This window comes from Siphateles boraxobius, unplaced genomic scaffold, assembly GCF_051911475.1.
Source record: "Siphateles boraxobius isolate OS27281-9 unplaced genomic scaffold, OSU_SipBor_1 49, whole genome shotgun sequence".
NCBI lineage: Eukaryota > Metazoa > Chordata > Actinopteri > Cypriniformes > Leuciscidae > Siphateles > Siphateles boraxobius.
The window spans coordinates 7,693,711-7,837,889 of NW_027509130.1; the positions used below are offsets into that span (position 1 = coordinate 7,693,711).

The 144,179-nt window shown below is 39.1% G+C and overlaps 7 protein-coding genes across 8 annotated transcripts in view; all 7 read right to left on the reverse strand.

The window, feature by feature from the left end:
- Positions 1–288, reverse strand: part of LOC143710991 (NAD(P)(+)--arginine ADP-ribosyltransferase 2-like) — a 1,153-nt gene extending 865 nt beyond the window's left edge. The window contains exons 1-2 of the mRNA XM_077202284.1: positions 184–288; positions 16–103 (exon numbers count right to left, since the gene is read on the reverse strand). Coding sequence (XP_077058399.1) covers positions 16–66 — 51 coding nt within the window. The 5' untranslated portion in view covers positions 67–103; positions 184–288. The remainder of the gene's footprint in view (positions 1–15; positions 104–183) is intronic.
- Positions 289–23,300: 23,012 nt separating this feature from the next.
- Positions 23,301–60,428, reverse strand: LOC143710992 (NAD(P)(+)--arginine ADP-ribosyltransferase 2-like). The gene is made up of 3 exons (XM_077202286.1): positions 60,350–60,428; positions 24,244–24,328; positions 23,301–24,167 (listed from the first exon to the last, which is right to left on the reverse strand). The coding sequence occupies exons 2-3, from the start codon at positions 24,289–24,291 to the stop codon at positions 23,424–23,426; spliced, it is 792 nt and encodes a 263-aa protein (XP_077058401.1). The 5' UTR covers positions 24,292–24,328; positions 60,350–60,428; the 3' UTR covers positions 23,301–23,423.
- LOC143710989 (ecto-ADP-ribosyltransferase 4-like) lies at positions 46,663–57,068 on the reverse strand. 2 transcript variants are annotated; one of them, XM_077202281.1, is made up of 3 exons: positions 56,869–57,068; positions 47,905–47,992; positions 46,663–47,828 (listed from the first exon to the last, which is right to left on the reverse strand). In XM_077202281.1, exons 2-3 carry the CDS (start codon positions 47,953–47,955, stop codon positions 47,031–47,033), a joined length of 849 nt encoding a protein of 282 aa, XP_077058396.1. In that variant the 5' UTR covers positions 47,956–47,992; positions 56,869–57,068; the 3' UTR covers positions 46,663–47,030. The 2 variants fall into 2 exon arrangements, with proteins under 2 accessions (XP_077058396.1, XP_077058397.1); XM_077202282.1 differs by lacking the exon at positions 56,869–57,068 and adding an exon at positions 51,594–51,606.
- Positions 59,148–60,457, reverse strand: LOC143711037 (ecto-ADP-ribosyltransferase 4-like). The gene is made up of 3 exons (XM_077202324.1): positions 60,350–60,457; positions 60,034–60,121; positions 59,148–59,957 (listed from the first exon to the last, which is right to left on the reverse strand). Exons 2-3 carry the CDS (start codon positions 60,082–60,084, stop codon positions 59,148–59,150), a joined length of 861 nt encoding a protein of 286 aa, XP_077058439.1. The 5' UTR covers positions 60,085–60,121; positions 60,350–60,457.
- Positions 60,458–77,375: 16,918 nt separating this feature from the next.
- Positions 77,376–80,312, reverse strand: LOC143710957 (ecto-ADP-ribosyltransferase 5-like). The gene is made up of 3 exons (XM_077202223.1): positions 79,728–80,312; positions 78,849–78,980; positions 77,376–78,772 (listed from the first exon to the last, which is right to left on the reverse strand). The coding sequence occupies exons 2-3, from the start codon at positions 78,897–78,899 to the stop codon at positions 77,975–77,977; spliced, it is 849 nt and encodes a 282-aa protein (XP_077058338.1). The 5' UTR covers positions 78,900–78,980; positions 79,728–80,312; the 3' UTR covers positions 77,376–77,974.
- A 23,372-nt stretch (positions 80,313–103,684) lies between these two features.
- Positions 103,685–110,286, reverse strand: LOC143710981 (cytochrome P450 2K6-like). Its single transcript, XM_077202270.1, has 7 exons — positions 110,160–110,286; positions 108,642–108,802; positions 105,485–105,647; positions 104,707–104,856; positions 104,466–104,626; positions 104,107–104,286; positions 103,685–104,040 (listed from the first exon to the last, which is right to left on the reverse strand). Exons 1-7 carry the CDS (start codon positions 110,194–110,196, stop codon positions 103,858–103,860), a joined length of 1,035 nt encoding a protein of 344 aa, XP_077058385.1. The 5' UTR covers positions 110,197–110,286; the 3' UTR covers positions 103,685–103,857.
- Positions 110,287–129,538: 19,252 nt separating this feature from the next.
- Positions 129,539–144,179, reverse strand: part of LOC143710970 (cytochrome P450 2K1-like) — a 24,603-nt gene continuing 9,962 nt past the window's right edge. Inside the window, exons 3-9 of the mRNA XM_077202248.1 lie at positions 143,667–143,816; positions 143,362–143,522; positions 143,080–143,259; positions 142,851–142,992; positions 141,620–141,804; positions 131,137–131,278; positions 129,539–129,774 (exon numbers count right to left, since the gene is read on the reverse strand). Coding sequence (XP_077058363.1) covers positions 129,587–129,774; positions 131,137–131,278; positions 141,620–141,804; positions 142,851–142,992; positions 143,080–143,259; positions 143,362–143,522; positions 143,667–143,816 — 1,148 coding nt within the window. The 3' untranslated portion in view covers positions 129,539–129,586. The remainder of the gene's footprint in view (positions 129,775–131,136; positions 131,279–141,619; positions 141,805–142,850; positions 142,993–143,079; positions 143,260–143,361; positions 143,523–143,666; positions 143,817–144,179) is intronic.

A 144,179-nucleotide genomic window follows, 5' to 3' on the forward strand; every position in this document is an offset into this window, starting at 1 on the left:
AGAACACAAGCTTACCTGTCCTAGAGCAGCTAAAATTAGAAGAAGAGCTTCAATGATCAGCAGCATCTTGATTCAGTCAAATCCCTCAGATGATCTAGTAGATCTAGTGAAGAACAGATGCTGAAAGACAACAGCGTTTCACTAAATCCATTACTCTAATGGCAAAATGTCATCTTAAATTACCTGAGAATATTGTGGTCTATGTTTTTCTCTTTTTTTTAGGAGCTCAATGAAGAGAGGAAAATATCAGAAAAGTCAGTCGCTCACAGCCATACGACAACGACTCTTCAAACCAAGAGATGAGGTTTTATACTGCAGGAAATGTCCGTGCTTGAGTACTGGAACATGTAGCAACTATGCAACAGTTAATCTGAATAGTTTAACTCTCCATAATGCAACACCTGTGAAAGTCTGGTGTATGTGTGGTTTACAAAGCACAAACTCGTTCCTGTCATGTCAGTGCTATCAGAAAGCAGGGTTGACACCAGATTATGATCATGGAAATGTGGATCATTCAGTTCATTCATATTGTAACTTTAACACTAAATAATGTTTTTTTTTTTAAAGATACATCTACTGATGTACAAATTAAGATCTGAAGAGTAAGTACTGCTTGCAACAATTACAGAGACCAACCCATGACATGCACCCCTGTTGTAAATAATTTAGAATAATAATAGTTTTGAATGTTTATGATAGTGCTGAATAAAAACAGAAACAACAGAAATAACAGAAATAACTTGATATTATGCCCTTCAGTTTTAAAAATGCACTTCCCATAATGCTTTGGAGAGAGTAAGTATTGTGATGAACAGGGGAGAGAACTAATAATGTGATTCAATATGTGCGCTGCAGAAACAATTGAATCCCTGTTTAATACTGCTCAAAACTTTTATTTTTAACAGCAAAGAGTTTTATTTTAATTCAAGTTGTCAGTCGTCATAATTGTTTGCTAAGAAAAAAAGACACAACACCTCCAGTAGGTTTTGATAGTGTGATAACCCAACTTTTGTGGTTTTGTTTTTCTGTGGAAATGACTCAATGGGGTTTTCGTGAGAACAATGTTGAAGCTTTGTCAGAGTTAAAGTGAAAAAGGGTATGTGATTCAGTTTCAATATGCAGATATTATGTGTTTCTTAATGTGTTATCTGTATGAAATGAATAATGACTTTTTAAATTTTTTGTCTATAGTTGATGTCACTGCATTCAGCAGTGCACTTAAAGCTAAATGGCAACACATTTTATATTAAAGGGAGGTGTTCTACATAGAATTGATCAATTTAAGCATGTTTTGGAGACATTTAACGGGGTCATGAAATGATCAATTAAATTTGCCTTGATCTTTTTACCTCTAAGTTGTCAAAGACCATTAAAACAATCTGCAAGTTTTATAGCTTAAAATATCCTCCTCATTAAACATTAAAGCATTTATTTAATCAAGCTCCAAAAATGGCTCCATGTTGATATTGCAGGATCTGTGACGTCACACAGTACAATACATTTACATGTGACTGCCTCCAGAGCAAAACATCGACAAATAGTTTAAGATCATCACATAACAGGCCCCTCCCACTGGCGTTCAGATGGATAACGGCTGACATTTGCCTACACTGGATGTGAGCGTCATGTCAAAAGCAAATAAACCTGTTATAATCACTGATACTGTCTACACTGGGTACAGTATACAGATGTGTGTTCAGTTTCTGCTTCTGCAAGAACCAATGAGGTTCATTCTCGCGTTACGCAACACGTTTGAGCTTCAGCAGGAACCAATGAGGTTCATTCTCGCGTTACGCAACACGTTTGAGCTTCTGCAAGAACCAATGAGGGTTCATTCTCCCGTTACGCAACCCGTTTGAGCTTCCGCAAGGACCAATGAGGTTTATTCTTGCGTTACGCAACACGTTTGAGCTTCTGCAAGAACCAATGAGGTTCATTCTTGCGTTACACAACACGTTTGAGCTTCTGCAAGAACCAATGAGGTTCATTCTCCCGTTACGCAACACGTTTGAGCTTCCGCAAGAACCAATGAGGTTTATTCTTGTGTTACGCAGCACGTTTGAGCTTCAGCAAGAGCCAATGAGGTCCATTATTGCGTTACGCAGCACATTTGAGCTTCAGCAAGAACCAATGAGGTTCTTTCTCGCGTTACACAGCACGTTTGAGCTTCTGCAAGAACCAATGAGGTTCATTCTCGTGTGTTACGCAGCACGTTTGAGCTTCTGCCAAAACCACTGAGGTCCATTCTCATGTTACGCAACACGTTTGAGCTTCTGCAAGAACCAGTGGGGTTCATTCTCCCATTACGCAACACATATGAGCTTCCGCGAGAAACAATGAGGTTCATTCTTGTGTTACGCAGCACGTTTGAGCTTCCGCAAGAACCAATGAGGTTCATTCGTGTGTTACGCAGCACATTTGAGCTTCAGCAAGAACCAATGAGGTTTATTCTTGTGTTACGCAGCACGTTTGAACTTCAGCAAGAACCAATGAGGTTCATTCACGCGTTACACAGCACGCTTGAGCTTCAGCAAGAACCTATGAGGTTCATTCTTGTGTTACGCAGCACATTTGAGCTTCAGCAAGAACCAATGAGGTTCATTCTTGCATTACGCAACACGTTTGAGCTTTTGCAAGAACCAATGAGGTTCATCCTTGTGTTACGCAGCACGTTTGAGCTTCCGCAAGAACCAATGAGGTTCATTTGTGTGTTACGCAGCACGTTTGAGCTTCAGCAAGAACCAATGAGGTTTATTCTTGTGTTACGCAGCACATTTGAGCTTCAGCAAGAACCAATGAGGTTCATTCTCGCCTTACACAGCACGCTTGAGCTTCAGCAAGAACCAATGAGGTTCATTCTTGTGTTACGCAGCACGTTTGAGCTTCAGCAGGAACCAATGAGGTTCATTCTCGCGTTACACAGCACATTTGAGCTTCAGCAAGAACCAATGAGGTTCATTCTTGCGTTACGCAACACGTTTGAGCTTCTGCAAGAACCAATGAGATTCATTCTCGTGTTACGCAGCACATTTGAGCTTCAGCAAGAACAAATGAGGTTCATTCTTGTGTTACGCAGCACGTTTGAGCTTCAGCAAGAACCAATGAGGTTCATTCTTGTGTTAGGCAGCACATTTGAGCTTCTGCAAGAACCAATGAGGTTCATTCTCATGTGTTACGCAGCACGTTTGTGCTGAACAGGGGTTACATTATTAAACTAGATGTTTATTATACAAAGCAATCGTGTCTCTTCAGAAAAGTTGGACTAAAGCATTCAATGCATGTAGATTATGTTCACGATCTCTTTATGAACTTTTTAAAGCCTCAATGTGTCAGTTGCATACCTGTCAATGGAGGGACAGAAAGCTTTCAGGTTTCCTAGAAAAGATCTTCATTTGTGTTCTGAAGATGAATGATTGTCTTATCAGGTTTGGATCAACATGAGGGTAATTAATGACAGAATTTTCATTTTTTGGGTGAACTATCCCTTTAAGATTTATAATTCAGGTTATAAATCAGTTTTCACAGACATGGCTTAGATTAAGCCAGGATTAGGCTTTAGTTAAATTAGGATATTTAAGTAGCTTTTATAAACCTGCCTTAGAAAAAAAAAAAAAATTACTAGTGTGCATCTTGAGACAAAACAATGGCACTGACATATATGCCAGTGCAAGTTGCTTTCAGATAAAACAGCTCAAACATGCATTTTATTCTGGTACTATAGCTAACGCCTTTTCTGTGAAACCAGGGGAAAGATTATTAGGGTCCATCACAAGGGGATTTAGCAAATTCGAGGTTCATTGGGATTAATTGTTTAAAAACCTGCTCTAAGATGTTGAGCAGTGAAAAAAGACAAAAGGCATTCAAAACATCCTTATCGAAAATGAAATGTGTTACAATGGAGCAAATATTCATTATCAGATATTTAGCTGAGGAATCAATATATAACTGTAGTGTGACGTTGATGCATCCAGCTCATGTTTAGCTGCAAGAAAGTGTTCAGCTCATCTGAAAATGCAACACCTCTAAAGCCCCGGTGTGTTTGTGGTTTCACAAACACAAGCACAAATTCTCCCTGTCTATCAATACAGTCTATCAGTGAACGATGAAAGTTTGTGCAATGAGACAAGAACAAGTGTATATATATATATATATATATATATATATATATATATATATATATAAACTAGCATTTTTGTGAATTGCTAGCCTGTATTAGTGTGTTAGCATGCTAAAAACAACAACAACAAAAACACAAACAAACAGAATTTTAATGTATGCGATGAAAGTATAAACCAGCAGTCAGAAAGAATAGAGTCAGCAGTTGAATTAGGCAAGGTAAGGCAAGTTTATTTATATAGCACATTTCATACACGGTGGTAATTCAAAGTGCTTTACATAGAAGAAATTAAAATAATCAAAAGAAATCAGAGTAATTAAAACAGTTTTGAATAAAAAAAAAATAATAAACAAAATACAGTACAAACTGTCGGACGAACAGTGGCACAGTGTTCATTCAGTAAATGCACAGCTAAACAGATGTGTTTTGAGTTTGGATTCACCTTGAGAACTTCATCTTTGTTTCCGAATGCAATGACTTCAGTTTTGTCTTTGTTTAAGTGAAGAAAGTTTTGGCACATCCAACTGTTTAATTCATCAATACATTGGGTTCACAGTATACTCATTCTCTGGTTCCTTCCTGTCTTGTGTTTATGTTGTTGTTTGAATCCACGTGTGTAGTGGGCGTGAGTGTTGTGTCATTACCTGTCCTGTCCTGTGTTCCCGCTCGTCCGGTGTTCGAGTTTTCCGTGGATTATCGTTGGTGTTGGATTATCGTTTGTCTTGGTGTGGATTCCGTCATCATCATCATCATCATCTCACCTCCTCTGTTCCTGTTTCACCTTTGACCATCGAAGTCCCTGCGCCATCCTTCCACGCCCGTGTCATTGTCCTGATATCTGGTATTTCTAATAAATATTGAGTAACTCGCTCTTGCTTCCTGATCTTTGATTCACCGGCATGACAATTTGAACAGGGAGTTAATAGGGCTGTAATCGTTAGGTTATAGGGATAAGTAGAGCTGTGTGTCGTCTGCATAGCTATGGTAAGCGATTTGGTTCTTTCTCATTATTTGGCTCATTGGGAGCATGTACAGGTTGAATAGGAGTGGCGCAAGAATTGAGCCTTGAGGGACTCCGCATGTCATGGATGTCCATTCAGACTTATGGTCTCCTATACTCACATAATGACCTCTCCCTCCTAAGTATCACCTGAACCATTTTAGGACTATCCCGGAAAGCACGACCCAGTTTTCCAGCCTGTCAAGAAGTATGTTGTAATCGACAGTGTCAAATGCAGCACTGAGGTTGAGTAGTACCAGCACTGATAATTTGCTTGTATCAGTATTTAAGAGAATGTTGTTTATTATCTTTATGAGCGCTGTCTATGTGCTGTGATGCGGTCGGAAACCAGATTGAAAATTGTCAAAGTATCCATTCGAGCTTAAGAATTTGTTCAGCTGATTGAAGACAACTTTTTCAATGATCTTGCTTATGAAAGGAAGATTTGAGATCGGTCTATAGTTGTTTAGTTTGGTCTTATCCAGATTGCTCTTTTTCAGGAGGGGCTTGACAACTGCAGTTTTCAGGGTTGTTTGGAAAACTCCCAGAGAGAATTGAGGAATTTACCACTTCTAGGAGATTTGCTTCTAAACAATTAAACACCCTTTTGAAGAAAGATGTGGGAAGTGTTTCAAGAGTGCAGGTTTATGTTTTAAGGTGCTGTACAGTATCTTTCAAAATTTTGCCATCAATTTCTTCAAAATCAGACATAGTAACTACTTTCTCAGGTTTCGGTTTGATCTGTCTGACCCCAGCGCAACTCAAGGATGAGCTGATCACCTTTCTGATATTATTGATTTTCTCAGAGAAGGAGGTAAACTCACTGTACTTGCTGCCTGAGAGCATTTCACTGGGAATCTGGCTTGGGGGGTCTCTCTACAGTAGCAAAAAGAGTGCGTGTGTTGTTTAAGTTACTGTTTACAATATTTGAGAAGAAAGTCTGTCTAGCTTTGCCTAGTTCCATATTGAAAGCATGGATACTGTCTTTGTAGATGTTATAATGGACTACAAGTTTTGTTTTCCGCCACATGCGCTCTGCTTTTCTGCATTGTCTTTTCATATTTTGCACAGCTGTTGAGTTTCTCCAAGGTGCTTTTTGTCTGCCACTCTTCCTGACTTTCACAGGAGTAATATCATCAATTACACTTAACTTTTGAGTTAAAAGAATCAAGGAGAAAATCAACAGTCAGCAGATATGCTTGGTGTTAAAGATATAGCCTTCATAAATAGTGCACTAGTGTTCTCATTTAAGCATCTCTTCTTGACAGACACAGATCTAGCTTCAATGGCAGGAGAGATCAATATATCAAAGAAAATACAGAAATGATCAGACAGTGCTACATCCTTAATAACAATCAATGAAATGTTTAGACCCTTACTGATAAGTAAATCTAGAGTGTGTCCACGATTATGTGTGGGTCCATGTACATGCTGAGTCAGATCAAAAGTATTTAAAACTGTTATGATTTCTTTTGCCATATTGGTTTCTGCATTATCTATGTGAATGTTAAAATCTCCAGCAATGGCAAAACAGTCAAATTCAGAGGAAATTGTTGATAACAGTTCTGTAAAGTCCTCCGCAAAGGCCGTAGAGTATTTTGGAGGCCTGTAAATAATGATAAGTTAAATTCGTGGAGCACCTTTTAACACAATACCCAGATATTCGAAAGACGGGTAATTACCAAATGACATTTGCTTGCATTGATAGACATCTTTAAAAAGAGCAGCTAAACCCCCAACTCTTCTGACAGCTCTGCAGACACTCATAAAAGTAAAGTTAGGAGGGGATGTTTCATTGAGGACTGTTGCACTGCAGATGTCTTCTTGCCAAGTTGCATTTAGCAACATAAAATCCAGGTTGTATGTGGTTATTAAGTCATTGACTAAAAGCTATTTATTTTTAAGTGAGTGGATGTTTAAAAGTGCTAACTTAACAGTCTTACTTTTTGTCCCCACAGCAATCTTAGTTTGGTGTGTCTGCTGTACGGCTTTTGAAGGCCTTAGACTTTCTATCATGTAATCGAACAGCAATACCGAAAGATACAGGCACACTGGGTTCCCGCTTGTTCTGTAAACATTTGAGAAAGTTACTGTTATCATAGCGGGGACCCGACACATATCACTGAGAGCTGGTATCAGTTGTTTTTGGTTCACCTCGAGCCGCTGGAGGAGGGTGTGGGCCCTGGCGTTGTGGCAGAGGCCGAAGAGCTCTCACAGGGGGAGGGGGTCTGCTGGGCCCGCAGGCTTTGGTTGGTGCGGGGCCTGCCATTTTTTGATTGGTATCTGGGGGCTTGCAAAAGAGTGGGATAGTCTGGTTCCAGCATACACCAGTTGTTCCATATTCTCTGAAAAGCACAGAAGTGGAGATGCTGGAGAGGGGGATAACGTGTCTGGTGAGAGGGGCTGTTGCTCTGGTGTTATTGGAGGCTGTAATATGCTGTCCTGGTTTCCCTGGCTGTTTTCCAGAAATTCGTCCTTGGGTGCTGAATCTTGGAGCAATGCTAGTATGTCACAGTCTGTCTGTGGTGAGCTCTGTGGGCAGGGCTCAACTGAGATTGTGTCCGTGAGCAGAGGTTGTTGTGGCTGAATGGTGTTATCATTGTCCTTATTCACCGGCTCTGCTTTGCTTCTCTCGTCACGTCTAATGTCTTTTACTTTGAGAGACTCTCGCTACTCTGCTCTCCAAAACCAAGAAATTATGGATTTGATCAACTGGTCTCTCAACGCAATTGACACCATCTTCTCGACGAGAAGTTTGGGTTCGGGGGAACCTGACTGCCCTGCCGGGACGTTCGCAGATGGCTACACGATGGACGCGTGGGAGAGGTGGCGGGTCGTGTGTCTGGCAGCTCTTTCCGTGGAGGACGTTGAAGATATCTACCTATTCGGCACCATGATAACAGGTCTTCTGCTCATTGGATTAGGCATTGCCCTGGTTTATCGAGGAATTAAGCAGACGGTGACAGCTGTCCAAAGCCCTGCAAGGCTGCCCGTCATGATTGAAGCGGTGGGAGCTGTCAGCACTCAGACTGGGTCTATGAACCACAATATGGATAACATCATGGAGAACCTCACAGCTTTGCAAAGGCAAATGGATCGTTTCAGAGACCAAAATGGACCAGGAGAATAGCCTGTAAATTGCGGCTACTCTCCCGAAGACCAAACAATCCCAATCTTATCTGTTTCGGCACCCCCCTACCAGCACTGGCCTTGGCCAAGGCCGCTGTTGGAACAACAAGTCTCCTGGAAGAGCACTGCAGTGAGACGCTCTTGCGTGAGAGGCTCTCGCAGCACTGCTCTCCAAAACCAAGAAATTATGGATTTGATCAACTGGTCTCTCAACGCAATTGACACCATCTCCTCGACGAGAAGTTTCGGCACCCCCCCCCCTATGAGCACTGGCCTTGGCCAAGGCTGCTGCTGGAACAACAACTCTCCCGGAAGAGCACTGCCGTGAGCCGCTCTTGCATTCCTTCCCCGACTCCTCAGACACCTGGTGATTGTTGACTCTGCCTGGGACATGATCAAGGTTGTCTCCATGGCAGCTTGCTGTGTATCGCTATGACAATCCTGCGGACTGAAGCTCCTAGATTATGGTGCTGGCTTAGCGACTCTCTCCAGGCCTACACACACATGAACTTACACATACACAGATATGCACCTGCCCCACACCCCTTTCCACGCCTTCGCCGCTTCGTACCCCCAGTCTGACAGCCATGTCTGTGACGAGCGCCATAATGGCTGCAGGACCGGATGCTGCTTGCCTGGACTGGACTACCTCCATCCCCCACTCCCAACTGTGTTGCAATCTCATGTTTGTAGAGTGTACTGTTTATGTGCTAATGTTGCTGAGGTGTTTTTTCCTGTTCCCAGACTGTTCTCCTTAAAGGAGCATAGTCTGGGGGTTGCCTTTTTTTCTCCTCACCTCTCCTCATGTCATGCTGTATTTTTTCTCAACTTGGCGCTGATTATAGCAGCCTCGGTAACACCTTATTACCAAAGCAAATTCCTTGTATGTGCACAACACTACTTGGCAATAAAATTGATTCTGATTCTGATTCTTATGTGATTTGTCAACCGCATGTCCATTCAGGTGCTGCAGTGAAGTCCTGTGGTCATTCAAACTGTATCCAGGTGTGTGTGTGTGTGTGTGTGTGTGTGTGTGTGTGTGTGTGTGTGTGTGTGTGTGTGTGTGTGTGTGTGTGTGTGTGTGTGTGTGTGTGTGTGTGGATTGGCACACACTGCAGAAGGATGACGGAGGGAGAAGTAGATATTGTCCTTTAGCACTCTTGAACCAAGTTTGTTTGGGTGGTGGCCATCCTGTTGAAACAGTTGCTTCTGACTCCAGAAAAGATTGAAGTTGTCAATGAAGTTCACTCATTTTATATTGCAGGTTTTTTGCAGCCATGTATTAAGCCCAATCAACCATGAAAACCTGTTTGTTCCTCTTGCTGGGAGTGGTCCACTGATGAATGTTTTAACTTTCAGTCTTTTAAGCGTTTCAAAAAGTCCATTGAAATGAATTAAACAAAGTCTGTTAACTTGATTCAGTCCAATCCCTCAGATGCTCTAGATCTAGTGAAGAACAGATGCTGAAAGACATCTAGAAACACAATAGATGGAATAGAACACAAAGAGGGCCGGCATGTTGGTTCAGTGGGTAGCACTGTCGACTCACAGCAAGAAGCTCCTCGGTTTGAGCCCTGGCTGAGCCTTGGTTGGGTGCATTGAATATGACAGTGTAAATGTGTGTCAGGATGGGCATCGGATGAGAGAGAGAATGTGCATAGTGTTGCACAATAAACTTTACCTCCTAAATATATTGTCTTTTTTGTATGTAAAATTCTGTATTTTTTTTTTTATGTTTTCAGGAGATCAGGAGCAACAACGAGAAAAGAAGATCAGAATCACGTGTGTGTGTGTGTGTGTGTGTGTGTGTGTGTGTGTGTGTGTGTGTGTGTGTGTCAGATGAAGTGGATTCAGCTCTACTAAACTGTTGATCTCATCATCATGGAGAAACTTGTGAAGGTCTATGCGGTTTCTCATTGGACAAACTGAGTTCCTGGCTAAAAAGAAAAAAAGTAAAAAAAAGTAAAAAAAATTCTACATCTAAGTGTTTGACTCCATATTAGTTTTACCTTGAGCAGTTCTGACTCTATGAAAGTTGCAGATGCAATCCCAGATAAAATTATGTTCTAACAATGTTTTGCTAAATATGATGCATACACTTTGACAAGTGGTGGTGCTGTAACCAAAGGACAACTAAATTATATACAGTTGAACCTGCAGAAGGATCATGATAAATGATTTTTGCTTTTGTGACAAATAATGAATTTTGTCAATTTGAATTTGATGCTAACAAATTCAGGGTTGTAAACAGTTTTGAGGCATGAAATTGAACATGAAATTAATCAGCTCATATGATATTAAGTTTAACCCTTTGAGATTGAACATTTTCTGAAGGATCTCTCTTCTTTTTCTGTTTTAGTTTAGGTTTGTTTTGTTTGGAAACAGACACACACAAAAACAAAAAAACTGTATTAGCTTGAAGAAAGCAGGTATCAGATAACTGATCAGAATTTCATTATAGGTTTCCTGAGAACACATTACAATGTTTATATGGTACAATGACTGGTAGACCTGTGTTTTTATCAGGGCTGGGCATTGACACAAATTTCAGGGTTTGATTTTAATTTTGATTCATAAGCTTACGATTCAGTTTCATTTTAATATTCTTTTATTTCAATATATATCAATTTTATATATATTCAATTTTATAAAAAAAAAAAAAAAAAAACAATACAGGGAACCCTGTCAGCTGGTACATTATTCATGGTATGGTATAATGGTATGCATCAAGTTTGGTCCGGCTAATTGGCTCCATTTCCTCCAGAACCGGTCAACTTCTGTTTGGATGGTTCTTAATCTCTTGTAAGAGTAGCCTTCAAAGTCAAAGGTCCCTGGATCTCCTCTGGGTCCAGCTCTTCCTAGCAGAAGTGAATTTGGGCTAATGTATTCTACACAGTCCTCACGGCTCTGAGTCCTGGCATCAATAGGTCGTTCATTGGCCAGGTTGGAAGCCATATAAAGGAAAGTTTGAAACTCACCCCATGTGAAGACTCCATTACCCCCCAGATTGTGCAAAGCCTGCTTCACAATCCGGACAGCAGCCTCAGTAGCTCCGTTTCTGTGAGGTGAGTCTGCTTGATGGATCTTCCAGCTCCATTCTGTGCCATGCTTGGAGACTACATCTTCAAGCTTTGATTTCTCCAGTCGGTCCAGAAACATGTAGAGCTCTTTGAGGGCAGGTCTGGCTCCGACAAAGTTATTCCCAGGATCCGACCACAATTTCCTTGGATGTCCTCTCAGTGCCATAAATCTTTGGTAGGCTAACAGGAAGCCTTCAGCTGACTGGTCACTGACAAGATCTGTGTGCATAGCTCTGGACGCCATGCAACAGAAGACCATTCCCCACACTTTGAGTTTCACCTTCTTTCTTACCTCATCCTTCACTTCGTAAGGTCCAAATAAGTCCACTGTTGTGTACTCAAATGGATTGGCTGGTGTTATTCGCTCTGATGGAAGGTCACTCATGATCTGTTGGCATCTTCAGGCCTTAAGTCTCCTGCATGTCACACAGTTGTCAACGATCTTCTGAGCTTGTTTCCAGCCTCTTACCACCCATGCTTTCCTTCTCATCCGAAGGAGTGTGCCTGCAATTTCTTCATGATTTGCCTTGTGTGCTTCTTGAGCTAGAAGAGTGGATACCCATGATGTGCAAGGCAAGACTGGTACTGCAGTTTTTTCTTTATTAAAAATTTGGAATCTTCCTCCACAGAGCAAAAGTCCAGTGCTTTCCTCTCTGACCACAGCAAGCCTGCTGAGTGTGGTGTCTGGCAAGGTTACCTCCATTTGAGCCGCAAAGAAGAGATCCCTGAGTGCATCCTCACACTCCATGATGGTAAGTGTAGTTTATTTGACTCTGGACTTGATATCAAGAGCTGAAGGCTTCCTCTTTGGCTTGCTTGTGGTTGAAGTCTTGAGAAGCATTCCTTTCCACTTTGTGGCAGCTCTCCACACCCAGGCAATGACTCTTATCAACCTGGTTAAACTGCTGAACTTACTGATGTTAAGGATTTTCCCCACTGAAAAACCAGAAGGTGGCCTCCGGACTGGGATCTGGTGCCCTTTTTCACTAGGGCTGCTTTGCAGGTCCTTGTTTTGGTTAGAGGTTGGGGATATTGGCATTGCAATGGCAGGTGGGGAATGTTGGTTTTTTTCCATCTGTGCTCGGGTCAGTGCTGCTGTAAAACATTTCCTTTGGAGCTTGTTTATACCTTCTTTTGCATCTGCAGCGACATCTTTGGCTGACTTTGTCGGCCACTCCTCCACAGGTCTTTTCAAAAACTCTGGGCCATTTTGCCACACAGAGTTCTCCCTGAGGTTTTTTGGGGTTGCTCCTCTTGTTGTGAGGTCAGCAATGTTTTGCTCACCTGGAATCTATCTCCAGTCTTCAACTGATGTGGACTTCTGGATCTCTCCCACTCTGTTTGCAAAAAAGGTATGGTACCCATAACTGTCCCTTTGGATTGCACCCAGCACAGTTTGACTGTCCAGCAGGTGCAGCCAACGTTCAACTTGCATCCGACTGTGCTTTTCAATGTATTTTCTGAGTCTCGCAGCAAACACAGCACCGCAGACCTCAGCCTTCACTGGTTCTCCCTTTTGGTCAAGTGGTGTGAGCTTGGCTTTGGACTCAACAAGCCGGACCAGGATGCCTTGCTCGGTCTCCCATCTGAAGTATACAACAGCTCCATAGCTCTGGTCGCTACCATCTGAGAATGTTATTCCCCAGGGTTCTCCAATCCTTCTGACTGGTGTGAGGCTTCTATGGAAGGTAATTTGGTTGAGGCGTGTGTATTCCTCAAACAGGTGGATGGCTTCTTCTCTAAGTCTATCAGACAGAGGTGTGTCCCTTGTGTGTCGTGTTAGAGTTTTGCCTCCAGCTTCTTGAAATGCTTTTCTGACTAGAATGGCTCCTTTCTGTTTGGCAGGTGTTGCAAGGCCTATTGGGTCATACAAACTAGCTACTTGGCTAAGCAGTTGCCTTCTAGTCAATGGGTTTGGAGTTTTTCTTCTCACCTCTTCTTCGACGAGATTTTGGCTGATTCTCATCTTCTTTCCCTTTGAGAAGTTTATCGAAGTCATGAGGTACAGTTTGTCTGGTTCGACAAGGTAACCAACTCCAAGGGCTTTTTTGTCTCCTTCTCTCATTTGGTTGGGGATAATGAAGATTTCATCTGACGATGCTGGATGTTCTGATGTAGACGTCTGCCTCCCACTTTGGCCTGATCGGACCCACAGCTTGAGGAAGAATCCACCTGCCTTCAGAATTTCTTCTACTTTTTTGGTGGTTCCATCTAGCTTTTCCAGGTCATTATGGGATGTCAGAATGTAATCTACATAGGAATCCTCCTCAAGGACTCTCCGTTCCTCCTCCAGATGAGGGAACATGGCAGGCTTGTGCAAAATTCAGATTTTCAGAATTGGCCTCCATTCAATTCATGAATTGGAATTTGAATCGAATTGACTCCGCCCCACAGAAAGTTGAATTTGAATTTGAATGACAGGAAGTGGAATTAAATTCATGGCAATTCAAAGAAATTCCACACAGTCACACATAAGGTGACCACCATCAAACAAACCAAATGTGGGACGATGTGGGACATGTTACCAACACTAAAACATAACCTGTTATATAATGTTCATTTAACTTAATATAAACATTTGTATTCTGCATTTCAGCTAGGGCTGGACGATTTAGGCTAAAATCATAATCGCGATTAATCGAACAAGTTACCTCGATTACGATTATTGAACGATTATTCAAAAAAAATTCTTTCTCATGTGTCACTGGCAAGGCTTATACTGTAAATATGTTCACGGTTATTTTTTTTAATGAAAGAATGCATAATTCTATCTTTGTGATTCTAAAATAAGGAAACGCACAGATAGCTTTTAATGCTTACTTATTAAATATTTCAAACAATTGAATCAAACAAAGCATACAATGCCTGAAATAAAAACGTCTTATAAAAAAGTGATTAAGTTTTAATGCAAAAAGAAAGTTTCCTAAAAATGTAGAAAATAGTTCTTTTTGTAAACAAAATAAATTATTGTAAATATTGCCATCTTAAAATTAAAATATAACTTGTATAAAACTAAAAAAACTAATCCTTTTCATAATGTGTAGCATTTGTAAATTCTTGTGTTATCGAAACCTGCTTTGTGGAGTGGAGGCACGTGTTGCTGGGCGTTTGTCAGTCTCTCTCTTTTTTCGCGTGTTTCTTTGGTACAAGCTGCTCCTGTTGCTGAGTTGACTCAGTGTTTGAGTTCCCTTTCACACAGAGATTCCGGAAAATACACGGATAAAGTGGCGCAGGATTTGACCCGGGTTCGTTAGACTTTGGTTCATTCACACTGCCAGTGATTTTCCGGAATCAAGAGTGCGTTCACACAGACACACACAACCCGCAAAGACACGTGACATGTCCCAGCGGCGTCTATAGTTTGCTTATGAGCTGCGATTTCTCTCGAGAAACCACGTTTGTGCATTTTTTTTCTCTGATTCGATCATAAACTAGCGCATTACGAACCGTTTCACGCTGGCGAACGATCCCGGCTTAGTGCCATCATTACGACACGGCATTCATTACGGCTTTTGTTCACACAGCGCGCGTTCCGGGACTGAACGCAGCAATTTTACTATGTCCCCAACCTGGTATCAATCCCGGGTCGTGTTTGCGTTCACACAGAAGGTGTTTGTTCTGGCAATTTCCCGGGATCAACGCGCTGTGTGAAAGGGGCTCATGTTGCTTCAATGTCGCAGACTGGACGGGGTGGAGACAGTTACGTGACTACACACGCGGTAATATGTTTTAAGGGGAAAGTACATTAACACACAGTGGGCGGAAATATTAATAGGATTAAAAAAAACGAAATAACTGACATGGTAAAATTACGTCGGTTATAGGCTCTGAATTTCGGTTTCGATTATTTTTCGATTAATTATCCAGCCCTAGCTGATAAAAATACTTTGTTATTTAGTCCCTTTCAGACAAAACAATTACATCACAATGTAACATAACATGTCTTTATTTTACTTGCCATTTAAATTCAACATCACTGAGCAAGGCAGCAGGCATCATGCAGATCACTATTTTTGAAACGGTTCTGACTAAGTCCAACTAAAATCCAACAAAATAAATAATGAACAAATAAAATATAAAACAACATGAAATTAGTTTATTGACAGCCTTATATATTAAGAATATATTACACCAAACACTTTCATATTTTTAGAAAGGATGTGAATTAAAACAACTATAGCAGGCAATAAGTTGATAAATTCGGTTAAATTCAAATTTTAATTTACCGAATTATCCATTTGTTTTCTGACAGGGATCACATGAACGAATCACCGCTCAACATTTTGATTGACAACCCACTAGTGACCGTGTTTACTCCTTTCTTTTCAACCATTGGATATGATTTTAAAAACTCCTGTTGTATTTGTACTTCTGACGAAGCACTGTTAAATATAGGTGAAAAACTACGGCGCAAAAAGAATAAATAAAATGCTTTCTTAAAAAGGCAAAAGAACACATGCACATTTTCTTAATATGATCATCAAAAACAAACAGACTGATAAAAATGCGGGGCATTTTCTCATTATGCGACGTGGGGGACAAGGGGTGAAAATGCTGTGCGGTACAACACAAAGCGTGACGGGTGGTCACCCTACACACACAACAGAAAGAATATGTTGAATCTCACATACATTCAGCATTAGGAAGGTTACTTTGGAAATGAAATTGCTTACTGTTATAAGTTACCCATTATAAATGTGGTTTGTATTATTTTATTTGGATTTCTTTATCAATGTAAATCAATTTCCTTTTAATTTGATTAGTAACTAATTCAATTACACATTTTACCTCAGTAATAGGCTACATCTAAATACAATTACATTTATTTTGTATTTCAATAACATAATTTCATTACAACTCACTCCTCAACCCTGCATACATTTTGTTCATATATATATATATATATATATATATATATATATATATATATATATAGCGCCTAACCCTATATAACAAATGTCCACCTAAAATTGTTTTTTATTTCTTCAAAAGATTTACTAAAGTAATTCTGGGAGTCATGTTCTATCATGTTCTGAGTCATGTTCTATCATGTTCCACAAAATTACAATTACAATAAATCAAACTTAATTATTTGTTCTGTGACTAGAGCTTTTAACATTCATTGCTGGGGGAAAATATTTCCTGTTAATGTAATCTGTACAAGTAGTTCAAACTTATATAATTTATAAAATATGTAATGCAATCATATCTGACATATACTGTAAAGCTTCATTGTTAAACACTTCACTTAAAATATCTGAATTTCTTAGAATTTGTTTTGAATTGCAATTCTGCTTCCTTTAATTCAAATTCGAATTGTAATTCTAGATCCTGTTTTTGACATCAATTCAAATTCAATTCAAATTCAATAATTGAATTGGAATTTAGGAGTCATTGTCAATTCAATTCTGAATTTCGCACAAGCCTGAAACATGGGCAGTTTTGCTGTCTCTCTCATGGCCAGTTGTACGATGCACCCTGCTGGTCGATCGCCAATGTTGACCCTGGTGATGGCATATTCCTCAATTTCTTCATCTTCACTATTTCTCCAGAGAAATCTATGGAGGTCGATCTCCAGGTCTTCAAGCCACACAGAATTGTACATCTTGATGTCGCCGAGGGCAGCATGGACTCCTCTTCTGAACCTTAGTAGCACTGCTAGGATGGGATTAAGTACATCAGGCCCTTTCAGGAGAAGGTCATTCATGCTGATTCCTCTAAACGTCTGGCTGCTGTTCAATACCAGTCGGACAGGTGTTGTTACAGAGTGTGGGTTTGGCGCCACCAAGTGACTGATGTTCCATACTGGTCCTTTCCAGTCAGCAATGGTCTCTCTAGTGAGTTTCTTTGCTGCTCTCCTTTCCAACATCTCATGGACTTGAGTTGTGTATGCCGTACGCCACTCTGGTTCTCTTTTGAGTTTTTTCTCCGTCCTTAGAAACGTGGCTTCCACTGTGCTTCTGTTGTTGGGCAGAGAACTCGGATCTTCAATCAAGGGTTATTTTGTGTCCCAGTGAGGCTCCTGACTATGCACATCTGACTTCACATAGCTGAGGCATTTCCTGATCATCTCAAGCTCTCTTTCTTCACTCAGAGTGATGTCTTTGCCTCCTGGCTGACAGTTACCACACCGGCATCCTCCACACATGGGTTCGCAGGCAACACCAATGCTGTCCCACTTCCACCAGTCCAAGAACTCCCTGCCAATAACAAGGGTTTTGGTTTCAGCTCTAGATTCTTGCATCTCAGCAATTTCTTGATACTTAACTGCTGTGATTCTCATTGATCGTGCAAAGTGATTCTCAGAATTGTGCAGGGCCATACCCACTACTTCACAGAGGTCTGGATGTGCTCCGTCCACTGTCCTTCCTAAAGGGCTTTCCCACAAGACAAGATCTCCTACTACTTTTGCTCTCTGTGGAGAAAGTCTTCCTTCACGGTGGCTTATGAGAAGCTAAACATGTTCTGGTCTGTGAAGATCTTCCAGGTTGGTGTCGGGGAAGAACATCTTGAGTTTCTGTGCTTTGATTACTCGGTGAACTCTTGCAATTTCATCCAACCCATAACAGATCAACTCATGAGCTCTCTCTGTGCCTCTAGGTGTCTTGACTCTTACCTTGAGTAAGTATCTTTTGGTCTTTACCTTCATGGCCATGCCTCCAACTCCATGGACAACAAGCGTGATCTTTTCACTTTGAAGCTTCAGTCTCCTGGCAGCTGTATGAGTGATGTAGTTGGTATCTGATGCTAAGTCAATGAGAGTTCCAATTTTCTGTCCTGCGTTGGTGGTTACTTTGAGAAGCATAAGAATAACTGGTAACTCACGTGTGTTTGAGTACATCACTCCACGAAGGTTTCTTCCAGTGCAGTTTGATTTTGCAGCCATGTTGGTGAAGGCTCTCCTGAATTTTCCTGCCATGTCCGGGGTAAGCTCAGATATCAATTTCTCTTGCTCCTCTGTGAATTTTGCCTCCTGGTGCTGGGTTTTCCCACTTTCACAGATTCTTTACCCTTGAATCCTTCTTTCAGGCAGAGAAAGAAATGGTGATCTGAAGAGCTTCCTCTTCTGCAGTCTCTGTTCCTGCACAGGTAAGTGTCTGTACATTCATCACCCTCTGCATGACATCTGAGGCATCTTCTACATGCTCCCAGCCTTTCGATAGCATTCAGCTTCTCACCAGGTTTTAGTTCTTTAAACTGCTTACAAAAGAAGATCTTCTCACGATGCTTCTCATCTCCACAGACAACACATCCTCCTTTCCTTGTGGACCTTGTGGAAGCATACCTCTTTCCCAGGTATGTAGCTTTCTTTTCAGGTTTTTCACCTACACCCAATTGGTCTAGTGTCTCTAAAATGTCCTCTTGTGTCTTTAGGAATGTTAGAAGGATGTCAAAGTGATTGTCAGGTGTGACTCCACTTCTTGGGTTTATCATGAACGCCAGCCAGTCCCTTTTTATATTACCTGGGAGCTTGCTCTCTATAGATCTGATCACAAGGGGATTCTTTATGGCTCCAATGCTTTCAAGCTCCGTGAGGTCATTCAGGACCTTTTCCACAGCCTGAATTAGGTCAATTACCTTCCTTGGCTGGTGTGACTTTAAAGGAGGGATCCTCTCTAGGTCCTCAATTATCTCCAAAGCAATCGCTGGCTTGTTCCCATACCTGTTTTGAAGTTCTCTAAATATGTCTTCAGCACTGTTGTATGTTGACAAACCCAGGTCTCTACATATTCTCTCGTCCACACTGTCAAGGAGTTGGAACTTCTTCACTTCCCCGATCCAGTCGGCTCTCCCTGCTTTTGCAGACTTTCCCAGTCTCTCCTCCATCTATGGAAGTTCCTCCTAATCCCAGTGAATTTAGGCAGACTGGTTGGCTTTACTCTCACCACTGGTTGGGGAACTGCTGTTGGTTGAGGCTGTTGGTCTTGACCTCTTCTTCCCTCTTCTGCAATTTTTTGTGCGGTGAGGAATTCTGAACTTCTGGCCTCGAGGTTGCTGCCGAATATTCTCAGGTCTTTTACTCTGCCTTTCAGGTCTGCTGTCTGATCATGTGGGATCCATTTTTCCCAGTCTTTCAGGCTTACAGTTGCATCATGGATTAGCTTCCTCGCTCTTTCCAGCTGCAGTTCATAGCCGTCTCTATTGATAGCAGTGATGGGGCTTTCTTGGGCTCTGTCACAGGCTTTTTCAGCTTCTTGGATTGCAAAGCCTACCTCCTCTTTACCACATCTTGGCCAGAGGTTGGATTGGACTGCCTCACGGATGTCCCCCAGTCTCATGTCGCACTCTTCCATTGTCCTTTCAAGCTCAGCCTGCTGGTGCTTGTCGAGCTTGACTTCTTCATCCTCCTCAGTTCCCACTTCAGCCAGTAGGCCAGCCCTGTAGTCATCATTTGCATCACTGACATACCTTGCCAGGGAACTGAGCTTGCTGAACTCCTCTTGAAGTTCATGCTTAATCATACCATCTGCAGCTTTGCTCAGGTAGTTTGCTTTCTTGGTGAAAGCAGATTTAGCTAAGGTCCGCTCTTGCTTCAGTTGCTTGACTGTTTTCCCAAGAGTTTCCTTTGCCATGGTGAAGAGTTTCCAGTCAATTCTTCCTCTGCGCCGACAGCTTGACTTCAGGCCTTTGATCCTTTTTTTCACTGCCACGCTGGTACAAACTCATACACATGCTTAGAGTGGTTATCAACTGTTAAGTTCTACGTTCACATAGTAAAGTTTTCACTATTTAATTTAAATTGCACGTTACAACCAAGCAAAAGTCATATAGAAGCCTGAACTCAACACATTCAATCTCATTCTGTCCTATCAGTTGCGTCTTTGGATGATCAGGAGCTGTGATCATAGTATCTTTTCTCAGGAACGGGTGAGAGAGTCAACTGAGCTTTCACCAAACATTTCAAGGCCATGCCTTCCTGTGGGTGTGCAGGCTAATATGGTCCCAAGAGCACACTTTCTAAAAGTTGGTTCCACCAACTTTTGTTGCATGGTTGCCCCCTGCAGTTTGGGAGTGCTCTGAATGTGCTGGGTGAATCTAGGCTGGAGTGCTCAGTACAACTTGTTACCACGAATTGACACGACATTAACATGTAATTAAAATTTTGCCTATTTGGTTATTCATTTCCCCCTTGTACAACACACAGAGTTACATGTAAAAAAGAAAAACTAGATCAAAAGACAACAAAGCAGAAGAATTCATTGTTGATTTACTTAAAACTTGTAAAGATGATTATAATTCGAAATTAATGAAGCACATTAGTCTAGATTAGTCTAGACACAATGAATGAAGATTTAAAGTTTGGCCCTGTCCTGTACCAGTTTTGTATCAGCACCACAGTTTAGGTAACTTATTTTCCCAGTGCTTTTGAACATGAACATATTGTCACACTAGGGACCTTCCTGAGCTCTTGTCTTGACATCAGTGACCATAAACTTCTCATATGGAGGAATCAGCACCTCTTTCTGATCAGGATATTTGGAGTATTTGATCACATCGGCACCATTGGCCTTTTATATAATGTGTGTGTGTGTTTTCTGAAGTATTACAGCTGAAGTTTGATCTTGATGAATTCAGCTCAACTAAACGGTTGAGCTCATCATAATGGAGAACTTGTGAAGGTCTTTGTGTGGTTTCACACTGGATAAAGGTTAAAAAAAACTTTACACGCCTAAGTTGTAATTTGAGCTGTTCTGACTCTATGAAAGTTGCAGTATAAGACATATTCTGAATTGAACAAAAGAAATATGAATGAAACTATTTCCGGTTCCATCCTCCAACTGTCAATTCCGGTCTCATCTCCAATGTCTCTATCTCATAGAGAAGGCCTTGAAAATAATATTTAAATAGTTGTATAAGATCATGAATTTCCTGCAAAGAATATGGAAACACGCTGGTTAGAGGTCTTCAGTTCTGCTCCTGGGGACCGCGTTAGCGTTTAACTCTTTCCCCGCCAGCGTTTTTGAAAAAAGAAAGAAGAAAAAAATTGTTTTAATTCAGAGTCAGAGTTAATGGCACCCCTGGTAAATATGACTGTAAAAATACATCTGCATTGTTTGGAACTGTATGGAGGAATGGTCTCTGATTTCTTGTCAGGTGTTCTGACCAAATGCTGTTTAACGTTGATGATCACGTTACTTTATGCATCTGCTTACATGCTATCACTTGTTTCTGCTTCTTCTTCACATGTCTTTTGATAAGAAGATCCTGGACTCTTTCAGAGGATGTGTCATAGCGCCATCTACAGTATAACACTGAAAACAAGAAATGCCGGAAAATTCTGACGGAAATTTTTGTCAATGGCGGGAAAATAGTTAGACATACAATCCCAAACTTCCCCAAGCACTTCCACCACCATGTTGAAGTGCATTTAACTTCGTCAACTGGATGAGGGAAGTTTATTTGAATGGACCCTCGACCCCTCAGTTTTGGATGTGAGTCTACTCAACAAGTACACTTTAAACAGAGCCATGGACCACAATGCTTAATTTACCCCCACTCCACACAACTCTAGTGTATGATATTGGAGTTGTTTTGACATTTAACCACATTTAATACTTGTAGCTACCTTAAGCTGACTATTTTTTAACACAGTTATAGTCTATGTTATCATTATTTTCGTTTATGTAGTTTTATATACTGTAATAGAAATTTTAATAGTCATTGATCCCTAACAGATATCATAGGAGAGAGAACCTATTTAATCTGTAAAAATATGTGTGTACGTGCTTGTGTGTGGCGTTTCAGGAACATATGGGACAGGACCTGTGACCTTAGGGATGGTCAGTTTTGGCCAGCTTATTTCATTACCAGTTTGTGTCTTTATTAAGAAACTGAACAGCAGTAAGGACCTTATCTGGGTGGGTGCAGGTACAGCGGGTGAGGAGGAACCTTGAAAAGAGTTTAAAGGCTGTCTCATATCTTCCTGTTGTGTGTCACTCTCTTGCACAGCGTAACTTCTGTGTACTAGACTGAACCTATTCTTGCAAGAATAAATACTTCCCTTTTTATTAATTTGACTCTTGAGTGTCTCTTACGCTGTGATGATGTTTAACAGAGTTTTTGCCACAACAATATCTAAGAAATGCCATAAAAATATTTTAATATATTCATATATAATATCATGGTAACATGCTAATTCATGCTGCATCATGTTAGCAACATGCTAATTCATGCTAACAAAATGATAATCCATGCTAGCAGCATGTTAAAACCTGCTAACAACAGGCTAATTCATGTCAGCAATGTGATAATTCATGTCAGCAACGTGTTAATTCATGTTAGCAACGTGTTGGAACATGTTAGCAACCTGTTAAAACATGCTAGTTAAACATGCTAATTCATGCCAGCAATGTGTTAAAACATTTTAATTTATGCTAACAATGTCTTTCTTTCTTTCTCTTTCCACTTCACTGATTTTGAAGCTTATAAAACTTTGTCAAGTCAACATCAAAGTTTGTCCCAATGAACTTTACTCATCTAGTTCTTACTCTAGTTATTCATTTAACAAAATTCATTTTATATATCATTTACTTTCATTTTACTTTTAAAGAAAAATATTTTAAAAATCTAATATATATATATATATATATATATATATATATATTTTTTTTTTTTATGTATCTAGCGTTAGAGATTATCAACCACAATGCATAATTTTCCTTATTTTTTCCAGTTGGAAAAGTTCCCAGTTGATCACTCTGATTTCTGTTCCCACCGTAACATGCAATCACAAAATGTTTTGTTTGTCAAAGAGAAACATGAGATAGATTATGATGCTTTGAGAGATTTATTTAGCTGACAAAAGTTGAATCTGAATCTTAAAATATAAATACTAATAATAATTCAGCACTCTAATTTTCGAATGTTTACCTTGTGAAACCATTCAAACAGACAAATGCCATGATTCTATAAAACAAGAAAATCAATGTTCAATAACAACAAGAAACATGCAGTATACAGACTAACTGGTAAGCTGGTTAACAAATTACAAAATAACATTAAATTAGTCAACTCTGAAGGAAGCAATTTGATTTCCACTGTTGGATGCTAATATAGAGTTCAGGTAACTTGTTTTTTCAGAGCCTTTTCAGATAAGTTATAGAAATATATTTAAGAATAGAGTACAGTTCAGGTCACTTCTTGTTCCAGTGCTATTCAAAGTGAACACAGTGTCACACCAGAGATCGTTCTGCTCACCTCTTGTCTTAACACCAATAACTTTAAACTTCTCATATGGAGGAATCAGCACCTCTTTCTCATAAGGAAGCCATGAGTATTTTGTCACATTAGCACCTTCACAAGTGTGGATTTCAAAACAAGATACATTTCCAAAACGTTGTGCTAATTTACGATCAAGAGAGGAGGATGTAAATGAGCCAAAACGAACCTCTTTGTTCTGATTCTTCTTATAATCAAATGTATCTTTGGTACCACGATACGTTAACATGCATCGATTTTGTGTTTTCTTTAGAATCTGTATTGCATCTGTTAACAGAAAGTGGAGTGAATACCATTTGTATGTCATGTCTGTGTAGTTGTGTTTGCCATTACGAGTGTCATTGTTGAATTTAAGATATATTTGAATAGTTGGATCAGTGTACACATAGATGGCAATTTTATGTTCTATTTTTAATTTGCTGAAAATGTTCCAAAATGAAATATTCTTTTTACCACTTTTCCAAGCATTTCTAAAATCATTTGAGTTATTAAGTTCCTCCTTCAGATATTTGGTCATCACCAAACGTTCCATTTTTCCTGTGCAGCCCTTATATTGATCATCGACAGAATTCGGTGCCATATCCAATGGATATATCTGTTCTTCAACAGCAGCGCTGTGATCCTGCAGAAACATGAATCATAATGATCACATCATCAGTATTCATGTCTGTAATATTCATACTAGAACACAAGCTTACCTGTCCTAGAGCAGCTAAAATGAGAAGAGCTTCAATGATCAGCAACATCTTGATACAGTCAAATCCCTCAGATGATCTAGTAGATCTAGTGAAGAACAGATGCTGAAAGGCAACCAGAATCACAACAACCTTTCACAAATACTGAATATATTACACAATGACCTTGTACTTTACCCCCAAACTTACCTGAAAATACTGTTGTCTGGTTTTGTCAAATTCTGAGTTTTCTTTTTGTTGTTTTTCAGGAGCTCAATGACAAGAGGAGAAGATCAGAAAAGTCAGTCACTCAAAGCCAGATGACAACGACTCTTCAAACAAACAGATGAGGTGGTTGAAGTTGCTTTTTATATTGGTTATAGTGTGTGTGTGTGTGTGTGTGTGTGTGTGTGTGTGTGTGTGTGTGTGTGTGTGTGTGTGTGTGTGTGTGTGTGTGTGTGTGTGTGTGCGTGTGCGTGTGTGTCTTTTATGAGAAATAATAGCGGAGGTGTGATCTTGATTCATATAGCTCAACTAAACTGTTGAGCTCACCATAACACAACACTTGTGAAGGTCTACGTGTGGTTTTACACTTGACAAAGGCTAAAAAAAACTATAACGCCCAAGTTGTACTTCGAGAAGTTCTGACTCTATGAAAATCAGAGTTGCTAGTACGAGGTTGGACCCCTTTCTGCCCTCAGAACTTCCTTAATTCTTTGTGCCATAGATCCTACAAGGTGCTGGAAACATTCCTCAGAGATTTTGATTCATATTGACATGATAGCATTGTGCAGTTGCTGCAGATTTATCATGTGCTCATCCATGATGCAAATCTCACATTCCAGCACATCCCAAAGCTGCTCTTTTGGATTGAGATCTGGTGACTTTGGAGGCAGTTTAAGTTTAGTAGACTCATTGTCCTGTCAAGAAACCAGTTTGAGGTGATTTGAGCTTTGTGACGTGTGTGTTATCCTGCTGGAAGTAGTCATCAGAAGATGGGCACTGTGGTCATCAAGAGATGAACATGGTCAGCAACAATACTGAGGTAGGCTGTGGTGTTTAAACAATGCTCAATTGGTACCAAGGGGCCCAAAGTGTTGCAAGAAAATAACCTCTACACCAGCGATTCTCACACTGTGGTTCCGCGGACCTCTAGTGGTCCGTGAGGGTACTGCAGGTGGTCCGTGGAAAGGCAAAATAAAATATAAAATAATATTTTTTTTTACCTTAATTTTACCAGGAAATTCCCATAAAAAAATTAAAAGTAAAAAGAAGTTGTTGGCCTATATTTATATACAATTTAAATTAAATTGTCAAGTTATTGTGTGATTACTAAAATAGGCTAGTGGCGCTCGGCCGTGACGTTCAAGTTCAGTGCCGTTAGAACCAGAACATGGATCGGTGGATAGCAACAGGTTCTCTGAAGAGAAAACATCATCCATCTCATTAGGTGAGCATTTATTTAGTTGTTTGATTTTAATATAGGCCTATAGTAGACAGACGATTAAGGAAAGATGTGGAGGGGGACAAAGGGGGATATTGCGTTCATATCGGGCTGGCAAATAGACTATAATGGCTTTTCCTTTTGACAACTATTTTTTTATTTTTAACCTGGAGTAACGTTAGGCCTACTGTCTTTTCATTAAATGTGTATAGGGCAGAGGCAAATATGTTCTCACTATCACATTACACGCATAGCCTTTATAGGCAGTTTATATGAAACGAAATGTTTATAAATGGAAAGAATAATACCTGTTATTTTAATTTCCAGTTTCTTGATCTCGCGTGTCTGAAATGTTTTGCGGATTGTGGAACTGGCTTTAGGCAATGCTTACATGCGCTTCATTAGGCACACACGCAGACTAGCATACACGCGCAAGGTCTCTCGCTCTCTCACTCTCTATCGTGCGCGCGCTGTTTGAACATACATATTCACGTAGACTTGCGAAAACCGGGAACATATTCATCGTAGCCTTTAGAAAACCGGGACATATTCACATAGCCATTTGTAAACTGGGACATTCAGTGTCCCGGGAGAGTGTATAAATTTCCCGGGACAGGTTGTTAAAAAACGGGACAATCCCAGGAAAACCGGGACGGGTGGCAACCCTACCCCAAAGTATGTACATTTTGTGATTCTGGCCGAAAACAATTATTTTCTTTAATTTGTTCATTTTAATAGAGAAGTGATACTTTGGCATAGAGTATTGTTTGTGTCTGTAAGATCGGGACTTTTATTTTGAAAGTGAACCAAAGACTTGTATAGAGGAGTGGTATTGTGTCGGTGCCCTCACAGTTGCTGGCAGTGTTGCCAACTTAGCGCCTTTGTCGCTATTTTAGCGACTTTTCAGACCCCTTTAGCGACACTTTTTTCAAAAAACCGACTAGCGACAATCCTAGCGACTTTATGGACAAACCTCATTAACCTCCAAATGTTAGCCTCAGTAACCAAACCTCAGTAACCTCCAAATGTTAATGTTAGGGACGGCATTAGCTACTTTCCTTTGAAAATAAGTGGCAACACTGGTTGCTGGCGATTATGTGCGACGATGATCGTTTGCTTCTGTCTCCTCAATTTTTCCTGTTTTCACAGGGATGACTTTTACAACTAAACAATATGCACACGAGTCATGTGATGTCTATGTGTATGTTCATGTTTCCAATATTTTGTGTATAAATGTTCTGGTTTGTGAAGATAGTGAATATGTGTAGATTGTCCGCCATGTTGTGGACGCTGTAATGTGCTCATGGAATGCATTTAATTTGATTCATACAGGATCCAGTTACCAGGTATATCGTTCATTAATTAGTTTACTTGTATTAAATTTGTGTTTGGTTTATCAGTAACTAGAATGTTAATGTATGGTTTACATATATTTCTCAGGTTTCTATGCATTACATGTTTAGTCATGTGTTGATTTTATATGCATTAAATACTCATTCTGCATAGATTTAAATAGATTTTTTAGCCTTTGTCCAGTGTGAAACCACACGTAGACCTTCACAAGTGTTGCGTTATGGTGAGCTCAACAGTTTAGTTGAGCTAAATGCATCAAGATCACACCTCCGCTATTATTTCTCATAAAAAACACACACACCCTTACGGAACAAAAATATATGGGAATATACTGCAAGATATAATGTGATATATTTATTACATAATACATTTCCATATATGGGAAACTAGTGCTTATATTATTATATATTAAAGAATATGTTAATACATATAAATAAATGTAATATTATATATTATATATTAATAAATATAAAATATTTATAAATGAAGACAGAAAATTGCAGTACATGTAAAAAAGTTTTTGTCACAGAGTCAGCCATACGTCACAGCCCCAATCATCACTCAATCACCAGGACCCGCCCACTCGTTCACAATCACCAGAGTACTGACTTGCTGGTCGCTGCACCTGCACTCCCTCATCAACACACCCTTTATATGCCCCGTTCACCTTTCACTTCTTGTTTGGTCTTGTTGCAGTACATTGCTTTATGTCAGACTCCTTACCAATCTACTCACCTGAGATTGGTGTATTCTGTAGGGATGGAGAAATGAAGCCTCATGAAGCAATGAGGCTTTCCCCTGACTGTTCGGGGAAAAGATTCAAAGCTTTGAGAGTGTCGAGAACAGCGCCATCTGGTGCTTATTTAAAATAAATCAGCCAGAAGCCTTTGTAAGAAGCTCTCAGATGAAGCAACCACAACACACTCCATAGTTTCAATGTTATGTGTACAAATAAAAGCCCAGAGGTGGGAAATCCAGGGGCCAATGAGTAGAAGTCCTGCCATATGTTTATTTCACCCATAAACTCAGTCAGCTGATTTCACTAATTAGTTCTCTCTCCTGTGTGAATTAGCAAATCCAGGTGATTGGAACAAAATACTGAGGAGGACTTTTACTTTCTGAACCTGGACTTTACACCTCTGCATAGCAATGCCAGCCAAGAGCAAAGAAATAAACCCGAACTGGACCTTATCGTAGCCAAAAAATCTGTGTATATTAAATATGGAGTAATTTCAGCCACAACCTCAGATGAAATCCAAGAGAAAAGAAGACATTAAATCTGTGAAGATCTCAGCAGAGGAGGATTAAACAACTCCACAAACTGCATTACCAGCTTCACTTATTACTAACCAGACTGACTTTATTTCTGTCAGACGTCTACAGAAGTTTTATTGAGAATTAACAGAGGTTTAACTCTAATGCGTTTCATTTGAAGTCACCATAACAGTGATTAGTGTTTCCATTAGTTGGGCTCTTAACTCTTCTTATATCTTTTGTCTTTTTTGACTGCTGTGACAGTGTGTTTGTCAAACATATTTGCAGCAGCAAAGAAAGCTAAAGTGAAATGAGATCAGGTGATCATAGTTAGCTGTTGATGGTGTTATAATCATCATGAAACAGACTTAATCACTGAGGTATATTAATCAATCAATTATGTTGTTCCACTAATATATTCACATCAAAAACCCTGTGTTACTGCAGCATGAGATCTAGCAATCGTTTTAAATCTTTTTACAAACATGAAATAAAAGGTTGGTCCATGCAGACACACACAGATATCACCAATCAGCGTATGAATCTCAACAATGGTGACAAAATATCTCAAATATTTAGATAAACAGAATAATTAAGAAAATCACTGAAAAGCTACTAATTCACAACAAAAACAACAGCAAAAAATAAAAGCAAATATTTAGAATCAAACAAAATAATAGGACAATTCAGCTTTTTTATTCATGTTGCAATGCATGCTGGGAGTTTTGTACTATGCTGGTACCCAGCATGCATTGCAGCAAAGTACTTTTGATTGTCACCATTGTTGAGATTAATACGCTGATTGTTGATGTCTGTGTGTGTCATATAAAACTAATTTTTTCACGCTCATGTTTGTTAAAGTCTTCTAACTTATTGTTATAATGTTGCTGGATCTCATGCTGCAGTAACACAGGGTTTGTAATGTGAAAAATTTGTTTATGTGACAACATAATTGTTAGATTTAAATACCTCAGTGAACCAGGTTATTTCTTGACAACTTTAAAGGCGATTTTCTGAATGTTTCGATTTTTCTGCACCCTCAGATTCCATATTTTCAAATAGTTGTATCTCGGCCAAATATTGTCCTATTCTAACAAACCATACATCAATGGAAAGCTTATTTATTCAGCTTTCATGTGGTGTATAAATCTCAATTTTTTAAAAAAATGACCCATAAGACTGGTTTTGTCATCCAGGGTCACATCTTACTTTAGCTTTCTTTGCTGCTGCAAATGTGTTTGACAAACACACTGTCACAGCAGACAAAAAAGACAAAAGATATAATAAGAGCTAAGAGCCCAACTAATGGAAATACTAATCACTGATATGGTGACTTCAAATGAAACGCATTAGAGTTAAACCTCTGTTAATTCTCAATAAAACTTCTTTAATAACAATAAAGTCAGTCTCTGGTTAGTAATAAGTGAAGCTGGTAATGCTGTTTGTGGAGTTGTTTAATCCTCCTCTGCTAAGATCTTCACAGATTTAATGTCTTCTTTTCTCTTGGATTTCATCTGAGGTTGTGGCTGAAATTACTCCATATTTAATATACACAGATTTTTTGGCTACGATAAGGTCCAGTTCGGGTTTATTTCTTTGCTCTTGGCTGACATGTGGCATTGCTATGCAGAGGTGTAAGGTCCAGGTTCAGAAAGTAAAAGTCCTCCTCAGTATTTTGTTCCAATCACCTGGATTTGCTAATTCAGACAGGAGAGAGAACTAATTAGTGAAATCAGCTGACTGAGTTTATGGGTGAAATAAACATATGGCAGGACTTCTACTCATTGGCCCCTGGATTTCCCACCTCTGATCTAATGTAGTCCTACTATCTCTCTCTCTACACACACACACACACACACATAGTGAATAAGGAAATTTTTTGATAGGATCATCTTTTATTAAATGTGCTTATGACACTAGGTAGTGATAGTGCTTATGTCACTTTAGGAATGACAGAAAGGTGATAAAGTTTTTAATTATATTTTATTAAGAAATAAAAGCTGTTTCACAGTGTTGGGGCTGAGTCTATGTCTCCTTCTAGACAGTACTTCCCCAGCCTTAGAGATCACTCTTTCACGGGGTACAAAGAAACAGTAATGCCAATGTATATAGATGGGGTAGACATGTTTCTGCATTCTCCAGTATTCAAGTGGATCTTCAGCTCTTTGTATGTTTGTCTCTGTAAGGCAGTGGTTCCCAAACCTGTCCTGGAGGACCACCAACACTACACGTTTTCTTTGTCTCCCTAATCACACAGCAAAATTCCCAGTGTTAAATGAACACTCCTGGTGTACATATAGGTCCAACTACAAGTTGTTAAAAATGAACACTGAAGCAGTGTTGAAGTTAATGAGATAATTAAGTGATTAATTAAGTGATGATTGGCTATTAGTGGTGACACCCGATGTTAATAAGCAGGAGGAATCATTGAAGGAAAGAGAAACAACAAGAATGAAAAAAAAGAGAAACACAAGAACTACTGACTTCGAGCCTTTACACATTATTGCACTTATTATTACTAGTGTGACTTTATTTCTGTCATTCATCTACAAAAGTTATTGAGATTCAACAGAAGTTTAGACGGCAACGTTTTATGGAATTTTTTATTTCAAGCCACCATTATGGTGGTCAGTGTTTGCTTTAGTTGGGCTCTGGACCCTTTTCATTCTTTATTGTTAGTTTTTCTCAGGCTGCTGCAACAGTGTGTTTATAAAGCACATTTGTTATTGCTCGAGAAAACCTTCTAACAATATGATGTGATGATGACATTATCATCACGTAGTGACCTTATTCACTGATGTCATTCGGAGTCTAAATCTTAGACGATTTGATTGATGTTGCGTTTTGGCATTGGTGATTGTAGCCCTGAGATTCTACAGTGTGAGATCCAACAGCAATATAAACATTTTTGAAAATTCTTTGTGCACTGGAGCTCTTGTGTTTAGACACACAAACATCAAGAATCAGCATATGAATCACAACAATGGTGACAATAAACAAACTAGTGACAAACAGATCAACTCTGAACATCACAAAACAAGCTATTAAAGTCATAACAAAACAATAGCAAAATAAAAACAAACAGGGAAAAAAATGAAAATTACAGGACAATTCAGCTGCATAATTTATTCATACTGCAATGCATGATGGGAGCTATGGGTGCATTTTGATTGGTGGCTCCCATCATGCACTGCAACATGAATCTTTTGTGTGATTGTCACCATTGTTGAGATTCATATGTAGATTCTTGATGTCTGTGTGGGATTTTGAAACCTTCAGATTATTAAAGCACTGCTGGAATTAGCTACTGTAGTGAATATGATTAGAACTTTTGTATAATCAGTTTATTATGCTGGTTGAGTGAATCAGGACACTATAGGATTTTAACTTCATCACTTATACATAACCAGGGCTGTGTTTCCCAAAAGCATTTTAAGCCTAACCTGATTGTAGAACAATTGCAATAAAAGGTCTGTACGATCAAATTAGGCTTACGATGCTTTCAGGAAACACAGCCCATGAAATGGTTTCTCTTGCAGTAACACATGTGCTTTATAAACACACAGTTGGAGCAGCCAGAGAAAAACTAATGTTAAAAAGCAAAGGGTCAAGAGCCCAACTAAAGCAAACACTGATCGCCATAATGGTGACATGAAACGAAACATTCCATAAAACATTACCATCTAAACTGCTGTTCAATATAAAAGTATGTGTGTAGATGTATGACAGAAATACACTGGTAATAATAAGTACAATAATGTGTAAAGGCTCGAAGTCAGTAGTTCTTGTGTTTCTCTTTTTTCTGTTCTTGTTGTTTCTCTTTCCTTCAATGATTCTGCTTATTAACATCAGGTGTCACCACTAATGGCCAATCATCACTTAATTAATCACTTAATTATCTCATTAACTTCAACACTGCTTCAGTGTTCATTTTTAACACCCTGTAGTTGGACCTATATGTACACAGAGAGTGTACATATCTACACTGGGGATTTTGCTGTGCAAACACACCTGATTCAACTCATCAGCTCATTATCACATGGGTTAATGAGCTGATGATTTGAATCAGGTGTGTTTGATTAGGGAGACATAGAAAACGTGCAGTGTTGGTGGTCCTCCAGGACAGGTTTGGGAACCACTGCTGTAAGGTATTTATCCACTTCTACGATCACATCAGAAGTGGCATTTGAGCTTTGTTTGTGCTGGACTACAGCACTGTCCAACAGAAGACAAAGGTTTCCACCTCAGAAGTGTGAGGAGAGAAAAAAAAAATATTGGTAGTGACTGTACATTCGTGTTCACTCGTCACCTGCACAGAGAACCTACTTCACTCATCACCAGCTAAGTCACCATACTGTCAGAATTTGACCTTTTTACAGCAAGGGTTAACATTGTATATAAATCACATTCAGTTTATTCATACAATTACATAAATCTTACCTGTTTCATGTATGTATGAATGAGAAATATGAATCACATTCAGTTTATTAATTTGTTTATGTTAAAACTATGTAATCCAAATGGATGGAAATTTTATATGCATGCAGTTCAAATATATAAATCTTAAGTTTAGACCTTAATGTTTTTCAGTGTGTGCTTGCTGGGTGGATTCCAGTGAAGCAGTCACATTTATTATTTTGGCCTTTTCAAAATATCAATGTGAACTGAAAGAAGTTTTTTGCTCTCTTTTGTGTTTGTGTCAAATGACATTTTTCTTAAGAACATTCTTTTTACAAACCTGCATTTTTTCCCACTTATTATTTAGACACACCTATTCAGATGAAGCGAGGTCATTAAAAGATACCGGTTTTGCACCTACTATGTTTATTTCTCATACATTTGGTATGAGGCACAAGATTCGTCTCACGATACACAACCAAATCTCCTGACCAATAACAACTCAAAGTTAACTGCTCATAGGATTTTCTGAACAACTTTTCTGACTTGTTTGGTCTAACACAGATAGACTTGATTTGGTAACATTTTTAAATACTGCTGAGTCATACATCATATATAACTACAGGAACTTAATGAGTAACACAATATGAACATTTTGGTAACTAGTATTAACTAACAAGACACTCTGATTAATGAATTAAATAGCAAAAAACTCAGTATTGTCACCATTGCTGCGTTCTGTATGCTGAATCTTGATGTCTTTGTATGTCTAAAAGACATTTTTAATGTTTTAAAGATCAAATGTCATAACATCTGATTTGAACCATTGTAAAGTTAACAGTGAAATGTAAGATTTTTTTTAATAACAGCAACCCTGCTATCAATCAGAGAAACAATTTGAGACTCACTCTGTTTAATGACCATCAACCAATAACCAACAAGGAAAAATCTATGAAAATAACAGGAAAATTCAGCTGCATAATTTATTCATGCTGCAATGCATGATGGGAGCCATGATGAGTTTTAATTGGTGGCTCCCATCATGCACTGCAACATGAAGCATTTTGTTTGATTGTCACCATTGTTGAGATTTATATGCAGATTCTATTTCTGAACAGGGGTTCAACTGGGTTTCATTTGAATTCACCATAACAGTGATTAGTGTTTCCATTAGTTGGGCTCTTAACTCTTAATAACTTTTATGGTTTCTGTGTGTTTGTCAAACATTTTTGCAGCAGCAAAGAAAGCTAAAGTGATATGAAATCAGGTGATGATGGGTAGCTGAAAGGTCTACAGAAGAGTCTGTGCAAAGCAGTGTGGTACTTTTCCTTTTATTTTTTGTTGCATAAGGCATGTGTTGCAACCTCAGGCTTTTTAGACACTGAAATCTGATGGTGACAATGTTGTGTAATATGGCACATGCAATGTCACAGGCCCTGTCAGGTGCAACCCTCAGGCTTTTCAGACACTGATATCTGATGGTATCAGTCACCATAACAGTGATTAGAGTTTCCATTAGTTGGGCTCTTAACTCTTAATAACTTTTATGGCTGCTGTGTGTTTGTCAAACATTTTTGCAGCAGCAAAGAAAGCTAAAGTGATATGAGATCAGGTGATGATGGGTACCTGAAAGGTCTACAGAAGAGTCTGCGCAAAGCAGTGTGGTACTTTTCCGTTTATTATTTGTTGCATAAGGCATGTGTTGCAACCCCAGGCGTTTTAGACACTGAAATCTGATGGTGACAATGTTGTGTAATATGGCACATGCAATGTCACAGGCCCTGTCAGGTGCAACCCTCAGGCTTTTCAGACACTGATATCTTCCCTTTAGTTGGCCAAAGTTCATTTCATAGTGTGCCCTTGTCCTGGCTAGAGCTGCATTGGAACTGGTTTGGGTCAGGAAATGGGGCCATAAAACACCTGTTTGCCATTGAGTGTATGTAATACAGGTTTAAGCTTACGGACCTGTTGCTGTTGACAAAAGTACAAAGAAACGTTTTCCAAAGTTTTCACTGACCCAACATAATTGTATTTTGTAAATATGAACAAATTTTGATTTTGATGGCTGCAACACACCCCAAAAAAGTTGGGACAGAGACATGTTTACCACTGTGTCACATCACCTTTCCTTTTAATTACACTTTTTAATCATTTGGGAGTTGAGGATACTAATTGTTGGAGTTTTGCTAGTGGAATATTTGCCCAATCTTGTCTGATACAAGACAGCCGCTCAACAGTCAGAGACATATCTGGACTGGAGTAAACAGGCAGGTACATCCCTTCTATGGTGCAGAGTCTCTAGAAACCACTCAGTTTTAGCATGTGCAGAATGAAGCTTGGCATTGTCTTGCTTCCCAGGAAAGATGTCATCTTGATAGCAGTTTATGTCTCTGTACAATCCAAATACATCCCTCCATGTCAATGGTACCTTCACAATAATGCAAGTTACCCATACCGTTTGCACTGATGCACTTCAATACCAGCACAGATGTTTGCTTTTGCACCTGTCGCTGGTGAAAGTCTGGTTGGTCCCTTTCGTCTTTGGGACTGAGAACTCGGTGTCCATTTTGTTTCCAAAAACAAGCTGAAACATGGACTCATCTGACCACAGCAGACATTCCCACTGTCTTCTAGACCGTCTGAGATGAGCTCAGGCCCAGAGAACTCACCGGCATCTCCACATAGAACTGATGTAACGCCTTGCGTAACAGAGATTCAAGTGGCATTTCTTGATGCAGCGTCAGACTGTGTTCAGTGAAAACGGTTTTCCAAATTACTCCTGAGCACATGTGTCTGTATTTAAAAGATTAGCATGATGGTATCTTGTGCAATGCCATCTGAGGGCTCAAAGGTCACGCACATTCATCAGAGGTCTACTGCCTTACCCAACACAGACTGAGATTTCTCTGGATTCCCTGAATCTTGTGACAATATGGAAGATGATGAAAGGCATAAATTCTTTGCAATCTTGCATTGAGAAATGGGATTTTTTAATTGTTTGACAATTCTCTCATGATATTTGGCACAAAGGGATGAGCCATGACCCATCTTTGCTTAAAAAGACTGAGAAGCACTTTTACACCCAAACACGATACCCTCAACTATTACCAATTCACCTGCTCATTGTGGACTTTTTTAGGGTGTGTTGCAGCCATCAAAATCAAAATGTGTGTGTGTGTGTGTGTGTGTGTGTGTGTGTGTGTGTGTGTGTGTGTGTGTGTGTGTGTGTGTGTGTGTGTGTGTGTGTGTGTGTGTGTGTGTGTGTGTGTGTGTGTGTGTGTGTGTGTGTGTGCATCATTGTTTACTTTAATTGGGCTCTTGACCCTTACATTATTAGCTTTAGATTTTGTTTTGGCTGTTGTATCCGAGTTTTAACTGCCAGATGAACAAAGAGAAAAGTGATCTGATGGTGTTGGTTATATTATGACAGTCATTATTTGAACTTTCCGATTTTGATTTATGTTGTTGGTTACAGCATAACTGAGATTCTGCATAAATATCCAGAATTTGAGATATAATATAAAGGAGTTCTTAAAAGTTGTAAAAAAAAAAAAAAAAAAAAAAACCTTTCTTTTAGGCACACACAGATATCAAGATTCAGTCAATGCATCTCAACAATGGTGACGAGCAGAATATTCAATTAGGAAAAGTAAATTACATAGACAATTCAGATCATAATTTATTCATACCGCAATGCATGATGGGAGCCATTAATGAGTTGTGATTGGTGGCAACAAGGATTATTATTGTCACCACGGTTGAGATTCACAGGCTGATTATTGATGTCTGTGTTTCTAAATAAATGCATTTGAAAGTGATTTGATCAGGACAATTATTATTAAATGTTTTGGATTATAAGAAAAATACAATTATCATATGCTGTATAACCACTAAACTGTTGCTATCAAGTTAAACTAGATCATCTGAATGAGTTTCATTTTTCAGATCACAGCATGATTACATCAAAACATAACCAACACTATCAGATCACACTTGTCTTTGTTCATTTGACTGTAATAAATCAATAACAGCCGACAAACAAATTTTAAAATTGAAGTATAAGGATCAAGAGCCCAACTAAAGCAAACACTGATCGCCATAACGGTGGCTTACAATTTTAGATTTTCTCCTTCAGTGATTCTGCTTGTTATCATCAGGTGTCTTCAATAATGCTCAATGATCACTAAATTAATCACTTAATTATCTCATTAACTTTAACACTCTTGAGTGTTAATTTAACACTCATATCTGCATCATATCGTCCATCTGAAAGCAGGTGAAGGTGATTTACTACTAATCAAGGAACCGGCTTTACTGATTAGATGCGCATAACAACATCGTGCGATTAATCGTGCAGCCCTAATTAACACTCAAGAGTGTTAAAGTTAATGATATATAACCAACACCATTAGATCACTTTATTTCTTTATTCATCTGGCAGTTATAACTCAGATACAACAGCCAAACAAAATCTAAAGTTAATAATATAAGGGTCAAGAGCCCAACTAAAGCAAACAATGATCGCCATAACGTTGGCTTACAATTTTAGATTTTCTCCTTCAGTGATTCTGCTTTAGGTGTCTTCAATAATGCTCAATCATCACTCAATTAATCACTTAATTATCTCATTAGCTTTAACACTCTGTAGAGTGGGACCATATGTGCTCTGAGCAGTGCTGATTTAATACTTTTTGCTGTGTACTCAGATTTCAGCAACACACTCACATAAAAAATACAAATTACATATTTTGTATTTTGTATTTGAAATACGTATTTAATTACTTTTGAGTATTTTGTAATTAAGGGGGCTTTCACACTGGAATGAAAAATCGCTAATGTGAACGCTGTCATGGGACCCGGGTGCGCACTGGGGTACCGAACCCGAGACTACCTGGAGGAGGTGGTCTGAGTTCGGTTGCTCCCGAACCGTGCTGCGATTCGCGTGTATGTGAAAACTACATGGACTCGGGTGCGCACTTGTTCAGGAAGTAAAGTATCCTGCGCATGCGTTTTAGTCGATTATGATGTATTTAGTTAAATAAAACACACGTAAGGGATGAAGATTTACCCTGGATACGAGCAAGAGTGAGTCTGCAGTGTATTCGCGCATAGTGCGTGCAATCAGGGCAACAAATTAATGGAAATCCACTGTCTCCTCAAAAGAGTCCATTTGCAAGCAGCGGAAAAACAGCTTATGCGAAACACACACACACAGTTAACCTGGGTTATTTACTCAGCTATGAATAATGGCACCAAATTAATAAAAAACACAATATATTGACCCGCGTCGTGTTTTCTATCATGCGCCGTGCACGTTTGCAATGACGTAAGATGCACGCAAACGCACCAGAGTTCGATAGAATCAAGTTGAGTGTGAAACCAGACCAACGCTGCGGGGGGCGCCGGGAACAAACGCGCTCGGGCTCGGACCGCAGCAAACGAGCCCAGTGGAAAAGCCCCCTAAAATACTGCCCATCTCTGATTCCACCCATGAACTCAGTCAGCTGATTTCACTAATTAGTTCTCTCTCCTGTCTGAATTAGCAAATCCAGGTGATTGGAACAAAATACTGAGGAGGACTTTGACTTTCTGAACCTGGACTTTACACCTCTGCATAGCAATGCCACATGACAGCCAAGAGCAAAGAAATAAACCCAAACTGGACCTTATCGTAGCCAAAAAATCTGTGTATATTAAATATGGAGTAATTTCAGCCACAACCTCAGATGAAATCCAAGAGAAAAGAAGACATTAAATCTGTAAAGATCTCAGCAGAGGAGGATTAAATAACTCCACAAACAACATTACCAGCTTCACTTATTACTAACCAGACTGACTTTATTTCTGTCAGACGTCTACAAAAGTTTTATTGAGAATTAACAGAGGTTTAACTCTAATGCGTTTCATTTGAAGTCACCATAACAGTGATTAGTGTTTCCATTAGTTGGGCTCTTAACTCTTATTATATCTTTTGTCTTTTTTGGCTGCTGTGACAGTATGTTTGTCAAACACATTTGCAGCAGCAAAGAAAGCTAAAGTGAAAAGAGATCAGGTGATCATGATTAGCTGTTGATGTTTTTATAATCATCATAAAACAGACTGATTCACTGAGGTGTATTAATCTAACAATTATGTTGTTCCACTAACATATTCACATCACAAACCCCGTGTTACTACAGCATGAGATCTAGCAATCGTTTTAAATCTTTTAACAAACATGAAATAAAAAGTTGGTCTATGCAGACACACACAGATATCACCAATCAGCGTATGAATCTCAACAATGGTGACAATCACAAATATTTAGATAAACAGAATATTTCAGAAAATCACTGAAAAGCTACGAATTCACAACCAAAACAACAGCAAAAAATAAAAGCAAATATTTAGAATCAAACAAAATAATAGGACAATTCAGCTTTTTTATTCATGTTGCAATGCATGCTGGGAGTTTTGTACTATGCTGGTACCCAGCATGCATTGCAGCAAAGTACTTTTGATTGTCACCATTGTTGAGATTCATACGCTGATTGTTGATGTCTGTGTGTGTCATATTAAACACATTTTTTCGTGCTCATGTTTGTTAAAGTCTTCTAACTTATTGTTATAATATTGCTGGATCTCATGCTGCAGTAACACAGGGTTTGTGTTGTGAAAAATTATTAATGTGACAGCATAATTGTTAGATTAAAATACCTCAGTGAATCAGGTTATTTCATGATGATTATAAAGCCATCAACAGGAAAGCATCATCACCTGACCTCGTTTCACTTTAGCTTCTTTTGCTGTTGCAAATGTGTTTTACAAACACAATGGCACAGCTGACAAAAAAGACAAAATATATAATAAGAGTTAAGAGCCCAACTAATGGAAATACTAATCACTGATATGGTGACTTCAAATGAAACGCATTAGAGTTAAACCTCTGTTAATTCTCAATAAAACTTCTTTAATAAAAATAAAGTCAGTCTGGTTAGTAATAAGTGAAGCTGGTAATGCTGTTTGTTGAGTTGTTTAATCCCCCTCTGCTAAGATCTTCACAGATTTAATGTCTTCTTTTCTCTTAAATTTCATCTGACGCTGTGGCTGAAATTACTCCATATTTAATATACACAGATTTTTTGGCTACGATAAGGTCCAGTTCGGGTTTATTTCTTTGCTCTTGGCTGTCATGTGGCATTGCTATGCAGAGGTGTAAAGTCCAGGTTCAGAAAGTCAAAGTCCACCTCAGTATTTTGTTCCAATCACCTGGATTTGCTAATTCAGACAGGAGAGAGAACTAATTAGTGAAATCAGCTGACTGCGTTTATGGGTGGAATAAACATATGGCAGGACTTCTACTCATTGGCCCCTGGATTTCCCACCTCTGCTAAATTCTAGTTATATTTTATAAGTCCTTGTCTATGATATTTCAACATGATAACCTTTTGTAAGTGGTAGCTTTGTCACCAAAATCAGCCTTCAATAACACTATAACCGTTCAGCCAAAGAATGAAAAAATCTTGTGCAACTTTATTTGAACAGAACATGTCATACAAAGAAAAACAAATTAGTTCTACCTTGTTCATGAACTCATTTGGTCATTGCAAACTGTTTCTGTTTATTCATCATCATCATCATATTCAATCAGTTTCATGACATCAGTATCCTCCTCCTCCCTCTGATTGCTGCAGATTTGTAGCTTGCACATTTCTGTGCACTTTATTTAATTTATTGGCAAGACAGGAACAGTGGGAAGCTTGCAGGTCCGTGAACACTTGAAGGCCATAAGCTCCAGAACAGCCATTGGTGCTGGGGGTCCCCGCATCCAGTCTAACATCAGCATACCTGTACAAATAGGACTCCACTTCACCCCTTTTGGTACAGATTAACAGAAATATTGATATCAAGAACAAGGAACATTTAAATATGTGGAGCTGAAAATAGCTTCAGGACTAGCCGTTTCCAATGATGCTATGTGCTAGTCTGTGTAACAAAGTAATCTGGTTTTGAAATCTCATGAAATTTCATCCCTCTTTACTTCCATCTCTGCATCTCCACACACTCATCAATCTTTTTTTTTAATTACTCACGAAGTTGTTATTGTATAAAACAGATATCAAATGAAAGAGTGGACCTTCTGCTTCACAGTGACGCTAGTATTCCGCTTGTAGAACAAAGATGGTCTGAGTAATCTTGATTTGAAAATGCATCAAATTAAACAAAGTTGCAATCATCTGTCATTTCTTCACTCATTTTCACACAGCTGAGTCATAGCTGAATAAATCGTGAAGTGCTTTAGCCTCCAAGGATAACACATATCAAAATAAACAGCAGGACTCACCTTTTCAGATGATGCTAGTGGCTTATCTATACATCGAAGTATGGTGGAGTAATCTGAAACTTTTGAAACTAGAACCAGTCGTTGTTGTTGCATGATATACTATTTCATATACAGTACATACATATTTTTTCAAATTGCTAGGTCATGGATTGTCCTACCATCATGGTTCTGATATCACCAGACACAGTCTTGTCTATCCATATCTGAAAATATATCCCCCTGACATCAATATCTTTTGAGATAGATTTACAAATATAACAATTTAATAGATACAAAAAATTGCTTTCTTTAAAGGGGAACTTGGGAACTATTTCAACTTAATAAAACCGTTTAGAAATGATTTGGGTGGTTAAATAACCTGTTCTAGTGAAAATGGTGACTTTCCCCACTCCCCCCAGCGTTCCCAGGCGGAAAACCAACCTTGCAACATCGGGACTAACGTTCCGGTAAGTTGGAAATAGGAAGTCTCGTGAGAAGCGAGAACGAGCGAGAAACACGACCTGCTTTACGGCAATTCGACATTAACACACACGCTGTGTATGATGTATTACCCACCCCGGTAGACATAGCTCCACATGATAAAGTTGGCCGATAATAACAAATGCACATGAGCAGTGGTTGAAAGGGGGAAGAGGGTGCCGCAAGTAGGGCTGGGTAAAAAATATAGATTTCTCGATTTTAATCGATTCTCATTTCTACGAATCGATATCGATTCTTAAATCCCAAGAATTGATTAAGCTAGTCATTCTGTTTTCAGTTGATGAATGAATAGAACATTGTAGTGCGCATCCCATCCAATAAATCACAATAATATGTGTTTTGTTACTATTGATATGACAAAGTCTCAGATTTCAAATTACGTCCATTTTCTTATGGAATTCAAAAACATAAATACTTTTTTGGCGCTGTGGCGTGAGATCGCTCTGGCGCAGCTCAAGAGAGGCAGCACCGCGGAACGCACATGATCTCCTCCGCCTTAATAATACCAGTTACACCGCGAATGGAAATTGACATTGACACTTTGACGTCAATATGACTTTCATTTGTGACCTATTTCGTGACGTCATTTTGACATAATGTTTGATGTCATATTGATGTTAAATTGACATCATATGCCCACTGGGATGTCACATCTTGTCAAGAAGGTTAAAAGAATGCCAAGATATCAGCTAAATTTACAGTGAATCATGCAGTCACTATTTATGTATACTGAAATTAAAGTCCATAGTGATTTATTTTTTAAATGGCATACAAAATAGTTTTCAACTAACTTTTTGTTAACAGAAGTGATACAGATTCAGAAGAAAACACAAAATGAATGCTGTCAACTTTTTGACATAATGTTTGATGTCATATTGATGTTAAATTGACATCATATGCCCACTGGGATCTGAAACTGTGTTAAAAAATAGAGTACAACTTATCGAAATCCATATAATGTTACATAATTGCTCAATCAGTGTTTCAACCGTGGAAAAACTTCAGTAAAACAGCTTGCAAACAATGCAACGTCACATTCACTGTGACCATATCCAGGTCACAAACATATCCAGTGACCATGAACTCGTTAGTCAGCTAGAAAAATTAACTCTAGAGAGGAGCATTTTGCTAAATATATGCACCATATAATATATTCATTATCATTTTTAATGGGGAGTACTAGGACCGCTGCTGTTCACTCTGTACATGCTACCATTAGGAGATATCATTAGGAATTAGTTTTCACTGTTATGCTGATGATACTCAGCTCTATATTTCCCCAAAACCTAACGAAACTTACCAATTCACAAAATTAACGGAATGCATAGCTGATATAAAAAAATTGGATGACTAGTAATTTCCTACTACTAAAGTCTGAAAAAACAGAGATTCTAATTATTGGACAAAAAACTTCCACACGCAATAACCTAGAATACTGTTTAACACTTGATGGCTGCTCTGTCAAGTCCTTGTCATCAGAACCTGGGTGTGCTCTTTGATACCAATCTCTCATTTGAAAGTCACGTGTCTAGTATCTGTAAAAGCACATTTTTCCATCTTAAAAATATATCTAAATTACGTCATATGCTCTCATTGACAAATGCGGAACAACTAGTTCATGCGTTCATGCCTCAAGGCTAGATTATTGTAATGCTCTACTGGGTGGTTGCACTGCACGCTTAATAAATAAACTACAGCTAGTTCAAAACGCAGCCGCTAGAGTTCTTACCAGAACCAGGAAGTATGACCATATTAGCCCGGTTCTGTCAACACTGCTTTGGCTCCCTATTAAACATTGTATACATTTTTAAATATTGCTGATTACTTACAAAGCACTAAATGGTTTAGCTCCGCAGTACTTGAGCGAGCTCTTAACCCATTATAGTCCTTCACGTCTATTGCAATCTCAAAATTCTGGCCAGTTGATAATACCTAGAATATCAAAATCAACTGCTGGTGGTAGATCCTTTTCCTACTTGGCACCAAAACTTTGGAACAATCTTCCTAACATGGTCCGGAAAGCAGACACAGTCTGTCAGTTCAAATCTAGACTAAAAACACATCTCTTTGGCTTAGCATACACATAACACATTATAGAATGCTATAATTCAATGTTAGGCTGCATAGTTTAGATCAGCCGGAACCGGGAACACTTTCCATAAATCCTGATGTACTTTGTACATCATAAGAAGGATGGCGTCTATGCTAATATTAGTCTCTCTGTTTATCCTGAGGTTTACCGCAAACCGCCGGATCCAGGCCGTATCCAGATCTGATGAAGGACCATCGCATGGACACGACGACAACACATCCCTGAAGTGCCAGCCTCATCAACACTGTGAAGGCCTCATGGACACCTCAACAAACTCATCTCCATTCCGTCGTGATGACTCCGACCCCCAATCAGATGGAACTGGATAAATATTGTGAAAGTTCTGATCCAATCTGACTTCTGACCTATTATGCCGCCTAAATCATAATCATACACTGTTCGTTTGTTGGCCAAAGGAGGACTGGCCCCCCGACTGAGCCTGGGTTCTCCCAAGGTTTTTTTTCTCCATTCTGTTACCTGATGGAGTTTTGGTTCCTTGCCACTGTCGCCTTTTTTTGCCTTTATTCGCCATTGGCTTTTGGCTTGCTTAGGTGAGGACATATGTGACCAGTCACGGAAACTAGGGACACAAGTCGGTTCTGGGGCATTTTGAGTTATTCATAGATTCTGAGAGTGTAATATCCAAGCTTTCCAACGATGTGTAACATGTGGAAATCTGATAATATTTGGAGAAGTTGTGGCCATTTTAAAGTAGGCACTTAAAAAAGCTCAAAGAGGAGAAAACGAGCTAAAGATTGTGCAGTTCTCACCTGTCTCTGCTGCTGGGGGTGACAATAGGGCTCATTTACATCTCATTTAGATAAGCCATACCCCCTGTAAAGCTCCTCCATGTGCTTTACAGCTTTTTTTACACTTCGAATGAGTGCACTTCTGCCGCACTAGGCGAAAAACAATTGTGCTGCCCCTCTATTTGCAACGTACCAGCAACAACACACAAAGACCAATAATGCCATATAGCCTGCATATAACGCGAAACCAGCAACAACACATAAAGACCAATATGCCATATACATATAACGCAAAACCAGCAACAACACACAAAGACCAATATGCCATATAGCCTGCATATAACGCAAAACCAGCAACAACACACAAAGGCCAATATGCCATATACATACAGTATAACGCAAAACCAGCAACAACACACAAAGACCAATATGCCATATACATATAACGCAAAACCAACAACAACAAACAAAGACCAATAAGCCATAGGCCTACATATAGCGCAAATAGTACGCAACGCTCGTGTGCCCAAAATGTCAACAATATTAAAGTTTATGTAGGAGGCAAATGCCTGCTGGCATTTTTCTTTAAGCAGTCATTTCTGCAATTTTCCAAATAATCACATTTCACCTCCTCAAATTACTGTTGCAAATCTCTTTACACCACTTTCTTATGTGCGTATACACACACAAATGAAATGTCCGCAAGCACATTATATCATCAGCAGGTTCAGCATCTTAAATAACGACTAAAGAGCAAATGAAGCTTAACTTACATTTCAGAAACACGCACGGCAGGCCTTCATCGCAGCAGCAAAGGTCTTAACTGCATCCTCTATTTCGATTCTCCGTCACATATGAAACAGCCAGCCACCGCTGTCAGCGAGCCGAGCCGCCGTATTGAAGCACTGAGGGCGAGCGCGCTGCGCCCATACCTCCGGTACAGTTTCCCGAGCCCACGAAGTGCGGCGAAAACATTTTCGGTGTAACTGCCAGACGGTTCATCTCGTCTGCGACAATCTTTGCGGCATCCATCTTCATTGAATTTTGATATCAGAGAGAGCTGGCCAGAGCACAGCATAATAAGTAGCCATGTGGTTGACTTGGAGGGCGGGGGCAAAAGCGCCGGGTTATTCAGTATGGAAATACACACAGACAATGACACGCCACGCCCCTACTGCATGATAGAATCTCCGAAAACAAGCCGATTTCAACCTCAAAATGTAAGCTCTGTAAAGAGCTTACAGTAAAATGTGTATCTCTGTAAAGCTGCTTTGAAACAATTTGTATTGTAAAAAGCGCTATATAAATAAAGGTGACTTGACTTGACTTGACGCATGTTTGAATAAATCTGGCAAGTTTTTCATATAATTTTATTATTATAAAAATAAATAAAAGTGAAATTAAAGTTTTTGTATACAAATTATTTTTTACCTTCAATATTAAAGTAGGCTAATGAAGCCTAGTAGGCTACAACTGACTCCCATAGTTTACAGCATTAGTTAAGAGATTTGTTTTCCTTGAGAATTTGCCATGTATTCTAGCCTACCTGATATCCAAAATAATCAATATTGAATCGAATCGAATCGGAATCGAAATCGAATTGAATTGCAAGCTTGTGAATCGAAATCGAATCAAATTGTGAAATTTGTGTCAATACCCAGCCCTAGCCGCAAGTGAGTTTTTTTACGACAGTGTTGTGAAATATACGCCCCACAGCGGGAGGGGGAGCTCGTTGGGACAATATGCGACAAAAAAAGTGAGTTGCCAAGTTCCCCTTTAATATGAAGGCTAATATAAAACGTATACAACAAATATCATGTCAAATTATGGCAGATCTGGATAGCCCCGGCTGTCCTGAAAAAAAAATAACATATTGTAAATAATGAAACATTTATAATGTAAAAAATTAAAAGCTAACAAATATTTTACATTATATATTGCTCTATATGTGTGTTTATGCTGCATGCGTATATTACACATGCAGTACCATATCTGATCACATTCATCTATATGAAGTACTGAATATAAAATTAAATACATTATGATATATTAGTAAATACATTGTCCCCTATTTTTCAATATATGAAAAGCGGCAATTAAATATATTGTAATGTATTAACACAATATATTATTCTGTATATTTTCAAATATACTGTTAAACCAATATGTTGATCATTCATATAGGGAAATAAATTTTCTTTTCATAAGGGATAACAAAACTCCCTGCTTAAATGTGCATGTTTTTTATGTAATATAATTTCCAGATGGAATGTCTGTATGTTCAGAAATTATTATTACATGATTTTTTTTTCAGCATTCATTCCTGTCTGTTTGTTTTCTGGGTTGTGTGTGTTCATCTATTTACCTGCATTGTTTTTGCTGGCTTTAAGTTTTTTTGTGAGTTTGTTTTTACTACTGATATAAATCAATGGCTTTTGACACAATATTTTAATTTGTCTTGTTTTTTATTTATTGGATTAGAAGATGTTTTAAACATTCAAACAAAATATACAATGACCATGTGTAAAATTAATATAAAAATAATTTGTTCAACCCAAAGTAGATTTACATAAATTGAGAAAAAAAAGAAAAAAAGATTTGATTAATTTAGAAAAGCTTATTTTTTTCCCATCATTACATAGTATCAAAATGTTCAGATTTAGGCATGACAAGAAATACAAAGTTCAGTAACAACGAGAAACATGTAAAATCTACAAGTTAACTCGTTAGCAGGTAAACACAAAATACAATTTGCAAAATTAGTAAAACGTTAAAGAAAGCAGCATGGTTTCCACTGTTAAACAATGCACAGTTCATGTCACTTCTTGTTCCAGTGCTGTTCAACACAAACACAGTCTCACACCAGAGATCTGGCTGATCAGTTCTTGTCTTGACACCAATAACTTTAAACTTCTCATATGGAGGAATCAGCACCTCCTTCTCATCGGGATACTTTGAATATTTTGTCAAATTAGCACCTTCACAAGTGTAGATTTCAAAACAAGATTTATTTCCAAAACCCTGTATTACTTTTCGATCAAGAGAGGAGGATGAAAATGAGCTCAAACGAACCTCTTTGCTCTGAACATCAAATTCAATATTTGTACCTCGATAAGTTACATAGCATCTTTTTTGTGTTTCCTTCAGAATCTGTATCGCTTCTGTTAACAGAAAGTAAAGTGAAAACCATTTGAATGTCTTGTCTTTATATTTTTGTTTGTCAGTACGAATAGCTTTAGTGAAATCACTAAATACTTTAGAGTCTTTGTTAGTGTACACATGAATGGCGACTGAATGAATCTGTTGCAAGTTATCCTCTGCTTTCTTGGCTTTCTCTTCACCTTCTTGCCAAACCTTATTAAATTCAGCTGAGGCAGATTTTTCCTTCTCTAGATAAGTTGTCTTCACCAGGTCTGCCATTTTCATAGTACAACCGTCATATTGATCATCAACAGAATTCGGTGCCATATCCAATGGATATATCTGTCCTTCAACAGCAGCAGCAGCGCTGTGATCCTGCAGAAACAGAAATCATAATGATCACATCATCAGTATTCATGTCTGTAATATTCATACTAGAACACAAGTTTACCTGTCCTAGAGCAGCTAAAATGAGAAGAAGAGCTTCAATGATCAGCAGCATCTTGATTCAGTCAAATCCCTCAGATGATCTAGTAGATCTAGTGAAGAACAGATGCTGAAAGACATCCAGAAACACAACAGCGTCTCACAAATACTAAATCTATCACTGCAATACAATGCACAATTAAACTGTGTCCGCCAACATAAGACAGTTTTAAATTCATGGAAGTGGCAGAACTGTTTGAAATAATTACTTAAGCCTGTGATGTTCACTGATATTTTGACATTTTACTTTATCCCAAAACTTACCTGAAAATACTGTTGTCTTTTTTTGCCAGATAAAGTTTTATTCTTTTATTTTTCAGGAGTAACGATGAGAAGTAAAGATCCGAAAAGTCATTTGCTCACAGTCAGAGAGCAACGACACAATGACACAGCACAACATGGCTTTTTATATTGCAAATAATCCCTGTCATCACATCATACATATATTTTCACTTATCTGATCTCTGATCATTCCAAGGAATCTCTTAATTTCAGAAAACCTGCCTGGCAAGTAGATAGCTATCTAGAAAGCAAACTCCTATAAAACTGTTCAGGAAAGTGATGCAAAAAGATTACATACATCAGCACCAAGTGCGGACTTCAGGACAATATAATAGTTCCAAAGAAACTTGAATTATGCAACAGAACCTAAGCCAACGTCTTTGTTCAAAACACTCATCAAATTCAAGTTTACTACCACAATAAGTTGACAGCATTCATTTTGTGTTTTCTTCTGAATCTGTATCACTTCTGTTAACAAAAAGTTAGTTGAAAACTATTTTGTATGCCATTTAAAAAATAAATCACTATGGACTTTAATTTCAGTATACATAAATAGTGACTGAATGATTCACTGTAAATTTAGCTGATAACTTGGCATTCTTTTAACCTTCTTGACAAGATGTGACATGTTGAGTGAGACCATGACCAGTATGAAGAGAGGACAAAGAACATATGGCAAAAAAGTAAGTTGCTCACAGACAGACGCGTGTGTGTGTGTGTGTGTGTGTGTGTGTGTGTTTGTTTTTGTGATTTGTGAGGACACAAATGTGTATAATGACATGGGTATTACACTGGTATTACAACTTGAACGTGATTTATGAGGACATTTCATGAGTCCTCATATTTCAAATGGCTTTAAAAACATACTAAGCAGTGTTTTATTAAAAATGTAAAAATGCAGAATGTCTCCTGTGATGGGTAGGTTTAGAGATAGGGGCAGTGTAAGGGGATAGAATATACAGTTTGTCCAGTATAAAAACCATTACGCCTATGGAATGTCCTCACAAATCACAAAAACAAAGCTGTATGTGTGTGTGTGTGTGTGTGTGTGTGTGTGTGTGTGTGTGTGTGTGTGTGTGTGTGTGTGTGTGTGTGTGTATTCCCATGTTGGTCCTTTTGACGGAAACAGCTTATAAATCATACTAAATTATATAAATATGAAGAAAATCTGTAATCGTTAAGGTTAGGGGATACAAAAATCATTTTATCTATGGAATGTTCCCATAAGATATGGAAACCCAACATATTTGTGTGCGTTTGCACCCGTGTGTGTGTTTCTGAGACATAATAGCTGAAGTATGACTACTGTAGCTCATCTGGCATCCCACGGGACAGGTTTGCAACCGTAGCAAAACTGAATTTTTAATAATTATTCAGCAAATATGGTACAAAAACACCAATGATCTGAGCCAATTTTGGTGAAGATTGCGAAATCTCCTGAACAAGTCCCTAGGGAAAATATTGGAATGAATCATGTATAGGGTAAAGTTAAATTTGAATTCCAGACAGTGACCAGTAGATGATGCTATAATCACACTGCAGAGGTTCACTCAGGGCTTCACATTTACCTGTATGAGGTCCACTTCATCATTCATTCATTGGGTCCTATCATACACACCGCGCCAGGTGCGACGCCAATTTTTTTTTTGCTATTTTCATCCCGATGCAGTTATCATTTTCACGTCCTGCGCCACGTTGTGGTGGGACGTTTGCCATTATTAAAACAATAATATCTTATTAAAATAAAGGCCTAAACACTCCTAATGAATATGAAATATTCTTGTTGCAAATTGATAAATTTCTGCTCATCTGTAATTTATTTTAGAAAACAGAAATATGAAAACTAGAGATTGTAAGCTTTCAAATGATATATAGTTTGTCAATATTACTTTAGGGTTTTAAATACCAAATGCGTTTTCGCCCATCTGTTTGCCTATGGGCTGGTTTGAAAACGAGGCGTGTTCAGGCGCATTGTTATTAATAATAATAATAATAATAATAATAATAATAATAATAATAAACTTTATTTTATATAGCGCCTTTAAAGCGCCTTTAAAACAATAAAAACACAAAGAGAAAAATAAACAATAATAATAAAAGTAAAAAATACACAGATAGAAATACAAACCAAACAAAAAAATCACTGGAAAGCAAAATAATAAAAACTATTAGGAAAAAGCTAACCTAAAAAAGTGAGTTTTTAGGTTAGATATAAAAAATGTTTCGACTTTAATAGTTCCAGAGTAGGACGAGAAAGCCCTGTCCCCTATTGCAAACATGTGTGTGAAACAACCAAAAGGCCAGCTTGAGAGGAGCGCAAATGACGTTTGGGAATAAAAGCGCAGACAGATGAGGGGCCAGACCATGTGCCTTATATGTGAGCATTCGGATTTTAAAATCAACGCGGAACCGGACCTGGAGCCAGTGCAAGGACTTTAGTATTGGAGTGATGTGTTCACTTCTTTTGACTCCAGGCCTAGCAGCAGAATTTTGCACATATTGCAATTTGTTGAGGGTGGTTTTAGGAACCCCAGCAAGAAGGGCATTGCAGTAATGCGGGACAATACAAAAGTAATGATAACCCTTTCAGTCACAGAAAAGGATAGCATAGGTCGTAGTCTAGCAATATTTTGGAGATGAAAAAAAGGAATTCTTTACAGTATATTGCACATGTGGATCAAAAGACAAACTCGAATCAAATATAACCAACTAAATATATTATTTAGTTTAGAACTCCAAACTAAATGAACTCCTTTAACACAAAAGAACTCCTTTAACACAAAAGGTTTTGGGTCATCTCATAAATACAATGTGAGAGAAAAGAAACATCCACGTTTTATAATGTACCAGTGAATATAAATCTGAGCATCATCTGCATAAAAGTGATAATTAAGCCCAAGTGATCTTAAGAGCAGTCCAAGCTGAAATATATAAATTCTAATAAGTAAGGGGCCTATAATTTAACCCTGAGGGACACTAATAACCACTCATAAAAACCACTCATAAAAACAAACTGCCTTTTATAAAACCGCATTGAAATTCTACTTACATTTGCAATAACTTGGTCCTCAGATTTTGTACTCTTCTGGTGCTTTAAGTCCTAATGTCAAAGAAGACCTTCTGAATGAACTCAAATGTATATGTATTTTAACTCCGTATTGTTCTCCAAGTTTAGTGAATACAACAAGCCAAAACGGACAGTGAATACATCTGTAAAGTCTCCCACGTTTTCCATCACAACCTCCTCTTCCAGGACAATGACAACATTGAACATACTGCAGAGCAATCTCAAGAATTCTCCTTTTCATTTTACTTGACTCTCCCATGCATCTGTAAAATAACAGTTTTAATACTGAGTCTATAATGAATAACCAAAGAATACTGAACATCCTTGCTGTCCTCACTTTATTGGAAAAAGTTTCACTTTTTAATTCTCTCTGAAAATGTGTTTTTCTCTCAGCTTTCTAGAATACAGATTGTTTCAACACAATAATTCAACAAAGTTTGTTTTGGCTGTACAGCAGATCTAGAAGAAAATAATGTCATAGTCCAGCTGTGTAAGTTCAATGATGGTTCATTTCTGTTGTAAAAAAGTTATTAATTTAGTTCATTTATATATACAGTCGCTCTGGAGAAAACAGTGATGTAATCGTCCAGGTCCGTTCAATAATATTGGTGAATGTAAAATGTCCCCAACTAAGCAAGCCTAAAGCCAAAGGCGAAAGTAGCAAGGAACCAAAACTCCATCAGTGAGTTGACAGAATGGAGTAAAAAAACATGGGAGAAACCAAGCTCAGTCGAGGGCCAGCTCTCCTCTGGCCAACGAACGAACAGTGTATGATTATGATTTTTACAGGTCAAAACCCACATAGCAACATTTTGATGTCCCAGATCCGACCCACATCTGGCACACGTGGAAAGATGATCTGGCCCACATGCAGCGTGGAATGACGGCCCTTGGGTGGCTCACTCCTGTTTGCCAGATCTGGGCCACAAGCAGGCCATACCAATGCTACATGTCAGCCAAGAGCAAAGAAATAAACCAGAACTGGACCTTCTCGGAGCCAGAAAGTCTGTGTATATTAAATATGGAGTCATCTCAGCCTTAATAAACCTGTTAACAGGCAGAATCACTGAAGGAAAGAAGAGAACAGAAAAAGAGACGAGCAGAAACACAATAACTACAACTGACTTCAGATACAGTCTAGATAAAATCAACTGAAGATAAAAGAAGACATTAAATCTGTGAAGATCTCAGCAGAGGAGGATTAAACAACTCCACAAACAGCATTACCAGCTTCACTTATTACTAACCAGACTGACTTTGTTTCTGTCAGACGTCTGCACAAGTTTTATTGAGAATTAACAGAGGTTTAACTCAGTCTAATCACCATAACAGTGATGAGTGTTTCCATTAGTTGGGCTCTTAACTCGTATTGTATCTTTTGGCTGCTGTGACAGTGTGTTTGTCAAGCACATTTGCAGCAACAAAGAAAAGTAAAGTGAAATGAGATTAGATGATGATGATTACCTGATGATGGTTTTATAATAATCATGAAATAACCTGATTCACTGATGTCTTTTGTTGTGCCATTAAAATATTCACATCACAAACTATATTCATATCACCATGATTGTTGATATCTGTGTGTTTTATCATAGATTAAATTTTTGTGCTCATGTTTGTTAAATTCTTCAAACTGATTGTTATAATACTAATCTCACACTGCATTAACACATGGTTTGTGATGTAATTATATTAATGGTACAGTACAATTAGATTCAAATGACATCAGTGACTCAAGCTAATGATGATTATAAAACCATCAACAGGTAGCCATCATCATCTGATATCATTTCACTTTAGCTTTATTTGCTGCTGCAAGTGTCCTTAACACACACACTGTCACAGCAGTCAAAAAAAGACAAAAGCTTCAATAAGAGTTTAGAGCCCAACTAATAGAAACACTAATCATAGTTATGGTGACTTCACATGAAACAGAGTTAAACCCTTGTTAATTCTCAATAACAACTTATGTAGATGTTTGACAAAAATAAAGTATTTCTGGTTAGTAATAAGTGAAGCTGGTAATGCTGTTTGTGGATTTGTTTAAAGGGTAACTAAACACTAAATCAACTTTTTTTAGTTAATGATCTGTAAGAATGGAGCTTCATAAATGCTGTTCATTGATTCCAGTAAATTTTTTGACATTTGGGTTTAAAGTGTTTTATTTCTACAATATATGGTTTAAAAACGTCTGAGTGCTGCCCTCTTCAGGTTGAACGGTGGCTACTGCAGTTGAATTTTCCTATTGGATGTTTGCGGTGGTTCGTGATGTAGCGGTTGCAGGTGACGTAGGCAGGTTCCATACAAAGAGATGCGTCTCAGGTGTACGCCCCCCTCCGCTGGGCTCTGCCCACTTTTCCAGCATTTTTCAAATATTGCCAGTGGGTGGAGTCAGGCTCTGACCAGGGGGTTAGTTACCCTTTAATCTTCCTCTGCTGAGATCTTCACAGATTTAATGTCTTCTTTCATCTTCAGTTGATTTAATCTATGATCTTCCAATGTAATATGAGTAATGCAAGCACAATTAAGATACATTTTGGGGATCCAAATCCATTGTCATTAACATTCCACCAGTTACAGCTTGAAATTGTCCTTATGTTTTTAATCCTGAATACAAAAATGATTGACTGACCATGAGTTGCTGTCGAGTTGTCGAGTTGCTGTCGAGTTGCTGACCAGCAGGTGGCAACATTGTCCGATGAGAAAGTTTCATGTAAATTCCAGTCAGACCCAATAAAAAAAAAAAAAAAAACATCAAGTGAAAACAAGAGGCAAGTTAAAGGCCAGCTAACAGATTTTTGTTATAAGAACGTTCTCAAACGTTCTTTAAACTCAATTTTGATTAACAATTCAACATTCTAAGAAAAGTTGATGTGTAATATTCCAAGAACATAAAAATACACAGTTTCCTTAATGTTACTAGAATGTTATTTAAAGTATGATGTTCCTGAAACATTATTTCAATCATTCAAACACCTGCTGTGAACAAGCACTGAAAGAAAGAGAAATAAGAACACAAACTACAACTTTCTTCAGCCACAGCCTTCGATGAAACCAACTGAAGAGAAAAGAAGACATTACATCTCTCAAGTTCTCAGCTGAGGAGGATTAAACAACACCACAAACATTACCAGCTTCACTTATTACTAACCAGATTGACTTTATTTCTGTCAGACGTCTACAGCAGTTCTTATTGAGAATTAAATGAGGTGTAGATGTTGATGTTTGGCTGAAAATTATTAATTTGTAGGTCCTCATTATGGTGATCAGCATTTGCTTTAGTTAGGCTCTTGACCCTTGTTTTTTTTTAAAGTTGCTTTTTTCAGCAATTGTGCATTTAAATGTTACTAGAATGGTACTGCTTTTTCTGTAATTGGTGACATTGAATCCATTAGCGTTGTATTCTGCAGTTGGGCTGATGGCTTGTATTTACACCACTATAAGGTGTGTTTTGCATGCTGGGACCAGCATTGCATTCTGGTGTGTAGGTGGACAAGCATAAGGTATGTTTTGCCTGCTGGGATCAGCTTGGGATGCTGGTGGACCAGCATGTGTGTCTTTTGAGCGCTGGTATGCAAGACCACAAAAAAACTTGCTTATGTGTGACATATTACGTTTCTTAGTGGGTGTTCGTAGTTAAATAAAGACAAAGACCATTTTCCACATTTATTTTAATAAATTATTTAATAATAAAAAAAACACGTTGCTGGTTACACTGCTTAGTTTTCATATATGGTCCCATCTATAGAGAGTAAAAGTAAGACAAAAGAAACATTGCCGTTAGTGAAATAAAGTAGATTCACTCTGCAAGTGATGATTGAGCAATAGACACCTGCTGTTAAAAAGCAGAATCACTGAAGATAAGAGGAACAACAAGAACAGAAAAAAAGAGAAGAGATGAGCAGAAACACAACTACAACTGACTCACAGCCAGACAGCCGATGAAATCATCTGAAAATAAAATCAATGATCTCACCAGAGGATGACTGAACAACTCCAAAAACAGCATTACCATATTCACTTATTACAAACCAGTTTGGCTTTATTTATTTCATATGTACAAAGGTTGTTGAAGCCCTTTAGTTTGACACTTGGCCACTGACTTTGGTTGAATTAATTCTCTTTCAGCAATTGTTGGAAATGCATGCTATCACTATTTTCGACAATATGTCATGCTCTAGACTGCATTGACATAACTTATATGCACTTTTTGGAATCAGTGACTCACTGCTGGATTTTGACACATGTGAGTTCCCAAATGAGTATGAAAGTCTTTAAAAACAACAACTTTCAGTTCTGAAATTTCATTATCAAATTGTTAAAAACTGTCCAATAAGAGCTCATAACATGTTATTAAACAAACTGCTTATGATTATGCTTTTATTAGGCATTTTCCTTGGTTTTCATATCTCAAATTGTTTTTGGTTTGCAATGTACACAAGCTCTTTTTAATTGTTTTTAACTGATTTGTGTGAAGATCTTTTCAAAAAGGAGATTTGATTTCTGATGCTTTGAAATGTTTTACCAGTTTCAGTGACACTGATTAATGTAATCATAACTAACACAATTGACATTTTCAGTTCTACTTTCTGAAGAGAGAGCAAAATAAATTAAGAAGTTATAATCATATAATTCAATAACCACATGTTTTAACACACTTATATTGTTTTTCCTTTACATTAATAATGTGTTAAATATAGAAATATGCAAGCAAAATCAATGCTTGCCCCCAAAACACTGCTTGCATACAGCTGGTCTACTCACTCTCAAACCAGCAAGACCATTAAGGTTTGACCTGACCCTATGGCAAGACCTGGTTTATGCTCGATTTTTCAGCAGGGAACGTTTCATATTGAGGAATCAGCACATCTTTCTCATCAGGATACTTAGAATATGTTTTCAAATTGGCACCTTCACAAGTGTAGATTTCAAAACAAGATACATTTCCAAAATTCTTTGTTACATTACGATCAAGGGAGGGAGATGCAAATTGGCCAAAACGAATCTCTGTGTTCAGAACATTCTTATCAAATGTCTTAACATTTGTACCTCAACATATTCTATCATAGCATGCTGTTTGGTTTGTCTTCATATTCTGTATTGCAGCTGTTAACAGAAAGTGAAGTGAATAGACAATCATTTGAAATTCAGAGAAATAGCACACACAGCCTTATTCATTAGTTGTCATTCTAAATTTTTAAAGGATGTTTAAAGAATGTAAGAACATTTTTCTACAAACATTATGAGGAACATTTAAAAAAACCTTCTACAAATAATGTATCAATAAATTTTTTGTGCTATCCTTTTAAGAACATTATTAAAGACCAGATAACACTGAACAAACATTCTATTAAGTTCACTGGAAGTATGTTTCTTCATAAATTTGAGAGAACCTTGCCAGAACGTTAGCCAAAGTAATGAGAATGTTCCCTGTCAACGGTGTCCCTCAAATAGAGAACAAACCATAAGCATATTATCAGTTAAAATGACTTCTATACAGCAAACTAATAGGTAGATCAGAGTAATTGGCGAGCAGCACCTAAAAACAACGAAATATATCATATACCAAGCAGGACCGACCTTCTTGAAAACGTATTCTTGCAAGTGAACGTCACAGCTGGTCATATGAGGGAGAATAATATTCACTCCATTCCATTCCAGGTCACTCCAGAGAACTCAGGGCAGAGAGTCGTGCCCGTCGTGTCAGTGCCGGCAGAAAACAAGAGAGATATTGTGTTGAGCAGATTGTGATCATGGAATAGTTAATCTTTTACTCCAGATTCCTGCAGGACACACACACACACACACACACACACACACACACACACACACACACACACACACACACACACACACACACACACACACACACACACACACACACACACACACACACATCCATCAGTTCAGTCTTATTAAGGGTGACAGTAAATGAGTCAGTAGATGGACAGAATTACTGATATTGATACTGCTCAAACATTTGGACACATCTAAACTGTAAATATATCTACAAGCAGCAGTTATGAAGCCAAAGACACCAATGATCTGAACCAATTTTGATCAAGATTGGACAAACTATAGTAAAAGTGAAAAACAGAGAAATGAATCATTACTTTTTAGGCTATGGTAATGACCAGTAGGTGGTGCTGTAACCACCGTACAAGTGCATTCAGGGCTTCGTGTTAGGTTCAACAAAGTATTGCAATGCAAACATATAATATATCTTCCTGTATGAAGTCCACACCATCATTTATTCATTGTATTACATGGGTACGATCACTGTATCACTTCTAATATCTTTTGACTGGTATTGCGTGAAGATAATCAAACCCATATTTGAGATGATCTTAGGAGAGTTCTAGAACGAGCTATTTGTTTAAAATAAAGTGGTAACTACACAATTCAATGCATGAGACACTTTTATTTTCCCATTCTGGGTACATCACATAAAACTCATCCATGGCTCCCAGAATGCACTGCAGCATAAAGCATGTCATCATTGTTGAGATTCATACACTGATTCTTGATGTTTAAGTGAGTTTAATAGAAGCATCTTTTCAAAGTGTTTAGTGTACATTGTGTTTTCAAAATACTTGATATTATCTGAATAAAACACTGCAGAACCTTATGCTGCAGAGTCACTAATCAAAATAATAATAAAAAAACAAATTATTAACACATCACCCATACGATCAAAGTTCAGACACTGGATGAGATCAGGCAGCTTACTGATTATATTTTTGCTTGGCTTTTTCAACATAATGGATGTGTCTATCAAACACAGTTACAGAAGTCAGACAAAAATTTCTGTCAAAAAGTCAAGAGTCCAACTAAAGCACACACTGATTGCCATAACGGTGACTTCAAGTCAAACATTTTATTAAAACATCAAAATCTTAACCTCTGTTACGTATGACAGAAAGTGTAGCTGGTAACGCTGTTTGTTGAGTTGTCCACGTCGAGTGGCCGCTAGGAACCTTTATAAGAATGTTAAGGGATAACGCTCTAACATGTTGAGGCAAGCAGGGCGGGGCCGAGAGCTGTGGGAACGGAGCGAGGACAGTGGTGCGAGTGTTAATGAGTGTCATTTGAGTCCCACGGAGAAGCTCCAGAACGATAAAAGGAGAAGCAATGAGAGTGAAGGATGAGAGAGGACTTGCATCTGTGTCAATAAACATCTAAACCTCTGTTAATTCTCAACAAGAACTTCTGTACATGTATGAAAGAAACTGGTTTGTAAACTGGTTTCACACTCAGTGTGAAAGGGCCCTTAAGGCTGTGGCTGGAAGTCAGTTGTAGTTCTTGTATTTCTCTTTTTTCTGTCCTTGTTTCTCTGTCCTTTAGTAATTCTGCTTGTTATCAGCAGGTGTTCATCAGTGTCTGAATTTACTCTCTTCTTTTCATTCACTCTCTCAAGAGGTCTATATTAGTGAACAAATGTAGGGAATAGGGAATGAGGGTATAGAATGTGATTTGGAACACAGCCTTTGAGTGTCGACTTTGAACACTGTTTATTCACAGTATATTCCTGTAGGTTCTCGAAAATTACAAACATTACCCAGAATGCATTTTTTAATGGTATATTGCTGTTTTAATGGAAAATAGTATGTTACTGTCAGGATTTTGACAGTTTTTTTTACAGCAAGGTTTTACAGTGCAGGCATTTTCTAACATTTCATGGAAAATATACAATGTGTTCATGAAACAAGACCAAATAATTGTAATAAAAAATATATACTTTGAACTGAAGCAACACATTGAGAAAAACAATTAATTTTAAGTTCAGGAAAAAAAATCTCCCATCACTACTAAATATTATCAAAGTGTCCCTTTTTAAGCATGACAAGCACTTCAAAAGTTCAATAACACTGAAAAACATAGGTAAACACTACGCAAAATGATAATTGCAAAATTAGTAAAACGTTAAAGAAAGCAGCATGGTTTCCACTGTTAAACAATGCACAGTTCAGGTCACTTCTTGTTCCAGTGCTGTTCAACACAAACACAGTCTCACACCAGAGATCTGGCTGATCAGTTCTGTTCATGACAGCAGTGATTTTAAACTTCTCATATGGAGGAATCAGCACCTCTTTCTCATCGGGATACTTTGAATATTTTGTCAAATTAGCACCTTCACAAGTGTAGATTTCAAAACAAGATTTATTTCCAAAACCCTGTATTACTTTTCGATCAAGAGAGGAGGATGAAAATGAGCTCAAACGAACCTCTTTGCTCTGAACATCAAATTCAATATTTGTACCTCGATAAGTTACATAGCATCTTTTTTGTGTTTCCTTCAGAATCTGTATCGCTTCTGTTAACAGAAAGTGAAGTGAATACCATTTGAATGTCTTGTCTTTATATTTTTCTTTGTCATTACGAGTGGCACTAGTGAAATCACTAAATACTTTAGAGTCTTTGTTAGTGTACACATGAATGACGACTGAATGAATCTGTTGCAAGTTATCCTCTGCTTTCTTGGCTTTCTCTTCACCTTCTTGCCAAATCTTATTAAATTCAACGGAGGTCAATTTTTCCTTCTCTAGATAAGTTGTCTTCAACAGATCTGCCATTTTCACATTACAACCATCATATTGATCATCAACTGAATTCAGTGCGAAATCCAATGGATATATCTGTCCTTCATCAGCAGCAGCAGCGCTGTGATCCTGCAGAAACAGAAATCATAATGATCACATCATCAGTATTCATGTCTGTAATATTCATACTAGAACACAAGTTTACCTGTCCTAGAGCAGCTAAAATGAGATGAAGAGCTTCAATGATCAGCAGCATCTTGATTCAGTCAAATCCCTCAGATGATCTAGTAGATCTAGTGAAGAACAGATGCTGAAAGACAACCAGAAACACAACAGCATCTCACAAATACTAAATCTATCATTGCAATACGAATATGTGCATATATTTGCACATTAAAACTATTCACCAACATAAAACAGTTAAAAAAGTAATATTTATTCAAATGGCAAAATAATTTGAATAATCAATTGAACCTGTGATTTTCACCGATGAAGTGTTATATTGACCTTTAACCACAAACTTGAGAATACTGTTGTTTCTTGTTGTCAGATTCCTCTTCGTTATTTTCAGGAGCAACGACGAGAGAAGATCAGAAAAGTCTGTCCCTCACAGCCAGATGACAACGACTCTTATAAGAGAAAAGGAATGTGGCTTTTGTATATAGCAAATCATCCATGTCCATGTCTTATGGGTGTGTGTGTGTGTGTGTGTTGTGTTTTACATTGTACGGTAAATGCATCATTTATCTCACACACACACAGACACATGTATGTTTTTCAAAAACTGTCATAAATATTTTCCTCTGTGAACCAAGTGTAAATATATTACTTTAATATTAGGCAAATATATTGGTACCATGCTATCTCGTTGCAGCATATACTGGTATACTTAGTGTAAAATTGTTTGTCCAGGTGATTCTATTTGGAAAATTGGGACAACCTTTGGACAAGTTAAGTATTTCAGTCAAGTCAACACAATGGTCTTTGTCAGCATTAATTTTGTGTTTTCTTCTGAATCTGTATCACTTCTGTTAACAAAGAAAGTGAGTTGAATTCCATATGTATGCCATTTTTTGTATGAAATCACCATTTTAATCAGTACATCAAACATCTGTCCTCACTTGCTTTACACCATCCAAAGCCAAACTGGTTTGGAGTCTACACCATCATTCATTCATTGTGTCACATGGGTTGACAATATCACAAAGATATTTTTGACTGTTTTTGTCTGAAGAACATCTCTTCCTAATTTGAGTTTATCTGTTGAAAGCTCTAGGACTAGTTTGAACAAGTATGTTCAACACAACACCATTTAAAACTGGTTAGACCGTTTATTTAAAAAAAAAAATCACGAAGTAAAATATAAACTGTTGGGCGCGCTAGAGGGTTTGAGAGACTGACACATTTGGTCAGATTATTTTTCAGAAACTGCCCTTATAACTGTGCCAAATTTCATATCATGTTATCGTAAAGTTCTGCCTGTCAGTGGCAAAGAGAGCAGAAGAATAATAAGAAAACGTACAGATACAATAGATGTCAATGCAACTTTTCCTAATGGCCTCTAATACTGTAAACCGACTGTAAAGGATAAGATATTTGTTTAAATGCAGCACTTACTCACATTATGTAAATATATATACAAGTAATACTTTACTTGCATGCTTTGTTTGTATGGAAAGGAGTCGATGAATCCTCTGCATTCAAGCGGGTTCAAAGTCTCCCGTAAGACGTTCAGCAGCTCCTGCATTTCTCTGTTGCTTTTTCTCATTTTCCATCAGCAGCAGCCATGTCTTCACCCAGGGTCCAATAACCGGACATATGTTTTAGATCTACAGGTGAAGAGAAACAACAGCTTTAAAATGCATTTGTATTTGTTTGTCTAATGTGCCTTTATCACAACAAACTAGCCATGTAGTTGTGCTTGTTTGCCTTGTTCACCATAACCCTGTGTCTTCATTTATTTACCTGCATTGTTTTTGCTGACTTTGTGCTTAATTCTGTTTTTTTTTTTTTTTTTTTACAAATCAATGGCTTTTATTGAAAAAAATATTTTAGTTTATCTTGTGTTTGTATTATATTTTTAAATAAAACAAAGTTTTAAACGGTCAAATGAACATGTTATAGCTAATTTTACAGTATCCTTCTAGGGTTGTACCAGATGTGTAAAATTCATGTAAAACAAAAAGAATAGTACTTATGCATCTACACAAATTGAGAAATTGGGGAAGAGTTATTTAATTTGAAGTACAGCTTATTTTCTCCCATCACTACTAGATCGTTTAATCATCAAAATCATCTATAATTAACAGATAACTTTTAGTCAGTGATTAGATTAGCAAATCATTCTACTTTATGAGGATGAGAACTATATCACCTGATCATCTTTGATTCTGGCTTCCTTTACAACAAATTATGTTATACAAATTATACAAACTTGACACAAAAAGCCAAGAGTCAGACTGACCAACTAATTCAAACACTGATCATCATAACAAACATTTTCAATAAAACGTCAACATCTAAACCTCTGCTAATTATCAAAAATAACTTCTGTAGAAGTATGACAGAAATAAAGTTGTGTAATCATTCTCTACTGAGATCTTGAGAGTTTTAATCTCTTATTTTATCTTCAGTTGATTTGATCTAAGGCTGCGGCTGGACGTCAATTGTAGTTCTTGTGTTTCTCTTTCCTTCAGTGATTCTGCTTGTTATCATCAGGTGTCTTCAACAATCAAACAGAGCGGTGTTAATTTAACACTGGGGGTTTTGATGTTCATTTAAATTAATTTGACTTATTTATTTTTTAGTTTAACCAAATAAATTATTTTATTTCAAATGTTTCGGTCAAGGTCAAATGTCACATTTGCTGTTTTTCTTTCTTTCAGTCATTCTCTATTAGAGTGTGTGGCCCCTTTTGTATCCCCACCCCTAAAATAATGATTGTGACAACTTCTTTCATTCCCATTTTTATTAATTTCTACATGCTATCTGAAAATGTTCAACTGTAAATCAAATTTATTCAATTCTTTTGAAATTCTACCATCTTCACCTATTACTAACCATTTTCATTTTATTTTTGTGATACGTCTACAAAAGTTATTATTGAGAGAGCATTAACAGATCTTTAGATTATGATGTTCTATTGAAAATGTTTAATTAAAAGTCACCAATATGGTGATCAGCATTTGCTTAGTTGGACTCCTGACTTTTTAACTTTAGTTTTTCTTTGGCAATGTTTGTAATTTTAACAGTAAAAAACTGTAAAAAAGCAACGGATTTTGGAAGTACACTGTAGAGTGTAGAGGAAACGAGTATGGCGTAAGTTAGCTTACGCTACGGGAAAGATTCATCTTATCGAGATATTGAAGCCCAAAAAAATTATCCTTAATTTTTGTATCCATTGTCAACGCAGTGCAGCAGCTAGCAGACCTAGAGCAGGCTGTCTAGCGTGCTCATAGGCTGCCCTGCGGGAACTGCAGCAGCCTACCACTGAGCCCGACGTGACGTCACGTCCAATGAAGGGCGCTCGTGCCTTCACAGTGTCAAAGCCCGCCAGAATGGGCGTGGTTTAGCGTATATAAGCAGGGCTCGTAGGCTGTATTCTCTGGTTTTCATCGACTGAAGCGAAAAACGCTCGTGGCGCAAGCACGGCAGGTTACGCAATACTCGTTCCCTCTTCTAGAGAGAACCGAGGTTACGTTAGGTAACCGATACGTTCTCTTACGAGAGGTTCTCTCGTATTGCGTAAGTTAGCTTACGTTACGGGAGCCCTTTGTCAACGCCGTGCGCGCCAAGCATCCACAATGAGTCCCAGGGCTTTCCCAAATAAGTGGGAAATAAGGTGGCCAGCAACGCGGGCCAGCACTTGTACATAAGCACTCATAGGGAATACAGAGCGGCGTCGCCGGTCTGTATAAGCATATAGCACATACCCAATAGTGCAGCTCAACCAGAAGAGCTAGTATACGTGAGAGTAGCCTGCGCACTAACATCTGTGGACAGAACGTACATCTCACTTAAACTGACAGAAGTTTAGCCTGCAGAGCGGGAACTTCTAGGTTATAAAACCTGACAGAGGTGGACGGGAAGCCCAGCCCGCCGCCACACATATGTCGTGAATAGAAATTCCGCTGGACTATGCCCACGAAGAGGCCATGCCTCAGATGGAATGAGCCCTGATGCCCAGGGGGCATTGCAGACCTGTCGACGCATAAGCGTCTGCTATAGCGTCCACAATCCATCTGGATAGGCTTCGTTTCGAGGCGGTGAGACCATTGGTACGCCCACCAACGAAACGAAAAGCAGCTCCGAGCGCCTGAAAGGGGCGGAGCGTGTAGTGTAAATCCTCAGTGTCCTGAATGGGCAGAGGAGATTAACGTCGCTCTCATTATCGGCCGATAGAGAAATGACCTGCGCGTGAATGCAGGAATGGAGTGCCAATCACTTTAGGAACATAACCGTGTCTAGGTTTGAGGATGACTTTTGAGTCATTTGGCCCGAACTAGAGACACGCGGCGCTGACAGACAGCGCGTGTAAGTCCCCCACACGTTTCACTGATGACAGTGCTGTCAGGAAAACGGTTTGAGTGATAGGTACTTTAACTCCACGGAGTCTAGTGGTTCAAAGGGGAAAGCTTTCAGGGCCTTGAGGACCAATGAAAGATCCCACATAGGAACCGACGGGGGGCGCGGAGGGTTCATCCTTCTGGCTCCTCTGAGGAAGCGGATGAGAAGCTCATTTTTCCCTAGCGACCGGCCGCGCGTCGACTCAGCGAACGCTGCAACGGCCGCCACATAGACTTTGAGCGTGGATGGGGACCTCCCCTTATCCAACAGCTCTTGTAGGAAACTGAGCAGCCGCGAGACCCCACACGTCCGTGGGTCCAGGTTTTTGTCAGTGCACCATTTGGAGAACACTGACCATTTAGATGGGTAAAGCTTTCTAGTAGAGGGAGCTCTAGACTGTGTGATCGTGTTCATCACTCCTTCTGGCAGGGCAACAGGTACCCGTTGATTACCCATGCGTGCAGAGACCAGCGCTCTGGATGGGGATGTCAGATCGAGCCGCGAGCTTGTGAGAGGAGATCCGTTCTCACCGGAATCGGCCAGGGGGCTGTCAGTGACAGCCGCGTCAGCTCCGGGAACCAAATCTGATTCTCCCAACGCGGGGCTATGAGGAGCACCAAGTGGCGCATTTCCCTGTTCCTCTTGATTACCTGCGGTAGCAGAGAGATCGGAGGGAAGGCATACAGGGGGCGGCTGGGCCAGACTTGGGCCAGCGTGTCCTCGTTCTTCGAAAAGAACATTGGGCAGTGAGAGTTGTCTTTTGACGCAAATAGGTCGACTTCCGCTTTGCCGAACAGGCGCCATAATTTCTGGACCGTTTGGGGGTGCAGGCACCATTCCCCTGGGGGAACATTGTCCCTGGATAGTTTGTCTGGGCCGTCATTCAGGTGGCCTGGCACATGTGCAGCTCTCAGCGAGCCCAGGTGATGCTGAGACCACGTGAGGAAGCGCTCTGTCAGATCGCAAAGGTTCCTGGATCTGACGCCGCCCTGACGGTTCACGTAGGCAACCACTGACATGTTGTCTGATCAGACTAGAACATGGTGGTCCTGTATGAGCGGGAGGAAGCACTTCAGCGCGTTCTCGACCGCTAACATTTCCAGACAGTTTATGTGAAGGAGCTTCTCCTGGTCTGACCACAGGCCAAAGACCGGTCTGCCCTCAAAGAGCGCACCCCAACCTGAGTTGGACGCATCTGTCGAGATGAGCTTTCAGTAAACAAAATAAAATAAAAATAATTGTGAGATATGAAGTCACAATTCTGAGATATAAAGTCGCAATTCTGAGAAATAAAGTCGCAATTGCGAGATTTATACTCACAATTCTGACTTTTTTCGCGCAATTGATATTAACTTTGACCTTCTCGCAAGATGGCCACGAGATGTGACAACCGCATGAGAGTCTCTTCCGTTTCATCGTCAACAACAGAGCTTTGTAGGACATTTTCCAGTGACAAGGTACGATCATATGTATTCTTTGGCATGATAATCCTTTACCATACGATTATCATGTGTTAAAATACTTTGGGCAAGTATAAAATGTCACTTTTGGTAACCTAAGGTTTTCTATTACATAGCCTAATCTTCTTGCATGTTAAGTGATGGTTTTATGTTTACAAAGAGTGATTTAATATAATATCCAGTAGGTTACTGTCATTGAACCAAAACTGTTTTGCCTCAGGACAGGGGCTTGCTTTGTTATGCACAGCACATTGACCATAAAAATACAGATATTTGGTTTTAAGGGTTACACACTTGGTCTAGACTTAATATTGGTCTACAAGCCTCAGTTTTCTCTCGTTATTAATTTCCATTAAACTATACAGGATGGATGAGTTTATCTTTTTTCTGAGGGAGAGGAACATTCCAGAAACCACTGGAACCATATATATATATATATATATATATATATATATATTTTTTTTTTTTTTTTTTAGTTTTTTAGGTTACTTAAAGAAACTTTAAGTTTTAGTTTTCTCAATAACCATGCATAAACAATATTCTCTTAAAAATACAAACATGTACATACTGTTGCGTTGCAGCAAGGATGAAGCGGAGAGTGAATCCAATCGCAAGCACTTTAATAATCCAACAAACAGAATATCCAGGGTAAACTCAGAATAAGGCACACGGAACAAGGAACAAGGAACAAGGAAACTGGAACAACACACATCAAACAACAACCGACAGCCAACAACTGAAACACAGGGGTTTAAATACACAGACAAACAAGCTAAACAAGATAAAAAGGGGGCGTGGTTAATGAGAAACACCTGGGGAGACTAATAAACATGGACGAGGAACACCTGTGGACAATGAGCAACAACAAACAAAAGACAAGACACGTGGCAGGATCACATGACAAACAAGGGATCACGTGATATACAAGAAACAACAAAAACCCACACGTAACACATACATGTTGCTCACATATTATGGTAGCCCTGTTTGTGCTAAATAGAGTGTAATTACAACTTTGCCATTAACGTGTTTATAAGCAACTGAAAATAGCACAAATGTCAGGGCATGTCAAAACATCTCAAGGACCCTAAAAACATCTTAGACCCCAGAGGGTTAACATGCAAATCAAGGAAGTGTGCTGTTAACGTCCTTTAGGGGCATCACTGCACACTTTTTACTGGGGCAAGCCCAGGTGAAATACCGCTGTGGCCCTGTAAATACCGCTGTGGTCCAGCTGTGTCCTGCAGGACCTGCACAGCAAAAACTCTCCTGGAAGTTTATATGGCTCCAGACTCAAGAGTGTTAAAGGGTTAAAATATGAGTGTTAAATTAACACTCAAGAGTGTTGAAGTTAATGAGCTAACTAAGTGATCCATTGAGTGATCCATTGAGTGATCCACTTTTATTATTTGAAAGTGATCCATTGAGTGATGATTGACCATTATTGAAGACACCTGATGTTAACAATTACTGTTACTTTAAATATTTAAGGGACAACTTTAAATATCACTCTTGAGTGTCAGTGTAACAAAATAATTTAAGACAAATGCCAAAGGAATAAGAAAAATATTATTTGAAATCTTTAACTTTATGGGCAGATGGTAGATTTAAAATTGGGATTTCCTACAAGGCAAAGACAATAATGATGAAGACTTGCTTTTAATTAGCACAGCCAGCCAGTTTGAGGCAAAAACTGTTCTTTGCCGAACTCTGCAAATGTTGTTCTTCTTACCTCAGAGTGAACTTCAAACAGATGGGCATGTGCCGCTGCGACGTTCCCTCCAGTGGTCCAAGGTTGCTGAGGTAGGAAGAGTAACTTGTTGAAAGGCTGCAATTCAACACCTACAGACACAGATGTAAATTTCAAATTGCACAAGTTAAAATATTTTGGTCATCTGAAATACTAAAACAATTGAAACAATACCTTTACAGATTTTTTTGATTTTTTATTCAATTTATCTACCACTTTTATCCAAAGCGACTAACAATTGCTATATTTCAGAGGTCACACACCTCTGGAGCAACTAGGGGTTAAGTGTCTTGCTCAGGGACACATTGGTGTCTCACAGTGGATTCGAACCCGGGTCTCTCACACCAAAGGCATGCGTCTTATCCACTGCACCATCACATATTAATTTAGTATGGTGAATCTAGTCCTAATTTCATAAACATCATCTGACATGACAAGGTTACGCTTAGTCATGAGTTCTACACACAGTTGAAAGACATCCTCAACACAAGGATAGTCTTTAAATAAACACTCCTCTTGGCAAATATTCAGTTTTGTTTGTTCAATTGGATGCAAGAAATTCTGCAGTCCATATAAGCTGGGAACAGCAAACATTATTGAAGGTCGACCACTGGGTGCACGTGGGTTGGCCGTATCCTGTGGCAATTCCAGGCACTGACCGTTTCATCAAGCTCTTCCTTCATAACAGAAAGGAAATATATATATATATATATATGTGTGTGTGTGTGTGTATGTATGTATTAAAACATTGTCTTGTCAAATGAATTAACAAAATTGCACATTACATCAATAAATAATATTAAGTTATAATCCAAATTCAATACTCTCTATAACCACTCTTATAGTGAACAAAATTTGCTACCTGTATAAAATGTTGGTAGAAAAACTGGATGAGAGATTTATCAATGAAAGTGTCAACAAAGTGTCCGTCTTCTTTTAGTTGTTCAAAATGATCCATCCAAAACTGTATGCACTGGCTTCAAAGTGGACCACCATCGTTTAATTCTCTGGCTCCCAGTGCTTGGACCAAGAGTGACACATTCAATATTTGTATTTCTGCTATATGAGTATTTTCAGTTCCATGGTCAATGTAAATTCTTTGTGGAAATCCGTTATTCTGAGCAACAGCAAGTACAAAATAACCTGCAATTACTCGTGGGCATATTCTCTCGTTCAACGTTCTCTCGAGAGTCTGGAGACTAAGCTTAATGTTGTGTGATTCCTCCAATAAAATCAAGATTTCTCTAATTGTGAAACCGAGCCTAAAATAATCCTCTATAATCTTTTCCATTCTATGCTATAGAATGCATTCCAAGTTCCAACCGTCTATTGACACGTCTTTGACACTCTGGTGATGGCAATAACAGGAAATATGAGCAAAGTTTATATCTCAGAATTGTGACTATTTCTCAGAATTCTCACTTTAGATCTCGCAATTCTGACTTTATATCTCGCAATTCTGACTTTATATCTCGCAATTCTGACTTTATATCTCACAATTCATCTCGCAATTCTGACTTTTGTGAGAAAAAAAGTCAGAATTGTGAGATAAAAAGTATGTTAACTCGCAATTATTATTATTTAGTTAGTGGCAGAAACAAGCTTCCATATTGGCCTACTGATCTCATAAAGAATCTTATTTTTTATTGCATGAGAAATTTTTAATACTAATATATTTCACATTTTTTACTATAATAGCTCTGTGATCCTACCATCTACTATCCAGCAGTGACTGACACTCTAATTTTCTCACAATAACCAAAGTGTCAAATAAACACAACTACTCAACTAAAGAAAACACTGATCACCATCATGGTAACTTCAAATGAAACAATAAATCATCAACATCTAAACCTCTATATTCTCTAAGAGAACTGTAGATGTATGACAGAAAAATAAAGTAAATCTGGCCAGAAATAGGTGAAGCTGGTAATGCTGTTTGTGGAGTTGTTTAATCCTCTGCTGAGATCTTTAGAGATTTAATGTGTTTTGTCTTCAGTTGATCTAAGGCTGTGGCTGAAGTTCTTGTGTTTTCTTGTGTTCTTGTGTTTTTAATACCTTAGTGAAATTGAATGATAATGTTTATTGTTTAATGAAATATAATGGTTGTCCCGTGAAAACTAAAAGGTTACTACTGTATTGTTTATGGTAAAGTACAGAGAACTACAGCTGATGTTTTTTTTTAACACATTTAAGTCCTGCTGATGTTTTTTTTTTTTTTTTTGCCTGGAATTGTAAGTCCAAAGAAAGGTTTCTACCATATTTTTACAGTAAAATACTGGTAACCAAGCTGACGTTTTTTTACCGTAAATTTCACAGGTTTTTACAATTTTTTTTTTTTGCCTGTAAATTTAAGTCCCGTAAAACATAAAAGGTTGCCAGAATATTTTTTATGGTAAAATACTGGCAACCACAGCTGCCGTTCTTTTACCGTATATTTCAAAGTTGTTTTTTTTACAGTGTGCTATAACTGTGTTTGTAAGACACATTTTTTATAGTAAAGAAAATCAAGCGAGTATGTGATTTTGACTACATATTGATATTGATGATGATATATCAACCATGTTATGGTTTGATTCACTGATTTTATTCAAAGTGTATATCTGTGTTTATATGGATGTGCAATTAATTTCATGTTATTTATAAACATATGAACTGTTATAATTGAACTGATTGTAATAATCAATTCAAGTGTTTTTACAGCATACAGTAGTGTTGTGTCAATCATACTAATTTTAAAAACACATTTAGCGCAAAAATATTTTTAACTACTTCATCATTCAGACATACAAAGAAATCAAGAATCAGCAATGAATCTCAGCAATGGTGACAATCAACTCTTTAAAAAACACTGTTTCAGCAGCCAGAGTAAAACTAAAGTTCAAATGTCAAGAGCCCAACTGAAGCAAACACTGATTTCCATAATGGTGGCTTCAAATTAAACATTTTCAATAAAACATCAACATCCAAACCTCCATTAATTTTCAATAAGAACTTCTGTAGACATATGACAGAAATAAAGTCAAACTGGTTTGCAATTGTGTAATTTAATTTATTAGATTTTTTGTTGTTTCTATGTCTGACATCAGATCACTTATTATTTGCAGTAAGAATTGATTAAAATGTGCATGAAAAGTTGTCTCAATCATTAGTTCACCTCAAAATGAAAATTTACTCACCCCAATGCCATCCAAGACATCTATGTCTTTCTTTCCTCAGTGGAAGAGAAATTAAGTTTTTTGAGGAAAACATTTCTGGATTTTTCTTCGAATAATGGACTTTAAATGGACTGTTTTAAAGTCCAAATCAATGCAGTTTCAAAGGTCTTTGAAGTGCTTCAACGGACTGTGTACGATCGCACCTGAGGAAGAGGTGCTTACCTAGCGAAACGAAAATTTGCGGAAGTACCACCCTACTGATTACAAAGTGCCCAATAGAGAGCCTAAGTCCCTCCCCTTCCGGTGGACCACCATGGGACCTTATTTCGGAAAAATATTGTATGGTAGTCAATGGCGAGAGACAACAAATATTTGGATCCCGTTTGAATTGTGCCCTGAATTACACATATGATGTTTGTCAATTTAAAAGATACATTTTAAAGTCAAGAAAGTCGCAGTTTGATGTAAAACTGTTGAGGTATAAGACTGTGAAAATACGTAATTACAAAGACTACAAACCCAAAAGGCGCGCCTGTGACATCTTACCTTTTCTCTGTCTATCAAAACTGAAGCTAACGTCTGACATTTTTTCTATAGTCTAACGTTATAATCGTAACGTTACACCGTCATGCCTGTGTGTTTTGTACCAGACTGCACACACACGAGTTTGGTGACGTACATAGTGCGAGACGAGAGATGTAGTTCATTGAGTGATTTTCACATAAAACTAAATGTTACTCTTCTGTTTTATGACAAACTGTGACTTTCTTGACTTTCATAATTATCTTTTAAATTTAAAAACATCATATTTGTAATTCAGGGCACAGTTCAGACGGAATAAAAAGATAAGTTGTCTCTCGCCATTGACTACCATACAATCTTTTTCCGAAATAAGGTCCCATGAGCCGGAAGCAGAGGGGAGGGACTTAGGCTCTCTATACAATTTGAACTATCCTCCATCGCACGGTCGCTTTGTAAACAGTAGGGCGGTACTTTCGAGCCTGACCTTTCAACGTGATGACGCAGTTCCCGGCGCGTTGCAGATCAGCTCAATCTGAACAATTGTAGTTAAAAAGTATATACAGTATATATATATATATATCTTTTTTTTTTTTTAAATGACCTATCGTTTCGCTAGGTAATACCCTCGTTGAAGTCCATTATTCGAAGAAAAATCCAGAAATGTTTTCCTCAAAAAACGTACTCGGTTACTAACGTAACCTCGGTTCTCCCTAGAGAGGGAACGAGTACTGGGTAATATCTTACGCTATGGGGAAAACCTCTTTTCCACGAGATATTGAAGCCAAAAATTATCCTTAATTTTGAATTAATGTAAAACGCTGTGCAGCAGCATGCAGACATAGACAAGACGGCTTGCGCGCCTATTGGCTGCCCTGCGGCAACAGCAGCAGCGTATCGAGAGAGGCTCTACGTGACACATATCCAATGGGGGCATTTCGCGCCCATTTTGTCACGTCCCACCAGAAAGGGCGTGGTCTCGCCCTATAAACATAGCTCAATTAGGCTGATACAACTGGTTTTCATCGCCGAAGCGAACCAGAGCTGTGTATGCACGGCAAGATACGCAGTACTCGTTCCCTCTCTAGAGAGAACCGAGGTTACGTTAGTAACCGAGTACGTTCTCTTACGAGAGTATCTCTCGTACTGCGTAATATCTTACACTATGGGGAACACAATGCAAAACGCCGTGCGTACTGGGATCCGACACCAAAGTCCCATGGGCAGTAGCCCGGGGCTCATATAGTGCAAAATCACCATAGACTCACAGAGAGTCGGAGAAGAGAGGCTGCAAGTATCATTCCCCATGAAATAGCATCCTACAGGAGCTAGTTATGTTAACAGTGTTTCACGCAGACAGGGTGAACGTGTTCAGCCTGAACTGGGTAATACTACGGGTTATTCAACACCCATGGAGCTGTTTTATCGCTCAGTGAGCGATGCACAAGCGAAACTCAGCATCTGGGCCGGCACAGCGGGGCAGATAGCACTGAATTCTATACCGACAGAAGCTTGGCTTGTAAGGCGGGAACCTCTAGGTTGTTAAACCTTATAAATGTAGACGGCGAGGCCCAGCCCACGGCCGTACAGATATCGGTAACCCCACTATACCACGCCCACGATGAGGCCACGCCTCTCGTGGAGTGCGCTCTGACACCCAAAGGACACTGCAGGCCCTTAGACGTGCAAGCCAGTGCAATGGCGTCGACTATCCATCTGGATAGGCTCTTTTTGGATGTGCCTTGGTTTGAGTATGAATTTTGAGCCATTAGGCCCAAACTCCATGCATGACGTGCTTACCGAAAGCGCTTGCAAGTCCCCTACGCGCTTCACTGAAGTGAGAGCCATAAGGAATACCGTTTTGATAGACAGATGTTTCATGTCTGACAAATGGATTGGCTCGAATGGGGCACCTTTCATGGCTTCCAAAACCGTAGAAAGGTCCCACACAGGGACTGAGGGGGGTCTGGGAGGATTCAGCCTCCGAGCTCCCCTGAGGAATCGCACGACCAGGTCGTTTTTCCCCAGTGACTGGCCAGACGTCGGTTTTGCAAACGCCGCTATGGCCGCCACGTATACTTTGAGCGTGGATGGGGTTCTGCCCTTATCCAGCAGCTCCTGAAGGAAGGAGAGCACTTCCGTAACCCCGCAGTCTGCGGGTGAGAAGCCCTGAGCTTGACACCAGGCAGAGAACACTGACCACTTTGAGGAATAGATCTGTCTAGTAGACGGGGCTCTAGCCTGCGTGATTGTATTTAACACTCCCTCTGGGAGGTACCCGTTGATGGCCCATACATGTAGGGACCATAATTCCGGGCGAGGATGCAAAATCGAGCCCTTTGCCTGAGAGAGGAGGTCTCTCCTCACCGGTATCGGCCACGGGGCAGTGCTGGTCTGCCGCATTAGGACTGGGAACCAATTCTGGTTTGTCCAGAGCGGAGCCACGAGTAGCACTGGGCATTCGTTTTCCCTGATTCGTTCCAGCACTTGAGGCTGGAGCGAGACGGGGGGAAAAGCAAAGAGGGGACAGCGGGGCCATACTTGGGCCAGCGCATCCCTGCTCTTGGAGAAAAAGTTCGGACAGTGAGCGCTTTCTTTGGACGCGAACAGGTCCACCTGCGCTGTCAGGTGAAACAGACCAGAGGTCCATGCCCGGGGTGGAACTCGCACTTTCAGCCATAACTGCAGTGGGCGTATGCGAAGCAGGCCCAGCTGGAGTACTGAAGATGCCGAAGCCATGAGGCCCAGCATTTTCTGAAACCTTTTAAGCGGGACTATAGAGCCACGGCGAAAGGATTTTGCGGCGCGCTGAATGTCCAGTTCTCACTCTGGCGACAGACGTGCTGTCATAGACAGCGAGTCCCGCACTGTTCCCAGAAAAGAGATTTTCTGGCTGGGAAACAGTGAACTCTTCGCCCACGCATCTGCGTGAATAGCTAGGCGTAGAATGAAAACCGGGCTCTGGCCGCAAGCATAGTGGCGGCTGCAGAGCTTCGGTGTGCTGAGACATAAACACTGTGTTTATAGAGTGCGAGGCGGGAGGTGCGCCGATCACGGTGGGCAGCCTGGTCACGCTCGAATTCTCTTTGAGAAAGATTGTGGAGAGAGAGCGAGCGGGACAAACCCCGTGGGGTTGAGCATGTCTGTGAAGGAATGTGGGCGCGGGACGGCGGGCACATTCACTGCACTGAGAACACCGTCGGCTTGTGCTGACCGAATGTGTGTCTGTTTCGTTTTTACAAAAAACGAGGGACACGCATCGTGTAGTGTTTGTGGGCACTGTGTCGTGGGCACATTTACTACATTTTTGCACAATCGACATGAGTCAATTTTGTTTGTGCTAGCCCTGAACTGTGGCGGGCTGTGTCTGTGTGTGGGAATGGGCACTGAGACGTGGGCATTCTTACAACACTCATAACACCATCGGCCGTGGCCGGAATACCAGAAAATACACTCTTTTGGGATTTATCTGGGTCGCCGTAAAAATGGCATTTGTGTGCAGGCAAGCGGGCTGTGGTGCCGGCTTGTTTACTGCGAAATACACTGGAACAGTCACATTGTTTGGAACTGAACGAGTGAGAAGTTTCGGTGGAGTCTGGCCGTGGCAAGACTTAAACACCGTGGGTCTTAGCTGACTGTATGTGTGTTGGTTTCGTTTTACAGAACACGTGGCACATGCAGTGTGTAGTGTTTGTGGGCACTGGGTTGTGGGCACATTCACTACATTTAATGCACAATGACATGAGTCGATCTCATTTGTGCGCGCCCTGCACTGTGGTGGGCTGTGTTTGTGTGTAGAAATGAACACTGGGCTGTGGGCATTTTTATTACACTCATAACACCATCGGCTGTGGCTGGAATACCAGAAAATACACTGCTTATATGATTTTTCTGGGTCGCCGTGGAAACGGCATTTTTGTGCAGGCAAGTGGGCCCTGGTACCGGCTTGTTTACTGCAAAATACACTGGAATAGTCGCATTTTCTTGAAACTGAACGAGCGAAAAGTTTCGGTGCAAGTCTGGCCGCGGCGATACTAAATTTTATCTGCTGCGAGACTTGGGATCGAACACAGGTCTCCCGTGCAAAGGCTTTGGGTTTCACCACTGAGCCACAGGGGGAAACGACAAAAGCTTAAAATAGCTCGAGCACATAAGAGAGCGTCATCACAGTTTGTGTGTGTTGGCGTTTGTTTGCAGGCGTGCGTGTTATACAACAGGCTCATTGCTGCAAAATTGACATTTTCAGCCGCTCAAACTAAAAGGAGCTGAGAAATGTTTGAGAAATGGAGATTGGTCCGGCCTCGGCGGTACCAAAACACACTCTTTCCTCATTTCGCCGGTGACGCATGTCCACGGGGGGCGGGGTAGCTTTCTTGTAACGTAAAGAAAGCTAGCCACGCAGCGGTTTTGATGCTGGCCCGTTTCCCTGACGACTCGCGGGCAGAGGGGGGGAGGTCCACAGAGCTCGCCCAGTCCTCACTGTCTGACGCCAGGATAGAGCAGCTGGCCTTCTCTACAGATGCAGCTATCTTGTCGTCATTAACGGCGGAAGCGGCGGCGGCCGTTGTCCGTCAGCGAGCGACTCGAGTGAAGCTGGTGTAGCTGGCGGGTGAACCGGCGAGCTATCACGGGCTCGAGAAGGCTCGGGGCTGTTTCGTCGACCTCAATGGCAGAAGCGGCGGCAGACGGCGGCCGCTGTCCGTCGGTGAGGGACTCGAGCGATGCTGGCGGGCGAACCGGCGAGCTTTGGCGGGCAGGAGAAGGCTCGGAGCCGCGCTGGGCACGGCGCTTTTACGGCGCGGCGCTACAGCGGGCTGAAGTGCAGGCTCTGAGAATGATGCCAGGCGAGTCCTCAGAGTCACAATCGGCAGTAGCTCACAGTGAGGGCATCCGCCGTCGACGAGAGCGAGAGCCGCATGATCCTCACCCAGGCAGGAAACGCAGATGACATGGCGATCCTCTTGACTGAGTGTGGCTCGGCACGAGCCGCAGGATCTATGCATCTTGAAAAAGACGCAGCTCTTTTAGGAGAGGGAGAGAGACAGTGAAAAAATGTGTGATGCAGCGGCAAACACACACACACACACTTGCAGAAAAGGATATAACGCCGGAAAGCGTAGCAGGTACGGCGGCTAAAGGCAGCGATGCCAGCGACTTCAGAGTCAAAGGCTCGTCCCGCTGTGTGCTTTTTCTCAGGCGGCGTGGCTTCTCACTCCGGATCCAGCGATGCGGTGATGCTTCGCTGAAGATATGAAAATCAGTTGTACCAGTCTAATCAAGCTATGTTTCTGGCGGGACGTGACGAAATGGGCACGAAATGCCCCCATTGGATATGTGTCACGCAGAGCCTCTCTCGATAGGCTGCTGCTGTTGCCGCAGGGCAGCCAATAGGCGCACAAGCCGTCTTACCTATGTCTGCATGCTGCTGCACAGCGTTTTACATTAATTCAAAATTAAGGATAATTTTTGGCTTCAATATCTCGTGGAAAAGAGGTTTTCCCCATAGCGTAAGATATTACGCAGTACGAGAGATACTCTCGTAAGAGAACTTAATTTCTCTTACACTGAGGAAAGAAAGACATGGATATTTTGGATGGCATTGGGGTGAGCAAATTATTAGGAAATTTTCATTTTGAGGTGAACTAATCCTTTAAGTTAACAAGAAAGAAATAGTGGCTAGCAAAGAAAAACAATTTAACGTTCATTTTGATCACGGCTTTACTTAAAAATGAAAACTGGTAAAAAGTGGTGGTTTGTTGTCTCATTAAAGTTGTCTTCAGGTGTGCTCCTATTGGTTTTTGATTTGATGTTTGTCGAAGAAGTCACACTGCAGGACTGTGTCTCCAAACTTTTGACACTGCCAGAATTTGGTAAAATTTGATCACAATGGTCATTAATCGGCTTTCGGCGAACATGTCAAACTAGTGATCAAAGACTTGAGATTTTTGCCTGGATAAAAAGAATAGTTTAGGATTCACGAAAGTTTTCCAAATATTGGCCAAAATCATACAGTGTGAACCAGGCTTAACTCTTTCCAACTAACTGGCCATGATGCAGACCGAGCATGATTCAGGAGACCAAGTTATAATACAAATGTGCATTATTTTTTTTTATTGAATAATCTTCATCTTCAACATCTGTTACTCAAGCAAAGCAAAAGCAATGGAAAGTACTGCTACACAATATTGTCATTCGCTTATAACTTACTTGTGAATACAATACAGCACACAACATAAGATTACAGTAATAGAAAAAAAAAAATTAAATCAATACAGATCATTAAATAATTTACGTCACAATTGCATGATCAAATTATTTTCGAATAATAAAAAAAAATGTGGGTAATTAAGTGTGGAAGTGAAGTAAACAATGTAAGGATGTAAATACAAATCACTCAGCATACATTTTGAAGTATTACTTTAGTTCTAGCGGTACAGCCAAGCTTTAGTAATGCCAAGATAATGGGATCAAATAATAGAGAATACAAAAACTGATGGCAGTGCCGTTCTGACCAATATTCTGCCTAATGTGAATTTCTCCATCAGTGGGATTGAGTCGCTCAATTGGTATCCTATCAGTTTTGTTCTGCCCTAGAAAAAGCCCTCACACTGAATGCTTGGAGACATTATAGTCATTTATATAGTACTTTTATATATTTATTTATACAATACAGATTGTAGTTTCAAAGTATCTTTACCGTGATATTCCATACATTCTGCAATAACCCTTTGATTTTGAGCATCTGCACTTAAACCCAAATGGTTTATCGAAAGCCACTGAACAATTCAGGTCACTTCTATCTCCGGAGCTTTCCAACTTGTACACAGTCTCACACCAGAGATTTTTCAGATCTTTTCTTGTCTTGACAGCAGTGACTTTAAACATCTCATTTGGAGGAATCAGCACCTCTTTCTGTTCAGGATACTTAGAATATTTGATCACATCAGCACCATAGCAAGTTTTGATTTCAAAACAAGATTTAGTTCCAAAACCCTGTGCTACTTTACGATCAAGAGAGGATGAAGCAAATGAGCCGAAACGAACCTCTGTGCCTGTGACATTCTTATAAAATTCAGCTTTTGTACCACGATATGTTGATTTGCATTTCTTTTGTTTTTTTGTTAATATCTGTATTGCATCTGTTAACAAAAATTTGAGTGAATACCATTTGAATGTCCGATTTCTGTAGTCTTGTTTACCATTATAAACAGCCATATCAAAATTGTGATATATGCTAGAATTAAGGTTAGTGTACACATACAAGGCAATAGAATGATTCTTTGTCAATTTATCTTCTGGTGCTCTGGCATTCTCTTCACCTTCTTTCCACGCCTTTTTAAATTCAGTTGAGTTATTGATTTCCTTCTTTAGATATTTATTCCTCACCAGATATGCCATTTTCTTTCCACAGGCCAAATATTGATCATCAACTGAATCCAGTGCCATATCCAATGGAAATAGCTGTCCTTCAACAGCAGCAGCGCTTTGATCCTGCAGAAACAGAAATCATAATGGTCACATCATCAGTATTCATGTCTGTAATATTCATACTAGAACACAAGCTTACCTGTCCTAGAACACCTAAAATGAGAAGAAGAGCTTCAATGATCAGCAACATCTTGATTAAGTCAAATCCCTCAGATGATCTAGTAGATCTAGTGAAGAACAGATGATGAAAGACGATGAAAACAGTTTTTCACTAAATCTCCAATCACTCCAAAAGGAATATGTACAGATTTACACACTAAAAAATGTTACACAATAAAGTTTTACCCTGGTGTACTTGGAATGTTCTGCCATTTCTGCCAAAAACTAACCATTTGAAAATAACAAATGAAGGAATTAATCAGTGAATTTATAAAACAAGAATAATACATTTAACCTCTTTAAATCTTTTTAAATACCTTCTTGCCATCCAGAGGCTTGCGTTCTGCAAGTGAACCTTGTGGTGCCATCCCAAAAAGGCACAATATCACTTAGCATGGACCTTTAACTTGACTGTTCAAAGCTGATGGAATAACCTGACTAACTCAACCCGAGCTGCTAATTTTTTTGCCATTTTCAAGAAACTGCTGAAGACGCATCTCTTTCGTCAACACTTGACACATTAACACTTACTATTCTAAATCTATTATTATAAAAAAACAAAAAAAGATTGCTACATTTACTGTATCTAAGACTGAATGTCCTATTGTTAAATTTATTGCTTCTGCTCTCCTCATTTGTAAGTCGATTTGGACATAAGTGTCTGCTAAATGATTAAATGTAAAATGTGAATTACCTTGGAATATTTTTTTGTAAGGTTCTTCACTTGCTCAGGAACAATGATGAGAGAAGATCAGAAAAGTCATCCAGTCAGTCGACAACAGCAGTATTTAAACCAAAATATAAGGAACCTTGCTTTTTTGTTACAACATGCAGTTTGACCTATGTTTGTGTTACGTACATGACCGACCGACCAATGGTGGCATGCGAGAAGGCAGGACCTAAAGCAATGCAAAAACGCACATCAATCCATCACTTAAGTAAACACTACATTCAAGTAAACACTACAGCTCCATGGCGCCTTGTATGGCTGGCACCGCCTGTTGGTGTGTGAATGAGTGAATGAATGAGTGAATGTGAGGCAAATATATAAAGCGCTTTGGTGGCTATTGGGTCTGTGAAAGCGCTATATAAATGCAGTCCATTTACCATTTACATTCGGATTCATCAATCAGAATGAATTCAGTCCGACTGAAATAAAAAGTAGTGAATGTAAACATAAGGAATGGTGACTGTAGAAAGCAAAAGCCGAGTCCCAGACATCATCGGCTGGACGCATTTTTTTAGGTCCAAAAAGAGGACATGTCCGGGAAAAAGAGGACGTATGGTCACCCTAAGTAAAATGTATTAAGGTTTTCAGGGAATCTTGCACCAGGATGTGAAACTGCCCTAAAGCATATTCTTAAATAAGCAAGCCTTTAGTTCCCTACAGGCTCTTTACTCATTATGTCCATATTCCGTTCCTTTCTAGTTTTTTCCAGATGGGTCCTGTCAAATAAAGCCAGAAAGGACAAAAATACGCCTATACATTCAAAAATATGTATGTTATTAGAACTTTGTTTCTGAACAGATCAATTGCTTCTGTTGAATCTGCTTAAATATATGCAAAATTCAAGTTTGCTTTGTCCGTTTGTGTTGGAATTACATACATGTTTTGTGTTGATTTAACTGAAACTGGGCGGTGCTTGTTAGTTCCCAACATGCTTTGCATATGGCTGAATCAAGAGAGAATAAATGTTAAAATTAAGTGTTATTTTATGTGTTATCTAATGTATTTTTGAGAAAATTAGAAAAGGGGAAGACTTGATAGTGTGTAATACTGTTCAATGTTCAATTATATTGGAATTACAATTATTAGAATCATTCAAATTACAGTGGGTTACCATTGTGAAGAAGAGTGGAGCATTTTCTTAGCCTGTGAACTGATTCAACCACAATAAATGTATTTTATTGAAAAAGCATGAAAAGCTCAGCATTTAAGGCTAGGTATGGCAGGTGTATGAAACTGTACAATATAAAACATTAAAGGCTATTTTTCCATACTGAGTTTTTCTCAGAGTCAGATATAGCCCATCCACTACAGTAGCACCTACAAGCACCAACTTATCCAGTCTTATACTTAACTATATTCTAAAGGCTTTTACAGAGGGATTTGTTGAAATATCAGATAGATCAACCGGTTCTCTCATCGCAATTGACACCATCTTCTCGACGAGAAGCTTGGGTTCGGGGGAACCTGACTGCCCTGCCGAAACGTTCGCAGCTGGCTACACGATGGACGTGTGGGAGAGGTGGCGGGTCGTGTGTCTGGCCGCTCTTTCCGTGGAGGACATTGAAGATATCTACCTATTCGGAACCATGATAACAGGTTTTTTGCTGATTGGATCAGGCATTGCCCTGGTTTATCGAGGAATTCAGAAGTCGGCGACAGCTGTCCAAAGCTCCACAAGGCTGCCTGTCATGATTGAAGCAGTGGGCAGAGCTGTCAGCACTCAGACTGGGTCTATGAACCACTATATGGATAACATCATGGAGAAGCTCACAGCTTTGCAAAGGCAAATGGATCGTTTCGGAGACCAAAATGGACCAGGAGCTGTGTAAAAAACAAGTGCATATGTCCATCAGCATGTTAGATATTCTTTTTTTAAAAGCAGCTAAGGAAATTAGCGCACCAATCTTAAGCCTAGACTGGATTTCATTCCAGAATGAAGGGCCATAGTAAGACAGACTCCTCTTTCCGGCTTCTGTCCTCATTCTTGGTATCTTACAAAGTAGTCCGTCACTAGATCTTAAATAATGTGTACTTTGCATAAAATTTTAAACAGATATAAGAAGGCAAAAGACCTAAAATAGCTTTATAAATAAAAACGTGCCAATAAGCAACCTGCGCACTTTGAGTGACGGAAAATTTACCATACTGTATAAGATGCCGTGATGTGTCTGATAGCCAGCATTTGTGATAAACCTGAGAGCCGCATGATAAAGAGGATCAAGCATTGACATAGTAGATGGACATGCAAATTGATAGATGATATCACAATAATCTATCTGAGAGGGGAATAATCCTGTAACCATTTTTTAAAAATGCAATAGTGAATTTAAGTTTTGTAGAGCTTCAATATGTTTTTTTAAATGTAAAACGTACTCGGTTACTAACGTAACCTCGGTTCTCTCTAGAAGAGGGAACGAGTACTGCGTAATATCTTACGCTGGGGAAAACCTCTTTTCCACAAGATATTGAAGCCAGAAATAATACTTAATTTTAAATTAATGTAAAACGCGTTGCAGCAGCAATGCAGACATAGGCGAGATGGCTTGCGTGCCTATTGGCTGCCCTGCAGCAACTGCAGCAGCCTATCGAGAGAGGTCCTGACGTCAGATCCAATGGAGGCGCTTCGCGCCCACTGCGTCACGTCCCGCCGAAACGGGCGTGGTCTGGGCCTATAAATATAGCTTGATGGCTGATACAATCTGGTTTTCATCGCTGAAGCGAACCAGCGTGTTGCAGGCACGGCAAAGATACGCAGTACTCGTTCCCTCTTCAAGAGAGAACCGAGGTTACGTTAGTAACCGAGTACGTTCTCTTACGAGAGGTTCTCTCGTACTGCGTAATATCTTACGCTAGGGGAACACTATGTAAAACGCTGTGCGTGCTGGGATCCACACCAAAGTCCCAAGGGCAAGTGCCCAGGGCACATATAGTGCATAATCACCAGGGACTCACAGAGAGTCTGAGAAGAGAGGCTAGAAGCGTCATTCTCCACAAGTAGCATTCTCAAGGAGCTAACTACATCAACAGTGTGTCCACACAGTCAGGGTGAAAATTTATTCGGCCTGAACTGAGTAACAGTATGGGTCTTATTAAATGCCCATGGGGTAATTTGATCGATCAGCGAGCGATGCTCAAGCGGTTTCAGTATTCTGAGCCGAAGCAATGGGGCAGACAGTACTGATTTTCAGATCGACAAAAGTTTAGCCTGTAAGGCGGGAACCTCTAGGTTATAAAACCTTATAAATATAGACGGCGAGGCCCAGCCAGCCGCCATACATATATCCTGCAAGGTAATCCGGCTAGACCATGCTCACGACGAGTCCATGCCTCTTGTGGAGTGCGCTCTGACACTCAAAGGACACTGCAGGCCCTTGGAAGTGTAAGCCAACGCTATGGCATCAACTATCCACCTGAATAGGCTCTGTTTCGAAGCGGCCAGCCCTTTGGCACATCCGCTGGATGAAACGAAAAGCTGCTCAGTCTGTCTGAAAAACAGACGATCGGGACACGTAAGCTCTTAATGCCCTGAAAGGGCAAAGGAAGCACGTATCCTCTTCCTCGTTGTACACCGGCAGGGCAGACAGGGAGATAACCTGAACCCTGAATGGTATGTTGAGGGACTTAGGCACGTGCCTGGGTTTGAGTATGACTTTCGAGTCATTTGGCCCAAACTGCATACACGTTGCGCATACTGAGAGCGCTTGTAAATCCCCTAAGCGCTTCACTGAAGCGAGAGCCACCAGAAACGCTGTCTTGAACGACAAATGTTTCATGTCTGACAGATGGATTGGCTCGAACAGGGCACCTTTCATGGCTTCCAACACCGTAGAAAGGTCCCACATGGGGACTGAAGGGGGTCTGGGAGGGTTTAGCCTCTTAGCTCCTTTAAGGAAGCGCATGACCAGATCGTCCTTCCCCAGTGACAGGCCAGTGGCTGGTTTAATAAACGCTGCTATGGCCGCCACATAAACCTTGAGCGTGGATGGGATTTTGCCCTTATCCAGTAGCTCTTGAAGGAAGGAGAGTACTTCCGTAATTCCACAGTCTGGGGGTAAAAGGCCTTGAGCTTCGCACCAGCCAGAGAACACAGACCATTTTGAGGAGTAGAGTCGCCTAGTAGATGGTGATTTGACGGTGATCGCCTAATAGACGGTGATCTAGCCGCGTGATCGTGTTTAACACTCCCTCCCGGAGGTTAATGGGTACCCGTTGATGGCCCATGCATCTAGGGACCACAGCTCTGGGCGAGGATGCCATATCGAGCCCTTGGCCTGGGAGAGGAGGTCTTTCCTCAGTGGTATTGGCCATGGGGAAGTGCTGGTCAGCTGCATCAGAACTGGAAACCAGGCCTGGTTTTTCCAGAGCGGAGCCACAAGCAGCACTGAGCATCCGTTTTCCCTGATGATTCCCGTTTTCAACTTAGTGGCGGCCGGACAGCTCCGGTGTGCTGTAAAGTAAACTCTGTGCTTGCAGCATCTGAGGCAGGGGGCGCGCTGATCACAGCGGGCGGTCTGGCAGCGCTCGGTTTCTCTATGGCAGTTTGCGAAGAGAAAGTGAGCGGCGTGAACCCCGTGGGTTTTAAAATGTCTGTGAGTGAATGTGGGCACTGGCTGAATATGTGTTGGTTTCGTTTTTACAGAAACCGTGGGACATGCATTGTTTAGCGTTTGTGGGCACTGATTTGTGGGCACATTCACTACATGTAATGCACAATTAACATGAGTCGATTTTATTTGTGCGAGCCCTGTACTTTAGTGGGCTGTGCTTGTGTGTAAGAATGAACACTGGGTCGTGGGCATTTTTATTACACTCATAACACCATCGGCCGTGGCCGGAATACAGCAAATACACTCTTCATGTGATTTGTCTGGGTCACCGTGAAAACTGCTTTTGTGTGCAGGCAAGCGGGCCGTGGTACCGTCTTGTTTACTGCAGAATACACTGGACCAGTCGCATTTTCTGAAGACTTTGAGGCCTCTGGCTTTATCTCAATCTTTGGCCGGGGCCCACGCGGAGGGGGGCGGCGTCTGGCAGAGCGAGAGCGCGTGAGAGCGGGCTGCGCGGGCGCCTTCCACTCAAGGTCGAGGCTCGCCGCGGCTTGTGAGAGCAGATGTATGAGCTCGGATTCGATGCTGGCCTGTTTCCCTGACGACTCGCGGGCAGAAGGGGGGAGGTCCACAGAGTTCGCCCAATCCTCTCTGTCTGACGCCAGGATAGAGCAGCTGTTGTAAACTTCTTCCTTCTTCAGTGTAGAAAAACTCAGAAGCGAAAACCCAGAGACTTATTTAAGCAGGATTCTTTATTTGCTGTAGTCTGCTTCGTAGTCAAGTCAAGTCAAGTCTAGTCTAACTAAGGCAGTATACATTGAGTTCATATATACATTTCAAGGGGGAGGGATTACATTGTGATGAACAAAGCATGTAAATGAGCTGAGACATGAGAACAGGAAAGGCATAGACTTCTCGTACTGAGATGAGACAAATGGTCTCAGTAATAAAATAACAGGTGTTCAAACTTGCTCAGCATGACTCTTCACCCGGTAAACAACGAGAACAGGAAAAGCCTAGCCTTCTCGTACGTTCTCCCGCTGGGAACCCCTACCGTTTGCAGAGATTCTAAATTAAGACAGAGATAATAATAATAATTGCAGAGAAATCTAAATTAAACATTTAAATAAATTTGTAATCCTACATTTCCCCCTTTGAGAGTTCTAAATAACTCTCACAAAATACAAATTTAGACACTTAAAAGTTAAATTCTTGTAACTTGTGATTGTTACAGGCACAGGCTTCTGTGTTGCTGTTTCTGCAATTGCATGCTGACACAGAAACAAACATGCAAATTTAGGGTCCGTGAAGTTCTTAAGGGTAATAGTCTTTTCTGTTTGGAACTTTCATTTCTTTGTGAGGGGCGTGAGTCATTTGTTGAATGAAACACTTGATACTGCGGACGCATAGATAGTACGCTATTAGAAGAAATAACAGCAGAATTGCTATTTCCTTTATCCACAGCCAGGGTTTCCCAATCAAGTTTCCGAACCATGAAAAATTAACTTCAGTCATCTGGTGTAATTTTGCTGAAAGATCAAGAATGTCTTGTTGGATTTTGTTCAAGTTCTCTGTTGGATCCATTAACCCGGTGCAGCACTCAGGTCCGATGATGGTGCAGCCTCCTCCTTGCGTTGCTAGAATGTAATCCAAGGCCACTCTGTTCTGTAAGATCATTATCTTGTGCGAAGCGAGAGTGTCCGTGATGTTACCAAGGGCCAAAGCCGTATCATTGGCCAATTTCTGTACAGAATTCGATAAGCTTCTGACTTGATCAAGGGCTTGCATGACACCATAAGATGGTATTAATGCTCCAAGAGTTCTTGACCACCAGTCTGCTAGACAGAGTCTGCTAGACAGTGGAGCAGTATTTGTTCAAACACTAGGGTTGTAAACTTTTCTGAGTCTGCTATTGTTGATTTCCTCTTTCCCTATTTCTTAAACCTTTGACACCTAAGGAACAGTGAGGTAAGGATGGACTAGGATAGGGCCTATGAGGGAAGTCTTCACCCCAGGGTTAACCCCCGAAGCCTGTTGCGTTCGGTTCTTCCCGGGGCTCCTCATTGGTTCCGTGTCCTAACCTATCCCTGTTGGTGGGGGAACAACCTTACAGTGTGTACAATGAGTCCAGGTTTTCCTTCCCTGACACAATACTGCAGCGGCTGTAATCAACATCACTTGATGTGGCCCATGCCACTTTGGTTCTAATGGCTTATTTCTGAATGACTTTATCATGACCCATTGACCTGGGATGATTGTGTGTCCACCTTCTGGTGGAGTCTGCCAACATGACTCAACTCTCCCTCTGGCACTCTGTACCGCCTTTGTTAGGTTTTCACAGTAAGCAATCAGGGCATCTGAGGTAATGTGTACATGAGCATTTCTAAGATCAATCACACCTGGCATCTGCATGGGGCGTCCAGTAATAATCTCATGATGGCTCAGTCCTACTGTTCTGTTAGGTGATGCTCTCATACTACACAGTACTGCTGGCAACGTTTCAACCCATGGTACTCCTTCCTGATGCATTTTGCTTAGCCTGATTTTGATTGTTCTGTTTGCACGTTCAACCTGTCCTGATGCTTGTGGCCTATAGGGGCAGTGAAGGTTCCACTTAATCTGCAACATTCTAGACACTTCCTTGACTATCTGTCCTGTGAAGTGTGTACCTTGATCTGAGTCAATCCAATCTGGTAATCCCCATCTGGGAATGAAATCAGTGACAAGACATTTAGCAGTATGTGCAGCTGTAGCACGCCCTGTTGGATAAGCTTCTACCCATCTTGAGAACTTGTCTATTACTACCAAAACATCAGTTTTTCCCTTACAACGAGGCAATGATATGTAATCAACTTGCAGGTGACGAAATGGTCCTGGTGGAGCTGGGGTATGTGCTGCTGGTGTAGTGGCTGCTGGTATATCATTATTTTTCTGACATGTAACACACCTCTTGGCTGTTTCTGTGGCTACATTTCTGAATTTTGGATTCCACCACTGATTTGAGAACCTGTGATTCATCGTTGCTGGACCACTGTGACCTAAACTGTGTATTTGTTGAGCCAAATATGGCAGCAGTGATTCGGGAGCGACATACTTTCCCCCTTTGGTCCAGCAACCAGATGAATCCACTGTGGCTCCTTTGTCTAACCATGTCCATGCTTCATACAGAGGAACGTCTTTGTACAGATCAATTATTGATTCAGGAGGCATAATTGTCTTCTGTGCTGCACTACCTGAACACACTTGTACAGTTGCATAGAAACAAGCCTGTTTAGCTGCCATATCAGCAAGAGCATTACCTTTAGCTTCCGTAGTATTAGTTGTGAGATGTGCTTTCACTTTGATCACTGCTAATTTCTTTGGAAGTTTCATAGAAAACATTAGATCTTGCACTAATTCAGCATGCTTAACCTGTTAACCGTTTCCAGAGCGTCGGCGCACTGAAGCGGTTTTTTTTTTATTTAGTTCAAATTTACTATCAGATTTAATGTTATACCTTGACAAACTATACATCATTAAAAAGATATAATACTCAAGATTCAGTATTTGACCACTATTGTATTCTGAGAAACTTATAGTGACAGTTATGTCTTAATTTGTGTCAGGAGTTATGAAATGAAAAAATGAGTCGATACCTTTAATATGAATTATGAGCGTCAGCTGGTCCATTCATAAAAAACACTCCAAGCTGTCGTCATGACAGCGATTCGCAAAACATCGTCCCTCAGGGCTTTAGCTCAAAAATGTGCAGACTTGGAGAAATATTGATATATTCTCATAGATTCACATCATATTTCTATAGACAGGAATAATATTTGTTGAATTTATACCCAAATGCGTCGATGTAATCATTATGATCGCTTCTTACTGAGATGTGCTGTGTTTTCAATTCATACCAATAGCCTGAGGGCGCTATATGCACAATAACAGTCCATATATGGATCACGAAGAAGACCCATAGTCATGTGACATTCCAGGACGTCACTGATACAGAAAGTAGCTGACAGAGATCGCTGTAACATGCAGATAAAGATGTTTTGAAGACAATAAACATGATTGCAATGATATTTGAGTTACCTGTGTTCTTCAAGCCATGCCAGGTATTTCATAATAATAGATTATATTTATAATGTAATGCTAATCGATATAGATTTCATCATCGTGCAGAACACTATAAATAATACATTTTCTGTCGGATTTTTTTTTATCTGAAGCCAAATTAGATCACAGAAGATTATTTAAAACACTCGACTTGCGTTATAAAGTAAGTTTGGAGCACAAACATGGTTTTAATCTCATAAATGGTCGTGTATTGATGGTGTGCTAAGCTAACATGCTAGCTAGCCCAGGTGCACCTGCCACCAGCAGTTATTGTTTTATGATTTTTTTCTAAATAGGAATGCTTACTGAAATGTTTCAGTGCATTTGATACCAGTTTCAAATATTTAGTGAGAACTTTGATAAAAGAAATTAGGGTTTGAAACCCTATGAATAGCCTGTGAATAGCCAGTCGTTAGTAGCTATAATGCAGACAAAAGAAATGCATATTCAGAGCCATAACCAGTCTGGAGAGGTGTAAATGTGTGCAGGGAGAGACTGACTCTGAATGGGGCTCGTTTGCACCACAAAATAATAGAGACAATAGACTGATTAGATGACTCAGAAGATGACTAAACATCAGTTTGCATTTTAGAGTCTAATCAAAATAAAGTAATTTGACATGATCTTGAAAAACATTTAACTAAATACAGAGTTTTAGACTTATCATTTTCAGATTTTAAATATAAAATGGTCACACATATGGCTTTAGCTGCAGTGCATTTTTAGATTCCTCCAGGGCCAACTTCAATTTTATTTTTATGAAGATGTTTCATAAAAGTAAATTTCTAATAACTTTACAAAACTTTGAAGCTATTTAAACATTTTTTTTCATTATGACAATAATTATTTCTACATTTACAATAAACTACTAGGTGTCAGCTTTCAAATGAGATCATACTTGTGCTTTTAGTGCAAAGGGTTCATGAACTGTATCTGTTTAAGTTTGGGTATGCCATTTCTGGGGATTTTTCAAAAGTGGCCTTGAAGGTTAACAGGTTAATGGGGGATCCAGCAGAAGTTAGAAACTGTCTGGTTTGCCAAATGACACCTAAATCATGAATTACCCCAAAAGCATATCTGGAATCTGTGTAGATATTAGTAACTGATCCTGAAGCTAGCGTGCATGCTCTTGGTAGGGCTACTAGTTCTGCAGCTTGAGCTGAAAAATGATCTGGAAGACGTCCTGAAGCTAACACTTCCGTGGTGGACGTTACTGCATAACCTGCTCGTCTGTTACCTTCAATTACTTGAGCTGAACCGTCAACAAACAACTCAAATTCTGAATTCTCTGTGGGAGTTTCGTTTACTTCACTCATAGGTGTATGTGTAAGCGTAACACAATCGTGTGTCATTTCTCCTTCATCCTCTAACAAAACTTCAGTCATAGCAGACATCATACATGAGGACGGATTCGTAACAGGTGCACGCTGTAAGACAATATTCGGGGCTGTGAGAGTTGCTAACCAATTTCCCCAGCGAGAGGAAGTGACAGAAGTGACTTTTGCTTGATTCATTAATGCGGACACTGCGTGCAGACATCTTACGTTTACAGACTGTCCTAACACCATTCCTGATGAAGCCTGAAGCGCTAGATGCACTGCCTGTACTGCTCTGAGGCATGGGCCCATACCTTGAGCTACTATGTCAAGTTTACCAGAATAGTAATGAATTGGGCGTAAACTGCCCCCGTTATCTTGCATTAAACATGCAGTCATGAAGCTTAAATGTTCATGGACATAAAGCACAAATGGTCTATCAGTTTGGGCAATTCCTAATGCTGGTGCTTGACATAGTGCTCTCTTCAAATCATTGAACGCTTTGAGGTGACATTCTTCCATACAAACAGTATCAGAATCTTTACCATGGCCTTTCAACAAGTCATAGAGCGGCTGTGCAATTGAGGCATAGTCTTCAATCCAAGGTCTACAGTAACCTGCTGTTCCTAAAAATGATCGGAGTGTTTTAATGGTAGTAGGCGGGGGTATGGCTTTGACTGAAGCCGCTCGATCCTGTGTAATGGATCTATTTCCTGCACCAATTGTTTGACCCAGAAATGTGACTTGCTTTTTAGCAATTTGAGCTTTGTGAAAGCTGCATTTGTGTCCTTTCTTATGCAAATAGTCCAACAATGATGCCAATTCAGTTTGATGTACCTCGTGATCTGTTGAGGCAATCAAAATATCATCGACATATTGGATCATAGTGGACTGTTTTACCGGACATTCTGGGTCACACAAATCACGTCTGACAGCCTGATGGTATATGGTTGGGGAGTTTTGAAATCCCTGTGGCAAACGTGTCCACTGGTATTGCTCATAGTCAACTGTGAAAGCTAACCATGGCTGGCTGTCAGAGTGCAACGGTACAGTAAAAGCATCCATTAGACATATCAATTACTGAAAAAATCGTACTCTCTAATGGTATCCCATTACAAATTGTGGAAGGATCTGCCACTAGAGGGGTGATTTTATCAATATTTTTATTGGCTACTCTGTAGTCTATTGTAAGTCTCCATGTCCCATTGGATTTCTTGATGGGCCAAATGGGTGAGTTACAGGGACTGTTGGTTTTAACTAGCACTCCTTGCGACAGCAACTTTTCTACAATAGGTTTGATCCCCTGTACAGCTTCCTTATTGATCGGATATTGTTTGGTGACCGGAGGTGGAGTCCCCGTCAATTTTATTGGTTCTACACCTGTCAACAAACCACAATCATTCTTGTCTTTAGCCCAAATTGGATGATTCTGTAAGAAAGCATACTCTGGAGGGATTACATTATTGGTAGAAACTTGTGCTGAGGAAATTTGAATGCTAGCAGACTCTGAGGACATGTCTAAAGTTAGATGTACCTGTCTCAGGAGATCCATGCCTAAAATTGCACCTGTGTTTAATGGAGCACATAGCAGTTTTGTAGTCAGAGTTTTAGGGCCAAATTGTACCTCTATGGGCGGGGTTTCATACAAAACAGAATCTTCACCTACTACACCAGTTAAAGAAGGTTTGGTTTTCTTGTACGGTATGTCTAAACCTTTAGCCAATTTTGTAGGAATTATTGTAATCTCTGCACCTGTATCAAGCAAAAATACAATTTCTTTCTCTTGTATGCTACCTTTCACAAAAATTCTTTTGTCATTATGATGGATTACAGGTGAAAGGTAGCTACTCACAGCCCCAACAATGAGTTTTTTTCCTGGTCTTTTTGTGCTCTTAGAAGAGCCTGAACTAGCTGTCCTAAAGTTTCAGTGGACACTTGCGAAACTATTTCAGGGTTGTATGCAGGCTGAGAAGGAGCAGAATTATGCATAGCATTTCTTTTTGTATCTTGCAACTTCTTCCTACACTCTTTCTCCCAATGTCCTAATTTTCCACAGTAGTGGCATTTGCCTTCTTTTTTAGACCACCTGTTTACTGGTGGCGTTGTGCTAAATGTAGCTGTTGCTGCTACTCTCACTTTGGCTTTAACATCAGCATCTCTTTCCCATGCTGCCAAACTGTCTAAGTTACTTCTGAGAGTTCTGTTAGACCAAGCTATATCTAGGAATGGCAAAGCTCTTCTGTATTCAGCAACAAGACCATCTGACCAGATACGAATCAGTGGTTCTTTGTCATCAAGCACACTTTCAGAGTCATCCACTATTCCACTGTACGTTACGGCTGACTGACAAAACCTCTCAGTATATTCGCACACATTTTCATCTTTCTTTTGTACACAGCTAGTAATTCTAAACCAATCTATTTTGGGCCCTAAGATATTCTTTAGGATTTTCAAAACACCTTCTCTCATATCACTTCTACTGGCATGTTGTAGTTCAGAAGTCACGGCAGATTCAAAACTGTTGAATTCAGTTTCAGTTAAAATTTGTGACATTAACTGTGTGACCTCTGTTAACGACATGTCATATAGACGCATTTTGCTGATTAATGTTCTTCTAAATTCAGAAAACTGTTTACGTGCTGAAGGTAGGCTCTGGGACAGTCGCTCTATGTCTTTAGGTCCAAGTGCTTTTGCAACAGTTTGGATTTGGACAACAGAAGAGTTGGGAGGAACACTTTCAGTTCCCTCAATTCCCTGCGATCTCTTTCTAGCACCACACACATTTAATGAATTTACAGGCACATCTGTTACTGGGCGGAGAGCCGCATCTGTTTCAAAGAACGCTCGTAAATCAGGGTAAATGTTATCCGGCTGACTAACTTCTTCTACATCATTTTTTTCTATAGGTTTGTTGCGGTTCAATTTCTTAGTCAAAGAAGAAATTCTAGCACGTAGCTCTTTGTTCTCTTTTTCTAGTTCTGATTTATGCTGAGACTGTTGTGTAGCTACTGCTAAACCAAATTCTCTATGGCAGCATAATATCCCTTTCACATTTTTTTTGCGGATACTTGCTCCAAGCACCTTTTTACACTCATCTACCGACCAAATCTTGTCTGGATGAATCTCATATTTCTGTGTTAGTTCTTGTCTAACTTTTTCTGTGACTATTAGGTTCATTTGTTCTCCTAACAGTGTTTTAAATTCACTATCTGACCACAAAGGGGTCGCAAGACCACCTTTTTTAGTTGTGGAGATTAGTCTAGCACTTTTCTTAATCATTTTGTGGATTTCTTTGTTACCACACAAACAAACACTAAACTTCTCTGATTACAGAGGGTACACTTGTTAACACAAATCAACTATTGTTAAAATTAACCTTCTCTGCCTAAAGCAAAGGATACACAAATTACTAGCAATTTATGCTAAAATCTTCCCAGCCTGAAAAAAACATTTGCCACTTCCCTGGCAAAGCAGAGGATAAAACAATATTAACATGTACGTTAATCTTCCCTGCCTGAAAACAGAGGGTACAATATATTAGCACTTGATGCTAATCTTCCCTAATTTTATAGAGGATAAAACAAACAAAAACACTAAATCTTCTCTGATCAAAAGAGGCTACACTCGATAACACAGTTAACCTTCCTTGCCCAGAGCAAAGGGTAACACACAAAATATTAGCACGTTACACTAATCTTCTCTAAAAGGAAATGCAAAGGATCTTTCACCTTCCTAACTTTTAGAGGATAAACACATCCCTGTTTGAACAGAGGTTCACCAATATTAACACGTAATGTTAACCTTCCCTGCCTGAAAACAGAGGGTACAATATATTAGCACTTGATGCTAATCTTCCCTAATTTTATAGAGGATATAACACTTCCCTGGCAAAGCAGAGGGTAAACAGTATTAACATGTACGTTAATCTTCCCTGCCTGAAAAACAGAGGATACATTTCATCTCTAAAGCAACTTTAGAGGATAACTTTAGTTAACAAACCCTACAGCTGTTTGTTAACTTCTTCTCTGATGGCGCAGAGGAATAACAGTTTTTTTTTTACTGGTTTTTCAACGGTTCTTTGAATGGAGTGAAACTCACCAAATTTTTGTTGTATGGAAAAATTCCGTCTGGAAACTCAGTCAGAGATCTTTGTTGAGCTTGGTTCTGGAACTCAGTTAGCTTTGTTGAGATCTTTGTTGAGATTCAGTTCTGGAACACAGTCAGCTTTGTTGAGATCTTTGTTGAGATTCAGTTGAGATTCGCGAACTAAGGCAGCTTTGTTGAGATCTTTCTGGATCCAAAAGATTCAGTCTGGAACTGGAAAGTCAGATCTTTGTTGAGATCTTTGAGCTTTGAAGTTTCAAAAGTTCATTCTTTGTTGAGTTTCAGTTTCTCCATCCGGGTTACGGCACCATCTGTTGTAAACTTCTTCCTTCTTCAGTGTAGAAAAACTCAGAAGCGAAAACCAGGAGACTTATTTAAGCAGGATTCTTTATTTGCTGTAGTCTGCTTCGTAGTCAAGTCAAGTCAAGTCAAGTCTATTCTAACTAAGGCAGTATACATTGAGTTCATATATACATTTCAAGGGGGAGGGATTACATTGCGATGAACATAGCATGTAAATGAGCTGAGACATGAGAACAGGAAAGGCATAGACTTCTCGTACTGAGATGAGACAAATGGTCTCAGTAATAAAATAACAGGTGTTCAAACTTGCTCAGCATGACTCTTCACCCGGTAAACAACGAGAACAGGAAAAGCCTAGCCATCTCGTACTGAGATGGGAAAGTCAGGATTATCCCGCTGGGAACCCCTACCGTTTGCAGAGATTTCCTGGTCTCATCATTTCTAAACTTTCTCAATATAAAATACTATTGTATTGGAAATCTAAATTAAACATTTAAATAAATTTGTAATCTTACACAGCTGGTCTCATCCACAGATGCAGCTATCTTGTCGTCACCAATGGTGGAAGTGGCGGCGACCGCTGTTTGTCGGTGAGCGACACGGGTGAAGCTGGCGAACTTGGCCTGGAGAAGGCTCGGGGCCACGTTGAGTACGGCGCTTTATATGGCGCGGCATTATTGCGGGTGGAAGTGCGGACTCGGAGAAAAAATGCCAGGCGAGTCCTCAAAGTCGAATCAACAGCTCGCAATGATGGCAGCCGCCGTCAGTGAGAGCTGCATGATCTTCACCCAGGCAGGAAACGCAGATTACATGGCAGTCTCCGTCGCTGAGTGGGGCTCGGCAAGAGCCACAGGAAGGCATCTTTAAAAAGACGCTAGCTCTTTTAGAGATAGAGTGTGAGTCTCAGCGGCGAACACACACTCAGCAGAGTTTTTAAAAGAATATAGGCGCTGGAAAGCAGAGCAGGTACGGCGACTGAAGGCGGCAAGATGAAGGCCAGCGGCTTCAGATGCAGAGGCTCGTCCCGCAGAAGGCTTTTTTCTCAGACGGCGTGGCTTCTCACTCCTGATCCAACGATGCGTGAGCTTCACTGAAGAGATGAAAATCAGATTGTATCAGCCATCGAGCTATATTTATAGGCCCAGACCACGCCCGTTTCGGCGGGACGTGAAACAGTGGGCACGAAGCACCCCCATTGGATCTGACGTCACATGGGGCCTCTCTCGATAGGCTGCTGCAGTTGCCGCAGGGCAGCCAATAGGCACGCAAGCCGTCTCGCCTATGTCTGCATTGCTGCTGCAACGCGTTTTACATTAATTCAAAATTAAGGATAATTTTTGGCTTCAATATCTTGTGGAAAAGAGGTTTTTCCCAGCGTAAGATATTACGCAGTACGAGAGAACCTCTCGTAAGAGAACCTTTGTCCAGCCAGACACCCAAGTATTTATAAGTATCAACAAGTTCAATGGCTTCATCTTGCAATGTGTTAATAGCAAGACCTGGGACTTTAGTATTTAAAGGTGCAAATATCATCGCCCTCGTTTCAAATCAAACAGGGCAGATTGTAATGAGGCAAAGTCTAACTGCAAATTTGTACATGCAGTCTCAGGTGTAAGGGCACAAGAATACATGATTGTATCATCGGCATACAAATGATACTGTGAGTGTTTAAACTCACTGCAAACATTGTTTATATGGATGATAAAAACTAAAGGACCTAGAACTGATCCTTGTGGGACACCCTTTTTTAGGACAACAGGGTCAGATGTTACATTCCCATGCCTTACAATTTGCATCTGTTCAGAGAGATAGCTGTGAAATCATTTTACAGCTCTATGCCCAACACCAATATTCAACAGGGTTTTGATTAACATGAAGTGGTCTACTGTATCAAATGCCTTTGCAAGGTCAATGAACACAGCCATACAGAATAACTTTTTATCAATTGCCGGTTTTATAACAAAAAATAAAAGCACAAAATAAGATACTATTCATCAAAATAAGATACTAAGTTTACTAAAGGACAAAATAAGAAATCCAGAATCCCCTCTGTAAAAGCCCTTTCATCTAATATGTCAACAAATAGAACCAAGAATTTTAAACCTGGGCCTTTTCAATTTCCAGATTTGTTATTGGAAATATGTGCAAAATAGCATATATTTAAATATATAAGGCCTCATTTGTGATCCCGTCCCGGTTTTCAAAAGGCTATGTGAATATGTCCCGGTTTTCGCAAGTCGACAAATGTTCAAATAGCGCGCACGCCAGAGAGGTAGAGAGCGTTTTCAAATAAAATTTGCGCATTGATAAAGAAAAACACTAAAGGCAGATCAACATGTCTGCATTAAAGTGGTTTAAATGACTGCTTTTAGTTTCATTTGATTATGAAGTCAAAACATTAATGAATTAAGAAAGTAATAAATTCAGTCATTGCGATAGAAAGATCACTTATAACACTGATGAGACCTGTGTAAATGCTCCAACCTCTTGAGTTAAAGTTTAGACATCAACACTCATCATACAAACCTCAATAATGGTGACAAAGAAAAAATATATAAATAGACTTCATCTGCAAAATGTATCCATGCCGCAATGCATGCTGGGAGCCATGAATGAGTTTTGTGTGCTGCATGGCGTGAAGCATGTCACGATTTTTGAGTTTCATATGGTGATTGTTGATGTCTGTCTAAATACCACTGTGGTTAATAACTTTTTGCTCACAATATGTTTTCATAATTTTTTCTGAATATTTGATTGTTGTAGAATCACTTGGCCAGTAACGTGAAATTTTTACAAATAATGGTAAACATGTTTTCTGATCAGTGATTCAAACCCCTTTGTAATAACATTATTTAACAGTCAACATCAGCTGATGTTATTGCATCTGGACTTCTGACACTGAACTCTAATGCAGCAGCTGGAGAAAAACTAAAAGGAAGTAGGCTACTGATCACAATGATGACCTCAAATGTTTGTTCCCCTTTCTTTCAGCGTTTAATCACTAATGCTCAAAAATCACTTAATTCAATTCAATTCACATTTATTTGTACAGCGCTTAGTTTTCACAATAGATATTGTTTCAGAGCAGTTTTACAGAAAATGCATGTCTACATTACATTTTAGAGTGATCTGTTATCAGAGGTGACTGTGTCTACGTTATGCATTACAGAAATGTACAAATCACAGTTAAAATACTGAACATTTAAACAATGTAGGCCTAATGATTTAAGGCAGAAACAATGAGCTCATTGAAGTAATGAATACATGGTTGTTAATAATGTAATAATCTCCAGTAGGGATGGGACGATTACCGGTTTCACTATAAACCACGATAAAATGTACTGACGGTTAGTAATATCGTTTAAAATTCAATTATCATTAAAACCGTGTTTGATTATCGCGATTTTAATAACTCACTATAAATCCTGTCCAGCCAGCAACAGTCTGACGCAGGCGCGCAATGTTTTTTTTTTTTTTTTAATTCGAGAAGGAATGGCGGAAGGTGGTGACCGTGTTCGGGAGATTTTTCAGCCTTTTAAGAGGATCTGAGGTGTGGTCATATTTTGGCATTTACTAAAATCCTGAGTGAAACTTAATCGAGGATGGTCACCCTGTCTGCAGAACATGCACAAAAAAATCTGCCGAGTCACCCTGTGTGACCATCATCACTGTTGTAGTGAACAAGGCAAGGCAAGTTAACTTTGATCTCAATACTAAAACTACTTCTGGGAAATAATTGGGCACAAAATGTTGTTTTGAGTTGAAATATTTTATCTTACTTGAAATAAACTTGAAGCTTCCGCGAAGAAAAGTTCGCAGCAAGTGGCTTTGAGCCAAAGACGAACAAACAAGTTCCAACAAGACTATTAAGTGATAATAATGTATATTCATTGTACACCTATAACACTGATTTTTTTTTACCACATAATTACGGGGACATATTGAATAGAGATTAATGTCTCTACTCTTACCTGTTAAATCCATTTTGTACAGAAACTCGTCCGGACAAGATGATCACAACAATATTATCAAATTCTGTAAACAATAAATCAACTCTGATTTCATTTTCAATACAATCAAAAACGGAGACGCAAGTTGTATTTGAATGAAATTAGAGCGCGCGTCCATTGTGATACATGGATGTGCTCTGTGTTATAATCATAGAGGTTATAATGCGTTGCTATTGACGACGGTCATTATAAGGAAGGAAATTCCACAGAATAGAATCTTACTTTAAAAAGTGCATAGAGCTGCTCGTTTTATTTGTTGTTTGTTGATTCTTAAATATAAAACTTGTTGAAATGTCTTCAGTGTGAGCATCAGTTCTTTTTTAACACTATCATCTCGTTTTAACAAAACCGTGATAATATTGATAATCACGATAATTTCGGTCACTATAATCGTGATATGAAATTTTCATACCGTCCCATCCCTAATCTCCAGCACTGCTCAGTGTTATTTTGCTGTGTAACATCCGACCTTAAGTCATTTTTAAACCAGAAAGTTAGTGATCGATCCTTAATATTTAAAGGATATAATGTTGTTCAAAGAATGTTTTCTGCTAACATTATGAGGAGACATTTAAAAAACCTTCTTAAATGAATAAAGTTTTGTGCTTACCTTTTGAGAAAATTCTTGAAGACATAGGCCTAAATCCTTGTCAGAACGTTAACCAAAGTTAACAGCAATGTTTGGCTTATTATTTTGTGACTATGAAGTAGCTGTTTATCTTAGCTATCTCAGAATATCAAATGTTCAGTTCACGGTAATGCTATAAGGGCGCCATCTTGTGGGCATAGGCCTACATAGAATGACTGTTCTATTTATTTGCCTAGAAATCATAATAAGGTGTTTTATTTATTTATTAATTCATATCTTTGAAGATTGATTTTTGCATATTAATTGTGCCTGTAAAATGTTTGTGTAAATTGTTTACTCACTCATGTCAGTTTATTTCTGTATTGTTCCAGAATCACACCTATTTAAATTTTTATTGTCATCAGGAAACTCATTGAAAGACATTCTGGAGTCTGCAGAGTGAATTTCGTTTGATGTCTTTACACAGTTCTGACTGACTGTCTGCAGCAGTAGCGTAGCCATGGGGCCACAATTTACACAATTCAGTTAGGTTGATCTTAAATGGAGTAGGCCTAAATAACATGTTTCCATTGTGTAGAGCCACTGTCCATGACTGAATCCATTTCAGTTTTTGTAGCATAATATTCACACTACACACAAAGCATACTGCAATAAAGTAGGAGTTGTATGGTAGTATACCATTACGCACACCGTTTCCATGCTGATTTCAGTGTTCTTGAGTTGTATTTAGCAGATTCTAAAAATATTTGTTGAGTTTCATCAAAAGTTTTTATTCATTTAACTCATTTTAACTAATAATAATAATAATTCTTCGTTTTACACCGTAAAACCCTAGTTTCCAAGATGCTTATCAAAGCACTATTTTATAACGGATCCTGTTTCTGAGACCTAAAATACTCTCTGCGGTGTTCCACAGTGAAGACTTAAATTTAATCTTTTAATATAATTGTATTATTTAATATTATGTATCTGTATTATTATTCTTTATTAGTATTCATAATCAGTTGTATTACCTTCTGAAGTTTGAAATGCATGAGTTAGATTGCATAAATACATGTGTTTAAGGATCATATTTTAGACACAGGGAGGGGAGCTGGTAGAGTTATATTTTAGAGCTTGGAGGTATGTGTGCAATGCAACGTTTACTGAGCAGAGATGTTCCAATGATGATGATACATTAAATGTGTACATGTTCTTTACAAGGATAGGAATGTTTCAATTGATCCAAATGTACCACTAATGTATGGTGATGCTCAAGAAGTCGATTGAGGATGAAACTGGATGTAAATTATTCTTGTTTAGATTCAGGATGAATGGCGTGCTCAATTCCTTTTGAGTTTAATTTGGGTGCTCTTCGGTCCAAGGTAGAACATCTTTAGAGACAGTGTAGAGAAAAGAAATCTCTGATGACCGAGGCACTCCTTAGTTAAAATGTCTTTATTGGAAAAATGACATGTCCTAAACGGACAATTTTAAAACACCAAATTTTAAAATGTTTAGATGTTTTAAAATTGTCCGTTTAGGACATGTCATTTTTCCAATAAAGACATTTTAACTAAGCCTCGGTCATCAGTAAATTATTCTTATTTTGTTGAAAAATTATATTAATACTGGCTCTTAATGCATCGTGTTGCATTCTTGATCATTACGTTGCAGATTCTGAAAGATGTACAATAGGTAAACGTATGACTTTGAGTATACATTGCAATCATGTTGTAAGGTTTAAAATATTAATTTAAGAGCTCAGTGTTGAGACCTTTCGCCGGGATTTGATTGACAGGCGATCTAACCAATCATAATGCAGATACCGCCATTTTTGTCCGACAAACAAACCAAATCAGTTAGTAGATACAAGTCAGTGGACTTGAACTTGAAAAATGGTGTGTATTGATATCTTTTTGCAGTTCTGATTTTCATTCATGTTTAATTTGTGCTATAACTAGAAGAGATTATCAGTTCATGTGCTGCTTGAACTGTGGCCTACACATTAACCCCTTAGCTGTCATCCCCCTTTTGATAATTGACATTAAAATGCAGTATACAAACCTAAATGGTTGTAATTCAAGAATGCTTTGGAATATAGACCTAAGTTTGGTCTTGTTTTAAAGAAAACAATCAGCAGATTATTACTGAAGTGAAAGCACTTCAAAAAATTAAAGTATGAAAAAGTTATGGAAGTTAAAATTTACAGTAAATCAAATATAATTTATTAATATATTTTTTTTAATATAAAATAAATATTTTACAAAATATTTTTTACTTTAAAATTACTATAAAATGAAAGCTATATATCTAACCAAGTTGTGTTCCAAATTTAAAGTTGATATCACAAAAATTGAAGTTCCCATGAGATTTTGTTTAGGCGTTATACCAAAAATAGCCACTGGGTGCCATTGCATCCCATTGAATTTAATTGTATGCATTCTGCCATAACAAATTAATACATTTCTATCCAAATATCACTTCTGTCACTAAATATGGAACCTTGAGACTCAGACCTTTCTGACAATATGTGTTTTGTCAAGATTAGAACATTTTTGATAATAAATTATGAAAGATGATGCCCAAAAGGGGAGGGGCCTAATAAAAAATACCGTTTCTATGGTAACGCAACGTCCAATTTCAAAACGGTTTTTACAGGATGAATTCTGAGTTCGTAAGCTTTCAAATGATACCTAATTTATGATAACTACTAAAATATGTGATATAATAATAATAAAACATTATATATATATATATATATATATATATATATATATATATATATATATATAATATATAATATACTTTTTAGGGGACTTTTTACTTTACTTTTTAAAATATAATTTTATCTTTTTTTATTGACAAATACTAGATTATGTTTTATTATGAACTTTTAGCATTAAAAAAACAAAGTTTCAATTATTAAAAGTGTGTACGTCGACTTTTTGTGACAAAGGTCAGAAACTCCTGTAATGACGTCGATTTTTTGAGGTGCACTCTTGTCATAAATTCATATATTACTGTTCATACAAAATTTGTAAGAAAAAAACAGCGCTAAAATATCTATTCAGGAGTCTTAGACCATTCCAACGATATATAGTTTGCCATGATTAAATTAGGATTTAATAGTAATATTTTGAAGTAAATTTCGGTTGCCCGTATACGGGCAGGTGACAGTTTTAAAGCACCACAAAACAGGATTTATTGTTTGAATTTCATAATAATTATAAAAATGTAAAAGATGAGACTTTATTTCATTGCAAAAGTAGGCTGCTCTGTCTTGTATGTTGGCGCATATTCAGTGTCCTCTTTGCTCCGCAATATATTTTTCACTGTGTGAGAACATTTGGAGTGAGAGCGGAACGGCTTGTCGGACGTAGCAACAGTAACTAAGAGGGGCGGGTCTTTGTGAAAGGTCAATTTCAAATCATTTAAATCTTTGTGGACTCGACTCGGACTCGGATGTTAAGGACTCGGACTCAAGTCTGACTCGGCCCTCTTTGGACTCGGACTTGGACTCGGACTCGATTGTTAAAGGGCAATTCCACCGGTGGAGAAATGAATATTGAAACTGGGTCATATATGTATTAGAATAGTATCATAAATTTCTAATTTGGGACCTTCTTGGCCGATAAAAGGCAGAAAATGACTTTTTAGTGCTTGTGGATTGTAGACAACAATCCCCATAGTGCATTGCAATGCTCAGCTCCGCAGACCACTCCCACTACAGTAGCTAGCTTAACTGCAAGATATTTGTGCAATGATCCTGCCACGTTAGCGTGTTAATACAAAGAATATAAACTTACTTTACAGAAAGACGACCATTTGACCCTGTAGGCTTTGGCTGACGTTGCCAGTTGACGTTAGGTATTCTAAAGTAGGTCTCCAGGACGCCGCTATCCATAAGGGGTGCGAAACTCGGTTGAGCAACAACACACACGTCCGTGTCATCCTCCGATTCCGTAGCACCGCTGGAATTCTCGGCAGCAGACAGACTCTTGTTCTGTGTCCATTTGTCGCACAGTGAGAGCACAGGCACCACCAATCTGCCCCAGCTCGAGCCATTGCGGGCTCCTCGTCCTCGTCTCGTCGGCTGTGGTGACAGCAGCTTCAGCCGCCTCCTGTTCCTCCATAGCCCTCAGCTGCTCGTCGCTATACTGTGGCTCATAAAGGCAGCCATGAACATCCGTTTCTACCATAACTTTGTCAAAATCCAGATCCTCCATAATGCATCCGTCTGCGTATTCAGTACCTTCGTCCATATTTTCAAAAAGTTTCTGCCGGTGAAATCAAACGCACCGGCACTGATCTGTGATAGGTCTGTTAGCGCATTAGGTCCAACCCCCTATGGGCGGGTTTGAAAGGGCGGGAACTAGTGCTTGTAGTCTTCACAGAAATCCCCCCCTTTTACACTTCCTCCTACAATGACGTAAAATGACGATTTTTGCGTCATTGTAGGAGGAAGTGAAAAAGGTAAATAGAGGATTTCTCTCGTCTCAGGGGAAAGTGAAAGAGTGTTGCACGACCATTCAATAGTATGACTGGATTTCTAACAATGCAAATCTTAATGCAAATGGGTGGAGTGACCCTTTAAGGACTTGGACTTGACTCGGACTCGACAAAGGTGGACTCGGACCCAACACTATTAGTCTCTCTGTTTATCCTGAGGTCTACCGCAAACTGGGGCCAGTTTTGTCTACCGCAAACCAGGCCATATCCAGATCTGATGAAGGACCATCTCATGGACACAACGACAACACATCCCTGAAGTGCCAGCCTCATCAACCCTGTGAAGGCCTCATGGACACCTCAACAAACTCGTCTCCATACCGGCGTGATGACTCCGACCCCAACCAGATGAACTGGATAAATATTGTGAAAGTTCTGATCTCATCTGACTTCTGACCTGATTATGCCTGAATCATAATCATACACTTTTCGTTCATTGGCCAAAGGAGGACTGGCCCCCTGACTGAGCCTGGGTTCTCCCAAGGTTATGGAGTTTTGCTTCCTTGCCACTGTTGCCTTTTTGCCTTTCTTTGCCTTTGTCACCATTGGCTTTCGACTTGCTTAGTTGGGGATATTTAATTTTGTATTTAACAATACTATTACAACATTATTTTCCTGTTATCTCTGTAAAGCTGCTTTGAAACAATCTCTATTGTAAAAACCGCTATATAAATAAAGGTAACTTGACTTGACTATGATTGAGGACTCTTTGTTCACTGTAAACAAATATTTTTTTTTCCTTTGAAGTAGTAAATAAAAGAAAGAAGTGAGAATTGTTTCAATATTTTTTTCCAGTGTTCAAATGTATGCATTAAGATGGGCATTTGCAGTCATACCTTGCATTTCAGGGTATTTGGCCATGACCAAAAGACTCCAGCGTAGCGTTGTGGCCGTAGTGTCAGTACCAGCACCAAACAGGTTGTTGATTGTACATTGTAAATTCATTGAATGGTGGTACAAAGAGTCTGTTTTGCCAGATTCCTGCAGAAGTCATGACAATGAAAGCCAAAAATGGTAATTGCAAATCTATTTGATTTAAGACAGTACCTTGTCCTTCTGCTGTCGGATCAGGAAAGAATCAGCGATTCCTCTGGGCTCCTTAGGGTTCAGTGTTTTCTTCAGACCATTTAATATTTCCTCACTTTGTTTGAATATTTCTCTGACATTATTCACAATACGTTGCTGATTCATCACAAAAGGACGAAGCCAAGGAAACATGTTGTAGAGCTACAAACAAGCACAATTGCAAAGAATCATAATGTAACATTGCACACTGTATATACACCTTGGCAAATACTCTAAAACCATGCATTATAAACAATAAATCTTTATTGTACTTCTTGAATAATTTAAAATAACAATTTGTTAATGAATTATTGGTGGATTGAACAGGAATGTCTGGGTACCTGAACTGAAGCTGATCCAGTCATCTTCATGTTTTCGTAAACTCGTTTGACCATGTGATGTAACTTAGTGTTGCTGTACTCAAATCTGGTGCTGTAGATAATGGCAGAGACAACGTTCGAGACAGCCATGGCCATTGGCAGATTTGTATCAAATGGTTTTCCTGCACATGGGCGAATAAGATGTTTATACTCAAATTAGTTTCATCTATCATGATCTTGTCCTTGTGGTTAACAATCTTACCTTCAAACTTCTCAAATTCCTCTTGTAAATGTTTTGTTTCTTCAATTATAATCTCTTCACTTCTTTTCTTTCCCATTCCAAAATATCGCAGGTTTGTGAGAGCAAAGCGTCTCAGTTCTCTCCAGTTTTCACCATTGGAAAACACAATCCCTACAGAGGAATAATTTACCCATTACTCTAAAGTGGACCTCACATTTCTTACTAGAATAAAAACATCTCAGTTACGTATGTAATCCTCATTCCCTTAAGGAGGGAATGGCGATGTCAGATTGATCTACTTCGAGTGTACCTAAACGAGCCAATGCACATTGGCATGCAATATTTGCATCAGGTGCTCCGCATCGCAGCACGCGTATATAATGAGCAGAAAGTGCATCGCATTTTCAGGTTTTCACTGAGGAGCCGAGCCGATGATCCGGCCACCTAGCGGTGGTACAGCAACTGCCGATGAGATTTTCCTTTTCAGTTGGACACGTTCAACGCCACGTCAGACTGACCAACGAATAGAAATCCCTACCAAAGTGCCACTGTTCCTGCTACCTTCCAGTGCCCTGCGTAAGCCTCCTGATCATTGGCACGAGCCATTGTTACACTCGAAGTAGATTGGCCTACTGGCAAAATGTCCTTTTCCTCGGTCAGTCCGACATGGCACCGAACGTGACCGAATGAAAGGGAAACGATTTAAAAAAAAAATATTTGCAACTTTATATACGAGACAAGTCTTACATCGACAAATTTTTTTTTTATTAATTGATCATCTGAAGATGTGAAACCTTACCATATCCCTGGTTGAAATCATGGAAAATGGGTGTAATATCTCGGTCTCCAAACTCCTCTGAAAGGATCACTAGTGCGTTTATGATGGTTTTATATCCTGACAATATTACCACTTTTTTGGGGCCCAAGTGCACTGTGTAAACTGACCCATATTGTTTTGACAGCTCCAAGAGAGAAACTATTAAGAAAAGCCATAAATGGCTATTGAATCTATCCATCCATATCTATCCACTGGCATCCATCCACGGGCACGTAGAACAACACATCCATACATCAACACATCCTGTCCTCACTGGTCTCACATTACCCATAACGTTTAGCTTAGTGGGAACAGTGACCTTTGAATGAACACAGAATCTGTCTGTCTAACTGTGTATCTATGTATTGGTATCAGCTCTTTTTTGTGCATTTGCCATCAGGTATGACGACTGTCTCCCTGGTCAAACATTACCACTAACTCTTACCCTAGCGATTGTGAGAACTATGTGACTTATATTTTGTAATTTTTAAACACAGTAAGCTTGCCAGTGAATGCCAACTTGGCACGTGTAGTAAGTAAGCAATAAGGAATGAGAGGAAAGGCCCTATTGAGAATTTATTCTGAAGGGCATTGTACTTGAGCCATGATATAACACTGTCCCCCTGTTTCACAGACAAGGCTTAAGCCTAGTCGCAGACTAAAATGCATGTTTGAGCTGTTTTGCACTGACACATCTTAAAATGTGTCACTGTCATTGTTTTGTCTAAAGATGCAAACCAGTAATGTAAGGCATGTTTATAAAAGCTACTTAAATGCCCTAATTAAACTACCCAGACAGCAAGCCACCATCGAAACAATTTTAAATCAATGTTAATGTGTCTACATTAGCTGCGATGATTTAACATCACGTATGCCCCTGCAATTAATGTTGACAATTTTTTGAAATGTCAACCAAAAATCAATGGTAATGGCATTGAATCAATGTTACCAATGTTCAATATCATGCTTGCACTCTCAGAAAATGAAATACAACTACTACAACTGACTTAAAGCCACACAGCCTGAAATCAACTGCAAATAAAAGAAGACAATAAATCACACAAGATCCCTGCAGAAGTCCTTTTTGAGAATTAACAGAGGTTTATATTGTTGATTTTTGTTTTTGAAAATGTTTGGTCAGCTGATCAGTGTGTCCTTTAGTTTGGCAGTCTGACTTGGTCTTTGTAACAGTGTTTATCAAAACACATAATTTGTTGCAAAGAAAGACAGAAAAGCAAAGATGATCAGATGATATTGTTTTCATCATCATAAAGTAAAATACCTCACTAATCTTTTCCTTGAGTATATTCACCATCAATAATTTCAGATTATCACAACACGTTTTAATATCAAGAGGTTCAGTCACAGTGCTACTGTCATCAATGAGGTTAAATTCACAATACATCACCTATAAAACCAGATTAGACTCTGAGTGAGATCAGTGAATGAGGCTATTACATGAAGATTACTTCTTTATCATCAATAAGTAGGCAAATTTTGTCTTATCACATTTTCTCTGATAGTTCTTGCCATAACAAACACAGAACAGACAGAAAATAACTAATGTTACACAATCAAGTGTCAAGAATCCAACTAAAGCAAACACTGATCACCAGAAAGGTGACTTCAAACCAAACTTTTTTTTTTTTTAAAAACATCAGCATCTAAGCCTCTGTAAATTCTCAATAATTCTTCTCTGTTTATTATTTATTAGTGAAGCTTGAAATACTGTTTTTAGAGTTTTTTAATCCTCTGCTGAGATCTTTAGAGATTTAATGTCTTTTATCTTCAGTTGATTTAATCTAAGGCTGAGCCTGCAAGTCAGTTGTAATTTTCTCCAGTGATTTTGCTTGTTCTCATCAGGTGTCTTCAATAAAGCTCAGTCATCACTTAGTTATATAAGTAACTCTAAGGGACCGTTTACATGACATGTACAACTAAAAACAGAATATCTTTTATGTTTTGGCCGACAATGGCGTTTTGGTGGCCTGAAAACGCAAACTTTTGAAAACAGATTTCAAAGTGCAAGTTTTTAAAAATACATCCTTATCATCTCCGTGTAAACTACAAAAACGTGAATCTGTGAATCCGGTGATGTCATGCACATGCATATTACATGTTTAGTCAATACAATTTTTTTTTTTGTAAATGAAAGGGTACCGATAATAACAGTAAGAAATAACGGTTATAAGAATTAGACAGATCAACATAATCTAACATTTTGTCATCATGAAAAATTAAAGGTTCCTTACAATAGACTCAATGATCATATAATTTCAAAGCCTTTGTGTTCAAAGAATTTTACTTTTTCCTAAAGGAAGTAAAAAGGGACTTTAAATCAGAGGAGAACATTCTAAAATTGGGATTACAGTGAATGGTTCTGGTTTTGTGAAGATGAAATTTACCCAGAAGACAAAGTAATACTGTAGTAAAAGAATGTGTATGTGCGCTGGCGCGTAGTCTTTCTTTACAAAGTGACATCGCCAACTATAGTCTGGCATATATATTACAGCTTTAATAATCGTTTTCACAAATCCGTGTGAACGGGGATAGTTTTGATAATGTTGCTATCTGTACAAAGAAAAAACTTTTCAGTTTTTAGCACATCGTTGTCGTGTAAACGTACCTTACAATGCTTCAGTGTTACTTTTAACGCCCTGCTGGTGGTTCCCATTTAAAGACAGAGTAGTGTTAATTTACCACCGGCTAATTTGCTTTCCAGCAATCTGGCACACACTAGGAATCTACATTCAAACCAAAAATGATTCAGACACCAGATAACCTTTTTTTATATTTTTTTTTACTAGTGGGTGCAGGACACTATATTTCATTTATGTAAGTTGGGATGGCAAAATAAAGTAAACTGTGACATATTATACCCAAAAATGCTTACAGTGGGCTACCAATAAAATGAATAAAAACTATTAGACACTTTGACTCATGTTTTGCTTAAGTGTTTTTTTTTCTCCCTTTAATTACTAATGTGACCTTTTTACACCACAGAGTCTCACAAATGAATTAGGTTTAATAGCTGACATCTGTTAAATTTAAGTACACAATTAGATAATACCAATTTAGGTCAACCAATTACCAAGCAATGCTTAATTTAGTTAGACCTGATTTAAGCATGTTTGTTCACCTCCCACAGGCTCATGTAGGTTTTCTTGAGGTCCAGCATGTGCAGGTTCCCCAGCAGTGACAGTGGTTTGGGTCCTGGAGGATATTTTCCCTCATCTTGAGAGCTTGAGCTGATGGAAAAGAGAAAAATAATCAAAAACAACAGCAGGGCAAGTATTGTACCTGTTAGGGATGGGGAAATGAAGCCTCGTGAAGCAATGAGCCTTTCCCCTAACTGTTCCGGGGAAAGATTCAAAGCTTCGAGACTGTCGAGAACAGCGCCATCTGGTGCTTATTTAAAATAAAGCAGCCAGAAGCCTTTCTCTGTCAGATGAAGCAACCACAACACACTCCATAGTTTCAATGTTATGTGTACAAATAAAAAGCCTTACACATTTGTGTTTGATTTGTCCATTATTAAATAAATTATTTTACCCATTAAAGTGTGACAATAAAATATAAAATGAGCATATTATTTATTAAGATCTAATGTAGGTCTACTCTCTCTCTCTCTACACACCCACACCCACACACACACACACACACACACACACACACACACACACACACACACACACACACACACACACACACACACAGACAGTGAATAAGGACATTGTTTGATAGGATCATCTGTTCATCTGACACTTGGCAGTGATAGTGCTTATGTAACTGTAGGAATGACAGAAAGGTGATAAAAATTAATTATTCTGTAATGCCAAGGTATATAGATGGGGTAGACATGTTTCTGCATTCTCCAGTATTCAAGTGGATCTTCAGCTCTTTGTATCTTTGTCTCTGTAAGGTATTTATCCACTTCTAGGATCGCATCAGAAGTGTCATTTGAGCTTGTTTGCGCTGGTCTACTGCACTGTCCAACAGAAGACAAAGGTTTCCACCTCAGAAATGTGAGGATAATTTTTTTTTTTGTTGGGAGTGACTACATGTACATTGACTGAATATAAGACAACAATTATACAATACAATGATACAAAATAAAATAATAATAAATAAATAAATATTTATATTTTCTTTTAGAAATTGCACTTTTTTAGAAATGCATTCATTGGAAGCTATAAGCTCAAAATATTCCCAGTTAGGGGAAGTCTTCCTTTTTTTGGCTGTTGCCATTGCTGTAAATACAAACCATTCACCAAACACCCAAATACCAACACCAAATTACCTAAAAAAACACCAAAAGTCCAACGATCTTACAAAAACAAAATTACACAACAATAACAAAAAAAAATAATAAGTAGTTTTGGTTATTTAAATGTAATGTATTGATAAATTCAAAGTACAGCACTCTAGTCTCCTCACAAACCCATCAACCAGACTGAGCCAACAAGGACCTTCGAACATTCTGACACCCAAAGCGAAACGCGCATGTGATTGGACAGAAAGTGAGGCTTCGTTTGTCATCGATCACGTGACCTCTGGGAAACCAATACACACCCCGACACGGGGCTTCAATAGAAATTGCTTCGCTTTTGCAAAACGCACATCGAAGCTTCAGTGTCATACGTAACATCACTAGTACCTTTGCCCTGCGAGAGTAACATTTCTGTTAAAGCCATAATCAGAGAGATCTCGTTTAGGTTTGATGTTGGTTGTAGTCTTGCTCTTATGTACTCTGTAGGTATAGGAGAAGTATAGGAGGGGCCATAAGGAGGGTAAACTTTACTCAAAATTGCATAACTGTCATCGGTAAGCTGATTTAAAAGAAATAGCTAACCCTAAATGTAATTGGAAACAGTGCAGCTTTCTTGAATTTGTATCAGTGAATGCAGACACAGACAATGACTTACCAGTCTTTCTACTGTAAGAATAACAGCCATTGTCTTAATTTTTTTTCATGTACACTCAAAAAAAATATGTTGGCTTTAATTAACTTTTTTGTGTCAACAGGTTCCATAAATTACCTTTTTTATGTCAACAGGTCCCACATAACTGGGTTACATTAAACAAACATAATTTGTTAATGTAACTTCAACATCATGGAATTAAGTCATTTTAAGCGACCCAATTAAACTCCGAGCAGAGGGTTAAATGAACACTGAAGCAGTGTTAAAGTTAATGAGATAATTAAGTGAATAATTGGGTGATGATTGAGCATTATTGAAGACACCTGATGGTAACAAGCAGAATACTGAAGGAGAAAACCAGAATGTTGAAGTCACCATTATGGTGACCAGTGTTTGTATTGGTTGGGCTCTTGATCCTCACATATTTAACTTTACATTTTATTTGCCTGCTGTAAATTTTTTTTAATAGTTTATTTAGATAGGGACAGACACAAATAACATAGATCAACTTTAACAGTCATCTGATGTATGTATCATAGTGTTTTTAGCTAAAGCTAATTCACGACACTTGTCCCTAGTAGGGCTTTTTGATAAAAAATACAGTTTAACATTATTAAAAGGATGAGAAGAAAATTACAATAATAAAAAAAAGAAAAAAGAAATTAAATAAAAAAGGACAGGAAATATACAGAGATAGCAAAGTATAAATACTAAGTATGGGAGCAATATTGTTCCTGAATTAACCACGATTTTTTTTTTTTTTTTGAAGGAGGCTAGTGTTGGGATACATTTCAAATGGTCTGGCAAAGAATTCCATAATTTTGCCCCTTTAACTGAAAAAGCAGCCTGGGCAAATGATGTTCTTCAAAAAGGGATCCTACAGTTGCCTTTTGACACTGAACGGGTGATTTATCTAGTACTTTGCTGTCTTGTTATTGTTTTGCAAAGCGGTGGTGGAGCAGCGTCATTCAAGCATTTGAAGACCAGTTTAACCAGATGCAAGGAAATAAAATTAGCAAAACTTAAAATCTTATATTTGCTTTGAATTTGGCAGTGATGGTACCTTATTCTCTTCTTGTCCAAAACTTTCAAGGCACGGTTATAAAGACACTCTATGGTTTTGATTGATGACTGATGAGCTTGAGACCATGTGGTTAAGCCATAAGATATGCATGTTAGAATCATAGAATTAAAAAAAATAAAAGCACAGTCAAGAGTCAAGCAGTTTCTTATCATCATAAAACAGCTCAAGTTGGCCTTAATGGTTTTACAGATTTTCTTAATATGACTTTTAAAGTTCAACTGATAGTCCAAAATTATTCCGAGGTACTTCACTTCAGGTACTTGTTCAATAAGTTCCCCATTAATTTTTACGTTCAAAAGTTGTGTTAGAGGTAGTTTTTTAATTGAAAAGCAGACAGAGTTTGTTTTTTTGGTGTTTAAGGTTAAACAAGATGAGGTCAGCCAAGATGATATTTTTTCTAAGTTAACATTTAGTTTGTCAGCCACAGAAATATAGGTATTATCAGATGCATATACCACTGTGTCATCTGCATACATCTGTAGACCTATATCTGGACATACTACATCTGGCAAGTCATTAATGTAGAGACTGAAGAGTATGGGTCCCAAGATCGTGCCTTGAGGAATCCCTGTTTTGATTTTAAGAAAAGTGGATCTCACATTATTAATCACAACACACTGTCGGAGTTACTGGAGTTACATGAGTTATAAAAGCCAGATGACCAAATTGAAAAGGTGATCTGATGGTGTTGGTTGTGTTTTAACATAACCGTTATTTCACAATTATCTTACCTGAATCACTGAACTCAAATAGAACTCAATTTCTGAGTTAGGTTTACTTTATGGATTAGTGATGGCTGGTTCGTGAACAAATCGTTCATTTGAACCGGTTCTTTATAGTGAACCGGTCGAACCAGTACACTAAATCGGACTAAATTGTTCGAAACAGTTCGCGTCTTGCCTCAGCGCTGATCCACAAGTTACTAAAGTTACTCACTTTCAGACATGCCTGAAATAACCGAAAATCGAAATAAACCAATATCCCGGAGTATATTTTACTCCAGTAACTCCGACAGTTCACTGAACTGAGACATGTTTGTGCTGAGAGAAGTGATGAGCACGAGCAACTGATACTGCGTATGCGCGTACTACTGAACGCACAGGTAGTAGGTACAGCGGTTCTCGGATCACCAGTACAGAACCGAGAACTGTTTCTTTCGGACACGTTCGACATAATGAGAACTGATAAGTTGATGAGCTGAGCATGCGTGCAGTTCGTTTCTGAGGGACGAAATGCAAGTTTCTTAAGTATTTAGTTGAACGTCAGTAGGCTAAGTGTAACAAAATAAAATATGTTGGAAACATGTTGATCACATAATTACTTTATTATTACTGTATTATTTTAAAGTTTGGAAACGCAATGAGCGGATTGTAAAACTGTCAAACTAAACATTTATTATTATACTAAAATAATATTTTCAGGAACAGCTCATTTAATTTCTAAGTTGATATAAATCTTTGATGTAAACTCTTGCCAAAGTTTAATGGTGCACTGCTAAGTAAATGTTTATAATGCTATAAAACATAACGTATTAAACATACTGGAGACATGCATCGATGGCCTATGCTACGGTTCTTGAGTCAAGAACTGGTTATTGCAGTTCTTGAATCACCAGTACAGAATCGAGAACTGTTTCTTTCGGACACGTTCGATACAGAGAACCGATGAGCTGGAGATACTGTGCATGCGTGATAGTACCGTCTCCAAACAGAACTTTCTTTCGGCCAACTGATGATGTGCTGATACATGAGCACGCAGCACGAGTGTACCGAGGACTTAAATGAGGGGCCGAATTCGGCGTTTGCACATCGCCTGTGGGCTACAGGGTTCGTTTGCAAAATGTAAAAGTAAGAAACTTATACAAGATGATTATGACGATGAGTGCTATTATTTAACTGAAGTTATGATTACAACTGCCTTTAATTTAAAGTATTTTGTATCCACTGGGATGATAGAAATGACGTAAAAGACCTGGTGAACCGTTTTTTTGAACCAGTTCGCTGAAAAGAACTGGACTTCCCATCACTATTATGGATTATAGCAGCACTGTCATTGTAGAGCATAACATTTTTAACATTCTCATTGAAAACAAAATAATCAAATCAATAAACTAAACAAAATATGTAATGAAGGCACACACAGACATCAAGAAATAGCGTATGAATCTCAGCAATGGTGACAAACAGATCACCTCTGAACATAATGTCACGAGGTGACGAATGAGAGACGGAACTAAAAAGTCCGTGGAGGGATGTTTCCACCCGCAGTGTTTTTAACTGAACACCAAACCGGTTTCGGTTGCGTCGCTACCATAGCAACAGCAGCCGCTGATGACAAAGTGACAGCAGGTGCGGCGTATTAAGTGGTTGTGTGACGATTGGGACAGGCCGCTTTTAGGAACAGATAAAAGCGAAACTTGGAGAGATCGTGTGTGTTGGGTGGGATTGCTGTGGCATTCTAACTATTCTTCTTGCTGAGAGAGACTGAGAGTCTTCTGTGGGACAAATCGGCTGGCGAGATCGATCCGTGTGCAGGGAATCCGTTACGAAGAACTGGGTGACGGAGAACAGAGAGGCAGAGGGCGAAGTCATCTATGAAATATTATCGAGTTCACTTACTGGGGTTAAGATAAGTCCCAACCTAGGGGTGGGCGATATCTCGATATTTAAAATATATCGAGATATTTTTTAAACACGATATGTATTTTGACTTATCGTATATATCGATATATTGTTTATATTTAATTCTGATTTTGCCGCTTTGTCTTCTCTGCGCTGTGCTCGCCCCCGCCTCCTTGCTTTTGTTCCCCCTCCCCTCGCGTGTTGTCTCATTCAACATGGCGGCGCCCGCAACTAGCCCGGAGGCTACAGAACTCGTCTAAAAAGATCGTCTTAAATGCTGTCTTACATGCACTTCTTGAGGCACACACGCACACTAGCAAACACACGCAAGGTCTCTCGCTCTCTGTCCCTCTCTGGCGTGCGCGCGCTACACGGTGCTCTCTCCCTATCTGCCGTGCGCACGCTACACGGTTTGAACCATGGTTTGAACATTCACACAGCCTTTCGAAAACGATACATTTCCCGGCACATGTTATTAAAAAGGATGACAAAACCGGTAAAACGGGACAGGTGGCAATTATTTTTGTATACAGCAATTAATTTGTATACAATTATTATTTTTGTATACAGGGATTTTTTTTTTAAATGTCGCAGAAGCACTTTGGACTACATGAACTGCCTACCTCTTTGCACTCCAATAAAAAAAAAGACTGTGGTATTTGGCATATTTGTTTTTGCATTAGTTTTTGTTGGGTTATTTTTCCTGTAAAGATATCGAGATATATATCGTATATCGAGATATAGCAAAATATATCGAGATATATTTTTTGCTCCATATCGCCCAGCCCTATCCCAACCTTCTACTGGCTGTATTATATGTGGTTTATACACGAAAAGATTATATATGAGGAAAGGTGACACGAGAAGCGGAGTTCAGACGCCTGAATGAGAAGACAGCTGTTTAGGATTTGTGATTGCAGTCGCTGAATTCTTCCGTTTTTCTACCCCTGCTGTCCAGAGCGAGGAGGTTGGCCGTGACCTTAATTTTCACGGAGTGGATGAGAGTGCCGTGAGTTCATGCTGTGTCCCACTGTGTGTAGTTGAAGTGAAGTTATCGAATGCTTATTGTACAGAATTCTGTCACGTGTCCATCGGTCTTGCCTTGTGTTACAGTCGGGAGTTTTCTGAGGAAGAGATCAAGTGGAAACGGACTTTAAGACCGCTGTATTCTGATTCATTATTGATGCTGTTCTGGAGAACGGACGAAATCCAGTTACCCGCTGTTCTGAGTGTGTCCCATCTGAAGCCCGCTGCATTTCGCCTCATCCTTGCTGTTGGGGAAAACGGAGGAAACTCAGGTATCTGTTGTTCTGAGAGTTGTATATCAAAAGCCGTTGTATTTTGATTCGTCACTGAGGCTGTCCTGGAGAACGGAGGGAATCCAGTTGTCTGCTGCCCTCAGTGTTTCCTATCTGACGCCCGCTGCATTCTGTTTCATCATCGCTGTCGTGGAGCACGGAGGAAGCCCAGGTATTTGTTGTCCTGAGTGTTGCACATCTAAAGCCTGCTGTATTCTTATTCATCATTGCGGTTGTGGAGAACGGAGGAAACCCAGGCATCTGTTGTTCTGAGTGCTGTATATCCAAAGCCAGTTGTATTCTGATTCGTCATTGATGCTGTTCTGAGTGTTGAATATCTAAAGCCTGTTGTATTCTGATTCATCATTGATGCTGTCCTGGAGAACGGGGAAATCAAGTTACCTGTTGTTCTGAGTGTGTTCCATCTGAAGTCCGCTGCATTTGTCCCATCATTGCTGTTGTGGAGGACGGAGGAAAACTCAGGTACCCGTCGTTCTGAGCGTTGTGTATCTAAAGCCTGTTGTATTCTGATTCATCATTGATGCTGTTCTGGAGAACGGGGAAAATCCAGTTACTTGCTGTTCTGAGTGTTGAATACCCACAGCCTGTTGTAGTCTGATTCATCATTGATGCTGTTCTGGAGAACGGGGAAAATCCAGTTACCCGCTGTTCTGAGTGTGTCCCATCTGGAGTCCGCTGCATTGGTCTCATTATTGTTGCTGTGGAGAGCGGAGGAAACTCAGGTACCTGTCGTTCTGAGTGTTGTGTATCTAAAGCCTGTTGTACTCTGATTCATCACTGATGCTGTTCTGGGGGACGGAGACAATCCAGTTACCTGCTGTTCGGATTGGGTTCCATCTGAGGCCGCTGCATTCTCGTCTCATCCTCGCTGTTCTGGGGAGTGGGAATAAACCCAGTTACCTGCTGTCCAGTCGATACCCCTTATAGCCCTAAGCCTTCTGCACCGACGTATTGGGAAGACCAAACGTACGTGGAGTACCTTACCTGCTGATCAGTCGACGCTCCTTCACCTCCGTAAGCTTCCTGCACCTGTTGAACTAAGAAGAAACAACCGTATTAAGAGGACTTACCTGCTGCCTAGTCGACGCCCTTTTACAGCCCTAAGCCTTCTGCACCGACGTATTGGGAAGACCAAACGTACGTGGAGTACCTACTTGCTGTCCAGTCGACGCTCCTTCGCAGCCGTAAGCTTCCTACACCTGTTGTACTGAGAAGAAACAACCGTACCAAGAGTACTTACCTGCTGTCCAGTCGACGCCCTGTCACAGCCCTAAGCCTTCTGCACTGACGTATTGGGGAGACCAAACGTACGTGGAGTACCTACTTGCTGTCCAGTCGACGCTCCTTCACAGCCGTAATCTTCCTGCACTTGTTGTATTGAGAGCACCAACCGTACCGAGAGTACTTACCTGCTGGTCTAGTCGACGCCCCTTCAATAGCCGACTGCACTGATCACTTACCTGCTGCCCCGCCGACGTCCCCTGCAGCCATTGGATGCTGAGAAAGAAGAAGTTTTAGATTAGGATTTACCAATTCTTTTAAGTCAATAAAGTCTGTTCAATTTTTACCTCGTTGCTCTGCTTGGTTTCTGGTCTGCTCCTCAGTGGTACTGGCAAAAGGGAGGGGGTAGACTGAGTCGGCCCTCCCGACCTGTGACAATAAGCTCCTTATTTATTCATGCAGCAATGCATGATGGGAGCCATGAATGAGTTTTGATTGGTGGCACCCAGAATGCACTGCAACATGCTTTATAATTGTCACCATTGTTGAGATTCAGAGGGTGATACATGTCTGTGTGTGCCGACATAAATTCTGTTTTGAATTTTCTTTTTTTATTGATTTGATCATTTGGATTTAATTGAAAAGGCTAAAAGTGGTATGCCCTACAATGACAGTGCTGCTATATTCCATAAGGTAAACTCAACTCAGAAATTGGGTTCAATATGAGTTTAGTGACTCAGACCAAATGATTGTGAAATAATGATTATGTTAAAACACAACCAATACCATCAGATCACTTTTCAATTTGTTCTTCTGGCTGTTCTTACTCATGTACAGCAGCCAAACAAAATGTAAAATTAAAGATGTGAGGGGTCAAGAGCCAAACTAAAGCAAACACTGATCACCATAACGGTAACTTAAACATTCCGGTTTTATCCTTCAGTGATTCTGCTTGTTAACATCAGGTGTCTTCAATAATGCTCAATCATCACTCAATTATTCAATTATCTCACTAACTTTAACACTGCTTCAGTGTTCATTTAACACTCTGCTCGGAGTTTAATTGGGTCGCTTAAAATGACTTAATTCCATGATGTTGAAGTTACATGAAAAATTATGTTTGTTTAACGTAACCCAGTTATGTGGGACTAGCCTAGAAATCTAGACGCACCCTAGCAGCAGCAAAAAATATTTTGCAGCCAGTGTGGTCTAGCAACTCTCCGTTGACTTTCGAGCTGGAAAAAACAAAAACTGGTCAGGCCAATCAGATCATGTATAGAGTCGGCGGGTGGGCTTAACATAATGACGACATCATCCTGATATCATCATGCAATTGCCTGAATCCCTGATCTTATTCTGTGTCCAATGCTTTATGTAGGTTTTGTGATTTTAATAATGTAGTTTTCATAATAGAAGTCATTTGATTCTACAGCATATCTAGCAGTGTTGTTTATTAAATAATATACTTGTTTTTTTAAACTATTTAGTGCACAAAAACCTTTCATATCTTGCTTTAGTGTTGAAGTTAATGAGATAATTAAGTGAATAATTGAGAGATGATTGAGCATTATTGAAGATATAACAGAATCACCAAAGGAGAAAATCTAAAATTGTATCTCACCATTATGGTGATCAGTATTTGCTTTAGTTGGGCTCTTGACCCTTAAACTTATAACATTATATTTTGTTTGGCTGCGATAATTGAGTTATAACTTCCAGATGAACAATGAGAAAAAGTGATTAGATGTATTGATTAGTCTGACAGAAATAAAGTCAGTTTGGTTAGTAATAAGTGAAGCTGGTAATGCTGTTTTTGGAATAGTTTATTCCTTCTCTGCTGAAATCTTCATAGATTTAATGTCTTCTTTTCTCTTCAGCTGATTTAATCTAAGGCTGTGGCTGAAATTACTCCATATTTAATATACACATCTTTTTTGGCTATGGTAAGGTCTAGTTCTGGTTTATTTCTTTGCTCTTGGCTGACATGTGGCATGCTATGCAGAGGTGTAAAGTCCAGTTTCAGAAGGTAAAAGTCCTCCTCACTATTTTGTTCCAATCACCTGGATTTGCTAATTCAGACAGGAGATATAACTAATTAGTGAAATCAGCTGACTGAGTTCATGTGGAATAAACATATGGCAGGACCTTTACTCTTTGACCCCAGGATTACCCACCTCTGAATGTTTATTATGTATAAATAAGTGCCTGCTGGAGAAAAATAAATAAAAACACAAGCCTAATCGGATTTGCTGTGTTCAGAACTATTAATTTATGATCATTTCTTTCTGTAAAAAAAAAAAAAGAAAGTATTCTAGCTGCAAAATGTGTTAGACATTTGATAGGGACTCAATTTGGGATTGTGGGGTGGGCGGGTTAGGTTGTATGAGGTTTACACTCATAAAACAAGATCAGTCCCACTGAAATAAAAGCTTGTTTGCCTCTTCTCATCTTATTCAGGAACAAATGTTGTGGCTGCAAAACTACCTGAGCAGTTTGACCAGGCTTTGAGGCCAGTTTAAACCAAGCAAAACAGCACCAAAACATGTATTTTACATTTTAATTGAATGCAGATGATTTCACTTGTTGTCACCTGAGGTGGGTAATCCAGGGGCCAAAGAATAAAAGTGCTGCCATATATTTATACCACCCATGAACTCAGTCAGCTGATTTCACTAATTAGTTATATCTTCTGTCTGAATTAGGAAATCCAGGTGATTGGAAAAAAATACTGAGGAGGACTTTTACTTTCTGAACCTGGACTTCACACCTCTGCATGGCAATGCCACATGTCAGCCAAGAGCAAAGAAATAAACCAGAACTGGAAAAAATCTGTGTATATTAAATATGGAGTAATTTCAGCCTTAGATGAAATCAACTGAAGATAAAAGAAGACATTAAATCTGTGAAGATCTCAGGAGAGGAGGAATAAACAACTCCACAAACAGCATTACCAGCTTCACTTATTACTAACCAGACTGACTTTATTTCTGTCAGACGTCTACAGAAGTTCTTCTTGAGAATTAACAGGGGGTTAACTCCGTTTCATTTGAAGTCACCATAACAGTGATTAGTGTTTCCATTAGTTGGGGTCTTAAAGGCATAATTTTACAATAACAAAAACTATAAACTCTGCAAACTCTGTTTCTAATGCAGCTGCTTGAAGAGCAACTGTAAATTTGACATCATCTGTCTGGATTTTTCATTTTTCTGTTCGACCAAAATTAATATTTAGCTAATATGATTTTCCATGTATCTACAACTGCTATAGTTTATTTTTGCGATCCAAATCTGACTTGTGAAAGGGGTTAATTAATGTTTTCATATGAGCAAGCATACAGTAATAAAAACGATTTAAGTTTACAAAACTAAAGTAGGCCTACACATAAGACAAACATTACTAAAAGAATTGAAAACTTTGTTACTTCATAAAGTAAAAGTCCTACTCAGTATTTTGTTTCAATCTCCTGAAATAGCACAGTTTTTCAGCCAGGAGATAGAACTAGTTAGTGACATATAAACGTATGGCAGGACTTGTACTGTCTGACCCCTGGATTTTACACCTCTGCTTGCAGTTAAGTAGTTGATTCAGTAACGTTTGAGTGAGTTGATCCAGTCAAAGATTCCCCTGACTTATTCAAACTGGTAACTTGAGTCTTTTTGAACAATTCATTATAAGAATCAGTTCATAAGAGTAATTTGTTGATGAATCAGACTATATTGTTCGCTATACGTTTGTTTTTGTGTGTAGGTCGCAACTGGGTAGAAAAATTTCTTGCAGTAATTTTACGGTACATTTTTTTGAGTTTACAATTTTTGAATCACTGACATCCATTACCAGCTTTATTTATACTAACAAGTTTGACTTTATGTCATACTGTATGTCTACACAAGTTGTTATTGAAAATTAACAGAGGTTTAGATGTTGATGTTTTATCGAAAATTAACAGAGTTTTAGATGTTGATGTTTTATTGAAAATGCCTCATTTTGAGTCACCATTCATTAATTAATTCAATCATTATATGGTAATCAGTGTTTGCTTTAGTTGGACTCTTGATCCTTGGTGTTTGTTACAATTGTAATAGTGTTTTCAGTGAACAATTGTGCATTGCTCAAGTACAGAGGTGGGAAATCCAGGGGCCAATGAGTAGAAGTCCTGCCATATGTTTATTCCACCCATGAACTCAGTCAGCTGATTTCACTAATTAGTTCTCTCTCCTGTCTGAATTAGCAAATCCAGGTGATTGGAACAAAATACTGAGGAGGACTTTTACTTTCTGAACCTGGACTTTACATCTCTGACTAAAACTGACTTCAGACACAGCCTTACATGAAATCTGCATAGCAATGCCACATGACAGCCAAGAGCAAAGAAATAAACCCGAACTGGACCTAATCGTAGCCAAAAAAATCTGTGTATATTAAATATGGAGTAATTTTAGCCACAGGCTTGGATGAAATCAACTGAAGAGAAAAGACGACATTAAATCTGTGAAGATCTCAGCAGAGGAGGAATAAACAACTCCACAAACAGCATTACCAGCTTAACTTATTACTAACCAGACTGACTTTATTTCTGTCAGACGTCTACAGAAGTTTTATTGAGAATTAACAGAGGTTTAACTCTAAAGCGTGTCATTTGAAGTCACCATATCAGTGATTAGTGTTTCCATTAGTTGGGCTCTTAACTCTTGTTATATCTTTTGTCTTTTTTGACCGCTGTCACAGTGTGTTTGTCAAACACATTTGCAGCAACAAAGAAAGCTAAAGTGAAACGAGGTCAGGTGATGATGGTTTCCCGTTGATGGCTTTATAATCCTCATCAAATAACCTGATTCACTGAGGTATTTTAAGCTAACAATTATGTTGTCACATTAATAATTTTTCACAACACAAACCCTGTGTTACTGCACCATGAGATCCAGCAATATTATAACTATAAGTTAGAAGACTTTAACAAACATGAACACAAAAAAAAATATTTTAATATGACACACAAAGACATCAACAATCAGCGTATGAATCTCAACAATGGTGACAATCAAAAGTACTTTGCTGCAATGCATGCTGATGATGCTTTGCTGCAATGCATGCTGATGATGCAATGATTGTCACCATTGTTGAGATTCATACGCTGATTGGTGATATCTGTGTGTGTCTGCAAAGACCAACTTCTTATTTCATGTTTGTTAAAAGATTTAAAACGATTGCTAGATCTCATGCTGCAAATCACAGGGTTTGTGATGTGAATATATTAGTGGAACAATATAATTGTTGGATTAAAGTACCTCAGTGAATCAGTCTTTTTCATGATGATTATAAAACCATCAACAGCAAACCATGATCACCTGATATCATTTCAATTTAGCTTTCTTTGCTGCTGCAAAGGTGTTTGACAAACACACTGTCACAGCGGACAAAAAAGACATAATAAGAGTTAAGAGACCAACTAATGGAAATACTAATCACTGATATGGTGACTTCAAATGCATTCGAGTTAAACCTCTGTTAATTCTCAATAAAACTTCTGTAGACGTCTGACAGAAATAAAGTCAGTCTGGTTAGTAATAAGTGAAGCTGGTAATGCTGTTTGTGGAGTTGTTTAATCCTCCTCTGTTAAGATCTTTACAGATTCAATGTCTCTTTTCTATTAGATTTCATCTGAGGCTGTGGCTGATATTACTCCATATTTAAGATACACAGATATTTTGGCTACGATAAGGTCCAGTTCAGGTTTATTTCTTTGCTCTTGGCTGTCATGTGGCATTGCTATGCAGAGGTGTAAAGTCCAGGTTCAGAAAGTAAAAGTCCTCCTCAGTATTTTGTTCCAATCACCTGGATTTGCTAATTCAGACAGGAGAGAGAACTAATTTGTGAAATCAGCTGACTGAGTTCATGGGTGGAATAAACATATGGCAGGACGTCTACTCATTGGCCCCTGGATTTCCCACCTCTGCTCAAGCAAGAGAAAAGTGATAAAGCAGCTGAAAACAGAAAAGGCCTCAGCATCCATCTAATTGATGTTTGATTAACAAAGTTCGGGAAGAGCGTGTGCAGATAATTAACACGAGTGGAGAGCACTCAGCAATCAACAATAAGAGGTATATATACTCAGCAGTCTCACCTCAATTCATTGACAGTTAAGCAGCATATCTCCACCACCCCTTCTCCAAACTTCTTGCCCTAACCATTTACATACGGGGGGGGAAGTACTCTGGGTTTGGGCCGAATTCTGAGCTCAAAGCTCTCCCTCCAGACAAAACGCCAAATATGCATTAAAGATACTCCCTCTAATTGTATGTAAGTGTGAACTAGTGAAAAAGCTCAATGTCTAGAGGCAAATTAAAACGAGGATAAATCAACTTACATTGTGAGAGCCCGTTGCCTTACATTTTCCATTACTCTCATTCCTGTTACATGTTCTAAAACTGGCAACACACGTTGGGTTACGTCTGGGTTTGTAACATAACAGTAGCATAATACTGATAACAGAACTAATAACAAAACACACTTCAGTGATTCGATTTAACATCATCAGTAAATCAAGATCATGATAATCATAATTACCTAACAGCATTATCTAAAACCTGTTATCTTTTTTCAAAATCCTCTGCCACAGTAAAGATATTTTTAGAACATACAGGCAAAGCAATCTAAGAAAAATCAAACACGAGTCAGAAGTTTACCTACAGGAAACACTGATCACCACAATGGTGACTTTAAATGTTTGTTCCTCTTTACTTCAGCATGTCATCACTAATGCACTAATGCTCTTCCCCGGCGTCTCCTCCCAGTGGGACGTGCCCGGAACACCTCCCCGGGAAGGCGTCCAGGAAGCATCCGGAACAGATGCCCGAGCCACCTCAGCTGACCCCTCTCGATGTGGAGGAGCAGCGGCTCTACTCTGAGCTCCTCCCGAGTGACCGAGCTTCTCACCCTATCTCTAAGGCATCGGCCAGCCACCCTGTGGAGAAAGCCCATTTCGGCCGCCTGTATCCGGGATCTTGTCCTTTCGGTCATGACCCAAAGCTCATGACCATAGGTGAGAGTAGGAACGTAGATTGACCGGTAAATCGAGAGCTTTGCCTTACGGCTCAGCTCCTTCTTCACCACAACAGACCGGTATATCGACCGCATTACTGCAGAAGCTGCACCGATCCGTCTGTCAATCTCCCGTTCCATCCTTCCCTCACTCGTGAACAAAATCCCAAGATACTTAAACTCCTCCACTTGAGGAAGGATCTCTCCACCAACCTGAGGTGAGCAAGCCACCCTTTTCCGACTGAGGACCATGGCCTCGGATTTGGAGGTGCTGATTTTCATCCCAGCCGCTTCACACTCGGCTGCAAACCGTCCCAGTGCATGCTGAAGGTCCTGGTGTGAAGGGGCCAACACGTCAACATCATCCGCAAAAAGCAGAGACAAAATCGCGTGGTCCCCAAACCTGACACCCTCCGGCCCCTGGCTGCGCCTAGAAATTCTGTCCATAAAAACTATGAACAGAACCGGCGACAAAGGGCAGCCCTGCCGGAGTCCAACATGCAACGGGAAGAAGTCTGACTTACTACCGGCAATGCGAACCAAGCTCCTGCTTCGGTCATACAGGGACCGGACAGCCCTTAGCAAAGGACCCCGGACCCGATACTCCCGGAGCACCCTCCACAGGCCGCGGCGAGGGACACAGTCGAATGCCTTTTCTCAAATCCACAAAGCACATGTGGACTGGTTGGGCAAACTCCCATGAACCCTCCAGCACCCTGTAGAGAGTATAGAGCTGGTCCAGTGTTCCACGGCCTGGACGAAAACCGCACTGTTCCTCCTGAATCCGAGGTTCCACTATCGGCCGTATTCTCCTCTCCAGTACCCTGGCATAGACTTTCCCTTGGAGGCTGAGAAGTGTGATCCCCCTGTAGTTGGAACACACCCTCCGGTCCCCCTTCTTAAAAAGAGGGACCACCACCCCGGTCTGCCATCCCAGAGGCACTGTCCCCGACCGCCACGCGATGCTGCAGAGGCGTGTCAGCCAAGACACTCCCACAACATCCAGAGACTTGAGGTACTCAGGGCGGATCTCATCCACCCCCGGTGCCTTGCCACCGAGGAGTTTCTTGACTACCTCGGTGACCTCAGCTAGGGTGATGGACGAGTCCACCTCTGAGCCCTCAGCCTCTGCTTCCTCAATAGAAGACGTGACGGCGGGATTGAGGAGATCTTTGAAGTATTCCTTCCACCGTCCGACGACATCCCCAGTTGAGCTCAACAGCTGCCCACCTCCACTGTAAACAGCGTTGGTAGGGCATTGTTTCCCTCTCCTGAGGCGCTGGACAGTTTGCCAGAATCTCTTCGAGGCCAGCCGATAGTCCTTCTCCATGGCCTCACCGAACTCCTCCCAGGGCCGAGTTTTTGCCTCCACAACCACCCGGGCTGCAGTCCGCTTGGCCTGCCGGTACCTGTCAGCTCCCTCAGGAGTCCCACAAGCCAACCAGGCCCGATAGGACTCCTTCTTCAGCTTGACCGCATCCTTTACTTCCAGTGTCCACCACCGGGTTCGGGGATTGCCGCCTCGACAGGCACCGGAGACCTTACGGCCACAGACAATGGAGGTGGAGAACATGGTCCACTCAGACTCAATATCTCCAGCCTCCCTTGGGATCCGGTCGTGGCTCCGCCGGATGATAAAGTCTGTATGATGGCCTGTATACAGTAGCCAGCACAAATCTCAAATGTGATTTATCATTTACACTAGATATTGTTACATTTAACACCAACACTTCAAATGAATTATGTTTGAAACTAGACTTCTTGGTAATTCTGAAAATATTCCCATAAATTACAGCAAAACCTCCCCCTTTGCCTTTCATACGAGGTTCATATTTATAACCGTAATGTTGGGGGGTGGACTCATTTAAAGTAATGTATTTGTCTGGTTTTAGCCAGGTTTCTGTCAAACACGGCACATCTAGGTTTTGGCCTGTGATCATATCATTAATAAGTGCTTTTGAAGTAAGGGATCGAATACTCAGCAACCCGAGCTTTATCATTTGTATTATATCTGTTTTTTATTTATTGAACATCAATAAAAAGTTTACCCTTAGATGGGTTTGGAATTTTTTTTTGTATTTCCTAATTTGGGGAACAGACACAGGGTCTATGTGAGGATATCCAGGTTAAAGAGTCTCTGTGTGATGGGATGTATCTGATTTCAGTGACGTGAGACAGCTAGCAGACAGTCGGTTTAGCCAGTCTGTCTGCTTCCTGACCTGAGCCCCAGATTGTCATGTTTGAGCTCTAAGACTATGTGCCATATTACTAAGGAGAAGAGCAGCACCATCCCAGGCGGGATGAATACAATCTCTTTTCAACAGGTCAGGTCTGCCCCAAAAACTTTTCCAATTGTCTATGAATTCTATATTATTTTGCGGGCATCACTTAGACAGCCAGTCATTGAATGAGGACAGTTTACTAACTATCTCATCACTCCTTCAAACAGGAAGGCGGCCAGAGCAAATTACAGTGCCTGACATCGTACTTGCGAGTTCACACACCTCTTTAATGCTAATTTTAGTGATCTCCGACAGGCGAAGTCCAACATCATTAGTGCCGACGTGAATAATAATCTTAGAGAATTAACGATTAGCATTAGCCAGCACTTTTAAATTTGCTTTGATGTCAGGCACTCTGGCTCCCGGCAAACATGTGACTATGGTGGCTGGTGTCTCTATTTTCATGTTCCATGTAATAGAATCGCCAATAACTAGCGCACATTCAACAGGATTCTCAGTGGGTGTTTCACTGAGTGGGGAGAATCTGTTTGATGTTGTAATCGGAACGGAAGAGCAGTGTTTTTTCCCACGACTACACCATCTCACCATCACCCAATTGCCCTGCTGCACGCACAGACTCTACTACAGCCGGAACCGAACAATGTTCAGTGTTCTCTAAGCTGATCGAAATTTTGGATGCGTGCCTCTAGTTCTGAAATTTTCTCCGTCAGCCTGACTATCTACCTGCATTTATCACATGCAAATCCTGTGCTGACAGAGAAAGCTATGTTATACATGTTACATGAAGTGCAAGTGACAATAAAAGGAGAAGATGACTCACCATGTTTGTTTGACTGATTTATACTCACCACAGTTGTTTGATGGATTGGTAAAAGGCGCGGGCAAAATAAATAAATAAATGAGCACACTGATAGCACGCAAACAGGCTAGCGAATTACTAGCGTGTTGTGTTAGCAACGATTTAGATTGAAGCTAGCGATGTAAAGTTAATATGTGATGTTGAGTAAGTTATATTTAGCAGTATAAACAACAGGAAATGCTAATAAATAATGATTCAAAACAGAAAGATATACAAGGCTTACAGACCTAAACCAACTCAGCAGCAGGAAGGCGGACAGGAGCAATCGAGAGCAAGAGCAATAAAGACACGTGACATCAGGATGATGAAAATAAACTTGCAGATGGGCAGACGTCTTTGTTAATGTGCAACATGAACTTTGATCTGCATTTAAAGGGGTGGAAAAAACCATTTAACTTTTCTAGCTTTAGCTAGTGTGTAATGTTGCTGTTTGAGCATAAACAACATCTGCAAAGTTGCAGCGCTCAAAGTTCGAACCAGAGGGAGATATTTGCTTTGAAAAAATTCAATTTCCAAGGACTACAGCAAACAGCCGGTTTTGGACTACATGACATTCCTCCAGGGTTGCTGACGTCAGTAAACCCTATTATTTACATAAACCCCTCCTTCGAGAATACTTAATAAGCGGGGCAAGGCCATTTTATATTGCTGTTTTGGAGATGAGTTGTCGCAATGCCGTCAAAACGCTGCTGTTATTTTCATCCGATTAAAAGTGTGATTTCATCACTTTGTTCAGCCTTCCTAGGGACGAGGGAGTTAGGGATCAATGGTTACAATTTTTTTTATCGGCCCCTCATAATTATGACCCAAATCTCACTCTATGTGCTGAACATTTTACGGAGGAAAGCTTCCACAATCGTGGCGAGTTCAATGCAGGATTCGCACATCGGCTTGTTCTGAAAGATGGAGCAGTTCCAACTTTAAAAACAGAAGCTTTTGTTTACGGGCCACAACCTGTAAGTATAATTAATTTCTGGTCGATGTGTTTTCTTATAATATTTCGTATTGTTAATTGTACGTTGTAGCGAGGAAGTAAACAAATGACAACGCTGTTTGGCTCTGCTGGTTTGTTACATGCTCATTCATAACGTTACTTAACGTTATCCAACAAACACCTAACGTTACAAACTTTTTTTTAATCTCAACAGCGAACTTGGAATTAGTGTAAATTATTCTTTGATTAGAGCTTTTATGTTTATCTACATGCTTGTTTATCTACAGGCATGCATGCTAAACATGGTTCTGTGTTTGATTTGGCTACTGTAGTAGAGCCAATGTTTAGTGTATGTTTTGGGTTAATAGTCCCTTCGACAGATATTTGGCTACATTTGTTCTAAACATACTAAAGAAACGGTGCCATAAGTCAGAAACGATCACTATAGATCCAGTCTTTACTAAAAAAAATCCCCTTGATGACTGTAGTATAATTTGTTTGAACGATTAAATGAAATTCTTATGAAGCTCATTTTTTGTAATTCTATAATAATTAGTACAATTAAATAACAGCGTATCTAAAAAGTAATGAGAGAACAGCAAAAATCAAACCTTTCTGAAACGTTGTTTAACAGCCGTTCTTGAACAGGTTCTGCTCGATCATCAAACTAACGTTTCCCCGGGTCCGATTGGTTTTATTGACGCCATTGTGTATAATACACCAAAGCACAAAGTACCGTTAAAGGTAAGGGGCGTGACGTTTCCGGGAAAACATGCACTAGACGGTTAGCGAATCACAACACCCTGGGTCAGCTAACCAATCTGAGCCCATTGCGTAGTTTTGAAGGGACTGGCTTCATAGAACACGGAAACCATCAGAACGTTTTTACAAGGAGGAACAGAACAGTGTAGAATAAAGGTAAAATATATGAAAAATAATGCAATTTTTAAAAAAACGAAGCATGAACACGTTACAGTGCACCCCACAAACACAATCAAGCCTTCGAAGGCACTCTAGCAATTCTACGGCAATTTTCTGGGATAAATGCCCTGTGAGATAGGGGCTTTAATATTTAGAAAACTGCTATATAACACAAGCAGTTGATTTACCTTGAACTTCTCAAACACTTCCCTCGGATAACGTGTCTCATCTATTACTTTCTCTTCGCTCAGTTTCTTGGCCATTAAGTCAGTTGTACTAGTTGTGTTTAATTTTTTTTGAGAGTGGAAGTATGTTGAACCAACATCACATAGTAACATTGATTCAATGCCATTACCATTGATTTATGGATTGAATAAAAATGTTTAAAAAAATCAACATTAATTACGGGTGCAAAAGTGATGTTGATTCAATGTGGTTAACATTTACACATTACCACTGACTTCACATTGTTTCAATGGTTACTTGCTATCTTGGTAGTGTGTGTACCAATTAAATTCTTTATGATCTTATTGTAAACAATCTTGAACTTTTCATTCTTTTAAAAGCCTCAAAAAATACACAAGTAAAAACTCTTATGTAATAAAAATTTGCAGCTGACATTTTTATTTAAATCACATATTTTTTAATAGCCATCAAGTTAAAAAAATGCTCTTTGATGGCAAATGGTGCAGTTACAGCAGCTGTTTAAATGCAGAGAGGACTTAAAAAGTCACACAGTAACGACATATCTTTTCTTCAATATTGTGACGTATACGGTTGTTCAACTCTTTGTGAATGCTGAAAATGTAAGATTCCTGAGATTTCTGATGTTCTAATATAACGAATAAACTCACAAATATAATGCAAGGGCTGTTTCTGATGGAAAACTATCAACTTTACTGTAAAAAGAAAGAACAGATTTCAAAAGCGTTTCACAGCGCACAGTTTTTGTGAAGCTGGGTTCAGGGTGAAGCCCACCGCTGGTGTGAGATCCAGATCATCTTCAGACACTCCAGGAGGAGGAGTGAAGCGGAAATGCTGAAGGAGGGAGGTGAAGAACAGGAAGAGCTCCATCCTGGCCAAACTCTCTCCAAGACAAGCCCTGCGGCCTTTGAGTGAGAGTGAGAGTGTGAGAGAGAGAGTGTGAGAGAGAGAGAGTGTGAGAGTGTGAGAGAGAGAGAGTGTGAGAGTGTGTGAGAGAGTGTGAGAGAGTGTGAGAGAGTGTGAGAGAGAGAGAGAGAGAGAGAGAGAGAGAGAGAGAGAGAGAGAGAGAGAGAGAGAGAGAGAGAGAGAGAGAGAGAGAGAGAGAGAGAGAGAGAGAGAGAGAGAGAGAGAGATATTTAAAAAATGCTGGGTGTTTAGAGTATGGATGCAACGATTATAGATTTTGTTGGTACGATTATAGTTTGAGTAATAATCATGGTTTCACGATTATCATGATTGTTATGCATTCATACAGAAATAACAAAGTAAAAATTATAGAAAGAAAGTGAGAACATCTCTCATGCATTGTTACTAACAGGGCTGGCGCCACAAAGGCATTGCCCCTTCAGATTCTTTGAGCGGTGTTTGGTTCGAGGTCATGGTGCAAAGGACCCTAGGTTAAAATTACTCCGAACCATCCCTTTAATAAAGCTCTCTACAAACTTGACATGCGATGATGCGCTGACTGACATGTATGCGCATGAATCACTGTCACACGCACACACTCAGAGCACTATTGTAAGTTACTGCATAATAAATTTTTAACTAGCAGAATAATACAGCATCACGACACACATAGTCTCACATTATTTTATTTCGAAGGGCAAAAAAACCCTGAAATCCGACAGATCATCTGAATTGCCGTGCAAACTCATCTTCCACATATTTGAAAATCGCAATATATCATAAAAAACATGATAGCCTAGTTAACAAGTTTGTGAATATTTTTAATAAACAAGGAACAACTATAAACGCGATTCATATGTGTGGCTGCATGAAGCATTGACATGGCAATGTCGCCTTAAACTCACGCTGGGGGCTCTAGATTATAGACTTTAGGTGTTTTTTTGGTGAAAATAAAGCTCCTCAATTTGGTCCTTCTGCCATAGTTAATCAAGTGTGTACAGTAGAAGCCTCCGTGTCTCTGATAAGGTTGACACTTTAAGCTGGTTTCGTTTTGTTCAAGTTGCAACAGTTCCGTTCCATGTGACAGAAACACACGGTGTAGTAGAGCCTCTACGATTAATTAACCATGACATTTTAAATCGCGGTTAATAGTGAAATCGGTTAATCGCTGCATCCCTAGTTTAGAGTTGAGTGTATACCTGCAGAAAAGGGCATGAAAGCATCTCTCTTAACAAACTGGCCCTTCTCATCTAGGAAGTGTTCTGGGTAAAAGCTGTTTGGTTTCTCCCATTTAAAAAGGTTTAAATAAATATTTCATGAATAAAGAAGACAATCAAGCCCTACGAGAAGGAAAGTAGTACCTGCAGAGAAGGGCAGGAAGGCGTCTCTCTTGATAAATCGACCACGCTCGTCCAGGAAGTGTTCAGGGTTAAAGGTGTGGGGTGTTTCCCATTCATCTTCATCCCACAATACAGACATTAGAAGAGGAATTATGCATGTGCCCTGCACAAGGAAAAAAATTAAATCTTTATTTTTTGATAAGATATGGTGTTTACAATGTATTCTGCAAGGAGTGTGGTGGTACTACCATATGTAGCATTGTATAAAAGGCTCCTGGCGAAAAAAGACTTCTATTGTGAGACTTTTATTTTTATGGCTATTTAGATTGCGATACCCGTTGCTTCCAGTAGGAGGCATTATTTTGTTTTGCTGCATCAATATAGATTACGGAGAGAACGGCAACTGCGCACTTAGTATAGAGGGGTTGAGGAAATTATTTAAAATTATATAACAAGGTGTGGGAGGGAGGAAGGCTTCCACGAAGCTGTATGGAGGCAGTAATTATTCCAATAAGGGTCTGTTCGTTTTTTATTTGAGGGGCTACCGGAGCAGTTTTGAGATCTATAGTGAAAATAGACTTGAGCCTCCCATCAGTAATAAATTTGTCTATGACCCTCCAAAATGATTGTGAAAAAAAACATGACCATCCTCGATATCTTTTTTGATTACTTCTGTACTGGTTTGATGTACTTGGCAAAGATGTTCAGATATATCAATGTCTAGTAGACCTACACCAAACGTTCATTAAAAAGGGTCCTGTACAGTGCGACATATATCTACGAAAAGACTGGTCTGTGCGACCACTGTAGCACACGTGCGATACAGTTTTGTAAACTCTGTTTCTTGTGTTTGTTTTCAGACATGATAACAGTCTTTTAAACTTGTGCTTATGTGATATCACGATTTTTATTGTGGATGATTTAATGTCTCCACGATCTGCATTCGAAGAAATATGAATACGTACATCTTATCAGCTGCAGTTCTGGCGCCTCAAGCTTGGTTTATACTCGCTGTGTCCGCACGAGCGGGAAGTGCGCAAGGGCTCATTTCGCTTGGCGTGCACGGCAGATTTTGTAACTGCGTGCGGCTCCGCATCCGAAGATGCATGACTTTGAGACGAATATCGCCAAGCATATACGTCTCAACACACCGACACACAGTTTGTGTGTCTAGTAGTTGCTTAAATGTACAAAATGAGCCTACAATAGCAGACATAAGCCCTTAATTATGGTCCATGTTTTATAAAAACGAAATTCTTGAAAATTGTTTAGTGAAATTAGAAAATATGCAAGTTATCGTTAATTTAGTTGTATAGGCTATGTTCTCTGATTCATTTATTTTGTTCTAATGTAACAAGTAGCCGAACAATCTCAAGGTTTACTGCTTTACACTATTCTTTTGTAGTGTGGTTTTGGTGAAGTTTACTAAAATAAACATTCACCTGTAGGTGACATGCCATTGTGGCTTTGACAGAAACAATTGTCAGCAAACTATTGGATAAATATTAGATGGCACGAGGATAGTCATCCAACCAAAAAAGTGTTACAGAGAAGAGAGAAGAAAAAAAGGAAGTGTTGGCTGGTAAGGTGATTTAATTGCAAAAGAAATGGAAGTGTATAATAAAAGATTTGCTAATTCTGTGTTATGGCCTGTTAAACCAATTTGGACTTTGGAAATTCCGAACGTTGATCTAGAGCTTTTATCAGTTAAAGGATGTAACAGAAATATAGATATAACTAAGGAATATTATAAATATAAGAACAACAAGTATAAAGATAGTACACAGATTTTTACAGATGGGTCAAAGGTAGAGGGCTGCATTGGGATTGAGTCCCGCCGGGTCCCGCGGGACCCAACGCAAATCTCGCGGGAGCGGGCGGTTTGAACTTTGCTGCGGGCGGGAATGGGCGGGAAAAAAAAAACCCTGCGGGATCGGGAGGTTGCCTAACGACATGATGGAGATGTCAATGATGTGGAAAAGAACCTCAAACTGGGTATTTACAGCACAAAACCTGAGCAAGGCAAGTCTGACATTTACTATTCATCTTCCTGATCAGTGCATCAGAATACATGCAGGCCAGGGAAACGAAACCAACAAACCCATGAATCTCTTTAATAATAGCAATACAAATACGCGTTTTTTTCCTGCGGGACGGGAGAAGACACAAAGTCAGTGCATCTCTATTATTGTGCGGGAATAAATTCTCCGAGTTTTGCGGGAGCGGGCGGGAGTGGACATACATATTGCGGGAGCGGGCGGGAGTGTAGCACATACGTTGCGGGAGCGGGCGGTAATGGTCAGAAATTCGGCGGGCGCGGGCGGGAGCGGGATGAAGAAAACAGTCCCGCGCAGGACTCTAGTCAAAGGACTTACAAACAGATGCAACAGGGTCTGCGGTATACATCCCTAAATATGAGATAGGCATTAGCAAAATAACATCTGACAACCTAAATGTTTATGCAGTTGAATTATGTGCTATAGGTATTGCATTAGAATGGATTGAACAATCCAGAGAGAGCAACATTCTAGTATGTAGTGACTCTGTATCAGCTCTTATGAAGACTGGAAAAGCTAGTAGTCATCAAGAAATATTATGAAATCGTGTTTATAAATTCAAGGGCATGTAGACAAGGGAAAAATATTATATACAGTATATGTGGATACCAGCACATATGTGCATACAGGGAAATGAGAAAGTTCATAGATTGACAAAAAAGGCAACAAAAAAGAGCATGTTGACATTGAAATTAAATTGTCAAAATCAGAAGGGAAGAGTCTAGTGTGAAAAAGGGTAATGGAAATATGGCAATATCAATGGGATCATGAAAGTAAAGGAAGACATCTATACATGATTCAAAATAAAGTAGGTATTATAAGAGAGATGACAAATAGAAGGAAAGATCAAGTTGTAATAACAAGACTAAGGATTGGGAATAGTAAGTTAAATGGAACTCTTTGTATCTTAGGAAAACATCCCACAAGTCAATGTGATGAAGGAGGAACCAGTCAGTCACATTTTTATGTCATGCAGGACATTTACACAAGAAAGGCAAGAGTTGAAACATCATTTAAAAAGAAATTGGTATAAGACAGTATAATGTAAAAAGTATATTAGAATGTGGAAAAAGTGAACAAGGAAATAAATATTTGTTTTATTTTTTAAAGAGGACTGGACTGGAAAGACAAATATAAGTATGAAGTGACAAGATAATAGACAGCTGATGGCAGCAATACAACTTTTTGGATGCCAGCTGCCTTAAAACACCAAGGAAGAAGAAGAAGATTGCACACTTAGAAGCTTCTTCCTGCCTGTTATTTGGATGTCTGTTTGGTGTTTGGTGTTAAAAGTATTAGTACATGACCATAAAGTTATCTCTGATTTCTCGATGTTTTAACTGTGTTTTAAGAGTATTATGAGCCTTGTGCATTTAAATGTGCATGCCCGAACATGTAGGCTACCGATTCATGTGCGATCGTTTGACAGATAAACAAGATGTGTAACGTGACTTCTGCTAAATATAGTTAAATGTGACAGTTTACGTTGTATATGTCTGTAATATGTTAACTAATTATTCTGCAGAAGGATTATCCAGTTGTATTTCACTTTGATTTTGCCAATTTGAGAATTTAGATTGTTTGTTGATGAATCTGGATTCATTAATAATAGGGGTGAGCAGTATGACCAAATTTCTGTTTCACGGTATGACTCATTTTATTTCACGGTAATGATATATTTCACGATATAGTTATTTATATATGTAGTTATTCTCGAAAAATCGACAAAAAGGGCTTTGTATAATAAATAAACCCTAATACTTTAGAAATGAAAAGTATTTCACCTTGTTTGATTTTTCTTTTATTTGGTAAATTGTTTCTTTGGTAAACTATTTTGATAGCTAAATATAGTAAACAAAACACACTCATCAACTTTTAGATGAACTGCCCCCAACCAGAGGTGTATAGTAGAAGAGTAGAAATAGAGAAAAAGTAGAAGTCCTGCCATGTGTTTATTCCAGCCATGAACTAATTGACAGTTGATTTCAGCTGATTTCTATCTCCTGGCTGAAAAACTGATAATTAGCAAATCCAGGTAATTGGAACAAAATAATGAGGAGGACTTTTACTTTCTGAACCTGGACTTTACATCTCTGCATAGCAATCCCACATGCCAGCCAAGAGTAAAGAAGTAAACCAGGACTGGACCTTATCGTAGCCACAAAATCTGTGTATATTAAATATGGAGTCATTGCAGCCTTAATAAAGTCTGTTAACAAGCAGAATCACTGAAGGAAAGAAGAGAAAAGAAAAAAAGACACGAGTAGAAATACAAGAACTACAACTGACTTCAGACACAGCCTTAAACTGAAGAGAAAAGAAGACATTAAATCTTTGAAGATCTCAGCAGAGGAGGAATAAACAACTTCACAAACAGCATTTCCAGCTTCACTTATTACTAACCAGACTGACATTATTTCTGACGTCTACAGAAGCTCTTATTGAGAATGAACAGGGGTTTAACACTGTTTCATTTGAAGTCACCATAACAGTGATTAGTGTTTCCATTAGTTCGGCTCTTCACTCTTATTATATATATTGTCTCTTTTGGCTGTTGTGGCAGTGTGTTTGTCAAACACATTTACAGTAGCAAAGAAAGCTAAAGTGAAATGAGATCAGGTGATGATGGTTACCTGGTGATGGCTTTATAACCATCATGAAATAGCCTGATTCACTGAGATATTTTAATTTAACAATTATTTTGTCAAATTAATATTTTTTTCACAACACAAACCCTGTGTTACTGCAGCATGAGTTCCAGCAATATTAAAACAATAAGTTAGAAGACTTTAACAAACGTGGGCATAAAAAAGTCAGTTTATGATGACACACACAGACATCAACAATCAGCGTATGCATCTCAACAATGGTGACAATCAAAAGTACTTTTCTGCAATGCATGCTGGGTACCAGCATAGTACAAAACTCCCAGAATGCATGGCAACATAAATTATGCTGAATTGTCATATAATTTTGTTTAATTCTAAATATTTGCTTTTATTTTTTGCTGTTGTTTTTGTTGTGAATTAGTAGCTTTTCAGTGATGTTGTGAATTAACCTGTTTATCTAAATAATTGTGACTGTCACCATTGTTGAGATTCATGTGCTGATTTTTGATATCTGTGTGTCAGCATAGGCCTTTTTTTATATTTCATGTTAGTTAAATTATTTAAACCGAAGGTTATATTGTTGGATCTCATGCTGCAGGTACACAGGGTTTGTGATATGAATATATTAGTGGAATAACATAATTGTTAGATTATAAAAACCTGAGTGAATCAGTCTATTGCATAATGATTATAAAACCATCACCAGGTAAACATCATCAGCTGATCTCATTTCATTTTAGCTTTCTTTGCTGTGGTAAATGTGTTTGACAAACACACTGCCACAGCAGCCAAATAATACAAATTATATAATAAGAGTTAGAACCGAACTAGTTGGAACACTAATCACTGTTATGGTGACTTCAAATGAAACAGAGTTAAACCCCTGTTAATTCTTAATAAAACCTTTCGTAGACGTCTGACAGAAATAAAGTCAGTCTAGTTAGAAATAAGTGAAGCTGGTAATGCTGGTTGTGGAGTTGTTTATTCCTCCTCAGCTGAGATCTTCAAATGTAATTAGGGCTTGGTACCGAGTTCGGTACTTTTTAGGTACCGACCGAATTGCCTCGATACTACCGAGTATCGAAACATGTCTTGTTTTTCGGTACCAAGTTTCGGTACCTAAGTGGTTAATCTCGTCAACAGTGAAACGATAAACATGCAGCATGATTGGCTGTGGCGGAAAAACACTAGTTTACACGGCTACCCAGAGACGTGCCTCGTCGCACGTGAGGCTGTAGTGTGTGTGTGTGTGTGTGTAAGCGTAAGCGTCCAAGATAGAAAATATGTGGAAATGATCAAAAGTGTACCCATGTACCCGACTCGATGCCATAAGCACACGATGCAATATTTTCGACAAGATAATTGCTGCCAAGACCGGTAACACGGTAAATCTGCACTTAAAAGCGCACAGAATACACTCGAGAGTAGGGCTGGGCGATATATCGCACGATATTGTTATGCGCATCTCGTCAGTAAAGCCGGTTCCTTGATTAGTAGTAAATCGCCTTCACCTGCTTTCAGATGGAGCGGCATTTACTACAAAGAGTCGTAGTTAACTGACAAGCTGAGCCATATCGCATCAATATCGCGGACGTATCGTCAGCGATAATTAAGGCGATATGGCTCAGCTTGTCAGTTAACTACGGCTCTTTGTACACAGCAAAAACTCCAGTGTTAAATTAACACTCCTGGGATATGAGTCCACACTCAAGAGTGTTGAAGTTAATGAGATAATTAAGTGATTAATTGAGTGATGATTGAGCATTATTGAAGACACCTGAAGAATCACTGAAGGAGAACATCTCAAATTGTAAGCCACCGTTATGGCGATCATTGGTTGCTTTAGTTGGGCTCTTGACCCTTATATTATTAACTTCAGATTTAGTTTGGCTGTTGTATCTGAGTTATAACTGCCAGATGAACGAGGAAATAAAGTGATCTGATGGTGTTGGTTATATTATGACAATAATCATTTGAACTTTATGTTTTAGATTTATGTTGTTTGTTACAGCATAACTGTGATTCTGCATACATTTTCAGAATTTTAGCTATAATAAAGGATTTCTTAAAAGTGTTTTTCTAAATAAATAAAAATCTTTGTTTTAGGCACGCACAGACTTAAGGATTCAGTCTATGCATCTCAACAATGGTGACGAGCAGAATATTCAATTAGGAAAAGTAAATTACATAGAAAATTCAGATCATAATTTATTCATATCGCAATGCATGATGGGAGCCATTAATGAGTTGTGATTGGTGGCAGCCACTGCAACATGCTTTATTATTGTCACCATTGTTGAGATTCACAGGCTGATTATTGATCTCTGTGTTTCTAAATACATTTATTTGAAAGTGTTTTGATCAGAACAATGTTTATTAAATATTTTGGATTATAAGAAACATACCTATACTCATGCTCTAAAATCACAAAGTTGTTGCCAATAAGTTAAACCAAACTATCTCAATAAGATTCATTTTCAGATCACAGCATGATTATGCCAGAACATAACCAACACTATCAGATCACACTTTTCTTTGTTCATTTGACTGTTATAATTAAATAACAGCAGACAAACAAATTTGAAGTTAATGTAAAAAGGTTAAGAGCCCAACTAAAGCAAACACTTAGCGCCATAACGGTTGCTTACAATTTGTGATTTTCTCCTTCAGTGATTCTGCTTGTGAACATCAGGTGTCTTCAATAATGCTCAAACATCACTAAATTAATCACTTAATTATCTCATTAACTTTAACACTCTTGAGTGTTAATTTAACACTGGAGTTTGTGCTGTAGAGTAAATGCCGCTCCATCTGAAAGCAGGTGATGGTGATTTACTACTAATCAAGGAACCGGCTTTACTGACGAGATGCGCATAACAATGTGATGCGATATATCGCCCAGCCCTACTCGAGAGTAGAAAGTTTATCCGCCTTCGACTACAAGAACTGGAGCGCGTCACATATAAACCAAAACTCAGCGTATAGGATACTTGCCTCACAGACATGAGAAATAGTTCTATATATGTTCAAAATATGTCTACTTTTAAAAGAAACAATTATAAATAAATAGTTTGATTACCTAATCCATATAGGCGCGCGCGCGTTCACTACTGCAGGGATGACGAGTCAGCATCGCGAATTCGCAATAATCATCTTTGCAGCCAACACGTTTAGTAAACACTTGTTCATTAATAAACAATTAAAATATCTCCTTGCTATCGTTTCCTGACACATCCATAATCATTAGGCTACTTTTGCCAGTGCTTTGCACAAGCTTCATGTGTGCTGAGCGCGAGGCATATCCCACACCCCAGTAGCCTATATTTAATTCAATTCACATTTATTTGTATAGCATTTTTCACAATACATATCGTTTCAAAGGAGCTTTACAGAAAATGCATGTGTCTAAATTACAATTTAGAGTGATCTGTTATCAGGGGTGACTGTGTAATGCATTTCAATTAATTCATTGTTCATTGTTAAAGAATGCATTAAGTTAAGGCAGAAACAATGAGCTCATTGAAGTAAAGAATACATGTTGTTAAATGATTAGGAAACATAGAAAACTTTAGCATTGATGCTTTTTTACAGACTCAAAATATGAGTGTAAAAAAGTCAACAAACTGAAGAAATAAAAGTTTATTTTTTTAGGTAATGTTATATTGATAAAATTGTTATAGAAAAAGTATCGTTCAGGAACCGGTATCGAAGTCAAGGTATCGGTATCGGAAATTTTGTTACGATACCCAGCCCTAGATGTAATGTCTTCTTTTATATTCAGTTGATTTCCTCTAAGGCTGCGTCTGAAGTCAGTTGTAGTTCTTGTGTTTCTGCTCGTCTCTTGTTCTGTTCTCTTCTTTCCTTCAGTGATTCTACTTGTTAACAGGCTTATTAAGGCTGAGATGACTCCATATTTAATATACACAGATTTTGTGGCTACGATAAGGTCCAGTTCTGGTTTATTTCTTTGCTCTTGGCTGACATGTGGCATTGCTATGCAGAGATGTAAAGTCCAGGTTCAGAAAGTAAAAGTCCTCCGCAGTATTTTGTTCCAATCACCTGATTTGCTTATCAGCAGTTCTTCAGCCAGGAGATAGAAATCAGCTGAAATCAACTGTCAATCAGTTCATGGCTGGAATAAACACATGGCAGGACTTCTACTTTTTCTCTACTTCTACTCTTCTACTATACACCTCTGCCCCCAACAGATTTATATTAAATACAACGCGTACTGTAGGTGAAATTCAACGTTAAATAAAGTGTTGCTGACTAATTTTCCAATTTCATGTTATTGCTTTACTTCATCAATAAGTTTAGAATATATGAATATTTTATATTGAACTATTCTATATTCATAATAAATTAGTTAGTTACTTTTAATTTTGTAGGATATTAGTAATACTAGTTATGTTAACGTGTTCCCCGGTACATTTTTGCCATGTCTGCTTATTATACTGCGTTTTTAAGGGGCTTGTTTTGCTCTTTTTGTGATATCTGGCAACCCGTCACCTGGCGCTTTAATCAGGAGAAGTTCATAAGTGTCAAGTTCATCAAGTTCAGAAGTGACTAGAAGGACAGCAGCAGTTGTAAAACCGAACAGGAGCTACTGTTAGTGTTGACTAAGTATTTTAAATTATACACACCTGTAACTGCGTCATTATTTTACCATAGACCGGTGAACACTGACACACTGCACTCCCTCTCAGTGTGTGTGCACGCGCGTGTCTTTCGCATAAGTAAAATGCGATCGGTTCATTTGAGTGTCAAGTTGTAATCACGTATCGAATCAAAGAAAGATTTTATCAGCTGATTCAGTGGCCAATTGTTCGGAGCTAGAAATATATAACTCGCGCTGCATATTTAGTAATTTTGCCCTAGATACAGGATTATTCGCATTAACAAGCAGGTTGTTCATTACCACGGCAAACACTTGCGTGTCATGCTAATTGTATTTTTTTCTTGTTTAAAAAGTAACTATAGGCTACATAAGAGATGCAAAGATGCAGATAACTATACATTATTTAAGGTTAATTCTATTCGTTACGATATTGATATATGAAATTATGTTGTCAAGTAAGCTTTATGCTTACCCCGTTGCGAACGTGCACTCTTATGACTTAGCTTATACGGGTGCTGCACTGCTAGTTGACTGCAGCTCATTTTTTCCCGAAGATATCACGTTAACAACAACCCTTTAGAAAACGAAATTCCTTTGTGGATCCTATTGATCTGCTTTCTCCATGTTTCTTTGACAAATCTCAGTGTCTCAGTCTCACACACGCTGCACTTGAGTTAACCACGCCGCACGTGAGTTAACCACGCCCACTTATTTACATGTAGCGGTATACACGGAATAACAAAATCTGTTACGGTTGACAATTTCTACTGCGGCAACGATATATACCGTCATACCGCCCAGCCCTAATTAATAATATATATTAATGCCAAAGTCCTTTTTTGTGACCAAACCAATATTTTTTTTATTGTCTTCAATTGCCTATCCTCTCCATATTTTGAGCTTTAACTGTTTTAGAGGTGATACTGAATATGTTAGTAACGTTAGTCTGTATTAAGAAGGAGCTGATCCATCTGTGGATGTACACCTTTAAACATATACTAATGTAATATGTTTTTGTTATTTTAGACTAATATTCAATACACTTTGGAAAGAAGCACCTGTCTCCTCATTCTTTGTGTCCTGACTGACACCCAGGGGAGTATACTGCTAACAAGTAGAACTAGAGCCTAGCAGTGTCCTTTCCTGTCCAACAAGCATGGTACAAAAACAAAACCGATAGTCTACTTTCTGTATTTTATATTAATTTATAGTATGCTAACCTTCTTGATGAAGAATCCATTGAAGTGAACGTCGCAGCTGGTCATATGAGGGATACTCATCGGTACAATGTTGGCAAGTCTCTGGGTTTCATGGATCACAGCATCTGTATACGGTAAGTTCTTCCTGTCGTCTGTAACCAGTTGCCGTCCACCAATCATCTGATCAATCTCCTCTTGAACCCGATCTGCAAACGTCCAAAGTATATTTAACAAGTAAAACACTACCCAGTTAAAACAGAAACGTCATGTCTGATAACAACAACAAAAATAAAAAATATATTTTGACTGAGCTTAACCTGTACTGAACCAGAATATTGCCTTATTATCAAACAGTCTACAACATTTGTGGAATAATGTTGATTATCATGAAAATAATTTTCACTCCTTCCTTCTCTTCTTTTTTAATAAAAAGTAAATATGAGTTTAAAAACGCAAAACGCAAGACAGTAATGTTTTCAGTGGCAAGTTTTATATTTGTTCCCAGAATATTCTTCTGGAAGCTACCTAATCTAAAATCATTTAAAACATTTTTAGATAACATTGTTAGAGCATTATCTCCTAACATTCTTTTTTTTTTCCTAACATCAAGTTTTTAGCTGGAAGCTTCCCACTGGACATGGACTCCAACGTCAGTCACATGTCAAATTTTGGTTGAAAATGAAAAAATCGGGTTGAGGTCTAAACCGAACGTTTGTTTGACTCAAGCTCCAATGTTGGGCAGATGTCAAATTTTGGTTGGAAACACATTGAAACACAGACTACAACTGACTTAGATGAAATCAACTGAAGATAAAAGACATTAAATCTGTGAAGATCTCAGCAGAGGATGATTAAACAACTCCACAAACAGCATTACCAGCTTCACTTATTCTTAACCAACTTTATTTCTGTCAGACGTCTACAGAAGTTCTTATTGAGAATTAACAGAAGTTTAGATGTTGATGTTTTATTGAAAATAATAGTTTGGTTTGATATCACCATTATGGTGATCAATGTTTGCTTTAGTTGGGCAGTTTTGTTCGCATCTTGTAGCTATACTATTGAAACAGTGTTTTAACAATTATAGAATAGCCTCAATAATTTCCATTGTATGTAAGTGCCTCACTGTTTTCCATTGGTAATCAACATTATGCCTCAAATGCTGTTGAGCTGAGTTTAACTTGTTAACCCAGAATATACAGAATTATGTTTTAAGAAAACATTCCAGCCAAATGCAATATTTCTATCATACCCTGTATATGTGGATATTTGGCCATAAGCAGCAAGCTCCAGCGCACTGTTGTACTAGTAGTGTCCGTACCAGCGAGGAACAGGTTGCCGACTGTGTAAATGATGTTCTGCTTGTGGAAAAGTGAGTTCTTCTCTCCAGATTCCTGATCAAATGGTACAAAAGAGATTTAAAGAAGTAAAAAAAAACAAAATGAGCATTTAAATTTTAAGCTGCGTTATATTGACCATACTTCTGCAGTCTTTTTGCGAATGAGGAACGAATCGACAACGCCTCTGAGGTCCTGTGGGTTCAGTGTTTGACGTAAACTGCTCACCAGCTCTGACATCTCTTTGATATCAAGCTCAATGTTTTTCATGAGCTTTCTCCAATTCTTGAGCCATGGACCCAAGAAAGGGAACATGTTGTAGAGCTGGAGAACCAAAATCAGGAGATGTTTCTTTCAAAATAATTCAATAGTGTATACCATTATAAACTAATTAATTCTCACAGGTTATATTCAAATCATGTAAACCTGCATGGACGCCGTTCCACTCAGTCTGACGCTCTCATTGGCTCGATCCACCATGCTCCGTAGGTGAGGGTCTGTATACTCGAATCTACGGCCATAGACAATGGCAGAAATGACACTTGAGGCAGCGTAGTTCATCAACTGTGTGGTTTCAAAAGGTTTTCCTATAAAAGAACAGGCCGAGGTGTTCAACTTTTGGTCCATTTTATGACCATGCCTATATTTCTGTACTACTAGTGATTTTCTTGATGACTTAACCTTGCATTACAGGCAATATGTCTCTTTAGAAGCATTGATTATTTGATTACCTTCAAACTTCTCAAATTCCTCTCGTAAATTGCATGTTTCCTCTATGATTTTCTCCTCAATTTGTCTCTTTCCCATCCCGAAGTTTCGTAAGTTGGTGAGAGCAAACCGTCTCATCTCTTTCCAGCTCTCTCCATTGGCAAATAGAATTCCTAGAAAGATATTTAATTTATGAAATTAATCTAACTAACAGTAATCATATACTTGTTGCTCAAACAGTCGAGTGACGCCAAGGTCATCGGTTCGATCCCCAGGAAATGCATGAACTGATAAGAATTAAGATATTGAAAGCATTGCAAGTCATTTTGGATGAAACTGTCTGCCAAATGTATAAATGTAAATAATATACAGTGACCGTAAAAAGTCTTTATATACACACACACACACACACACACACACACACACACACAGGTATATAGTACTTTTCAGCAGAAAAAAAATCACAAATGAAGATCGTTGTTAAGTTTCAAAATATACTTTCAAAATATAAATACATTGTTGAAAATATAGACAAG

What these genes read in the sequence shown, in the direction of transcription:
- LOC143710992 (XM_077202286.1), bottom strand. Translation starts at nt 24,291, where the DNA reads ATGTTGCTGATCATTGAAGCTCTTCTCATTTTAGCTGCTCTAGGACAG. An exon ending in TTTTAGCTGCTCTAGGACAG is followed by an intron (nt 24,168 to 24,243) that starts GTAAGCTTGTGT and finishes ATGTTTCTGCAG; the next exon opens with GATCACAGCGCTGCTGTTGA.
- LOC143710989 (XM_077202281.1), bottom strand. Translation starts at nt 47,955, where the DNA reads ATGCTGCTGATCATTGAAGCTCTTCTTCTCATTTTAGCTGCTCTAGGA. An exon ending in TTTTAGCTGCTCTAGGACAG is followed by an intron (nt 47,829 to 47,904) that starts GTAAACTTGTGT and finishes CTGTTTCTGCAG; the next exon opens with GATCACAGCGCTGCTGCTGC.
- LOC143711037 (XM_077202324.1), bottom strand. Translation starts at nt 60,084, where the DNA reads ATGCTGCTGATCATTGAAGCTCTTCATCTCATTTTAGCTGCTCTAGGA. An exon ending in TTTTAGCTGCTCTAGGACAG is followed by an intron (nt 59,958 to 60,033) that starts GTAAACTTGTGT and finishes CTGTTTCTGCAG; the next exon opens with GATCACAGCGCTGCTGCTGC.
- LOC143710957 (XM_077202223.1), bottom strand. Translation starts at nt 78,899, where the DNA reads ATGTTGCTGATCATTGAAGCTCTTCTTCTCATTTTAGGTGTTCTAGGA. An exon ending in TTTTAGGTGTTCTAGGACAG is followed by an intron (nt 78,773 to 78,848) that starts GTAAGCTTGTGT and finishes CTGTTTCTGCAG; the next exon opens with GATCAAAGCGCTGCTGCTGT.
- LOC143710981 (XM_077202270.1), bottom strand. Translation starts at nt 110,196, where the DNA reads ATGGCTTTAACAGAAATGTTACTCTCGCAGGGCAAAG. An exon ending in GTTACTCTCGCAGGGCAAAG is followed by an intron (nt 108,803 to 110,159) that starts GTACTAGTGATG and finishes CATCCCTAACAG; the next exon opens with GTACAATACTTGCCCTGCTG. An exon ending in TCCGACAGCAGAAGGACAAG is followed by an intron (nt 104,041 to 104,106) that starts GTACTGTCTTAA and finishes TGACTTCTGCAG; the next exon opens with GAATCTGGCAAAACAGACTC.